At 47.8% G+C, this 135,636-nt stretch overlaps 3 protein-coding genes across 3 annotated transcripts; 1 reads left to right on the forward strand and 2 right to left on the reverse strand.

The window, feature by feature from the left end:
* The first annotated feature begins 440 nt into the window (after positions 1–440).
* On the forward strand, positions 441–67,033 carry RIMS4 (regulating synaptic membrane exocytosis 4). Its single transcript, XM_049869856.1, has 6 exons — positions 441–650; positions 45,767–45,905; positions 57,887–57,999; positions 58,202–58,303; positions 58,878–59,017; positions 62,770–67,033. Exons 1-6 carry the CDS (start codon positions 554–556, stop codon positions 62,986–62,988), a joined length of 810 nt encoding a protein of 269 aa, XP_049725813.1. The 5' UTR covers positions 441–553; the 3' UTR covers positions 62,989–67,033.
* A 487-nt stretch (positions 67,034–67,520) lies between these two features.
* KCNK15 (potassium two pore domain channel subfamily K member 15) lies at positions 67,521–75,008 on the reverse strand. The gene is made up of 2 exons (XM_049869848.1): positions 71,602–75,008; positions 67,521–69,250 (listed from the first exon to the last, which is right to left on the reverse strand). Exons 1-2 carry the CDS (start codon positions 72,182–72,184, stop codon positions 68,544–68,546), a joined length of 1,290 nt encoding a protein of 429 aa, XP_049725805.1. The 5' UTR covers positions 72,185–75,008; the 3' UTR covers positions 67,521–68,543.
* Positions 75,009–75,015: 7 nt separating this feature from the next.
* On the reverse strand, positions 75,016–94,949 carry CCN5 (cellular communication network factor 5). The gene is made up of 4 exons (XM_049869857.1): positions 94,698–94,949; positions 88,753–88,969; positions 86,227–86,475; positions 75,016–84,623 (listed from the first exon to the last, which is right to left on the reverse strand). The coding sequence occupies exons 1-4, from the start codon at positions 94,806–94,808 to the stop codon at positions 84,409–84,411; spliced, it is 792 nt and encodes a 263-aa protein (XP_049725814.1). The 5' UTR covers positions 94,809–94,949; the 3' UTR covers positions 75,016–84,408.
* Between the last annotated feature and the right edge of the window lie 40,687 nt (positions 94,950–135,636).

Here is a 135,636-nt window from a genome sequence, read left to right on the forward strand (position 1 = left end):
CCTAATGTGTCCCTTCTGAGTGTGTCTGTGTACCTGGGTGAGGCCGGAGTGTGGGGGCTGGAGGCAGAGGGTCGTGGGGGGGCACCACTACAGGCCCGGGGCACAAGCAGCGTGGCCCCACTCCTCCTCCGGACACATACACCTGCCGGGGCCTCCAGGGGGGCGGCCGCCCCAGCCCTCGGGCCCCCCGCCCGGCCCGCGCCCCCTCCCCCAGCGGCGCCGATTGGCTGCGGCGCTGCTCCGAGCCCGCCCCTGGCGGCCGGGGGAGGGGGGCGCCGCCGGCCTGAGCGTGCTGCGCCGCTGCCGCCACCGCTGTCGCCGCCGCCGCCGGTAGCATCGCGCGCCTCGGGCTCCGCGCGCCGCCAGCTCCCGGCCCGCCCGCCGCCCGCCGCCCGGCCCCGCCGGCCCGCCGCGCCGCCAGCCCCGCCGCGGAGCCCCGGCCCGGGCCGCCGCCACCACGCCACGCGCCGTACTCCGCGTCAAGAATGGGGCGGCCAAGCTGCCCAAGCCGCCCGCCGCCGCCGCGGCCGAGGGGCCGGGCGCCGGCGCCGGCATGGAGCGCTCGCAGAGCCGCCTCAGCCTGTCCGCCTCCTTCGAGGCGCTCGCCATCTACTTCCCGTGCATGAACTCCTTCGACGACGAGGATGCGGGTAAGCCCGCGTCCCTACTCCGACGCCTGGGGGGTGTCCCGGGATCCAGAGCCCGAGGCCCTCTCCCGGACCTGGTGCGCCTGGCCACTCTCTCCTCCCCAACTGCCCTGGGCGATGCGCCCCCGGGGTCTCATTGCCAATGCACGGCACCCCAGGGTCTCTAGGATGAGCTCTCTTCTGGCCCTCCCCACTACCAGGGACCCCTAGATCATCTGCATTCACCCCTTGCCTGCAGGTGGGCCCTTTGGGTCCCCTGGACTCAGCTCTCTCTACTCACCTGCACCCGCAGGATGCCCCCTGCCTTGTTCCTAGGTCCGACCTGCCACCCTCCCTCGGCTTTCTGTGTCTGCTCACTCCCCAACCCCCCGGGCTCTGGCCGCCCCACCCCTGGGTCTCTGACGCGCCCCCCGCCATTGGGGGTGGCGCGCAAACCTCATCTCTCCATCTTTGTCTTGGCTGCATCAGAGGCTCCCTCCCGAGACCCCCGCCTCCGGCGCCCAAGGCCTTGAGCGTCCCCATTTCTCCTCCCCTCCCCCCGACTCCGTACCCCACAGACTGGGGCTCCGGACTCCAGGTTTTTATCAGACTGGGGCCCACCGGGGGGAACCGGCCAGGTGACAGCCTTTCCTCCCTTTTCCTACCTGCTCTTCCCGGAGAGAGGTGTAGGAGGGTACCAACTCTGCACTTGCGGGCCCTTAGGGCTGCGTCCCTGACCCGAGGTGCTCCTGTCCCTGGTGTATCCCCTTCTGGGTGGCCTGAACCCAACCACCATCCAGCGGAACCTCCTGTTCCCAGGCCTGAACACAATCTCTGCCAGAGCCCAAGGGGAGGGGAAACCTGCTCTTTGGGGCTCTGGGACCAGCTAGAAGGGGAAAACTGAGCCTTCTGGGGTGAGAACGTGAATCCTCTAACAGGTGGGGAAGCTAGAGGGCTTGGGTGAAAGTTCCCCAAAGAATGCCAGATTTGGAGTCAGAATCAGATTCCAGTCTTGAGTCTCTGTTTATTAGCTGTGACCTTGGGCAAGTCATGCCACCCCTGAGCCTCAGTTTCCTCATCTGTAAAATGGTGATGACAGTGCCTCATACACAAGGGTCTATACAGTGTGAGAGTGGAGTTAAAAGTGTTTTGTAAGCTGAAAATTTGAAAGTATTTGAATTCAATAAGGGGACAAAAAGGAGAGAGGTGTATGTAGGGGGAGGAGCAAGATGGTTTCACAGTCACTTTCGAGACTCTGATGAAAATAAGGTTTATCTCTCTCTCAAAAAAAAAAAAAAATGCCAACATCCACCATCTACAAAATTTTGCCCACAGTTTTAGGGAGTTCATGAGCCCAGGTTTAAGACTCCCAGCCTGCAGGGAACCTTGCCTGATTAACCTCGCTACCCAGATAAACCATGGGGATGGGGCAGTGGCTGATAGGTGGGTGATGGTGGAAAGGGGAGAAGGTTCTCCAGAAGAATCTGTTGGCCAGGTAAATTAATGGGGGTTCGTAAAGTAGACCCTATCAGGCCTGTATTGCTCTTGGCCTGGAGATGGGAGTGGGCTAAGTAAGGATGGTTACTGTAAAGCCTGTCTTGATTCCCATTGCACAGAAAAAAGAAAAAGCAACTGAGACTCAGAGGCTTAACTTCCCCCTTGATGTAGCTAAGGGAGGTTGTATTATGATTTTGCACACGGCAAGGTGAGGAGGAATGGGGTGGCTCCATTGGAACAGAATCCGAGATAGGCAATGAGGCAGGCCTGGGGTCTGGGGGAGGAGCAGCTGCACAGGGAAATGGGACAGGAAGCCCCCCTGCCCCAGTTTAGGTCAGCTGGCTTCCACTCCTCAGGTGATGGCCAGGCAACTCTCCTGAAGTTCACCAGGCCACTTGGTCTCAAGTGCCAGGCTGGGTGGAGCACGGGTTTTTAGGAGTCTCGGAGGCAGGTACCATTTGTTGTTTCTCTGAAGTTATGCTCCGTGTCTTGGTCAGACACCTTGGTTATTATGCAGGCTGCAGGTGACTGGCTCTGCTTTCACTTAATTCAGAACAGATAGCTAGCTTCAGGGAGCATTGGAGATATTTGTAAAGATCCACCTGATGGTTTCTTCCAAAGGGTTTCTTCAAATCCTGAAATGTTTCACTTGGAAGAGATCTAGAAATCTTCATCTAACCCCTTCTCGTCCCTGAATGGGTGAGAAACTGAGGCCCTGGGGTGTGTGTGTGTGTATGTTCGTGACCCAAGGTCACCTAGTGAGGCAGGCAGAGAGCTGAGACTAAAATCAGGTTTCTGGTTCTCTTTGCAGTAAACCAGTAGCCCTCCCTCTGCAAGAGGATTGGGAAAAAAAAAAAAAAAAAAAAGCCAAATTCTCACTGTGTAGAAAATGGTTCCCAGGTGAGGAGGCCTCGGGGAGCTGCTGGCAGCCAGAGTTTGGTTTGGGCATCTCGTGCTTACTGTCTCTGCTCATTTTGAGGGATGCGTCGAGTTGGATGGGGGGAGGTGAAAGTCAAGTTTCATTTCCGGCAGAATAATGAGTGTCTGGTAAAAATCGGAAGTAGGGAATGCTGTCTTGGTGCTTCATTCCCTTGTTCTTCTCAAAGTCATTAATTTTCACCTAAAGAAGCCTTTTGGATTCATTCTTTTAGGGCAGCACCGTGCTGAACTAATTTCTAAAACCGGTTTGAATAGCCTCTCAGATACTGGACGGGACACAGCTTCCTGGGAGGGCCGTCACAAATGGCCTTGCTTGCCCTTCTTTTTCCCTCCCCTTGTCCACTTAATGCCCCTCTATCCCTGATGGCTCCATCTCACAGGGGTGTCCATGACGAGCCTCTGGCTCTTCCAGGGGCCTCCCCTTTGCTGCTGCTTCCCACCCATGTGAATGCATCTTTTCCACCATCCTGATTGAGCCACAGCCATCTTCAGGGTCTACATGCTGCTCTTCAGCTAGTTTCCTGAGAAATGGGGCGAGAGGGAGACTTTTTCATTAGCCTTAAATGGGCCAGAGCACTCTCCTGCCTTGGGCTTGGGGCCCTCTGAACGTTGGTGTGGCAAAGGCCACCACCCCGGCCTCCCATCCCTTTCCAGCCACCCTGGGGCACAAACCATTGCAGGTTCCTGGAATTCCTCTTAAGGGGCATCTTCCCTTATACACGCTGAACTGATTTCTTACGTTGCTTTTGCCCCTTTTCACCACGATGCTGGGGCTGTAGAGAGCCATGCAGTCAGGGACATGTTGTGTCTACGTCTTTGATCGCTGAGCCTTGCTGAGGTTAGTTAGGCTTATAATTAGGGAGGGTTTCTGGCATGGAGGTGGATATGTGACCTCAGTTTTATCATCTGTATAAGAAAGAAAGTAATAGCATGGACTGCCTAGGGTCAACATTTTAAAAATGTTACCTTGTGCTAGACATCCTCCTAGGTCCTTTAAATATATTATTCTAATTCGTTCCACATAGCAACCCCATAACATTAACATCCTGCTAACATCCCCGTTTTCAGATGGGAAAATTGAAGCACAAAGATAGTAAATTCTCTCAAGGTCACTCAGCCAGGAAGTGCAGGCGTTAGGATTTGAACTTGGGCAATCTGACTTAAGCATCTGTACTCTTAATTATTATGCTATTTATGCTATGCAAAGTGCTTATCACAGTACCTAGCACAAGGTAAGCTCTCAGTACACGTGAGCTATTATCTATCTTATTACCAAGTAAGAGCTGTGTCTGAGCATGACTGTAAGAAGAATCTGTGGGTTTGGGGAGGGGTGGAAGCCTGATCTCAAAATGTTTTATAATTTTTGTAGGTGATTATTATTACACTGTTATAGTTATTAAGGCACCGCTGGGCTCCCCTTCTTGGAAATGGTTTAATGATGGGGATTTGGGGGCCTTCTGTGGTGAACAAGAGAGTGGAGAGCATTCTAGCTACCCCTTTCCCTGATCTTCCTTAATAGTTCCATTTGCACCACATTATAGTCCCAGCTCTGCCTCTTGGCCTTTGGAGCACAGCTGGGAAGTAGGGGTGTCTCCAGTTTCCAGAAAATGTCAAAGAGGGGTGTTACATTGGGGTCTGGAACTGAGGATGCTGTTCCTGAGCCTGACTGAGTGGTTTCGGCGTCCAGTTCTCCCCCGCCCAGGAGAAGGGCGGAGAAGCTGGAGCAGCCAGCTCGGATTTGCCCATAGGATGCTTTGAGGGAGCGCAGGGAGGAGGTTGCCATGGCAACAGGGGCCGGCTACCGGTCCCTCTCCTAGCAGTGCGGGCCACATCTCTGGGCTGGAAAGCCCTTCATGGCACCGCCCCCTTCTGCTCAAGCCGAGTCTCAGGGTGGGGGCATGGTGAATGGGACCCATAATTTAGTACCATGGCTCCCTACCCCCTAATTCTGACAGAGGGGAAATGGAGGGGATTGTCTGAGTTACTTCTCCTGGGTTTTGGAGTGGAGATACCCATATCCTGCCAGACAGATCCTGGCAGGGGGAATGAGAGCCCAATTCCCACCCCCAGACCCAGGCACCTGGAATGACCACACTGGAATTCTTTCCCTCTCCCTGCCCTCTCACCACCCCCAATTCACTCCATTTGGCAGAGTTTTCTTTCCCAGAACAAGTGCTAACTTTTGTCCTTGAAATTTGACCCGAGATTTTTCTGAGAAACAAAACGTCCTACTCTCCTCCAGAGATGGTGGGAATAGTCCTTCAGCCCTGGAGGGGGACTGAGGCTAGGGGGTGGGGGGGGATGGTGACGGGGAGGCCTTAGAATATCCTTCTGGATCGTGGCTACTGACGGGCAGGAGGTTGGGGTTTTGAAGCCTCTGTTCCTACCCTCACCCCCAGGGCAGCCCACTTCCAGCCCTCCCTCCGCTCTGCCCCCCCTTTTCACTAAGTGCTGTGGTCTCCTTTCTGCCTTGGGAGCTGGGCAAAGCTCTAGATTTAGATAGCTGAAGCATGGTAAAAAAAAATTGAACTCAGTTATTCCCATAATTTAAGACTGGGGCTGAGAGCGTGGACCCAAACTGCTTTATTTTCATTAAATTATTCTGAGAGAATTTTCTCAGAAAAACCAAGTAGTTGGGGATCCGCTGCTTCCCTCATTATATAGATCATTGGACCAGTATCTGCTTTGATGCTGTGAGAGCACTTTCCTTAAATTGTCCCTCCTTAAGGCACGCCTCCCCCCCAAGCTTCCAGACTGGAGGCTCAGGCTTCCTGGGTGTTTGCAGCTGCCAAAGGCCCACCTGGTTGTTCAGTGGGAAGGGAAAGGAGGGGGTCCATTCACCCAGTCTCCCTCTGAGGATGAGGCTCCACCTCCCTACCCCATCCACCCCAACTCCAGTGGCAGAGCCCCTAGTAACTGAGGGCCAAGTGAGCGGGCGGGGCGGAAGTTTGGAGGAGAGGGAGAATATAAGAAAGCCTCCACCCTCGGACTGACCTTCTCTCCTGTGTCAGGGCCTTTCTTTTACTTTGCTTCCTCCAACATCTTTTCATTATGGTCGTAACAACCATCACTTCAGCATATCTTTGAAAAATTGTTGAATAGGTGGCCCTTTTGGCGAATATGCTCGAAGGGTACAGTAACCCTCCCACTATAATCTGCAACCCCACCCTCACCCCCCAAGGCTACGCACGCCCCCTCTTACTGTAGTGGAAAGATAACTGAGCTTGGATTTGACTCCACTTTGAACCTAGGCCTGGCTTAACCTTTCTGGGCCTCAGTTTCCTCATCTGGGAAAAAAAATTCTCATCTGAGAATTATCCTCATTGGGGCATCTCTCAGGGTTGTAAAAATAAAATTAAAAGGCTTGCTTGGTGCTGGCTCCGTGCTGAGTGCTTTCTGATCACATTTCAGCCTGTGGCAACCTGAAGGGGTAGGTACTGTTGCAGATGTACCCATTTTTCAGATAAGGCAAGCCAGGCAACTTGGAGTGGTTTGTGGCCTTCCCAGATTGCCCAGCTGTGATTCAAATGCAGGTGCCCCTGACTGCAGAGGCCACCTTCTGCTTCTGGGCATGCGATGAAATCCCGGGTGGGAGAGGGGCGTGCTTGTGCTGTCACAGCCAGCAAGTGTTAAGAACCAGGCTGCTGTTCCTGTTCTGATGTGTCCCCTCAGGGTCCACCACCCCGCCACAGTCCCCTCCCCAGCCTGCTCGAGTTGGTTCCTGGCCATCAGTTCCTGGATGGTCCTCCTCACACTCCACGGCGGCTGTAGCTACCTGGCCTCCTTGAAGAATCCAGTTGTCTGCCCTGGCCCTGGGGGCCGAGCCGTCACCTGCCTCTCCAGCCCGATGTAGGCCAGGCCTGGATTATATTTAACGCTGTGCTATTTCCACTTGACAGCTCCCTAGCACCATCCCCCCCCTTTCGTCTTCTTCCCTCCTCCCCTTCTGATTCACTCGGAAACTGGCGAGGCTGATGTCAGCGCCTTATTCTTAGCCCCCGTAATTGTAACTGCATTTAGCAGTGCGCACTTCATTAACAGTTTCTCTGATGGGGGAGTGAGATAACTGGGTGGCTGGGCAGGGACACAGGTGGGGTGGGGTGAGGCAGATGCTGCAGGACCCTGGCCAGCTCCCTTCTCTTCCATTGGGTGGATTCCAGCCCTGGTTCCAGGCTTTCCAAGACTGGCAGTTTTGGAAGGACCCTTGGAGAACATCTAGTCCAGTCGCCTCATTAGGCAAGGAGGGAAACTGAGGCTCAAAGAAGCAGAGCGTCTTGCCAAAGTCATACATTAACGGTCCAAGGCTCTGGCCTCTGAGTCCAGGTTTTCTTCTCTGGTGTTTATTCATTCAACTATTATTTAATTAGCTGCTCAGTGCCAAACAGCATTCTAGGTGCTGGGGATCCTTTGGGGAGCAAGACAGGAACAGTTTCTGTTCTCATGGAGTTATGTTCTAGGGTGGAGGATATAGACATTGAATAGGCAAGCAATTAGAAATAAATAATTTAAGATTGTGTTAAGTGCAGTGAAAATAAAACAGGGTGATGTGTTAGGAGATGATGTTAGGGAAGGTAGTCAGGGAAGGCTCACTGAGGTGGTGACAGGAAGCTAGCAGTGGGAATCTGAGGGGGAAGAGTGTTCCAGGCAGAGGGCACAGCTAGTACAAAGGCCCTGAGGTGAGTGTGAGTTTGGGACTTAGGGAACAGAACGGAGACCAGTGTGGTTAGAGGGAATGGGTGAGGGGGAACAAGCCAAAGGGCTAAGCAGGGAAGATCATCTCCGCCTTGTAGGCAAGGATGAGGAGTGTCAGGTGGGGAGACGAGGCCCAGAGAGGGAAACGGGAAAGTCCCCCAGATGGCACAGTCAGGGAGAGGCCAAGAACTCAGCCTCTTGAGTCCCTGGGTTTTTTTTTTTGTTGTTGTTTAAAGGCACAGGTGACTGACTGTGCCTTTAAATGTATAACATGGCTTCCTTTCACATTGTAGCTGGGAGTGGAAGGTACTGTGGAGTCTGGGGCGGGGCTCTTTCTGCCCCCTCACCTCCTGGCATCTCACCCTGCTTTGTATTTTCTCAGCCATGTGAAACCCTGGGAAGACTCCATAATAAGGCAGAAAGAACTTGGCTTTGGAATCTGACAGACCTGAATTTTCACCCTGCCTCTGCCACTTTGCATCTACCAGCTGATCCTTGGAAACTCTATGGGGCAGTTCTCCTCCGTCCTATAGGGTCGCTATGAGTCAGAATTGACTTGACAGCAACAGGTTTTTTTGTTTGTTTTTTCTGCATCTTCTAAATTGTGTGGCCTTGGGCAAGTGGCTTCACTTTTCAGATCCTCAGTGTCCTCATTGTAAAATGAGGCATATTACTAGTAAGTACTTCAAAGGGTAATTGTGAGGAATAAATGACACAATGAACAATACTCGCCTAGTGCAGGGCTGGACACAGAACGGGTATGGAATTAAGGTTTCCTCAGTTATGAGGACTAATGAGGTAGTGAATTTGATGCTTGACACATAACCAAAGACCAAACTCACTGCTGTTGAGTTGGTTCCGACTCGTAGCAACCCTATAGGACAGGGTAGAACTGCCCCATAGGGTTTCCAAGGCTGTAATCTTTACAGAAGCAGACTGCCACATCTTTCTCCTGTGGAGCAGCTGGTGGGTTCGAACCACTGACCCTTTGGCTAGCAGCTGAATGCTTAACCACTGAGCCACGAGAGCTCCTCAATGCTGGCACATTAAAAGAACCCAAACCTGTCGCCGTCAAGTCGATTCCAACTCATAGCAACCGTATACGACAAAGTAGAATTGCCCCGTTACAGTTTCCAAGGAGTGGCTGCTGGATTCGATCTGCCGACCTTTTGGTTAGCAGCTGAGCTCTAGTAGGCATGAATTCAGTGGTACCTGCTGCAGCTATTGTTGTGGTTGTTGTTATTGTCAGTTTTGCTGGACTAGAGCAGTGCTTTTCAAACTTGAAAGACTATCAGAATCATTTGGAAGGATTGTTAGAACACAGATTCCTGGGTTCTACCCCAGGCCAGGGTTTCTCCTTCAGTGCTATGGGGTGGGACCTGAGAATCCCAGCTTTACCAAGTTCCCAGGTGATGATGATGCTGCTGGTCTAGAGATCCTTACCTTACAACCACTGGGTTAGAGAAAAAAGGCTAAGGGAAATTAAGGAGCTTCTCATACTTGGGATGTCTCCTGGCTACCTATGTATTAGATGCCGGGACATTGGGTGCCGTATTCAGTACCTAGGAATAGTCTTCAGGTGCTCCTGTTTCCGTCACGTAGTCTCTGATCCAAATGAGCGTCAGCTGCTGCCCTGCTTTGCACCGTGTTTAATGTGCAGGGCCCCATCTATCCTTTTAGAAGTCATCTGTACAAATGATAAATGAGTTGACATGAATAACACATTAGGTTATAATGTCCTTTCTTGAGATATTGGATTCAGATGGCTCAGGGGGATTCTAAGGGGTACAGGTCTAGTACTTTCTGCCAGAGGGAACTGGATTTGGTCCTTTTTCTGATTAGGGAAAGGCAGAGCTCTGTGTTAAAACCACGAAGATCATTTGAGGACAAGCCTCTAGTAGGAAGAAGTAAATCAAAGACTCATCAACGTAAAGGGCCACAATGCTGGGAAATGATACTAAGGGAGCTCACTGAGTCAGGTTATCTAGATGTTTCTAAGAAAGGGGTCCCTGGTACTTTTCTAGGCAAAGGTTGGGATCTAACTCAGATGGGAGGCAGAGGGCCAAACCTTATGATTTGATGCGATTCCCATCCAGCCTCATAAAACCCAGAGTCGGAAGACAAAGGGATTTAAAAATAGCTTCTAGGTAGAGCTTATCTTTTTTTTTTTTTTTTTAATTTTTATTGTGATTTAAGTGAAAGCTTACAAACCAAGTCAGTCTCTCATACAAAAACTTATATACACCTTGCTATATACTCCTAGTTGCTCTCCCCCTAATGACACAGCACACTCCTTCCCTCTACTCTGTTTTCGTGTCCATTTGGCCAGCTTCTGACCCTCTCTGCCCTCTCATTCCTTCTCCAGACAGGAGCTGCCTGCATAGTCTCATGTGTCTACTCGATCCAAGGAGCTCACTCTTCACCAGTATCATTTTCTATCCCATAGTCCAGTCCAATCCCTGTCTGAGGAGTTGGCCTTGGGAATGGTTCCTGTCTTGGGTTAACAGAAGATCTGGGGACCATGACCTCCGGGGTCCTTCTAGTTTCAGTCAGACCATTAAGTCTGATCTTTTTACAAGAATTTGGGGTCTGCATCCCACTGCTCTCCTGCTCCCTCAGGGGTTCTCTGTTGTGTTCCCTGTCAAAGCAGTCATTGGTTGTAGCCAGACACCATCTAGTTCTTCTGGTCTCAGGCTGATGTAGTCTCTGGTTTATGTGGCCCTTTCTGTCTCTTGGGCTCATAATTACACTGTGTCTTCGGTGTTCTTCATTCTCCTTTGCTCCAGGTGGGTTGAGACCAATTGGTGCACCTTAGATGGGCGCTTGTTAGCATTTAAGACCCCAGACGCCACTCTCCAGAGTGGGATGCAGAATGTTTTCTTAATAGTATTTTACTATGCCAATTGACTTAGATGTCCCCTGAAACCATGGTCCCCAAATTCCCGCCCCTGCTACGCTGGCCTTTGAGGCGTTGAGTTTATGCAGGAAACTTCTTTGCTTCAGGTTTAGTCCGGTTGTGCTGACCTCTCCTGTATTGTGTCTTGTCTTTCCCTTCACCTAAAGTAGTTCTTATCTACTATCTAATTAGTGAAAACCCCTCTCCCTCCTCCCCTCCCTCCCTGCTTTCGTAACCATCAAAGGATATTTTCTTCTCTATTTAAAGTATTTTTTGAGTTCTTATAATAGTGGTCTCATACAATATTTGTCCTTTTGCAACTGACTAATTTCACTCAGCATAATGCCTTCCAGATTCCTCAATGTTATGAAATGTTTCATGGATTCATCATTGTTCCTTATCGATGTATAATATTCCATTGTGTGAATATACCATAATTTATCTGTTCATCCATTGACGGGCACCATGGTTGCTTCCGTCTTTTTGGTCTTATAAACAGTGCTGCAGTGAACATGGGTGTGTGTGTGTCTGTTCGTGTAAAGGCTCTTATTTCTCTAGGATATACTCCATGGAGTGGGATTGCTGAATCATATGGTAGTTGTATTTCTAGCTTTTTAAGGAAGCACCAAATCGATTTCCAAAGTGGTTGTACCATTTTACGTTCCTACCAGCAGTGTAGAAGTGTTCCAGTTTCTCTGCAACCTCTCCAATGTTGATTATTTCGTGTTTTTTGGGTTAATGGCAGCCTTGTTGGAGTGAGATAGAATCTCATTGTAGTTTTGATTTGGAGCTTATCTTAAATGGATGGGAAATACTCCTCCAAAGGGGCGACTCTAGGTATGAGAAAAGCACGAGCTTTGGAGGCACGACCACCTGGGTTTGTTTCTGCTGCTTCCAGCTGTGCACCTTGACCAGGCTATGTCACTTCTCTGGGCCTCAGCTTCATCCTTTACAAAATGGCGTGAATGATTCCCACCTTGTGAGAATTAGAGATGATGTAAGTACAACACATAGAAAGCATCCAAAAAATGGTACCTGCTGCCTTTACTGTGGAGTCCCTGGGGGGTGCAAACGGTTAATGTGCTCAGCTGCTTACTGAAAGGTTGGCGGCTCAAGTCCACCCAGAGGCTCCTTGGAAGAAAGGCCTCGCAATCTAATTCCAAAAAATCAGCCACTGAAAACTCTATGGAGCACAGTCCTACTCTGACAGACATGGGGTTACCATGAGCCCGAGTCGAGTGGATGGCAACTGGTTACTGGTGTCTTTGATGGGGACTTCGTGAAAATGATGTGATGTACACCCCGAGCAGAGGAGGGGGCACTGCCTGGTCTGGATGTTTGGTCTTCTCTGTGTACGTGGTGGAGCTGCTGGAGAGGCCATATAGGAGGTGAGAGAGGAGTCTTCAGCCCTGAATCCCATTGTCTCCTGTGGCCCCTTCTGTTTGTGCATTTTGGGACTTCAGTAAAGATTAACCTAGAAAACCCCATGGGGCAGAGTTACTCTGTCACTTGGGGTTGCTAGAAGTTGAAAATTGACTGCATGGCACACAACAACAACAACAACATCCCCATCTGCAGAGTGAGGGTCTTGGTTTAGAGATAACCAGAATCTCCCAGAAAACAGAGGACATTAGTCCAGCTCCTCCTTCAGACTCCTCCCCCCTGCTATAGCCCGCATTGGGTCATTTTTCATTCCCAGGGCCTACCCTCCTCCTAAGATTTATCTCTAGCCAATCCTTGCCTGATTGGTTATTGAATAATTTTTTTAAATGATAAATGTTTTTGGGTTAGGTGATATATGCAGATGGTACAAAATTTTAAAAGCACCAAAAATATCCAGTGAAAAGTGTCCTGGGCACCCTTATCTTCTGATCCTGCTGTCCTTTCCAGGTACAAGCACTGCTACCAGCTCCCACAACCCTTTATAGTGGCTGTTACTGATGATATCGTATGTCTGTGGTAAAAAAGCCAAACAGCACCTCAGTGAACCCAGTGCCACTCCCACAAACCACCGTCACAGTCTTTTAGGCTACCAGTTTTTTCTTCATTTTTCGGTTACCAAATTCTTGTTAAGCACTGTGAGGGTTCAAGAGAAGTCAAATTGTACTAGGCAATATAGCATGGTGGTTAGAATATGAACTCTGTAGCCAGACAGCCTGTGTTCGAATCCTGGCTCTGCCACTTCCTAGCTGTATGATCTTGAGCAAGTTACTTAAACTTTCTGATCCTCAGTTTCCTCATCTGTAAAACAGGGCTAATAATAGGCTCTCCCTGCTTCCAAGGAGTGTCATGGGGATTAACTGAGTAAATATTTGTAAAATGCTTAGTAGAGAGCCTGCTATACAGTAAAAATGGGATAAAAGTGTTAGCTGTTGTTATTTTAGAACCTTCAAGCTGGAAGTTTCTCTGAGGTCATCTCTTACTACTTCCATTGAGACTCAGAGTTGTTGTAAGGTGCTGTTGAGTCGGTTCTGACTCAGAGCAACCTTACGTACAACAGAACGAAACATTGTCTGGTCCTGCGCCATCCTCACAATCTTTGCTATGTTTGAGCCCCATTGTTGCAGCCACTCTGTCAAACCATCTCATTAAGGGTGTCACTCTTTTTCACTGACCCTCTATTTTACCAAACATGATGCCTTTCTCCAGCGATTGGCCTCTTCTGATGACACGTCCAAAGCAAGATGAAGTCTCACCATCCTCTCTTCTAAAGAGCATTCTGGTTGTACTTCCTCCAAGACAGATTTGTTCATTTTTCTGGCAGTCCATGGTATATTTAATATTCTTTGCCAACACCACAGTTTGAATGTGTCATTATTCTTTGGACACCCAGAGAGGGATAGTGATTTGTCCAAAGCCTCTTTTTTTTTCAAAGCAGGTCTATAGCAAAGTCAGTTTCCAGACTCCCAGTCCAGGGCCTTTTCTCTCTTCTGAGGTGCCCCAGGTGGCCCCCTGGGCCCTGGCAACACCTGAGGCTTTAGGTCCACATCCTGCGTTTCTAGCACTTTGTGTCCCTGGTAAATGCTGCTTGGAGTCGTCCTGGGAGTAGGTGGGAGGATGTGTCACTAATTGGGGCCTGTAGTGGAAATTAATTAGTTCCTCTGCAAATGTCTTAAGAAACATCTTTCATTTGGCTGGGCCCAACTCCAAGACTGGACTGGGGGTCTCTGGGGCCCACCAGGCCTGCGCCAAGCCACCCCCGAGCCATCTGGCATGAGGAAACAGCCACTTCTGCTCAGTTTCTGTTGGGCATGCTGAGTCCTGGCAGAGGGAACTCAAACTGGGACACCTGGCCCTGTTGGGAATCCAGTGGGTTCCTCTAGCAGGTGAGAATTCAACATGTACCTTACTCTCTGGACTCCCCCAGCTGCCTTTGTAAGTTGAAAAGAACACAGTATGTTTTGCTGTGTATATTCTCAACAAAAAAAAAATTAAAAACAAACAAACAAACAAAAAAAGATGAGAATGTAAGGAGGCAGGGAAACTAGATTAATGGAAACAAAACAACTAGAATGGAAATACTGAGACTGTTTATGCGTTGTGAAGAATGTAACCAATGTCACTAAACAACATGTGTAGAAATTGTCAAATGGGTACCTAAACTGCTGTGTAAACCTTCACCAAAAACACAGTAAAATATAATAATAATAATAAAAAGAATATAGAAGATGGGAGAACTCTGTCCTCCTCTTCCTTAGCCTGAAACAGTCTTCTTGTGAAAGTGATAGACTGAAGGAGTGAGTGAGAGGACACAAGATGGGGCAGGGGACGAAGCCAGGCAAAGATGGGAGTTCAGCTGCCGTCTAGCCTCAGCCTGACCCCATGGGGAGTAGGGACCTCTAGAACATGAATGACCTTGCAGAATTGACTGACCTTTTGTACCCCCATAGCCATCAGTGGCTGTGGACAGTCTCCTAGGCTGCGGGAGATATAACTTTTTGGGCAAGGGAGCTCTCATCAGCTAAGGGCAGTTCCCTAGAAAAGAGGGCAGCTGTCAGCTGGTAGCAGCTGATGCTCATAGCAGCTGTGAGCTGGGTGTCTGGCTTGCTAAAGGGAATCTGGGTGGGGCACCATCAGGATTGACCCACCCACTGTCTGGGAACATCACGTTACAGGGTGGAGAAAGCAATGTTGTTAGGTGCCATGAGTTGATTCTGACTCCTAGTGACCCCATATGACAGAGAAGAACTTCACTATAGGGTTTTCTAGGCTGGTGGCATGGTGGTTAAGCATTCTGCTGCTAACCAAAAGGTTTGGCAGTTTGAGCCCTCCAGCCACTCCATGGAAAAAGATATGGCAGTCTGCTTCTGTAAAAATTTACAGCCTTGGAAACCTTATGGGACAGTTCTCTGTCCTGTAGGGTCACTATGAGTCGGACTTGACTTGAAGTCAATGTTTTGGTTTTTTTTCAAATCTTTACAGGAGCAGATCACCAGGTCTTTTTCCCATGGAGCCACTAGGTGGGTTTGAACTACCAACCTTTCGGTTACCATCTCAGCACTTAACCATTGCACCACCAGGGCTCCTTGTGTTGAGCAATGTCCACTCCTTATCAGGTCACCTTCTCCACAGTCCCACAAGTGGGGCATGATCCCTGTCTCATTACGCAGGATGGAGAAATCAAGTATCAGAATGGACTCCTGACTTGACCAAGGTCACACAGCTAGTGAGGGATGGATGGAATAGGGCTTCCAGCTCAGGCCTGACACCAACACATGTGGTCTTTTCAGCATTCTGTAGTGCATTTAATTTTTCTCATGAATATATGTTTGACGCTTCCTAGTGAACTTCTTTCCAAGCACCTTTTGATGTGTGTCTGTCTTGACTTTCTACTTTGCACAAGTGTGTCTGTCTTGACTTTCTACTTTGTATGTTGGAAACACAAATCTTTTTGCATCTGACAAAGCATTTTTACTGCTTTGATCTCACTTCATCCTCACAAAAATTGGCCCCGTATCCAGAAACGTGGGCGGTGCTCCAACAAGCTGCCTAAGGTGAAAGGTTAAGGGGTAGCTGATTTGCCATGAAATGAATCCTGATTTTTTATCAGAAAACTCAAATTGGAGACCTTGTTTCTGCCGGTTTGCCAGCCTGGTGACCCTGGGCAAGTCATTCTCTTTGAGCCTTGGTGTTCTCATGGGATGACCAAGTCCATGGCCATGAGCAGCAGAAGCAGTTTCACCCGGCTGGTGTCCTACCAACACTGCACATATCAAGGACTTAGTAGGCTCTGGTTGGGGGAGAAGTGTCCAAAACCAGGGCTGGCCTGGTTTTGATGGAAGAGGCAGTGTGGGTACAGGAAGCAGCTTCAACTTAGGGCTCATCTGTAAAAGGGGCACAGTGACACCTGTGCTACTGTCTTAGTTCGTGTTCCTCCCAGAAACAAGAATTTGAGTACAAGTATTAGGTTGAACCATATGAAGCTGCCATTTTTATAAGTCAAAAATAGTCAAATAGCAATTTTACATGGTTCATGTGGTTCAAGAATGTGATCCATGAAGCCCCAGGAAAGGAGTGAGAAAGTGAGTCAGGGGAAGAAGTCAGGAAACAGGGTATTATCAGGCAAGTTACTCCTGAGGGCATTTGGAGTTTAGTCTTATTGGGGACTGCTGGGAGACAGTGTAGATGGAAGCTTCTTCTGTAAAGGGCCAGGCAGGACGTATTTTAGGCTTTGTGGGCCATACAGCCTCTTTTGCAACTGCTCAGTTATGCTGTTGTAGTTTGGAAAGTAGCTGCAGACAATATGTAAATAAATGAGTGAGCCCGTGTTCCAATATAACTTTATTTACAAAACAGGCAAGATTACCCAATGGGTCATAGTTTGCTGACTCCTGAGGTAGAACATGTACCTCAGAATCATGCCACCCATGAGTGAGGGAGCTGGGGTATTTATTTACCGACTCTCATCAGTCATTGGTAGAGGGCTGCCAGGAGGGAAGGAAGGGTGTTGTTTATTCCTGTCATTGTTAGCCTGCCACAGGTGACAACCCTCAGGCAAAGAAACCCAGGTGCTGGCAATAGGAGGTTGGCCCAGTGGGCACAGCAGTGGTAAGGACGGGGGATATGGGTCAGTGGACCCACAGCACCACTTTCTCTACCTCAGGGCATAGCTTGTTCTCTGTGTGGAGAGTGTACGGTACAGAAAGTGGAAGGAGGAATAGGGAAAACAAGTTTTGGGTAGGTCCCAATCATTGACTTTCATATTTCCAGACCTCTCAGCCATTTTTAACTTCCAGGCAAAAACCAACTCCTCCATATTTAGTGGTCTAGTTTGTGTTTTTTACCTCTGCTCTGCTCAGGCATTTCCGCTGCAGGGATAGCCTCCCTCTCCTTCCTCAGGGCTCCAGTGCCACCACCTCCGGGAAACACACCTCTCTTTTCTTGGGTGGAGTTGATGATTCCTCCTGGGTGGTCTGTGGCGCTTAGCTTTTCCCTGTTTCCAGCACTTGACCGCCTGGCTTCTGTCACTTTTCTGTTGGCACACTGTGAGCCCCTCCAGGTCAGGGACTGTGATTCCCATCTGAGTCCTACCTACAGGGCACTGGACAGAGCTGAATCCCAAGCTTCCCTTTTCCTCCCTTCCTTCCTGCAGGTGTTGCTGATGGCCAGGTCCTTTTCTGGGTGCTGGTGACACCAGACAGACCCAGGCTTTCCCCTCTGGAGTTTATAGTTTGGTGGTGTCAGACAGATACCCCAAAAGAACGATTAATAATTTGAGTATGACTGTGATACGTGGTATACAAGACAAGTACAGGGTGCCAGGAAAGCCTGTAGCAGGGAGAACTGACTCTGTGGCAGGGAGTGGGGGCAGCAAGGGAGGGGGACAGCTAAATGGAGACCTAAGGGATGGCGGGGGGCGGGGAGGACGCAGGCACAGTGCTGTAACGCTAAGAGCGGGGGCTTGGGAATCAATTACAGGGGCGGGGAGTCAAATCCTGGGTTCTCGGTCTGTGTGTCAGTCTTTCCGCTTTCCCCTCTTCTTTGTCTCTATCTGTCTCACACACACATACAGATGGAAATATTACCATACTTCCTTATGCATGACAGAATTATGGGTAGTTTTTACTTTCTGGTTTGCTCTTTTTTTTTAATTTTCCAAGTTTTCTGCAATGGATGTGTCATAGTAAAAATTGAGGACTGCAGTCTGGAGACCATACTCCCACTGGTAGATGTGTGACTTTAACCAACTTATTTAATCACTAGGTGCTCCTGTTTTTCTTTCTGTAAAACAAGGCTAAGAATAATTAGCACGTACGTGGTGCCCATCTAGTTCTGATGCCTCACCTGTATAAGTTAACTCATTCAGTCCTCACAACTACCCTGTGATTTAGGTACTGTCACTAACACTATTTTATAGATGAGGAAACTGAGGCACAGAGAGGTTAAGTAAGTTGCCTAAGACCACACAGCTAGTAAGGGGCAGAGGGAGGATTCAAACCCAGGTTCCAGAGTCTGAATTTAACCACTCAGTTATCTGCCTCCCTCACAGGGTAGGGGTGAGAATTCACAGAAGGATACCCGTGTATCCCTTAGCATGGTGCCTGGCACATAGTAAGTGCTCTATAAATATTGTTGTTGTTGTTAGTTGCCATCGTATTGATTCCAACTCATGGCAACCCTGTATGTGCCATATGGTTTTCAAGGCTGTAGCAAAAATCTTCACAAATGGACCGATAAGCAACACCATGATAAACGGAGAAATGATTGAAGTTGTCAGGGATTTCATTTTATTTGGATCCACAATCAACACCCATGGAAGTAAGTCAAGAAATCAAATGACCTATTGAATTGGCCAAATCTGCTGCAAAAGACCTCTTTAAAATATTCAATATCAAAGACATCACCTTAAGGGTTAAGTGTGCCTGACCCAAGCCATGGTATTTTCAATCGTTTCATATGCAGTGAAAGCTGGGCAATGAATAAAGAAGAAAAGAAGAATTGATGCCTTTGAATTATGGCATTGGAGAAGAATATTGAATATACCATGGACTGCCAAAAGAATGAACAAATCTGTCTTGGAAGAAGTACAGCCAGAATGCTGCTTCGAAGTGAGGATGGTGAGACTTTGTCTCAAGTACTTTGGACATGTTAGGAGGAATCAGGCCTTGGAGAAGGACATCATGCTTGGTAGAGGGTCAGAGAAAAAGAGGAAGACCTTCAATGAGATGGATGGACATAGCGGCTGCAGTAGTGGGCTCAAACATAGCAAAAATTGTGAGGATGGCACGGGAGCCGGCAGTGTTCTGTTCTGTTGCGCGTAGGTGACTATGAGACGGAACCGACTTGACGGTGCCTAACGAAAACAACCTTTTGGAAGCAGATTTCTAGGCCTGTCTTCTGAGGTGCTTCTGGGTGGGTTCAAACTACCAACTTTTCAGCTAGTAGTTGAGCACTTAACTGTTTGCATCACCCAGCGATTCCTCTATAAATATTAACCCTTGTTAATGATCCTGAGGATGGCTTAGGACCAGGCAGTGTTTTGTTCTATTGTACATAGGGTGGCTATGAGTTGGAACCAACTTGATGGCACCTAACTAACTAATTATTAGCAGCTGTGCAAAGGCTTTACAGTGGGGAGGGACATGGCCTTTTGAAAGTCCAGGGAGAGGAGCATGTGGATGGTGAGACAGCAGGACGAGATCACACTGGGTCTTTAATGCCACTGCAAGGATCTTGGACTTGAGCTTAAAGACAGTTGGAGCCCCTGTTGGGTTTTCAGCTGGGAAATGACAGACTCAGACTTGGGATTTGCAAAGACCCCTCTGGCTACAGGGAAGAAGAATGGAGCCAGGAGGTCCAGGGGTGGCTCCCTTCGCTTATAGCTCTCCCCATGCTGGTCTGACCATTTCAGTACTGAATCCTCAGACAGGGTGGCAATGATCTGCTGGTGTCTGGGCTGGCTGCATGGGCCAGAGCGCAAGAGGAGAAAAAGTCAGGAGTGTGTCACCAGGCTGGTCTGGTGATGCAGGGAGGCTGGAAGTGCCAGTTTGAAGGCAGGAACAAATTACTCTCCTGGAGACAAGGCCAAGCCAATTCCTGCCGCGTTACATTATTAAATTTGTAATCTTCATTCTAATACTTTCCAGCAGCGAATAAGAACCAAATTTAAAATGCCGGCTTTACATTTCTGGAGTGAAGCTCTTTGTCAAGAACTCCTGAAACCCATAATTTCTCTCCAGAGGTGAATGTCTAAGTCTTTAGAAGAAATTAAAATTAAAACAAAACAAAAAAAAGGCAAACCATCCTTTAGTGAAAGGTTGGGTTTGAAGGGCTGTCTGTGACCCCCACCCTGCCCGGCCAAGAGTTGGGAGTAGGGTCTGTTACGTCTCCTGCCCCAGAAAGAGCTCAGTGTAGAACTGAATCTACACATACCCTGAGGCTGCCCAGGAAACTTAAGCCCCTAAATCTGGACTTTAGGGGGTGTTGAGAGAAACATGAGGGAAACCTCGTGCCCACCTCACACCCAAAGGTTGGCAAATCTGTCGATTTGTGAAAGAGTTTGGTAAAAATCAGGCCACAGCCCCCCAAACAATCAACATGTCAGCCTCTCTTGAGTTTTCACATGAGCTGCCTGGTGAGTGGTAGGCCTGGCTGCTGATGGGATCGTGAGCTGCATCTTTTCCCCCGTTAGCCCCGTGCAAGAAGGGCCCCTGTCTGGGATCCCAGGCATTACTGGGGACTCTGTCTAGACCTCTCCTCACAGGGTGAGGAGACCATGGGGCAAAGGGGATATCCCCCCCTGCAATCTCCACCCCTTATATTAGGCCATGTTCTGAGCATGTGGGACCATGTAATTCCTTGCCAGATGGTCCAAAGTCAGCTTCCTGGGCCTGCCCAGACCTCTTCCCTGGGCTCTTCCTCCATCCAGCTGACTCCATTCATCCATGTTTGTAGAGGTGAGAACAAAACACAGATGTGCAGAGTGGACCCCGGTGTGCTGCGGGAGTGGGGAGTGCAGAGAGGACGGGTGGGCTGTGGCTGAGGGCCAGCTCTCTCCTCACTGCCACATTCAGCCATGGAACTCTGAGGATTCTAAATTTGAACCTGTCCTGTCCTTCAAGGTCATTATGAAGGTCTATTTGTCAGAGTGGAAGGATTGAACATGTTTTATTTAATAGCTTGATTTATAACTTTTAAATATTTGGCCTAAGTGTGAGGGCTTCCATTTATACTCTTGCCCTGGGCCCCACAAATATTAGGGGGCCCTGTGGGGCATCCTTGGAATGAGATTGAGAGCAACCCAGGATGGCCCTTCCCCTGTGGTGTCCCCTGTCTTGGGCTCTGGTACAGGCACGTGGTTTCCATGGCACCTCTGTGTGAACCAGAGAAAGGCATTTCTCCGTGGGCCTCCTGTGCCCCGGGTGGTCAAATTTAAAAAAGATCCCTCCTCTTTGTTGTTGTTGGGTGCCATCAAGTTGATTTTGACTCATGGCGAACCCATATGACACAGTAGAACTGCCTCATAGGGTTTTCTAGGCTGTAATCTTTGAGGATTTGAACCACCAGCCTTTCAGTGAGCAGATGAGCACTTAGTTGTTACACCACCAGGGCTCCTTACTGCTCCTCTAGGAGGATGAATTAAAACAAAGCCTCCCCTTTCTCCAGTGCAAAGCCAGGGTGTACATTACGGCCTGGCAAGTGAAAAACAGGCTGTACTCCAGCCCCGTGCCCACACCCACCTGGGCCATTCAGAGGATCCCACTAGTCTGACCAGAGAGGCGCCAGGGGCGGACCTGATGGGAACGTGCTGCCACTGGGACCTCGAGATAAGCATGAAGTCCTTTTACATTTTTTATCATCGTCATCATCATGAGAGCTAGTGTTCATGCCAGGTACTCTGAGCACTTTACCTGGATTATCCTATTGAAATGTCAGATATGAAGCAGGTATAGCTGTCATACCCATCTTCCAGATGAGGAAGCTGAGGCTTAGAGAGGATAGGCCAGTCTTTGGCCCAGGGTCATTCAGTAGTTAAGTGAAAACCAGTTGTTGTCAAGGCGATTACAGCTCATGGCGACCCCAGGTGTGTCAGCAGAGAACTGTGCCGCATAAGGTTTCCAGTGGCTGATTTTTTGGAAGTAGATTACAAGGACTTTCTTCCAAGGCACCTCTGGGTGGACGCAAACCTCCAAACTTTCAATTAGCAGCTGGGTGCATTCACTGTACCATCCAGGGAGTGAAGGAGACAAGGGTCAAACAGGCCTGACTGGTGCACATGCCAGCTAGCCTAACCACTGCTCTGCATTGCCCTTTACCATTTTTAAGAGCATTCTTTATGCAGTCAACAAACACTTACTGAGCCCTCATCCAGTGTGCTGGGTACTGAAGGTATGGTGCTGAATAGGACGGGGCCACCCTTAGCCTAGGATGAAAGACAAGCAGGGTAGATACCTGGGTGACCAGCCTTGAAGAGTGAGAAGCTGTCTACTAGGCTAGACAGGAGGCAGATGCTCTGGGCCACTGGGGGTCCTGTGTGGTCACTGGGAGGAACTTCCTGTGGTTTATTTATGCCTAGGGGGCAAAATAGGTGGATTAGAAAGTGGATGCGGGTAGAAGGGGACCAGGAAAGAGGTTGGGTGGGTAGGAAAAGGCTCTTAAGCTGTGCCTGGGGGTGGGGGAGCCTTCTTGAAGACCAGAGCTGTGTCATTATCTTCAGACCTCCTGAGGGGCAGCGGGTGGGACTTAATATCTAACCCCACCATCACTTTTTTTTAATTTAATATTTTTAAATTTTTTATTGTGCTTTAAGTGAAAGTTTACTGCTCAAGTTAGTCTCTGGTAGAAAAATTTATACACACAATGTTAATGTGACCCTAGTCGCTCTCCCTATAATGTGACAGCACACTCCTCCTTTCCACCCCTAATTTCCTGTTTCCATTCAACCAGCTATTGTCCCTTTCTGCCTTCCCATCTCACCTCTGGACAGGAGCAGCCCATTTAGTTTCATGTATCTACTTGAACTGAGAAGCACACTCCTCACGAGCATCATTTATGTCTTATAGTCCAGTCTAATCTTTGTCTGAAGAGTTGGCTTCAGGAATGGTTTTAATTCTGAGTTAACAGTCTGGGGGCCTTGTCTTCTGGGGTGCCTCCAGCCTCAGTCAGACAGTGAAGTATGGTCTTTTCACTAGAATTTGAGTTCTGTACCTCACTTTTCTCCTGCCCCGTTAGGGACTTTCTGTTGTGTTCCCAGTCAGGGCAGTCAGTGGTGGTAGCCGGGCACCATCTAGCTCTTCTGGTCTAGGGTGATGGAGTCTCTGGTTTATGTGGCCCTTTCTGTCTCTTGGGCTAATATTTTCCTTGTGTCCTTGGTCTTCATCACTCTTTTTAAAGTCGGAAAACTGAGATTGAGAGCGGAAGGGTGGGCTATTGGGTATATTTTCGGCCAAGCTAAATATGGAACTCAGGCCTCTGGCCCGTCCTGGCCCATCATCTAGTCCCTCCCTTCACAGCAATCCTTCCATATCCAAGAGTGTGAGAGTTTCTGTTTACATTTTAATTTTTTAAAACAATATTGTGCTTTCCAATCCCACTCCTTGGAATATATCCTAGAGATAAGAGCCTTTACACGATCAGATATATGCACATCCATGTTCATTGAAGCACTGTTTACCATAGCAAAAAGATGGAAGCAACCAAGGTGCCCATCAATGGATGAATGGATAAATGAATTATGGTACATTCACACAATGGAATACTATGCATCGATAAAGAACAGTGATGAATCCGTGAAACATTTTATAACATGGAGGAATCTGGAAGGCATTATGTTGAGTGAAATTAGTCAGTTGCAAAAGGACAAATATTGTTTAAGACCACTATTATAAGAACTCGAAAAATACTTTAAACAGAGAAGAAAATATTCTTTGATGGCTACGAGAGGGGGGAGGGAGGGAGGGAGGGAGAGGGGCCTTCACTAATTAGATAGTAGATAAGAACTACTTTAGGTGAAGGGAAAGACAAGACACAATACAGGAGAGGTCAGCACAACTGGACTAAACCAGAAGCAAAGAAGTTTCCTGAATAAACTGAATGCTTCAAAGGCCAGCGTAGCAGGGGCGGGGGTTTGGGGACCATGGTTTTGGGGGACATCTAAGTCAATTGGCATAATAAAATCTATTAAGAAAACATTCTGCATCCCACTTTGGAGGGTGGCGTCTGGGGTCTTAAATGGTAGCAAGCGACCATATAAGATGCATCAATTGGTCTCAACCCACCTGGAGCAAAGGAGAATGAAGAACACCAAGGACACAAGGCGATTACAAGCCCAAGAGACAGAAATGGCCACATAAACCAGAGACTACATCAGCCTGAGGCCAAAGAACTAGATGGTGCCCAGCTACAACCGATGACTGCCCTGACAGGAACACAACAGAGAACCCCTGAGGGAGCAGGAGGGCAGTGGGATGCAGACCCCAAATTCTTGTAAAAGGACCAGACTTAATGGTCTCACTGAGACTGGAAGCACCCCGGTGGTCATGGTCCCCAGACCTTCTGTTAGGCCAAGACAGGAACCATTCCCAAAGCCAACTAACTCTTCAGACAGGGATTGGACTGGACAATGGGATAGAAAATGATATTGGTGAAGAATGAACTTCTTGGATCAAGTAGACACATGAGACTATGTTGGCATTTCCTATCTGGAGGGGAGATGAGAGGGCAGAGGGGGTCAGAAGGTGGAGGAATGGACACGAAAAGAGAGAGTGGAGAGGAATGTGCTGTCTTATTGAGGGAGAGCAATTAGGAGTATGTAGCAAGGTGTATATAAATTTTTGTATGAGAGATTGACTTGATTTGTAAACTTTCACTTAAAGCACAATAAACAAACAAACAAACAAAAACAATACTGTGCTTTTGAGGAGGCCTGGGTGGCACAGTTAAACGTGCTCTACTACTCACCAGTTCAAACCTATCCAGAGGCACCTGGGAAGACAGGCCTGGTGATCTGCTTCCGAAAGCTCACAGCCTTGAAAACTGATGGAGCACAGTTCTATTCTGCACACGTGGAGTCGCAATGAGCTGGAATCAACTTGACAGCAACTAGTTTTGTGTTTTCATGAATGGCAAACAGAAGAACAACGCTGGCACAGTCACGCTAGCAGGAGTTTCCTGATCACAAACCGAGTTCCAGGCACCTGCTAAGACTCCACACGTTTCCTCACACCGTCGTCAGAGCAGACCTCTTGCTGTTCTGTCTTACAGATGAGGAAATTAAGTGACTCCCGCAAAGTCACACGCAAACAAATGGCAGAGCCAGTTTCCTTGAGCCTGAAACCCTCAGTCTGTGCTATATGCACCCATGGTGCAAATTTTGGGAAAAAAAAAGAAAAGAAAAACCGCTCCTAATTCTATCATCTAGAAGTGGAATACTTAACCACTGGAGCTGTTTCTCTCCTGGTATATGTATGTGTGCGTGCACACACACGTACACGTGCCTGTTTAAAACCAGGCAGGGTCATGCTGTGATACTATTTTTTAAACTGAAGTCACCATTTAAAAACCACCTTAAAAGGACCTTCACAGACTGGTCTCGAAGGGACACTCCGATTTCTAGGTTTGGGTCTAGAACTGCATAAGATTTGTGTGTAGCCCACAGCTGCCTGGGGATAGCATAAGCAGCTCGCCCCAATAGTTCTGGTTCATTTTCATCCCTGCTTTCTGCTCCTGTTCTTGGGGAAAAAAATAATAATAAATGTTAAAACTGACAGACCTCCTCAAGATTTTATTCCATGCCTGGCCCTGCATTTAAATGCAAGAAGCAGAAGGCTTGTGAGCTATAAATAGCCCAGGCCGCTTCTGAACAGCAGTGGGGAGAATTTGTAGGTTCTGTTTCCTCCCAACCTGGTGACCTGGATTACTTCCTGTGAGGTTGCTTTCCTCGCTGCCTCCTCTGTCCGTCCTGTATGGAGCAGGCAAGTTCCTCTCTGAAAATGCTTAGTGAGCACCTACATTGGACCAGTCTCTAGGTGCTGGGGACACAGCCTTGAGTGAGAAGCCAGTCCTGTCACAGCCCTGGGGAGGGGAGGAGAATAGATGTAGACTAAGACAGGCATGAGTGCAATCTTGTTGTGGAAGCCCAAAGAGGGGTCCTTAGCTCTAGGAGTCAGGGAAGGGTTCCTGGAGGAGGGGGTGTTGGAGCTGAAAAACAGGAGAAGAAAGAGCACTGGGAGAGGAGGTAGCCTGGGGAGGAGCCTATAGGACCATGGGTGTGCAATGCTTGACACAATACCTGAAGCAGAGCAAGCCTTTACTGTTATTAGGCAGATCTCATGCTTCTTAAGGGCACGTCCTAGGTTCCTTTAGGGGTCCCATGGTATCTAGAAGGAACCCTGGTGCACAATGGTTAAGTGCTTGGCTACTAACTGAAAGGTTGGCGGTTCAAACCCACCAGAAGCTCTGCAGGAAAAAGACCTGGTGATCTGCTTGCATAAAGATTACAGCCTAGAAAATCCTATGGGCAGTTCTACTCTGACACATGGGGTCCCTATGAGTTGAAAACCGACTTGATGACACCTGACAACGACTGGCATCTAGAAGCCAGCGATCTCAGATAAGGGGAGTGCTGGGTGCTCCGCTAGCAGGTGATTCTCCATCTGCTGTGCACGTGCTTCCCTCGGCTGGCACAGGGTCCTGAGCCCAACCCGCCCCCCCCCCCCCATTACACATCTCAGGTGGAGCCTGGCAGGCTCCTTTGTATAAGCTCCCTAGGTGACTCTGATGCTCAGCCACATTTGGGATTCATGGGGCTGATTCAGTCGCCCCTCTGATGCCTTCACCCCCACTTCTATCTCCCTGAGGAGTGGGTAGCTTAGCTCCCCTTGGAGCCGCTGGTGACAGGGAAGGGAGCTCACAACCTCCCAGGGCCACTCCTCCCGTCCGCCGGCAGCTCCACCACAGCAAGGCCTCCTTCCCCTGGTGCCCAGAGTCACCTTCACCAGTGATCCTAGCACAGCAGAGACACCGACAACCAACACGTGTGCAGCCTTTTGTCATTTACCAAATACTTAATAGGCAAGGCAAAACCGACATAGATTTGAAGGAAAGGACATTAAACAAATAATCAAATCTACATATGGGAAATAAAAAAGAGAGAGAACTCCAAAAATCATTAACAGCATGGGCAAATACAAGAAGCCAGTGTACCGTATTTTCAGGGAATAAACTCAGTGGTTAAGTTCCACAAGCAATACAACATCAAATGCAGAAGAAACAAGGACGAATTAAACCTATCAGATACAGGAAGCACAGCGATGACCATGGGGACTCACCACAGGAGCGGGGGAAGGAGGACCAAACAGGAATAGATTTAGTATGTTCACGTTGTATGTTACTTGTTTGTTCGTGAAATGTTGATACAGTTGCAAGCTGTGTAATGTAAGATTTGTGGTAACCACTGAGAAAACACCTAGAAAAAATACACAGAAGGAAGAAATCAGAAAGGCACAACACAAAAAATAACAGAAAAATGAGAATAAAAAGACAAAGAAGATAAAAGACAGTCAAAAAACATTTAGCAAAACCAATGAAGGAGATACTTCATTTTCATTAATAACCTTAAATGTGAATGGTCTAAACGCCCCACACGAAAGGCAGAAAGTGACAGAATGGATAAAAAACATGATCCATCTTTTTGCTGCCTACAGGAAACACACCTTAGACGTAAGGACAAACAGACAGAAAAAAAAAAAAAAGCATAAGAGAAAAACCCTACATAGATTTTAAATTCAGACAGACCTGGATTTAAATCCTTTTTCTTCCCCTATCCTATTATATCCTATTATATCCTATTTTATCCTATTAGCTGTGTCCTTGAATAAATGACTTCTCTTTGTCTCAATGTTCTCATCTGTTAAAGGGACATAATAATAGTACTTAACCTCTTAGGTCGTTGGCAGGATTATTTAAATGACATGTGATACAGGCCTAGGACTGTGGTAAGGCTCTCATTTCATAACCATTTATTATTATATAAAGCATTTCTATGGAAATAGAACATTCTAGGAGTTTATGAGTGCTTAATGTATACCTGACTCTACTGTAGGTGATGGCAGATGTGGTGAAAAAATTCTCACTAAATGGCAGTCATTGTTGTCATTAGTATTATCACTATTATTTGATTCTTACAGTGCTGGTAGGGCAGGCAGTAAAATCACTTACATTTTACTGATAGGAAGATGAGACTCAAAGAGGTTATGTGCTGTCTAGTTGATTCTGACTCATAGTGACCCCCTATGACAGAGTAGAACTGCCCCATAGGGGTTCCTAGGCGGTAATCTTTACAGGAGCAGGTCACCAGGTCTTTTCTTCTGAGGAGCCACTGGGTTCCAGCCGCCAGCCTTTTGGTTAGCAGCCAAGCACCTAACCATTGCACAACCAGGGGGCTCCTAAAACCTACTCAGCTGTTAGGAGATGGAAAGGGAATTTAATCTGTCTTCCATTTTACTCTCTCTCCCCAGCACCCCCTTCATGACAGTCCGTGTGTGAAAGAACGGAGGGAGAGAGGAAGGGAAGGAACTCTTATCCACAGAGTTAAGGGTCTTCCCCTGGGTGCCATGGCTTACTCTGTGCCAGGCAGTGTAGGGACAGCTGACAGCTGTGTGATCCTCCCTTCTACCCCTCATCACCTAGACTCTCGTCTCATTCTGCTCCCTCTCGCTTGTTCTGCTCCAGCCACCCAGACCTCCTTGTTCACCGAACACCCCAGCCATAATCTTGCCTCAGGGCCACTGTGTTTGCTGTTCCCTGTAATGGGAATGCTTTCCCCCTAGATCTCCACATGGCTCGTTATCTTACCTCTTTCAGGTCTTCACCTCCATGTATTACTATGGCCTTCCCTGACCACACTCTTTAAAAGAGAAACACCTGTCCTTCCTCTCATTACCTTCCACCATCCTCTATTATGTGTACATATTTGTCCAGTTCAGTGTCTGCTCAACCTCTCCTAGATGAAGTCCCAGGAGGCCAGCTTGTTTTTCCTTATTTTGTTCTCTGCTCTGTGTCCAGAGCCTGGAATGGCACTTGGCATGTAGAAAGTGCTCAAAATATATGTGGTGAGTGAATGAATGAATCTCATCTAATCAGGCCTGAGTAGGGTCTTCAAACTCCAGAAGATATCTCCTATGTAATATTTCCAATCAACACACATTCCTTGAGCTCTCCTCTGTGCCAGGATCTGCGCTAGGTTCTAGGAGTGAAAAGATGAACAAGAACCTCTCAGCTCCTGAGGAACTCATAAGCATGTGGGCTGACTGTAGTATAGTTCTTGTCCAAGCACTTGCCACAGTTGTAATGGCGAAGTTGTGCTGCCACCCTTGTCTTCTGCCCTAGACTGGAAGGGCTCTGAGGGCAAGGACCCCCATCCATCTTGTTCAGTGCTGTGCCACCAGCACCATTCCACTGCCTGGCTCATGTAGGTGGGCTGGATGAATGAATGAACACATACAGGGTGTCAGCAGGCTAGGGACTAGCAGAGGGGTCTGTGTTGCACCAAGGAGGGACCAGTGGCCCTGCCTGGATGAGGGCAAGAAGGAGCCCTGGAAGAATTCACACAGGCGGTAAGGAACCTTCCTGCCTCTTGGCAGCTTGCCTTGTCTCTCACCTGGCCAATGTTTGAGCCACTTGGGAATGATGGGAGGGTGGTAACGTCTCCTTCCTCAGGAGGCTGGGTGGCCTGCAGCCCTTCTATACTTCAGCTTCAGCCTGAATCTCTGTCCTTGGAGTTAAAAATAGCCAAGGATGAAAAAACAAGGACATGGTGTCCTTCTCTGCCACTGAGCAGGGATTCTGCTACCTCTTCTCAAGGGGGGCTGCAGGGCTGCAGGTTTGTGAAGTTAGCAGCCTAAAGAACTATCCCTTCCTGCCCCCTTGAGGACAAGCACAGACTTCTGTTTCCCCAATCTGGCATGATTCTAAAGGAGCTGTGCAATGTCACAGCTGAAAGGGCTCTCCAGGGTAGGCTGATATCTGGCAGGAAGCCCAGGGCCCTCCAGGCCTGGGACCTTGGCAGACATCACTAATCAATCAAAGCCCTCTTTCCTGGGACCATGGCAGGTATCACCAGTCAATCACAGCACCCTTTTCTGCCAAGTCCAGACACAGCCTAAGAATTTTTAACATGAGGTATTTCAGGCAACAGCTACCAGATTTGCAAAAAAGAGAAAATCTATTTCTCATTCCTAATTTAGTCCACTAACCTCATGGTGGAGACACTGAAGCTCAGAGAGGGGCAGAAAGTTGTCTGATGCCACACAGGAAGTCAGTAGCAGAGCCGGGACCAGACTCAGAAGTCCTAATTCCTTGCTGAGGTTTTTTTTTTTTTCTCTGACTCCTACTGCATCTCCCTTTCTACCAAAACTAAGGTTTATAGCTCCAAAACAAGGGTTCAACCCGTGGGCTGCGGGCCCCAGAATTTTATGCAACATGTTGCATGTATGTGCTGGCAGATATTTTTCTAGAGAAGGAGCTTTCATCAGCATCTCAAGAGGCTCCCTACAGAACCAAGACAGGCAAGGAAATCAGAAAAGAGTGAGTGGAATGGCCTAAATCCTTGCTGCTCAAGGTGTGGTCCCGGGACCAGAAGCCTCAGCCTCACCGAGGAGTTATTAGAAATGCAGAATCTCAGGCCCCACCCCAGACCTACCTAGATCCCCAGATGATTCATTTGCACATTGAAGTCTGAAGAGCAATGGGGTGGAACTCATTCAGCCTTTGATCCCCAAATGTGTATGGAGCACCTGCTGGGTACCAGGCATCTTTGCAGGTCAACAAGAGAGACATAGTCCCTGCCCTCATTTGAAGCAGTGGAGACTTAGCCAAGATGGAGCACAGCTGTATTTGTTTAAAGTGTTTGAAGAAAAAGCTAGGTTAGATAAAGGGCAGAACTTACTGTCTAAGGAGTATGAGACCCCCGTATGCATTAAAGAGTGTGTGAAGAGGTTCTTGCCTGGAAACCCTTAGTAGACACCAGGTCAGCTGCCGTCCTGTGGAGCAGTGGGGAGAGGGATGGTGGTTTTCAGAGGTCAGAGGATTTGGATGACCTGAGCGGGAGAGACAGGATCTGCTGCTTGAGGTTGCTTTCCTAGCAGCCCCAGGAACAGCTCATCTAAGGCGGGATTTGCTGTGGTGTGTGACTGGTGCCAGCTGGCTCTCCTGGGCCTGGGAGACTCTGAAGGGAGCTGACCTGGTGTAGATTGAGGAAGGAGGTGGTGGGGAGCCTGAGGCACAGACAGAAGGCTTGCCCTGGTGGGCTGGGAATGAGGAATTCCAACCCTCCACCCGCCTCCCGCTCTCTGTGTGCCCACTGCATGTTTTCATCCATGTGCCGTTGTGGGGATGCAAGTACACATGGGTGCCCTGAAGGTGGCATGCCGAGGGGCCAGACTGCATGGCCCAGGCTCGTCTGGCCTTTGCAGCAGCTTTCTCATGCTGGCCCTTTGCTCACTTGCAGCCAGTCCTGAGCCTGGTAGAGTTTGGCTCTCACCTGAACGAGCTTCCCCACCCCACTACTGGCTTCTTGACCCTCCGGAGTCAGTGTATATGGAGAATACACACACACACACACACACACACACACACACACACACATAATTGACTGACTCCCAGGGGGTCATATATATGGAGAGGAAGAGAAATACCAACTTGATCAAGATACAATTAACATACCATCTAATGCCCCCATTTAAAGTGTACATTTCATGCTAGCAAGTGGCCATCTAAGAAGCATCTGTTGGTCTCAAGCCACCTGGAGCGACGGAGAATGAAGAACACCAAAGACATATGGTAAAGATGAGCCCAAGAGACAGAAAGGGCCACATAAACCAGAGACTGCATCGGCCTGAAACCAGAAGAATTAGATGGTGCCCAGCTACCACCGATCACTGCTCTGACAGGGAGTACAACAGAGAACCCCTGATGGAACAGGAGAACAGTGGGATGCAGATCTCAAATGCTCATAAAAAAGACCAGGCTTAATGGACTGACTGAGACTAGAGGGACCCTGGAGGTCATGGTCCCTGGACCGTTTGTTAGCCCAAGATTAGAACCATTCCCAGAGCCAATTCTCCAGAGAGGAATTGGACTGGACTATAAGATAGATAATGGTACTGGTGAGGAATGCGCTTCTTGGCTCAAGTAGACACATGGGACTATATGGGCAGCTCCTGTCTGGTGGCGAGACGAGAAGGCAGAGGGGGACAGGAGCTGGCTGAATGGACATGGGAAACACAGGGTAGAGAGGAGGAGTGTGTTGTCTCATTAGGGGGAGAGGAGCTAGGTGTGTATAACTTTGTATGGGAGACTCACTTGATTTGTAGACTTTCACTTAAAGCACAATGAATAAATAAATTAAAAAAATAAAGTGTACATTTCAGTGGCTTTAGTATGTTCACAGAGTTGTGCAACCATCACCATGATCAATTTTAGAACATTTTCCTCATCCCAAAGAGAAAACCCATACCCATTAGCAACCACCCCCCATTCTCCTCTCCCCACCGCCACCCTTGGCAACCACTAATCTACCTTCTGTCTAGATTTGCCTATTCTGGACATCCGTATAAATGGAATTGTACCACGTGTGGCCTACTGAGACTGGGTTCTTTCACTTAGCATAATGTTTTCAAGGTTCATCTGTGTTGGAGCGTGTATCAGTACTTCAGTCCTTTGTATGGTTGAATAATGTTCTAATATATGGATATACCACATTTTGTTTACCTGCTCATCAGCTGATGGTCGCTTGGGTTGTTTCTATTTTTTGGCTATTATGAATAATGCTAAAAACACCTGTGCACAACTTTTTGTGTGGATGAGAGATTTGTTTCGAATTCTGTCTCTCCATCACTTATTTGCCTTTAGTTTTCTGGGCACTTCTGGGAATTAGGGACACTAATATCTATCTATTTGAGAGTATTGTTAATAATAGTGGCTGTGATTTACCGAGTGCCTTTATCTCATCATGACAGTCACTATACATATGTTATGTCTTTGAATTCAGCCCCACAAGGGGCCTGAGAGGATTTATTTTACAATCAATATGGACATGTGCTACAGTGGGCTAACATGCTGCCTTGTGATAACAAGTCATTTGGTGACTTGATGAGCTTCTTACAGTGTATGTGGAGAGAGGCGGGGAGAGGGAAGGGAGAACCCCCCACATTCCCCAACACCTCTGGCCTTTTCACATTATTAAACTGTTTGCCATCAAGTCAACCCAGACTCACAACAACCCTTGTGTGTCAGAGTAGAACTGTGCTCCATAGGTTTTTACTGGCTGATTTCAGAAGTAGATTGCCAGGCCTTTCTTCCAAGGTGTTTCTGGGTGGACTTGGACCTCCAAATCTTTCATTAAGCAGCCGAGTGTGTTGACTGTTCACACCACCCAGGGATTCTTTTCAAATTATGAGGGCGTATTTTTCTTTCGTCCATTTAAAACAGTTTGAAATATACATTGAGAAAAGTGCCGTGGCTCTCTTGTGGTTCCTTCATTCCTATTTTTTCTCTGCTATGAGAAGAGCATGTCCCAGGTAGGCTTACTTCTTTATCCTGGATGAAGGAAACCAGGATAGAGCCAAAGCTAACTCATGAAGGACATTTAATATGAGCAAGAACTAAGCCTAACACTAAGTCTCAGTGTAAGCCACTGAGATTTGGGGGTCATTTGTTACCACAGCATAACCTAGTAAAAGTTGACTGATAACATTTCATCCTCACAACAATATGTGACGTGGGTTCTATTATTATTCCTATTTCGTGTGGGAACTGAGGTTCAGATAGGTCCAGTTACTTTTTTTTTTTTTTTAGTTTACTCAGAGTGGCAGAGGGGTGTTTCAGATCCCAAGCCCAGCTCTTCTGGCTCCAGAGCCTATGCTCTTAAGAAGACGGAAGTGGAAGTGTGTGGGCTGTGTTTGGTGAACGATGAGTAATTCAGTGTGGATGAAACACCTGGTATGTGCCTGACGTCAGACGTGTAGTATAGGTTTGGGGCAAATCCTGGAACCTTGAATGCTGGGCAGATTGTGGAGCTTCCCAGTGTCAGATGGGGGCCATGGACTCAGCCTTCTGCTCACAGCCCAGTTTCTTCCAGGGCTTTCTCAGCCTGTGCCCAGGGAGCCACCTGTGAGAACTATAAATTGTCTTCCTCCCAGTGATTACTGAAATGCCCCTTCTCCAGAAAGCCTTCCCAGCCTGGCTGGAGCAGAGTGGATGACTTCCCCCTGACCCCCGCTGCTAAATGTGGGCCCTCCCCCGCCCTAGTGCATTTACTCTGCATCCAGTGCCCTTTACCCTCAGTTTACATTTTGGTTCCACACTTTTGCCTTCTCCCTACGTGTTTTCTGTTTTTCACTATGGCCATCAGTTGTAAACCCTCAGAAGGTAGTGCTTAGGTCTACAAAGAAATCTAATACTTTTATTTGCAATCAAATGTAATTCAGCATTGAAACAATTCTTAGGATCCAGACCCTGCCTCTACCTCCAGTGCTTTACTAAGTTCCCTCTCCTATAACACCCTGTGCAGAGCTCTGTCTTAAAATTATGCTACATTGTAATTATAACACCTAGCATTATAATTGGAGCCCTGGTGGTGTAGTGGTTAAGAACTTGGCTGCTAACCAAAAGGTCAGCAGTTTGAACCTACCAGCAGCTCTTTGGAAACTCTATGAGGCAGTTCTACTCTGTCCTATACGGTCGCTATGAGTTGGAATTGACTCTCCCCTTTGCTTGTCCTCTTCCAGCAGGCTGGGAGTTTCAGCAAGGTCTGGGGTTAATCCATCTCCGTGTCCTGAGTCTCCAGCACAGGCCCCAGCATGGAGTAGGCATTTAGTAAGGGTTGAATGAATGATAGTTACTTACCCGTTTCCTCTCCTTCCTGTTTTCACTAATTTTAAGGTCCTGGAGGACAAAGACTGTCTTATTTGTAGCCCCAAGACCAGGAATAGCAGGGCAGGTGAAATCAGCTCAATGAATGTATATTTTTATTGGGTAAGTGCAAATAACATTTCCTTCTAGGGGCAAACCCTTTATTTAAAAAAAGCATATTAGTACACATTGCCCAGTGCATCCTCAAAATCTTCATAGTCTCCCTCTCTCGTGCTCTCATATCCTGTCATGCACCCTGTGCCTCTCTTGCCCTCCCCATTTTCATCTCTGTTTCTTCATGAGCTGTCCATATTCCCCCTTCAAATCAGTTTTGGGGAAGAGATCTGAGGAACTCAAATCCGCCTGCCCTGCATAAAGCAGTCTAAAGGACAAATTACACTCTGGTTTGCATTTGAACCAAGATCGCCCTCCCGCTTAACAGCCTTGCCATCTCAGGCAGGTTACTTAACCTCCCTGAGCTTCAGCTTTCTCTTCTGAAAATGGAAGTGATATGTACCTTCAATGGGGGTTGTGAAGATTAAGTGAGGTAATGTACAGTGACCTATAGCTTAGTGTCTGGTTCAGCTCAGTAAGTGGACGTTCCTGTCTTTAAGTGCAAGGCTGGTTCTTTAAGGATGGACTTTCAGACATCATCAAGCCGGCGGGAAGGATGTGTGTTTCTATTAACATGGGATGGGGTGTCTTGGTGATGGGAGATCACCCCTCTCTGTGAGCTGCCACCTCTGCCCCAGACAAGACCAGGCATGAGCGCCTGTTCAGCACCAGAGACAGTTCCTGGTGCATCAGGCAGCTGGAGTACTGAACATATTTTATAGCAAGGAGCCTTGGTGGCATAGTGGTTAAGTGCTTGGCTGCTAACAAAAAGTTTGAACCCACCAGCCGCTCTGCAGAAGAAAGATGTGACAGCTTTATTCCATAAAGATTACAGCCTTGGAAACACCATGGGGGAAGTTCTACCCTGCCCTGCAGGGTCACTATCAGTTGGAATCAACTCAATGGCAGCGGGGTTTAAGGAATTTTTAATTGCGAGTCGCAGCTTTATTGTATGTACCACCAAGAGGGATAAAAGTTATCATCATTTATCATTCACATCTTAATTTCAGAGATGTTGAAATGGAGAAAAAATGTCTTAGCACTGATGAAATAATGATGTTATGGGAGGTGGTATCAGTGGGCCGTTGGCTGCTGACTCTTGAAGAGGTTAATAATAATAGCCAGGGTGTTCTAGGTTTTTTCACTCCTTCTTCTGCCCGGGGTGCTATCTGCCCTGTATATATGTTCACTTAACAAATATTAAATTTGGGGAATATGAAAATGAGACAGATAGGCGTTAAGTCAACAGTCTTCAAATAATCCTTCTCCCCAAAGTATTCCAGTCTTGAGCCCCATTTCTTCTGAACATTGCTTCTGGCTGGAGGACAATCTAATGTGTTAAACTTCCCAGTCTACAATATGATTAATCTATTTTAAATAGCATTTCAAATTCGTATCCTATGAGCTAGCAATTTCACTCATAGTTATATGCCCAACAGAAGTGTGCACAAGTGCACAAAAAGACACGTACAAGAATGTTTTTAGCAGAGCTGCTTGTAATATTGCCAAACTGGAAACTACCCACATGCTCTTCAACAATAGAATGGTTGAAAATAATTTTGATGTAATCACACAATACAGTAAAACTATGAGAATGAATGAACTACAATGAAACAATAAATATGGATTAATCTCTCAACATACTATCATATGAAAGTATCCAGACGCTAGATGATTCTATGTACGTAAAAATGCAGAGGAGCCCAGGGGCACAATGGTTAAGCACTCGGCTGCTAACCAAAAGGTTGGCAGTTCGAATATACTGAGCAGCTCCACAGGAAAAAGACCAGGCAATCTGCTTCCATGAAGATTACAGTCTAGAAAACCCCTTGGAGCAGTTCAAATGGGGTTGCTATGAGTCAGAGCCGACTTGATGGCACCCAACAACAACAACAAAAATAGAAACTAGGCAAACTAAACTGTGTTGTTGAAAGTCAGGGAAATGCTTACTCTGGAGGGGAAGCAACTGGAAGTGAGCATGAGGGGTTCCTGGGGGTGCTGGTGATGTTCTAGTTCTCTGTCTGAATGCTGGTCCCATAGATGAGTGCACTGTGTAGTCTTCATTGAGCTATATACTTAACAACTGTATACTATATAACTGTACTTTCTATAACATATCCTACTTCAACTAACAGCTGTTTTTATTTATTTTTTTTTTCCGTTCTTTGATTTTTAACCTATTGATGCCTTTGTGTCTAAGGTGAGTCTCTTGTAGGCAACATATTGATGGGTCTATTTATTTTCTTTAATTCATTCTGGTGCTCTCTGTCTCTTGACTGGTATATTTGAACCACTTGCATTCAGTGTGCTTATCAAGAGGTATAAATTACTGCTGCCATTTTCTTATGCTTTTTGCATGTGTGTGTGTGGCAGTAATGGTTTCTTTGTTTAATTTTCTCTTCCTGAGTTCTTTTTGTTTATGGATTTTTTCTTTTCCATATCCATCATTTTTATTGCTTTTGTGTTTACTGACTCTTTTTTATTTTTGTCTCTATTTTGGGAAGTAGATTTATTAATTTCCTTTGTGGTTACTCTGAAATCTACCTTTATCTTCCTAAGTTTAAAACAGCCTGTTATACCTTGATTTTGCTTTGACTTCCTCTCCGTATGGAAGTTCTATAACTACACAGTTTGTTCCCACATCCGGTTTTGAAGTTGTCTCTGGTTCCCTGTTTTTAGTTTTATTTTACTTCAGCTCTGTTTGGTGCTCCGGGATCTGAGGTCATTTTTTTTTTTTTAATCTAATTTACTTAGTTTCTTGAATCTTTGTTGTCGGGCGGTCATTACGGAGGGTGCATCTAAGACACCATATTGACCAGAGCTCTCCAAACAGTTGTTTTTAAAGGAGTTTTCTCCAGAAGGCCAGAAACGCTAATGCTGAGAATTTCATGTGCAGGGTGATAGGTAAGACGTTTGGGGAGCAGTTGATCACATGGAATATTTGAAATTAATTATTCAGTCCGGATAGAGTTTTAGAGCCCATTAGGGAAAAGGAAAAAAAAAAATGAGGCTGGAAGAATAAATTGGGACCAGGTCAGAAAGGCAGTGTGTGCTAAGCTTGGCCTTTGGAGCTTATTTTGCGGGCATTGGGATGCCAGTGAAGATTTTTAATCAAGGAGTGACATGTTCAGGATTGAGGTTCAGAAAGCTCATGCTGGCCAGAGAATGGAGAACTGGTAGAAGATGCTCTGGTTATGGGTACACCAGGTGGAGTTGAGGTTTCCATCTGGCCAAGCATTCAAGGCACTTGGGGATCTTCTAAAACTTTAGATTCACCAGTTCTACTCTAGATTCTGAACCAGAATCCCTGGAAGAGGGGTCCAAGGGATCAGCATTTTACCAAACTGCAAGACTAGCACTGGCCTCTGAGTAGGACTCTGAGTTACTTGACTGTTGTGGTCCAGGCAAGAGAAGATGAGGGTGTGTGCTAAGGATGTGACCCTGGTGATGGAGAGCAGGCCCGAATCTGAGTCGCCAGAAGGAGACATGGAGACACATTTTATCTAATTACTCAACAAACACATGTCACTTACTAAATAGCATTTACTTTGTGGCAGGCCTATTTTAAATACTCTTTATAAATATTAACTTATTTAATCCTCATAACAATAATAAGAGGTAGATATGATTACTTTTCCAATTTCCTGTGGATGAGGAAACTGAGACACAGAGAGGCTGTGTAACTTGACCAACATCACACAACTAATAAAGTGACTGGGGCCAGGTTTCCAACCAGGCAGTCAGGCCCCATTGTCCATGCTTTAAACCACTAGGCTATGCCATCTCTTGAAAATGTTCCAGAAAAATTGGTGAATGGTGGTTGACTGTGAAAGGAACAAAGAGGTTGGCAATCAGGAGACCTGAATTTTAGCACAACACAGTCATTGACTCAGGCCCCCCTTTGTACCCCAGCTGTCTGTCTGTATAATGAAGGGGTTGTTCTGGTTGACCCCTAAGTTCCCTCCAAATGGAATCTTCTTTGATTTTAAGAGGAGGCAGATTCTGACAGCTCCAGGGAGAAGAGGGCAAAGTTAAGGGCCCTCACACCAGCAATAAGAGTTTTGCTTCCTGGACCTGTCCTTAGAGACCCAGCCAGAGACAACGTCAGGGATATAGAGGCCTAAGTGCCCATAGACTAGCTCAGCCCTTGATTTTCAGAGGGATTTTTGAGACCTGGGCAATGGAGACATGTGAGGCTGAAGTCACTGTAAGTAGCTAGGCCAGGGAGAGGTTGGCCATGTGGGAAGAAGAGGCAGTGGTGTCCAGGGCATTTATCTCAGAGGTACAAGAAGGACCGTGGCTGTGAGACGAGGAAGCAATGAGGTAGGGACCTTGGTGCATCTTTCATCCTGTTTAATATAACCCACTCACCCAGAGCTCTTATGTCTGGGGGAACTTTACAGGCTGAAATACGGACCTGAGTGGACCACTCACAGAGGTGAGATTAGACATTGGTCAGTGACACGCTTAGGGATTTTAGAGCCTGAGGACCTGGGCCAAGTCAGTTAACTTCTCAGCGTTGTGTTCCTCACCTGGAAATCAAAGTTGATAATACCCATCTTCAGTAAAATGTAAAAGTGGTGAAGGGCTGTGTTCTGACCTTCCTCCCCCTTCCACCACCACTTTCCTGGGACCTCTAGTGGTTAGAAATATAGGATCTGTTTTCACACAGACCTGGGTTTAAAACCTAACTGTCTTGTTTGGTGTGAACCTTGGGCAAGTTGCTGCACTGCTCTAATCCTGTGTCCTTATGGTAAAATTGGGATAAAATACTCGTCTCTCAGGGTTGTGGTGAGGTTAAATTAGAATAAATGGCTATAATGTAAATGCTCGAAAAGATGGTACTGGTATTATAATTTATCATTATCATCATTTTATTATTATCCTATTCCTTATGAACACTTGCTTTTGGGAGAAAGTCCATTAAACACATTATTCATATTCACGTATGAACAACTGAGTAACTTAGTTGTTTTCTTTACTGGAGAATTTACGTCTTTCTTGGGGACACATTGTAAAACCAATTCACATTGAACACAACCTTAGTGATGACTAGCAGTGCTGGGGGCTGTCCTTGGTGCTGAAGGAAGTCAATGAGGAATGGGCTTACACTGTAGTTACAGATGTCAACCAGGTACACCAAGAACATGTTTCAAGGTGCAGTGGAGCAAATACCTCAGTAGAGGTGAAGATAAGGTGCTCCTGTGACTCGAGGAAGGCAGAACTCAGATTGGGGCGCCTAGTAAGGGAAGGCCAGGTCCCTGGGTGGTGCAAACGGTTTGCGCTCAACTGTTAAAGGTTGGTGGTTTGAACCCACCAAGTGATACTGTGGAAGAAAGGCTTGGAGATCTGCTTCTGTAAAGATTACAGCCAAGGAAACCCTATGGAACTCAGTTCTACTCTGTCATACATGGGTCACCATGGGTCAGAATTGACTCGATAGCAATGAGTTTTTGATTTTTTGACATAAGGGAAGTTTTTGTGGAAGAGATAGTTATTGAATTCAGTGCTAGAGCTTAGTGAGTTTAGTGGGTCATTAAACACGTGAGCATTAGACCAGAACTAAAACCATTCCCGAAGCCAACTCTTCAGACAAAGATTAGACTCAACTATAAGACATAAAATGATACTCGTAAAGAGTGTTGTCCTTAGTTCCAGTAGATAACTATACATGAGACTAAATGGGCAGCTCCTGTCCAGAGGCAAGATGAGAAGGCAGAATGGGACAGGAGCTGTTTGAATGGACATGGGAAGTCCAGGATGGAAAGGAGGAGTGTGCTGTCACATTACAGAGAGAGCAACTAGGGTCACATAACAATCTCTGTATAAATTTTTGCATGAGAAACTAACTTGAGCTGTAAACTTTCACTTAAAGCTCAATTAAAAAACAAACAAAAAACATGGATATCAGAGTCAGAAAGACCTGGATTTGAATTCCCACTCTACCATTATTAGCTGTGTATTTCCTTAGGGAAGTTATTTAACCTTCTTGATCCTCATTTTTCTTGCTCTGTAAACTGGGATAGTACCTATCTCACATTTTATTGTGAGAATAAAATGAGATGATGCATATGTAAAATACTTGGTACAATGTTTGGCATAATGGTGATAATATTAATAATAGCTACTCTCTTAGATATCTAGTGCAGGTATAACAGAAATTCCACAAGTGTATGGCTTTAACAGAGAGAAGCTTATTCTCTCATAGTCTGGGAGGCTAGAAGTCCAAATTCAGGGTGCCGGCTCTAGGGGAAGGCTTTCTGTTTCTGTCGGTTCTGGGGGAAGGTCCTTGTCATCAATCTTCCCCTAGTCTGAGAGCTTCTCAGCACAGGAATTTTTGGTCCAAATGATGTGCTCTGCTCGCAGAGTTGCTTTCTTGGTGGTATGTTGTCCCCATATCTCTCTGCTCACTTCTGTCTTCTATATCTCAAAAGAGATTGTCTCAAAACACAATCTAATCTTGTATATTGAGTCCTGCATCATTAATGTAACTGCCACTAATCCCATCTCATCAACATCATAGAGATAAGATTTACAACACGTAGGAAAATCACGTCAGATGACAAAAAGGTGGACAGTCACACGATACTGGGAATCATGATCCAGCTAAGTTGACAGATATTTTGGGGGGACACAGTTCAGTCCATGACAGCTACAATTTATTGAGTGCTCACTGTATGCCACAACCCACCTATGATGTCCTAAAAAAAAAAAAAACCTAGGGTTAAATGTTGTTACATTATTACAGTACCTTGTGTTACAATCAATTCTCACAACAGCTGTAAGAGTTTGGTGTGCTATCCCTATCACCTAGATAAGGAAACAGAGGTATAGAGTGCCTGATAAGTTATAGCTATTATTATTTTAAAGCTAAACTCTGGAGAACGGTTAGAGTTTTGATGATAGGAGAGATGAGCAGAGAGGAGGGGATCAAGTTGAGGATTGTATCGAGGATGTACATGAAGCAATGAGGTACCCAAGCAAGTTAGAGTTTGGAGACTATAGGGGAGACCAGCTAGGTTGCTAACCAAAAAAGATTGGCGGTTCAAATTCACTGGCCACTCTTTGGAAACGCTGCCGGAGTAGTTCTAACCTACAGGGTCACTATGGGTTGGAATCACTCAATGGCAGCAGGTTTTTGGTAGATTAAAATTTTTTAAATGATCCCCCACACACCTTCTCTAGCAGTCTTTCTCCTGACAGTTATTCACCATTAATAGTTTCATTTATATCTTTCCAGATTTTTCTATGTGTATATAAATATAAAGCTACCCGTATATGTGTACACATATACACAGAGCTACCTATAGATTTGCTGAAGTGTATCATGTTTTACACACTGTTCTGCAACATGCTTTAACTGAACACTGTATTGAGGCACTCTTCCCATGTGACTGTCTATGCAGAACTTGATGATTCCTTTTAACACTTGCACAGCATGGTGTGGAGGTATCACTGGCTTAGCCGGTCCCCTACTGATGGACCATTAATGCCAGCATTTCATTGGTATAAACAATACTGTGTGTGGCCCTTTTATGCATATCTTTGTGTTCTTTTGTGACTATTGCAGAGAATTAATTAGTAGGGGTGGAAAATCTTGGTCCAAAGTGGTAATTTAAGATAGCTAATCTGGTAATGGCTTGTTGGGTAGGTGGGTTGGAAGCAGGGAGACCAGTTAGGAGGCTGTTAAAATAGTTTAAGTTTGAGGCAATTAAGGCGGTTGGCTGTGAAAATGGACAAGAGGGGAGAGATTAAGAGACTTTATAATGCCTGGTAGCTGACGAAGGAGAGGAAGAAGTCAGCAAGGTCTTGGGGTTTCTGTGTCTGGGTGGCTGGGAAGATGGGGATGCCAGGACATAAATCAGAAGTGCTGGTTGAAGAAAGTAGGGCCGATGATGGGTTTAGTTTTGGCTCGGCCGAATTTAAGGCACTGCTTATCATCTGACAGGAGCCCTGGTGGTGCAGTGGTTAAAGTGCTTGGCTACTAACCAAAAGGTTAGCGGCTCAAACCCACCAGCTGCTCTGTGGGAGAAAAGACCTGACCATCTGCTCCCATAAGGATAACAGCCTAGCAAACCCTATAGGGCAGTTCTACTTTGTCACATGGGGGTGCTGTGAGTCAAAAATCATCTCCACGGCACCAACAACAATGTAACAACATGTGCCAGGCACTGTGGTAAATGTTCTTTCATTTAACCCTCCCAGCAGCCTGTGGGGTAGGTGCTATCTGACTCGAGGACACATAGCACGTAGTTGCAGCCAGGACTCTATCCCTGGGCCAGGTGATCCCAAAGCCCAGGCTGGGTGGTGAGCCAGGGCTGTGGCGAGGCTAGATAGGGGACTGCACGTGAAATGCTTTCCAGGCTGCAAAGGGCCACACGGATGTGAAGAACCCCTCTCTATGCCTCCTCCTCAGCCCCGTGGGGATTGGGTTGTTTGTCATGCTTTGGCCCTCCCTCTCCTGGGAGAAATGTGTCAGACTCTGGTGTGTGGAGGCAGAGCAACATAGGGCTCCGAAACAGGGCACAGTGGGGAGGTACAGAGCCTAGGCAGGTGTCTGCAGCCTGCCTGCGGGGTGCTCAGCCGTGGCTCTATCTTCCCAGTGGGGGGTGCATTTGTCGCAGTACATATGAGCCTGTGTGTGTGTGTGCACACATGTGTGTGAGTGTGTAGGGATGTCTCTGTGCCAGTGAGTCTGTGTTTCTGAGATTGCATGCCTGTGTTTCTGTATCTTTCTCTGTGTCTCTGTACACAGAGAAATACCGAGATGGTAGAGTGAGAGGCCATAGATACAAGCTAGGTAAAGAACACGTGGTGGAATGAAGTGGAAACACAGATACAAGGACACACATGCTCCCCCACTTGTTCATAAATGCCCAGGGTGACACCCACAGAGAAATATGGAGTGTCGGTTTCTCTGTGTGCATTCTTGGGAGGGTTGGCGTAGACTTCTGAAGGATATACGTATGTATGCGTGTCTGACACACACAGATACACATCTCCATGTAGCCTCAGAAGCATGCAGAATGAGATGTATACAGAGACCCATGGAAACATGTGGATGTGGACACAGAATACATTAACGCACTCGATGTATTTGCATGTGTATTCCTCTGTGTGTATGTGTGGTGCTGTGTGTTTTTCTGAGAGTGTGTGGGCATCTGTGTGTCTGAATAACACAGACCTGTGTGGGGAGACACACAGCACATCTGTAACTTTGTGCACCTGCGTGTGTGCATCACTCTTTAAAGTCTGGGGTAAAAGAGACACCATCACTGAGTTGGGGAGGAGGGAGGCCGGGAGAAGGGCAGCAGGCAAAGTTCTCCTGGCCACTTGCTAAGCCCCACCCTGATGGAGTGGGGTGATGAGTAGGGCTGCTTCTCCCCAGTGGGTCAGTCAGCAAGCACTGATGGAGCACCTAAGGTATACCAGCTCACCCCCAGACTTTGTGGGGACTCGGAAAAGATCCCACCAAAGTCTGTCCCCCACCTCTAGCCAACTCACAGTCCCTACAGTGTGGGCGGGAGACAAAATGCTGACATTGGATCACTGCGCAGTGAAGAGAGCCACCAGGTTCAAGTCCTGACTACCCCCTTAGCAGCTCTGAGCCTCTTGTCCTCAGCATGGAAGTGGGAAGAAGAGTGGCATCCACCTCGTGGGTGGCTGTGAGGATTAGGACTGTCCTCAGGGCTCTGCACGTATCATTAACTCATCTGCCCAGATGCTTTTTCCTGCAGCAGCTGTCCATCGAGCACCTGTAACCTGCTAGGCCCTGTGCTAGCTGCTGGGGCTCCCCAGTGGACAAAACAAGTCCTGTGTCCTCACGGAGTTTACCTTCTACGTGCAGGAAGTAGGCAGGGAACCAGCAATGTGTGTAACATGCCAGGTGTCAGGAAGAAAACCAAAGCCGGGTGTTAGGGCGGAGAGTGACAGGTTTGACCATAGCAGGCAGGTACAGGAGTAAACTGCTGACGGGGCAAAGGATTTTTTGGGGGGAGAGAATAGCAAGGGCAGAGGCCCAGTTATCCTCATAAGAACTCTGTTGTTATCCCCATTTTACCATTGAGGAAATGGTGACACAGACAGGCTGAGTAATTTGCCCACAGTCCCACAGCCAGTGACAAAGAGAGCCAGGATTTGAGTTCAGGCAGTCTGGTTTCAGGGCCAGTGGCCGAATTCAGTAGCCTCAATTGGAGTGATACTTGCCCACCCCCAGGGGACATTTGGCACTGCATGGAGACATTTTTGGTTGCCACGATTGGAGGCAGGGGACTGTTCCTTGCATCTGACGGGTAGAGGCCAAGGATACTGTCAAGCATCTTCCAGTTCCCAGGACCCAGGTGTCAATAGTGCCAAGGCTGAGAAACCCTGGTCTAAATCCATGTAAAGCACTTGGTTGGGAGTATGACACATAGTTACCAATCAGTTGCCCTCTAGTTGACTTCCACTCATGGCGACCCCATGTGTATCAGAGAGAACTGTGCTCCAGAGGGTTTTCAATGGCTGTGAACTTTTGGAAGAAGAGTACCAAGCCTTTCTTCCAAGGCACCTCTGGGTGGATTTTAACTGCCAACCTTTTGATTAGTAGCCAAGCACTTAATGGTTTGTGCTGCCCAGGAGTTCCTGACACATAGTAGCTGCTCAATAAATAAAAGCTGCGGAGGAGGAGGAGAAATGGATTGGAGAAGGTTGCAGGGGAGAAATGAATTCAGGGGGTAAGAAAATAAAAGTATATGTGAATGAATCCATCAGTTAACAAAACCAAAAACCAAACCAAACCCATTGCTGTTGAGTTGATTCCGACATATAGCAACGCTACAGGACAGAGTAGTACGGTCCCATAGGGTTTTCAAGGAGGATGCAAACTGCTGACTTTTTGTTTAGCAGCCAAGTTCTTAACCACTGTGCCACCAGGGCTCCTCAGTTAACAAAACTCAGCTAATGTTGCCTGGTGGGTAGGTATGAAGGGCAGGGCTGCTCGTGGGGGGCAGGTGCAAGTGAGGTGGATGGTGTGAGGAGGTTGAAGGGCTGGGAGTGGGGGCTGGAGCTGGGCAGCCACTAGCCACTGAAACACTAACCAGACAACTTGTCTCTCTGTCCCCTCCCACCCCATGTCTCTCTCCCCATCTCTCCTGGCCTCTCTGCCCAGAAGGGGACAGCCGGAGGCTGAAGGGGGCCATCCAGAGGAGCACAGAGACGGGCCTGGCAGTGGAGATGCCCAGCCGGACACTGCGCCAGGCCAGCCATGAGTCCATCGAGGACAGCATGAACAGCTACGGCTCAGAGGGCAAGTGAGTGTGACCCCGCACCTGCCTGCCAGCCTGCCAGCCCGCCTGGCTCTCCCGGTCTTCTTTGGTGGGGGTTAGGGAGGACTGAGCACTGCCCTCCAGGAGCCCTGAATCAGCCTCAGGCCGGTGATGACTCACTACTCTGGTGCCTTGCTGCCTGGATTTGAATCCTGGCTCCACATTTATTAGCTGCATGACCTTGGGCAAGTCATGTCTCTGGGCCTCAGTTTCCCCATCTGTAAAATGGGGACAGTAGTACCTACCTCGTACCAAAAAAACCAAACCTGTTGCCATCAAGTCAATTTATAAAATGGGTTAATATTTACAAAGAGCACAGGACAGTACCTTAGTGCCTGGCACATGCAACATGTAAGAAGCTGTATATCAATGTGGATAAATAAATAAAGAAGGGAACTTGCCCAGGGTCAGAGGAAAGGAGAAAGGTCTTATTACCATCATTATTGTTTCCTCTTCCCTTTTTTTATTTTCTTAAATCCCTAGTGAATGTTTTATACACACACACACACACACACACACAGACTACTGCTTGATAAAGTAGCTTCACACACACACACACACACACACACACACACACACACACACAGAGACTACTGCTTGATAAAGTAGCTTCACGTACCTCAAATCATAAAACCTCAGTGCTGACTGGGCCCTGGCCAGCATTTCTCTCCTCTGGCCGCACATCAGAATCACTGGGTATCTTGGTAAAAATATAGATTGCAGGGCCTTGTGTCTGAGCTACAGAATCAGAATCTCTAGGAGTGGAGCCCAGGAACTCCATTTTTAAAAAGCTCTCTGGCTGAAGAATTATCCAGACTGGGGTTCTCAGTGGAGAAATTATGGACCCTTTTGAGACTTTTGGGAATGCTTTGAGCCTTCCCCCCAGAAATACACACACACGCGCGCGTGCACACACACACACTTATACACACACATACATTCTCACCCACAGTTATCCAGACATACTCTTCTCATATAACTTGTAGGGGTTCCTAAATCCCCCTAGATCTGTCCATGAGTCCCTGGCAAAGAAACCTTGATTCAAAACAACTTCCTTATTGTACAGAAAACCAAGGCACTCAGAGAGGTTAATGACCTTGCCCTGGATCGCACAGCAGTTAGTAGGTCTAGAACCCAGGGTCCTGACTCCTAGCTGGAGCTTGTTCCACAGCACCACATCCCTTCCTGGTTTCAGCCATCTCTAGGTGAGTGGATTGGTCCTCGCTGTGCACAGGAGGAGTTGAGACTGTCCAGTACAATAGCCACATGTGGCTATTTAAACGCTAATTAAATTTAATTTAAAATTCAGGTCCTCTGGTTGAGCTACCCACATTCAAGTGCTTAATATCAACATGTGGTTACTAGTTGTTTTATTGGAAAGCGCAGAAAATAGAACATTTCCATTATCACAGAACATTCTGTTCGGGTCTCTGGATGGTGCAAATGGTTAATGGGCTCAGCTGCTAACCGAAAGGTTGGAGGTTTGAGTCTACCCAGAGGCACCTCAGAAAAAAGACTTGGTGATCTATTTCCAAAAAATCAGCTGTTGAAAACTTGACAGAGCACAGTCCTACTCTGACACACATGGGGTTGTCATGAGTCAGAATCAACTCGATAGCAACTGGTTTATTGTGGCTTAGCATACTGTTGACATAGTGGCTTATCTAAGGGCAGATGAGGGGTGGGGCTGGGCTGGGACCCCACCTTTTGCTCTCCCTCCATTTCTGGCCCTACCCCTGGGGGTTCTGCTGGCTGAAAGCTTCCCCGCCCCAGTCCCTCCTAAACTGGGTGTCTTTGGCCTCTGTGAATGGCCTTGCCTTGGCAGACGCTGCTGTTCCACCCACCTCCTAGGAGACTTTCAGGTGGGTGAGAAGAAAGAAGAGGATGCGGACGGGCGGAAGGGAGGGGAGGAGGAAGGGAATGAGTGTTTTCTTTAACCTGAGAAACCCGCCTGGCAAAGACAGCAAAATGCAGAGGAACATATTCCAGGCACCTGGTTGGCAGTGGGTCCCTGAGGACAGCTGCGAGTCTCAGCGTGTGGTGCCAGGGACAAATCCTGGTCCAGGGGTCAGGACTAGAGGATCCTAGTCCTGGCTCTGCCACTGACCTCCAGGTGGCCTTGGGCATGTCCCTTGGCCTCCCAAAGCTTCAGGGAGGCCAGGAAACATCTCACAGGAAGGTTGAGAGGACCAGGTCATGGGGAGGGCAGTGGCAGCAACAGGGGAGTCGAACCGTATTCCCAGTTTGCAAAAGAGGAGAGGAGGCTCAGAGAGGTCACGATACTTGTCCAGGTCCTTCCCTACCATGGGAGCAGCATGGGCAGAGGGTGTGAGGGAGAAACGAGATGATGCCTGGACATGGCAGCTGCTTCGAGGTGGATCTTGTTACCTTATTCATTTTTATTGTACTTTAGATGAAGGTTTACAGGGCAAACTAGTTTCTCATTAAACAATTAATACATATATTGTTTTGTGACATTGGTTGCCAACTCCACGACATGTCAACACTCTCCCCTTCTCAGCCTTGGGTTCCCCATTACCAGCTTTCCTATGCTCTCCTGCCTTCTTGTCTTTGCCTCTGGGATCTTGTTATCTGTTGCTGCCATGTGCTTTAAGGTCCCCGAAGGTCTTTAATTACATTACTGAAACCAAAAAACCCATTGCTGTCGAGTTGATTCCGACTCATAGTGACACTATAGGACAGAGTAGAACTGCCCCATAGAGTTTCCAAGCAGTGCCTGGTGGATTCAAACTGCCGGCTTTTGGTTAGCGGCCGTAGCACGTAACCACTCTGCCACCAGGGTTTCCGATTACATTACAGAGAAGCTTAAAGCCGGGACTCTGGAGTCAGGCAACTCTAGTTGTGTTGCATTTCTACTTCTTAGTAGCTGTCTAACTTTGAGGAAGTTAATTCACCTCTCTGAGCCCAGTTTCTGCATCTGTAGAAAGGGGATGATAATAGTACAGAACACTCATAAGGTTGTTGTGAGGATTAAATGAGCTAATACACATAAAAGCACTTAGAACAGTGTCTACACATAGCAAACACTCTAATTATTAGCTATTATTATTGTTGTTCATTGTTAATTAAGCCACTGTTAGTTGGGTACTTTGCTGCTTGTGGCCTAACGGGTACAATGAGCCACTCCCAATGCAATAGTGTCTGTAAAGTGCTTAGCACAGAGTAAGCTCTGAATACATGTTGGGGTGATGAGTATGACTATTAGAAGGTTCGGGGTGAGTGTTTTGACCATAACTGTGGAGGGTCAGGTGGGTTGGAGGGTGCCTGGCCAACAGAGTGGAGAGTCTGGCCCTCCTGACAGGTGCTGAGTCTTGATGGAGTCCAGCCAGATGCTGCCACTGCCCCAACACCTGGGTGAGGAAGGGGCAGGCAGGACACTGAGCTGTGGTCAGCCTCCCTTTCCTGTTCTGGAGGTATTTTGGGCAATAGTTGGGCTCAGCTGCCAGGCTCTGAAACAGGAAGAGGTGTGACCCTCCTCCCTCTCCTCCTCTTGGGCTTCTGCCAGCCCAGCTGAGGCTCAGGGAGCCAGCCTTGCTTGAGCAGCCCAGTCTGTGGGAGCTGATGCTGCTGGAGCTGCCTGACCGTGGAGTGCATCACTGGACATATGTGGTCCTGCAGGTGGATTTTCATTTCAGCAAATGTTGATTAAGCACCTAAAACATGCCAGTCAATTGGGCTGGGCACTCAGAGACCCTCCCATCTCAAGCTTCCACTCTACTGCAGTGCACTGGCCAAGCAATTAGCCTTCCAACCCCTCCCCAGTCTCCTTCCTCACACAGAATCCAGAGCCTCAGCATCCTGCTTGTAAGTCTGCAGCTCTCAAAGCTGGCTCTCAGCGCCCCCCTGCTCCTTCCACCTCCTCATTGTCTGAAGTGTCTGGGTCATCGGCATCCAGGTCCCTGGGTATCTAGGTCAGTCGCTGTGCCCACAGTTCTGGGAAGCAGAGTGTGAACCCACAGCAGGGGCACTGCCCCCAGGCTCAGGGTTATGTTCCTGCCATGGCTGTTTCCCTAATAACCAAGGACTCAGGAAGCTGGGATGGATGGCCTGGGCTCCCTCCTCTTCAACACCTCTGCCATTTAGCAGTCATTGTGCCTGGAGAACAGAACCAGGGCAGGATATGGCTATAGGCCAGGAGACAAGAAGATTTGTTGTTTTGTTTTATAAGCACTGGTTTTTGTTAAACATTTGTGCCAGACTCTGTTCTGTGAAGTTTATCTCATTTGACACAACAGCACCAAGGGCTATCCTAATGTTATTTATTCCTATTTTTCCAAAAAGGAAACGGAGGCTCGGAGAGGTGCCAAATGTATCTCCACAACTAGGGAGTGGTGGAGTCAGGTTTCAAATCCCTGACCCTAAAGCTAGCCGGCAAATCCCTGTGCTTTGCTCTGGGTGAGGCTAAGATCTCCTCAGGACATTTAGAGGATAGTGGTTAAGAATGTGAACTCTCGAGCTAGACTCCTGGGGTTCAAACCCTGGGTCTGCCACCAACTAGCAGAGTGATCTTATTTGGGTTACTTAATATTTTTCTGCCTCAGTTTCCACTTCTGCAAAATGGGTTTAATATAAGTACCTAGGAGTCCCTGGGTGGTGTGAACAGTTACGCACTTGACTACTAGCTGAAAGGTTGGCAGTTCAGATCTTCTCAGAGGGGCCTCAGGAGACAGGCCTGGCGATCTTCTTCTGAAAGGTCACAGCCCTGAAAACCCTATGGAGCAGTTCTACTCTGCACACATGGGTCGATAGGAGTTGGAACAGACTTAACAGTAACTAGCAAGAACAACGAGAACCTAACTTTATCACAGCGTTGTTGAGAGGATTAAATGAGGTAATATAATATTGATAGAGTGCTTAGCACTATCAGTGCCTGGCTTAACAACAACAACAAAAAACTCAGTGCTGTCAAGTTGATTGCAACTCATAGTGACCCTATAGGACAGAGTAGAACTGCTCCATAGGGCTTCCAAGGCTGTGATCTTTATAGAAGCAGACTGCCACATCTTTCTTTCTCAAAGGGGCTGATGGGTTCAAACCACTGACCTTTCGGTTTGCAGACGAATGCTTTAACCACTGTGCTATAGGGCTCCAGCTCAATGCCCGTGAGCTTCATGCCCATGAGCTACACTCTCGGGGAGGGGGCAGGCTTGGAAATGCCTTGAATGCTTGAGAAGCAGGAGTCAGGATGCAGTGTATCCCAGCATACAGTCAGTCCTGCTAGGACACTTGTTTTGAAAATGTGAATTGGCTCCAACACGATTGAAATATTAGGGAACAATTTGAGCAGGGCAGGAATTTTGCACTTGCTGATATGCAGTTTCATTCATGGGACACACTAGGTAAATACAGAAAACACACACCCCTCAAACATCTACCTGTTCCCTCGGTTCACCTGTGTTATCAGCCACACCTGGTGTTCCAACTTTCCATCCAATTCAGACATCCCTGCTTCCACCACTTCACAGTCACTCACAGGCCACAGCTCTTCAGACACCCACTCCCACAAGCCAACTGTAGGTCTTTTTCAAGGTAAAAGTGGCATGTTTAATATTTATGCATTTCTTAACCATTTAACATGTAAAAATGTGCTACCATTTTTTACTAGGTTCCTGTCTTTTTTTCCTTTTAATGTGTTGCTGACAAAGTTTCTGAGTATTGTGCCCCTAACATCATTTTCCCTGTAAAACCTGTTGCTGTCAAGTCGATTCCAATTTATAGCGACCCTATAGGACAGAGTAGACCTGCCCAATAGTGTTTCCAAGGAGCAGCTGGTGGATTCGAACTGCTAACCTTTTGGTTAGCAGCCAAGCTCTTAACCACTGCACCACCAGGGCTCAAGCTCTGTGATTTGTATTGTGGGATTTTTTGTGGCAAGGTCATCTTTAGGATCGCATATCTTGCGTTAGAGCAGAACTGGGTGTACTGTAGGCTCAGCGAGTCTGTGGGGAGGTGGATGGATGGATGGGCATATGGGGGGGGCAGTTAATGGATGGACAGAAAGACAGCCCATAAATCACTGAAACCTTTCAGAGCCACATAATCCACGTCACCGAGAGGACTGCGCAACCTTTTAATTTCTGGATGCAACTGAGTGGGTGATCCATCTGGAAAACAGAATGGAGTCAAACCCCCAAATAACCCAATTACTTCCTTAACCACCGAGAACACAGAAAATCCAGGGGGCAAACCCAGCTCAAAGGTTAATAAAAGATAAATGGGTTTCAGCTCCACAAACAGAACTAACAGGATTTGCAATGCAGGAAATCTCATTTCACCATTAACACAAAATAAAAAGCCAGCAGAACACGGGTTGTAATCCTGTTTCAGGCCCCTGCCTCCTCCCAGGAGGACTGGCTGCTCCAGCCCCCACCCTGCACCCCACCAGCCCGGGCCAGGTCTCAGACATCCACATGCTGTGCATCCTAACAGGTCTGGAATCAGAAATGTCATGAAAAACACCCAGAAGAGGGAAAGGAAGGTCTCCCAGGCCCAGACAGCAGGGCCCAGGAGGCTGTGGTATTTCATTTGTTCGTTCATTCATTCATTCAGCAGATACTCTTGTGCCAGGCCCTGTGTTAAGCTCCTTGCCTGTGTTACCTATCTGACTCTTCCCCCCAACAACTTGACAAAGTCATTACTGTATTCCCATCTTACATGTGAGGAAACTGCAGCTCAGAGAGGTTATAAAGCTTGCCCTAGGGTACACAGCACTGGAATCTAGGGTCTGTATTATGCCAAAGTCCAGTCTTTATTACTACACTTTATTGCCTCCTTTTCCCAGTCTGGGACTAGCTGAAGGGTATACAGCAGTGAGCATTTATTGAGAGCCTACTGCATACGAGGCATACTGCTAATCAATGGATCTAAGTAATAGCATGAATGTGGCATTTATAATTCTGCAAGCTTTTTCTTATCCTTTTCTAATGGATCCTGTGACAGAGGAGATTTTCCAAATATTTAAAACTGGCACCGCACAGGCACTGGCCAGTTAAACAGCTGAATCCTGTCTGGAGGTAAGCGTGAGCTCCAGTTTACAGAACAGAAAACTGAGTGCAGAGAGGGGTCACACAGCAAGCAGCTGGCCAGGGAGGAGCAGACCAGATCTGACTTTGTATCCTCTGCCTGTTTTCCTGCTCCAGGGACGACCCCCAGGAGTGGGGTCTCCAACGTGGTTGGACCTGCCTACACTTCAGTCTTCCTCCCTCCAGCCCCAGCCTGGGGGATGTGATAGCCAGTTCAGGGTTTCTGGGGCGTCAGCCTGGTTCCTTGGCAGCCTGCGAGGCACCCTAGGATGGGAAATCCGGCAGCCGCCCAGATATTATAAACAATTACTGCTAATTACCAGGCCTGCTGGTTCCCCATTGTCTGCCACAATTCCACCAGGAACCGAGGAACAGACAATCAGATGTTGGAGGAAACTTTCGATTTCAGGCTTCGGAAGGCCTCGCTCAGGACTGGGAGCTGAGCTTCTTCAGGGCCTTGGAACCCACAAGGCACCACCATTTTTTAGGCTTTTGGAGCCCAGACCTCCAGGTAGCCAGGGTAGGTGAAAACAAGAGACTCGGGGTGTGGAGGAAAGGCCTTGTTGCCAGCGGTGAGGAAGCCTAGGCCTTCGCCGTGGTGCTGTTAATTAAACATCTTTGGGTTTGCAAGAGTAGTGGGCACATTTCAACCCCAGATATGTAGCTTTTTCTGTACTTTTTTAAAATCAGTTTTTGCATAATTAAGGTAATAGACCCAGAAACTTGGCTGCATGAGTTCAAATACTCCTCTGCCACACTCTCGGTTTGGGTTCGTCCAGAGGCAGACCCTGACAGGGACTCAAGTGGAAGTCGATTATCTCAGGCATCACCAGTATTGGAGTGGGGGATGAGATGCGGAAGGGAGCTAGTGAAGGGGGAGCTATCAAACCTGTTGGCCCTGTGGGCCCCTGGAGCCCAGCCCTGCTGGGGAGCTCGGGGAGACGGCACCGGACATACGGCTGAGTACCACCGAGTTACCCCAACTCAGGACAGCTCCTTGTCATTGATGGAGGGCTCATCCTGGGGGCACTAACCCTCAGGTTGAACGTGTTCTCAGAGTCGGAAAACTAGCCCTCAAACCGAGTTGCAGCGTTAGAGTAGCAGCCTCAGCCAGTAGTGTGCCGAGGAGATGAGTGGGGCCACGCACTAGCTATGTGACTGGGCAAGTTACTTAGCTGTGGGTGGGGCCACATGCTAGCTATGTGATTGGGCAAGTTACTTAGCCATGGGTGGGGCCACACGCTAGCTATGTGATTGGGCAAGTTACTTAGCCATGGGTGGGGCCACACGCTAGCTATGTGATTGGGCAAGTTACTTAGCCATGGGCGGGGCCACACGCTAGCTGTGTGATTGAGCAAGTCACTTAACCTCTAGCGAAATCTATAAAATGGGACTTAGGTATCTAGCTGCTATAACAGAAATACCACAATGGGTGGCTTTAACAAACAGAAATTAGTTTTCTCACGGTTTAGGAGAGCTTCTTTGTCTTAAGTGAAGAGGATCATTAAGTCTAAACTCTCTCCCACCATTCAGGACCCTTACTCGTCAGCCCCAGCCTCGTTCTCTGCTCCTCCTCACGTGTACCTGCTGTAGCCTCTAAGGATTCACTGCACCTGCTCAGACCACCCCAAGCCTTTGCTTGTGCTGTATTCCTCGCCCCCCTCCCCCGCGTGGTATGCCTGCTTTCCTCTTCCCTTGTCTGCTGAACCTGTGTCTCCTTTGGCCCCAGTTCAGAGCCATCCATTCTGGGTCACTTCAGCAACCAATGATCCCTCCCTTCTGACTGACCCTAGACTCCCACCAGGGGCAGATTATCCAATAGGCAAGGTAAGCACGGTGCTTATCTTGCTTACCAGATCATCTGTAGTGAACAATTTCACATTTTTCACCACATCAAAGATTCTGCTTCTAGGTATGGTTGGCATCTATTTTTCTTCCAACCCCACAGCACCTTCCTACAGAATCAAAGCTTCTTTTCAAATTTACAATCCCTAGCGGGCAGATGACCCAGTAAGCACTGGGCTTACTTACTAATCTGTAGTAAACCACTTCATGTGTGAAATTTTTCACTACTGATCTGGTAAGAAGGTAATCACCGTGCTTACCTTATCTATCAGATAATCAGCTCTGGCTCTCACCACCTGCTGTGGACAGGATTATGTTATGGTCTTTATTTTGGAGCAACACGTTTCCCCAGCAAAGTAGTAAGTTCTTTGCACACACGGCCTTCTCTTGTCTCCCCCGGAAGTTTACTTGGAATTGAATACCTAAGAGTGCACAAAAACTTTGACCGGGCAGTAGCCTTGTGTGGCGACTCCAGGTATGTTCAGAGTAGAGCTGCGCTCCATAGAGTCTTTTTTTTAGTTTCATTTTTGGTGAAAATATACACAGCAGAACCCCCGCTCCCATTCCACAGTTTCTGAACATAATGTCCAGTAACACTGGTTACATTCTTCATATTGTGTCAATATCTCATTATTTCTGTTCTAGTTGTTTCACTTCCATTTATTTAATCTCCCTGCCCTTCACCTTCTCATATACGCTTTAAAATAGGTGTTGACCCTTTGGTCTTACACGTTTTTGTTGTTGTGTGCTTTCGAGTCTATTCTGCTTCATAGCAACTCTGCAGGACAGAGTAGAACTGCCCCAGACGGTTTCCAAGGCTGTAATCTTTATGGAAGCAGATTGTCACATCGTTCTCCTGTGGAACAGCTGCTGGGTTTGAACCACTGACTTTTCAGTTAGCAGCCAAACACTTAACCACTGAGCTAGCAGGGTTCCTTTGGTCTTATATAAAAACCAAACCAAACCCATTGCCATTGAGCCAATTCTGACTCATAGCAACCCTCTTGGACAGAGTAGAACTGCCCCATAGAGTTTCCAAGGAGTGCCTGGTGGATTTGAACTGCCAGCCTTTGCTGAGCAGCCGTAGCTTTTAACCACTATGCCACCAGGGTTTCCTGGTCATATATATATATATATATATATATATCTTAATGCAATAGTCAAGGGTGACAATCTTTACTCTTTGGGCTAAACTGTTACTTAATTTAAAGGTGAACTTCAGGGGATAGTTTCAATTCAAGGTTTGAAAAGCAACTCAGGGCCATAGGGTTTTCAGTGGTTGATTTTTTGGAAGTATCATCAGGCCTTTCTTCCAAGGTGCCTCTGGGTGGACTTGAAACTCCAACCTTTCAGTTAGCAGCCAAACACATTAGCTGTTTGTACCACCCAGAGACCCCATATTATTATATAAATACACGTAATTTTAATTATACAGGCAGTTCCTGGGTTATGAATGAGATCTGTTCCTGACTGTGCCTTTAAGTTGAATTTGTAGGTAATTTGTAAGTCAGAACAGGTGTACATGGCTCTTATTTAGCCTTACTTTAAAAAAGCTGCACATGCGCCAAGTGAAGGTGATCGTGATGAAGAATTTGTTTCCAGGAGAGGTTGGTTCAGTCATTTCAAAGTGAAGGTAAATTTACATAACAGTAAAGTGCAAGGTGAAGTTGTCTGTCAGTCCGACATTTGTAACCCGGGAACTTACTATATTATAAAATATGTAACAAGTATTATTACTCTTGGAGCCCCGGTGGAGCAGTGGTTAAGAGCTTGGCTGCTAATCAAAAGGTTGGCAGTTCAAATCCACCAGCCATTTCTTGGAAACCCTATGGGGCAGTTCCACTCTGTCCTATAGGTCACTATGAATCAGAATTGACTTGATGGCAATGGGTTTTGGGGTTTATTATTATTGACATATAACCAAGAAAAAAAGATGAAATGACTTGCTTTGGACTGAGCTTGGTCCAAGAGCTCCCATAGTGCCATCAGAACTTGGTCTCTTAGCTAGTTTGATGGCTGCTAGACGCTCCAGGCCTATGTCCCAGGTTCATGGCTGCTGGAAAAGAGAGCTTCTCATTTCCCACAATTCAAACAAAGCTTCCAGGCCAGATTCCTGGGGGCTGGATTGGGGCACACACCTGCCCCTGAGCCAATCATTGGCCCAAGGGAGGGAGTACCCTGATTGGCCAGGCAATGGGGCTGGGTCTGTGCCTCTCCATGGGATGCACACCCAGTGAGAGTGGGGAAGGGGCTCCCCAAAGGAGAGTTGAGGTCTTGTTATCAAAGGATGGATATTGAGCACCCAAGCAGCAGCCACAAATGGACACCTTCAAGTTCAATGTCCACTGGCCCAACGCATTGCAGACTTTCCTGTGCAAACAAACCATCTAGGGGTCATGTTAAAATAGAGTCTGACTCAGCAGACTGTGAGTCCTTGGGCCATACTCTGAGTATCAAGGCACTAACACACATATGCCAGGCACTTGTGACAAACGTTGTTAGGTGTTCTCAAGTTGGTTCAGTAGCAGCCTTGTATACGACAGAACAAAACGCTGCCCAGTCCTGTGCCATCCTCACAATTGTTGCTATGTTTGAGCTCATTGTTAACAGCCATTATATGTCAGTCCATCTCATTGAGGGTCTTCCTCTTTTTTGCTGACCCCCCACTTTACCAAGCATGATGTCCTCCAGGGACTGGTCCCTCCTGATAATAGGTCCAAAGTTCGTAAGACAAAGTCTCACCAGCCTCACTTCTAAGGAACATTTTGGCTGTACTTCTTCTGACTCTTAGCAACTGTCATATCCATTTAATGGAGATGGAATCTAAGAGTTAGCAAGGGCAGGTAGGGAAATGATACAGGACACAAAAGCTAAGCCCTGGAGTTTTGGAGTAGGAGCTGAAATTTTAGGGTGGTTAAGACTAGGGAGAGTTAGGACACCGTCTGCTGAGGCTTGGTGGTGCCTGTGGACCAAAATTGCATGCAATAAGGGACATTCTAGAGCCGACTACCTGAGTCGCCGGAGTTTTCTGTCTGGCCCCTGGGAACATTTGACTTATCTCCTCTTTTCTTCTTGCAGCCTTAACTATGGGGGAGTCTGCCTGGCATCGGACGCCCAGTTCAGTGACTTTCTAGGCAGCATGGGGCCAGCGCAGTTTGTGGGCCGCCAGACCCTGGCCACCACTCCAATGGGTGAGTGTCCCAAGGCCTGTTTGAAGCCAGAGGGCCTGGCCCACAATTGCCAAGCCCTTAGCAGGACCTGGAACTTGGTGTGGGAGTTGATTCTGGGTTTGTTTGGGGCTAGGAGCAGGGGAAGAGGGTTTCTTCTCTAAGAAGAGGAGGAACTGAGCCCTTACTGAGCTTCTAGGTTATTTCCCAGTCGTATCTCTTGCAGGAGATGTGGAGATCGGCTTGCAGGAGCGGAATGGTCAGCTTGAAGTAGACATCATCCAGGCTCGCGGCCTGACGGCCAAGCCAGGCTCGAAGACACTGCCAGGTGTGGGAGCTGCCCACCCCTCTGCAAGGCGGGGATGGAGGTCTGGACAGGGGATCCAGAGGGACGCCTGGGCTCTAGAAGGGAGAAAAAGGGGCCCAAGTATGTAGGACCCCTCTGTCCCTGCCCTAATGACTTCCATGGTGGTTTAGGGCTCATTCTGGGACCTATTAAGGTTGTTGACCTTGGTGTTCTCCCCCACCGGACTAAGCTGGAGGGCAGGGACCATCTTTCCTGTTTGTCATTATATCCCAGTGCCTAGTAGGATGCCTGGTACACAGTAGGAGCTCAGCAAGCATTAACTGAATGAGTGGGTCAGAAGATTAAAGTGTAGCCAGGGAAGGGGTGGGTGAATCAAGGGCTAACAGGTTAAGTATAGAAGTGCCAAAGGCAGTGAGGACCACCAGAGGAGGTGGAGTAGGTCCCACCCACCCACTTGACCCTGTTGCCTCCTCTCCAGGCCCCATGCAGGCACTCCAGTCCCCAGCAGCGGGTGGGTGGCTTTTCTCTACTTCACCCTTTGCCCTCACTATGAGGGCCAGAGCCAACACTGACCCCCACTGGCCTCTGTCCCCAGCGGCCTACATCAAGGCCTACCTGCTAGAGAATGGTGTCTGCATTGCCAAGAAGAAGACCAAAGTCGCTCGCAAGTCACTGGACCCACTGTATAACCAGGTGCTCCTGTTTCCTGAGAGCCCCCAGGGCAAAGTCCTGCAGGTGAGGGGCACTGGGGTGCAGAGTGAGGGGCAGGGAAATCATGACCGTTGATGATCTGAGTGCCACAACCTTTTGTGTAGCTTTGAATGTGGTCCTCTCTGAGCCTCAATTTCTTCATCTATAAAATGAGGATGACAATAGTTTCTACCTGGTAATATTACTGTCGTGGACTGAATTATGTCCTCCCAAAAATGTGTGTATTAACTTGATTAGGCCATAATTCCCAGTTGTCTGTGGTTGTCTTCCATTTTGTGATTGTAATTTTCTGTTAAAGAGGATTAGGGTGGGATTGTAACACCCTTACCCAGGTCATATATCTTATCCAACATACAGGGAGTTTCCCCGGGGTGTGACCTGAACTACCTTTTATCTTACAAGAGATAAAAGGAAAGGGAAGCTAGCAGAGAGGGGGAACATCATACCACCAAGAATGCAGTGTGGGGAGAAGAGCATGTCCTCTGGGCCCAGGGTTCCTGAGCAGAGAAGCTCCTAGTCCAGGGGAAGATTGACAGCAAGGACCCCTCTCCAGAGCCGGCAGAGAAAGAAAGCCTTCCCCTGGAGCTGACACCATGAATTTGGACTTCTAGCCTACTGGACTGTGAGAAAATAAGTTTCTCTTTGTTAACGCTATCCACTTGTGGTATCTGTGTTATAGCAGCACTAGATGACTAAGACAGCTACTGTGACTGTGAAATGTGTTGTTTGTGCAAAAAAAAAAAAAAAAGCATTTGCAAGGTTGGCCTGTAGTAATGCTCTACAAATGGCTGCCAAAATTATTAATCTCTGGAGGCTAGGGGCATGACCTGGAGCACAGTGATAACCGTCTGAGGGTCTATTGAGGATGTTTGGCTCCTGGCCAATAAAAAAAAACCCGAATCAAACCCGTTGCCGTTGTGTCAATTCCAATTCATAGCAACACTATAGGACAGAATAGAACTGCTCCATAGGGTTTCCAAGGAGCAGCTGGTGGATTCGAACTGCTGACCTTTTGGTTAACAGTTGAACTCTTAACTACTGAGTGACCAGGGCTCTTCCTAGCCATTAGGAGGGTACTATTAATGAGTGCTCCGATTAATGTCAGAGCAGGACAGACCCCACCACAAGTGAAATCAGAATGCCAGTGACAGTGACTCTACCTGTGCCCCCAAAGTGGGGCTTCTGATGAGCTGCTACAGGTGCACTGAATTCTTGTTAGTTGAGTAGGCAAGTGATTTAACTTCTTTGTGCCTCAGTTTACACATCTGTGAAATGGGATAATGCTTCCTCCTGTGCAAAGTTGTTGGGAAGATTGAATCTAAGGCTGGTTTAGCCTTAGCATAGTCCCTGGAACACATTAAACAATGATGTTGGCTCACGTTGTCTTAACATTACCCTCGACGCTGGAGGAGCAGCTTGTAGCTCACAGTGAGCTTTTACATCCATGCTGTCCTTCGGTCCTCGCCTGTGAGGTACATTGAATTGGAATCATCCCAGTTTTACCAAAAAGGACACTGAGGCTCAATGAGGTTAACTGACTTGCCTGGGATCACACAGCCAGTAAGTGGCAGAGCTGGGGTATGAGCCTAAGTATGTCTGACTCCAAAGGCTTGCTTTAAACCCCAGGCTCTACTGAGTGAATGAACCTTCCCTACCCTCATAGAAGGGGATGGAGGAAGAAGCTGGGGTGTAAGGCAGCAAAATGAGGGCCCCACAGCCCCAGAACCTGCCCAAGTGGCAGCTGAAAGAGAGGGTGGGGGCCAAGAAATGGAAAGGCACTGCAAAAAAAGGATCTGGTTGAAAAAAGGGCATAAGCTAGTATCATAGACAGTACCAGCCATTTTTGAAACTTTGTGTCATGTTTGGGGGTTTGGGGGTTTCTGAGGGTCTGGAAACAGAGGCTCCTGGGGCAAGAAGTCAGGGGACTTCTGATGTAGGACCAACCTCCAAGGCCTGGGTTCAAAAATGGGCAGTGTGGAAGATGGATGGAGAGGCAAGACTGGAGATGGGAATTCAATCAGCCAGGCCACCAGTAATGGGGATACTGGAGACATGAAAATATGGATGGACTTGAGCAAAATTTTTTTGTCATACTTTTTTTTTCTGTTTTAATTATTCATTGTTGTTGAGAGTCTACACAGCAGAACATACACCAATTCAACAATTTCTACATGTGTACTGATTACATTCTTTGAGTTGTGCAGCCATTCTCACCGTCCTTTTCTGAGTTTTTTCTCCTCCAGTTACATAAACTCACTGCCTGCTAAGTTTCCTATCCACATTTTTGAGTTGCTGTTGTCAGTCTGATCCCATGTAGACAGTTCTTTAAAAGAGCACAATACTCAAGGCAGACATTCTTTACTAATTAAGCTAGACTATGGTTTGGTTTACCTGTGTTTCATTGACTATGCAAAGGCATTTGCCTTTGTGGATCATAACAAATTATAGATAACATTGTGAAGAATGGGAATTCCAGAACATTTAATTGCGCTCATGAGGAACCTGTACTTAGACCAAGGGCAGTTGTTCAAACAGAACAAGGGGATACTGCATGATTTAAAATCAGGAAAGATGTGTGTCAGGGTTGTATCCTTTCGTCATATTTATTCAGTCTATATGCAGAGCATATAGTCCGAGAAGTTAGGCTATATGAAGAAGAACGTGGTATCAGAATTGGAGGAAGACTCCTTAACAACCTGCAATATGCAGATGATACAACCTTGCTTGCTGAAAGTGAAGAGGACTTGAAGCACTTACTGATGAAGATCAAAGACTACAGCCTTCAGTATGGATTACATCTCAACATTAAAAAAGAAAAGAAAAATCCTCACTACTACACCAATAAACAACATCATGATAAATGGAGAAAAGATTGAAGTTGTCAAGGATTTCATTTTATTTGGATCCATAGTCAACACCCATGGAAGCACCAGTCAAGAAATCAAACGACGTATTGCATTGGGGAAATCTGCTACAAAAGACCTCTTTAAAGTGTTAAAACGCAAAGACGTCACCATGAGGACTAAAGTGTGTCTGACTCAAGCCATGGTGTTTTCAATCGCCTCGTCTGCATGCACAAGCTAGACAGTGAATAAGGAAGACTGAAGAAGAATTGATGCCTTTGAATTGTGGTGTTGGCGAAGAATATTGCATATACCATGGACTGCCAGAAGAATGAACAAATCTGTCTTGGAAGAAGCACAGCCAGAATACCCTTTAGAAGCGAGGATGGCGAGACTTCATCTTACATACTTTGGAAATGTTATCAGGAAGGACCAGTACCTGAAGAAGGACATCATGCTTGGTAAAGTAGAGGGTCAGCTAAAAAGGGGAAGACCCTCAATGAGATGGATTAACACAGTGGCTGCAACGATGAGCTCAAACATAGCAACATTTGGGAGGATGGAACAGAACCGGGCAATGTTTCGTTCTTTTGTTCATGGGGTTGTTATGAATTGGAACTGACTCGATGGCACTTAACAACAACAATATTATTTGGTTTAAAGAAGACTTCAGGGGATATATTTGGTTTAAAGTTTAAAGATTCCTTTGGGTTTATCTAGCCTCAATGGCTCCTGAAAGTCTGGATTCCATCTGGATTATTCTATAGAATCTTTGATCCAAATATTCAGTAGTAGTAGCTGGACACCGACTTGAGCAATTTTGAGGAGGTAGAATCCACAGGATTTGGAGATGAATGGTGTGTGGGATATTCTGATGTGGGGTCTGTGGATGGCATTGGTAGAATTTGAACCACTGTGTCTCTTGCCTCGCAGGTGATCGTGTGGGGGAACTACGGGCGGATGGAGCGGAAGCAGTTCATGGGCGTGGCCCGTGTGCTGCTGGAGGAGCTGGACTTGACCACCCTGGCCGTGGGCTGGTACAAGCTATTTCCCACCTCCTCTATGGTGGACCCAGCCACAGGCCCCCTGCTCCGGCAGGCATCCCAGTTGTCCCTCGAGAGCACCGTGGGGCCCTGTGGCGAGCGATCTTAGTGCCGGGGATGGGGAGGGGCTCCCCAAGATGGCCTGGAGACCTCCGAGCCCCAGCCTGGAACCCCAGGCCCTGAGGCACACTATACAGAGGATCATGGGGCTCTCCCCCACAGGGGGGAAGCAGAAAGGGGAGACCTGCCCCCCTTGGGCCCCTCCTCACCCCTTCTTTGCCTCTTACCCCCTGAGACCCTCCCTCTCCCAACGGGATTGGCTGCACTTTTGACTTGGCCGGTTCTTGACCTGGTGGATGTGGCTGAAGTCCAGAGAAAGGAAAGACTGAGGTGGCAGAGCAAACCACTCTTCTGTCCCAAACACTGTCCAACCTCCCTGCCTCCCTTTTTCCCTCCTTGGAAGCTCGCTGCCCAGAGCCAAGTCCAGAACCCAGCCGGCCATCTCCATGGTGCCAATTACCAGCAAGTGTCTTTCCTGCGGCACCGGGTTCAGGCAGCTACTCCTGCCCCAAAGCTGATGGGGCAGCTTTGCAAGGATCCGGAGCCAGCTCCTTGGGGCCCAGGGCCCCAACTTGAAGAGGAGCTCAGGCCTCCCTCCGCCTGCCTGTGGAAGGAGCTTTGCCGCAGCCTGTCTGAGTCCATCTGTCCGTCCCCTTCTGCCTGCCCCTCTTTCAGTGGCTCTAGGAATTTGTGTCCAGCAGAGATCAAAGGAAAGGAGGAGGTGTCTGGGGCCTGGTGCAGTGACTGCAGACCCCCAGGGCACCTTGCTTCATGGGGCTGCCACAGCCAGTTTGGGAACTTCTGGGGGACCAGAAAGAGCTTTGTCATTGCTGTTTTGGCAGAGGAGCTGAGGGGTCCTGATTCTCTAGAACCGGAGCCCCGAAAGCTCCCCATTTCTGTATTTTGGGGGTGCTGGTTTGGAGGGGAGGCTAAGGAAAGCTGGGCTGGGATTAGGGGTGCCAAGGTAAAGGTTTCCTAAACAGGAGAATCCCTCTTTGTTGGATGAGGTCAAAGGTCATCTTATCTACACCCCCTCTTCCCCCAGGCTGGAAACCTGGGGAGGGGATGGAGTTCCTCTATTTTAGTCTTTTTCAACAAACCATCCAGTACTAAGGGCAGGACCTGCTATCCTGGCCTCATTGACCTTGGCTCAAGGCAAGACAGTTGTAGGAGAGAAAGGCTGGAGCAGATATGAGTGCAGGAATCGGGGGCTGGCTCTCAGGCAGCCCTGGGTAGCTGCCTTCCCGCCCTGGCCCTCCCTAGGGCCTGCGGGAACCCTTTTGCATGCTGGGGAGGACGAAGGCTGGCCCTTCTTTATAGAAGCACATTCCTGCCACCTCCCCTGGGAGGCACCCAGCAGCCCACCACCCCTCTTGACCCAGTCCCTGCTGTGTAGGGCGTAGTCCCGGTTAGCTGGGTAGAGTTAGTGTCCCCAGCCCTGGGGCCTGCCCTTAGCTCATACATAGTCCTAACACAGTCCCAGGACAGGGCGGGAAGAGACACAAATACATTCCGGGAGAGGCAGTTTCTTCACTGGCTGGGGCCCAGATGGGCAGCCTGGTTCATGGAGGCCAGCCCCTCCTTGTTCCCGCCCTCTCCCCCTGTAGGGTCATAGCTGGGGCTGCCCATTATACTCAAACACTCTGATTTATTATCCTCAGTACCGATTTTATTTATGAAGCACTTCTGGGGGCGGCTGGGCCTTGGTGGAGGGGCCTGGACACCATTGGAGGGCATAGTTTCTCCGGGTGATGCCCAGGCTGTGTGGTTGACTGGGCTGTTCCTTCCACCTAGACATTCTGGGCTCCCCTCAGCCTGGATGTCTTTTAAAGTTCTGGTTGAGCTTTATCACCCTCATGGAGTTTCTCACACTGCATTGGAAGGGGAGATGGGGTGCCCCCTTTGTCCAGGGGGTCTTCAGAGCTTCTTGGCATTGTGGCAGGTCAAATCCCAAGGCTGGGCTCTGGATCTGTCTGGAAGGTAAAACAAGGAGCACAGATGCCTGTGTTCTCCCAGGATGAGGCCTGGAGACAGACCAGTTATGCGAGGGCCCCTGGGAAGCCCAGCGGAGATGCCAGGAAGGAGCAAGGCTCTGGGGGACTCACAGCCAAGGCTCAGACCAGCCCCTCCCCCATTTTTTTAACCAGTATGATTTCTCTGCTGTTTGTTTATTACCATTTAGAATATTTTGAGCCAGGAGAGCGCCTTTTCTCTCCAACCATTGCTGCTCTGGTTGTTTAGGGGCAGCTTTTGGAAGACGGGCTAGGCCTAGCTGTCCCAGCCAGCGGGAGAGGGGCTTGGAGCTGACTTGGCCTCCCCTCCAGCCTGAGCCCCCTCTGGTGACTGTATCACCTTTACAAAGAGGGTGAGAGCTCCGAAGCAATAACAACACCCTGGGGGTGGTCACCAGGGGCCCCCTCGGTGGTTTTCTTGTTTGTTTTGTGAAATCTCTGTTCACCTCCTGGAGGGGTGGGCTGGGGTGGGGGCTGGAGCCCTGTTTCTTTGTATCATCGTTGTGAGCACGTGCCCTCTTCAAAGGGGCTCTGACCATTTGGCATGGGAACCACTGTCTGCCCTCACCAAAGGACGGGGGTCTGGGGCTGGGGAGTGGCTCTTTTCATTATTAGCTTTGGGAAATCTTCAAACCCAGCCTGCTCCTGCTGCTGACTGACCCTTCTCCAGCAGCCCTTGAACACCACCATGGGGGAGGAGCAGACAGGGTGGAGTTTGAGGGCCTTTTGGGGGGTTGGGTCTCTAGGGGATGAGGCTTTTTTCAATCCCAGCAGTCACAGGCAGGGGTACTGTGGGAGGGAGACAGCTCCATTTTCCTTCTCCAGAATTCTCTTCATTCTAAAGGGGAAGTGTCTTTGAGACTATCTAGTGAAGTCCACTTTCATTTTGCAGACAGAAGACGGAGGCCCAGTGCAAAGGTGCCCTTGGGATCACCTGTGAGTTCCGTGTCACCCTCAGCTGGGTCTCCTCCCAGCAGCTGGAGCAAAGTGGGCCCCCCACTTTCCTCAGCACTTCTTCCTCCTTTCTCTTTGGAGCCTCCTAGTGGCTGAAGATGGGGAGGGCAAGTTGTAGCCCATCTGAGAATTTAGGTCCAGAAGCAGGAAGTGACTTGTCAGACACCCCTCAGCAAGTAAGTAAGTGATGGGGGCAGAACCAGGGCCTACGTTGCGTTGTGTGTCTCCCCTTAACAGTCAGGAGACCATTTCTCCAGGGAATGTCTGCCATGATATTAGCCCTGGGTGCACAACCCTGGTTGGTTCCATCTAGGTGGGTCAGTAGCTCACTTTCTGGGCTAGGGTTTGTGGGAGGAGGTTGGCATAGAGACTTAGTTCACATGGGGGTCTGGCCTCACTGACTGAGGAGGCACAGGTTCCGGTCTAGGCCTTGCTGCCTGGGTGGGGGCTTCCGCAGGTGGGCTGTAGCCCCTCCAACTGGAGGGAGAGTTTCTGCCCAGGCTGTGAGAGGGTGGGGGCAGTTGTAGAACCCCTTATCTAAAGGAAATCCATGCACAAACCTTCAGATATAGTAACGTCTGACCTTCCTGTAGTGCTTCTCAAATGTTTTGTTTTCAAAGTGCTTGTACCTCAAGTGGACCATTTGACCCTCACAAGAGCCCCTGGGCAGTAGGAGGGGGTGGGGTGTCACCGCCTCCATTTTAAAGAGGAGGAAGCTGAGGCCCTGGGAGGGGAAGGTGCCGTCCTAAGACCCTGCTTTAAGTTAGTGCAGAGCTCCATCGTGAGGAAGTAGAGCAGATAGTTTGTTGTTAGGTGCCATCGAGTCAATTTCGACTCATAGCGACTCCATGTGACAGAGCAGAACTGCCCAGTTGGGTTTTCTAGGCTGTCATCTTTATGGGAGCAGATCACTAGGAATTTCTTCCATGGAGTGGCTGCGTGGGCTTGAACCACCGACCTTTCGGGTAGCAGCTAAGCGCTTAACCCGTGTGCCACCAGGGCTCCTAGACTGGATTATTTAGGGAGTGGTTATGCACTTTACAAGCTGCTTCATCATCCATCTCCTTCAACCAGGGAGCTCCTGGGCTCATTCCAGTGCTCGAAACACCAGAGGCCCACTCCCCTTGGAGGCACAGCTGTTGCGTCAAGCAAGGTCACCTGCATTTATTTATTGAGTAGCAGCACTGTGCCACGCCCAGGGGACAAACACTCCCTCCCCCATCCGTAGTGACTCCTCTGAGAGGGCCGTATCTGCAGAACAGCACCTCAGAGCGGATGGGAAGCTTCCATGTCCGTGAGCTCATCTGACTCCCCGCTCCATGAGGTAGGCTGACAGTGCCCGTTTTACTCGGAGCTTCTGTGAGGGTGAGGTGAGGACTTGAACCCAGGGCCTTAGGCATCACATCTGGAATCCTTTCACTACGACTGCCTCCTCGGGGGCGGCAGGAGGGCAGGACCCGGGTCCCCAGGCTGGGGTCTCTCCATCCTTCCACCTTTCCCTTGTTCCCTCTCCAGGAGCAGGTGTGCCCGGGGCCTTTGGGGAGGGAGGGTTTCCGGGCCCCTGGGTTGGAGTGGGTCACGTTGCATTATGTTCATGACCATGTAGCTCATGTTGAAAATTAAAGTTTTTGGCTTTTCTAACCTGGCTTGCTCTGGCTTTGTGTTGACACATTTCTACCTAGGAAGCTACGGGCAGTTGGTCTTTAAGGGTCTGAGTGCTAGAATGCCAGGTGTCTGCCATGGCTTTATTATTATCTCTTTATGGGCTGGAGTTCATCCCAGGGAGCACTGCCAGAGATGCCCAGCAGGAAGCAGGGCTCTGGATGAACCTGCAGGCCCAGTCATTTCACACATGTGGAGACTGAGGCCCAGGGAGAGGGGTGCGTCCCCCAAGGCCATGCTGCTGGTGATTGGGGCTGGCAATAGAACCCAGATCTCATGGCTGCCAATAGAGGGCTTGTCCTACAGCCTTGGGCTGTGTCCAGCTGGCCCGAGTCCCCTGATGGTGGGTGTCAGCAAGGTCCCCCTCATTACTGTCCTTAGTTGGGGCTGGCATCAGTTTTAAGGGTGGAAGGGACAGGGTTCTACACTGGCCGATTCCACACTACTCGACAGGCAAGGAGAATGGTAGACCATTTCAATAGTGTGGGGACTTGCCCACCTGGACTGTAGACTGTCCCCTCCAGGCTCTGATCCCTGGGTTTTGCAAACGGTGTGAGCATCTGGCCTCATTGATAAGATTCCACTGTTTAAAGCTGTACATTTCCCCTGCAATGTGGAAAGTAGCCTCTTCCCACAACAGAGAAGCAGCCATCTGTTTCCGCTGGGGAGGGCCAGCTTGAGGGCCGTGTGGGCCTGTGCAGAGCCTCTCCTAGTGCTCATGCGCCCCCCACCCCAAACAATTTGGGCTACAGGGACCTGCACCTACAGGGTGGCTTTAGAGTCCCGTTTGTGCTGATGATGCAACTTTAATATATTTTTGGAGAGGAGGGAGGGGGCCAGCCACAGAAGGGAATGAGGTGGCAGAAGACAGCATGGAGGCCGCGGCCCCTCACCCCTCTCCAAGCTGGGGAGGGTGCACTGGTAGGAGAACCCAGACCCTCCCATTCCAGGCTGGACCTCCCACCAGGTGGGGCTGTCATATGGACTTCCGCCTGACCAGGGGCCTGCCGGGCCTGCTGCTCATGGCTCTGGGACTCGATGGGGGCGAGAAACCCAGATTGTCGCGGGCAGACATCTCCAGCTGGTGGATGCGATAAGAGATGGAGGTGGGGCCCCGGGTGCGGGGTGGGCGGCGGGCCAGGGAGGGGCCGCGGGTCTCCAGCGCCCCCGGGCGGAGCGGGCTGGCGCGATGGGCTGCGCGCTCCGGTGCGTCGGTGCTGGCCGCGAGGAAACGCAGGACCACCAGGTTGAGGAAGGCGCCGATGACCGTAAGTCCCAAGAGGATGTAGAGGAAACTGAAGGCCACGTAGGGCGGCTTCCTCTGCAGCGCCTCATCGCTCTGCAGCGCCACGAAGTCGCCGAAGCCTATGGTGGTGAGGGTGATGAAGCAGTAGTAGTAGGCGTGGAAGAAGGTCCAGCCCTCAAAGTGCGCGAAGGCGGCGGCCCCGAGCGCCAGGGTGGCCGCGCACACCAGGAACCCGGCCACCACCATGTTCTCGGTGGACACGCGCGGCCGCCGCAGGCCCAGGCCGCGCTTGGCCGCCAGCAGGAGGCGCCGCACCAGCGCATTCAGCCGCTCGCCCAGGCTCTGGAAGGTGACCAGGGTCAGCGGGATGCCCAGGAGCGCATAGAACATGCAGAAGACCTTGCCCGAGTCAGTGCCCGGCGCGGCGTGGCCGTACCCTGTGCAGGGAGAGCGGAGGGGAGGGTTGTGAGCGCTCAGCTCCATTCAACAACGGTCTTCTGCAGCCTTCCTGCCTGGTCCCCTCTCCATCCCCCAGGAAAAAAAAAAAAAAATCCCAGAGACCTTCCTAAAAACCTAGTTCTAACCAGGCCATTCCCTGGCTTTAAAACCTCGCATGGTTACTCGGAATCGCCCCAAAGTGGAAACAACTGGGGAATGGATAACGAACCTATGGCACATCCATACGTGGAATTCTTTCCAGCAATAAAAAGGAACGGACTGTTAGGGCCGGCAACAAAAGACGAGTCTCAAGTGCACTAGGCTGAGTGAAAGAAGCCATTCTCAAAAGGCTATATTACACGCTTCGTGAATCCATTTAGATGGCGTTCTGGAAACCACACAGAACAGACCTGTGACTGCCAGTTGTTGGGGCTGGCCCTACAAAGGGGCATGGCAGAATCTGGGAGAGTGATGGAAACGTTCTGTCTTGATCTAGGAGGTGGTTTCATGGAAGGCGCGTTTGATAGAACTTGCATAAATGAAGCCCGAAAATGGGTGAATTTTAATTTTTCTGTAAATTATGCCTGGAGTCCCTGGGTGGTGTAAATGGGTAATGTGCTTTTTGCTAACCAAAAGGTTGGCAGGTTCAAATCCACCCAGAGACACCGCAAAAGAAAGGCCGGGCAATCTACTTCCAAGAAATCAGCCATTGGAAACCCTACAGAGCACAGTTCTACTCTGACGCACATGGAGTCCTCATGAATCCGAGTCAACTCGACACCCCCCCCGCCCCCCCGCAACGCCAGCGCCACTTTTCTGTCCATGCAGAGCTCAGGCTCTGGGGCCCTGGTGCCTGGCTCTCTGCAAGGCTGGTTTAGCCAGCTGAGACCACAGAGCAAGAGCTGGCTCCCACAGGAGGCCAGAAAAGGCAAAACTCCTCCTGTTCCCACTCTTAGTTCCTTTCCCAAGGCTCCCAGATGCATGTCAGAGGGGAACAGCCAGGAGGGGAGGCCAAACCCAGCTAAGAATCCCCCAAAGACTGTGGGGGAAGACAGAAGGGATGGGTTGGAGTCTCAAGCTACTGGGCACAGGGACAGGGAGGGTCTCAGGCTTAAGGGAGCAAAGGGGTCCTGCTGAGCCAAGATAGAGAAGCAGGGCTGCCCCCATAGGAGGCAGCAAAAGGGCTGAATGGGAGCTGGGCCCACAGCTGGCAAATAATGAATTATCATTATTACTAATTAATAATTATAATAGTGCCTATGCAGTCTCAGGCACTGTGCCAAACATTTTACATGCATGACCTCATTTAAACCTAACAACTACCGGTGATGTAGGAAAAATTGCATTTTAAAGTTAAGGAACCAGAGCTCAGAAAGGTACAAGTGGTGGCCTGAGAAGGCAGGAGGTGCAGAGGTGAGAACACAGCTCAGGTCTCTGTAATTGCACAGCTTGAGCTTTTAACTCCACGGCTAACCCCACAGTTCACGTTCACTGCAAGAAACTTTCTCTAAGGCACGGGCTCAGAGGGGTGTCGTCTGAGCCCAGTGGGGCACCTGGACATCTGAAGCTGGCTGGCACCAGCTTGGCACCCTGCAGGGCCTGCTTCTTCCCCTTCCTGCTTCCTGGGCTTAGGCTCCCAGGTACCAGCCAGACAGTAGCCATGGGAACAGCTGGCAGTCCAGATGCTGCAGAGGAACTGCTCTGGATCCCAGAGGGCGAGGTCCAAAGCTTGCGGTAATGTCATTCCTCCTGCAAATATTTATTGAACATCTACTGTGTGCTAGGCATTGGCCACACAGCAGTGACTAAGACGGACTGCTCTCATGGAGTAACAATAATTATGACACAAAAATCAATCTTTTTTTAAAAACTTTTTTTCTGTGCGTCAGGCCTGTGCTTAACCTTCTGCATATATTATCTCTTTGGTCCTCACCACTGCCCTGGGATAGCGCCTATTAGCACCCCTATTTTATGGAGAGCACTGAGGCTCAGAGAGGTTAAGCAACTTGCCTAAGGTCACACAGCAAGTGTAATGCAGCCAGGCAAGGAAGCAACTCCAGCCACTTGGGCTTCCAGTCGCACTTCATCTCCCAGCCCTTGGAGGCGTTTTCTGAGCCACTACTGAATGCCAGCCTCTTGGCAAGCGTGAGTGACTGACTCCTCTCAGCCCTGCCTGCGGGGAATGAGATCCCCAATCCGCAGAGGGGGGGCAAGTGAGGATCGGTGAGCTGAAACGTCTTGTCCAAGGTCACTCAGCTGGGGAGGGGCAGAGATGGGATTCAAACCCAGAGGCGCCCGGACCGGCTCAGGACCGAGCGAGCGCAGCTGGGAGGCGCGCGGGGCCGCTCACCGATGGTAGTGATGACTGTGATGGCGAAGTAGAAGGAGCCGGCGAACTTCCATTGGCGACCGGCGCGGTGCGGCTCGGCCTGCAGCGCCAGGCGCTCCAGCTCCCGGTAGTCCTCGGCCGAGAAGCCGTACTTCCTCCGGAACTCGCTCTGCTTCTGGGCCAGCAGCAGCTTGCGGCTGCTCTCCGCCTCTGACTCGAGCGCGTCGAAGACGGCGGCGCCCACCAGCAGGTACGACAAAATGCACAGAATGAGTGCGGCCGTACGCACGCTCTGCTTCCTCATGGCGGCGCCCCGCGCCCCGCTCCCCTGTTGGCGACCGCGGGGGTCGCCCGGGCTCCAGTCCCGTCCATGCGCCCCGACGGCCGGCGGGCACGGTGAGCCGCCGGCGCCCGCTCCCTCTGCGCCCCTCGCGCGCTCGCCCTCCGGCGCCGGGACCACGCGGAGGAGTGTGAGGGCTGCGAGGGCTGGGGTGGCAGGGCATCGGGGACCCAGAGGCGGGGCCTCGGGGGGGACCAGCTCGGGGTGGCTGAGAGGAGAGCGGAGGGGGCTCCCAGCGGCTGGCTGCTTCCCTGCCGGCCTCATGCCCTCTCACATCTGCCTTTGTTTACCCGGTGGCGCCCTGGGGCTAATGTGTTAGCAAACAGTGACATCTGGAGTGCAGCGCCCAAAGCCCAGGTCTACAGAAGTCCTGTCCCTACCACTGGTTCGCCCTGTGACTTGGGGTAAGTCATTCATTCATTTGGTCAGTCAGTCAGTCAGCCAATAAATATTTCCCAATCATCTACTGGGGAGGTCCCTCGTGTAAATACGCTGATGTCCTAGTCAGGAGGGTTGGCCAGTGACTCCTGAACAAACAAAAAATAAAATTTAAGACGGGAGTGATGAAGAAGAAGAACAGATTCTTGGGGGGAAGGCGGAGTACAGCCAGCTGATGTGACCAGAAAGCCTCTCCAAGGAGTGACTTCGAGGAGAGAGGGCATCCAGCAGCAGGTGCAAATCCTTTGGGCAGAAGCGAGTTTGACTGGCAGCCAGGAGCAGCAAGGAAGCAGTCTGGCTGGGGCCCAGAGAATTGCGATGGGGGGTGGGGAGAGGCAGCGTTAGGCAGGGGCTACCTCACACAGGGTCTCACAGGCCAGAGGTTTTATTCTTCAGTAAAATTGAAGGCCGTGAAAAGTTTGCAAACGGACAAAAAACACGGATCTGGTTCACATTTTTCAAAAGAGCATTCTGGCTCTCACAGGGATGTAGCTCAGAGTGGAGGAGTGAGGCCAGTTTGGAGACTATTGTTTCTGAGTGCATGCTGAGGGTGGCCTGAAGGGAGGCGTGGCATTGGAGATGGACAGGAGTGGGTGGATCTGAGATACTGGAGGAAGGGGAAGCTGGGTCCGCAGCTGGACCACGTTTCCCAGCCCCTCTTGCACATAGGATGCCCACGTGATGAGCTCTAGCCAATGGAATGTGGGCAGAAAAGTGCGTGTCCCTTCCAGGCCTGGTGCAGAAAACCTGCCACACGCTATCCTCTGCCTCTTTTTCCCAGCACTAGGCTGAATGCAGAGACACACCTGAAGTTTTTTAAAAAGGGACGAGCCATAAAGTGGAAGGTGCCCGGGAACCGCAATGACACATGCGAGGCCACCCCTGTGGAACTTATGTTGTCTTAAGCCACTGAGATAGAGGTGTCATCTGTTACAGCAGCTAGCATTACCCTAATACACGGAGCGACAGCACTTGCTGGTGGATTGAACGTGAGGGCCAAGGAGAAGACTCAAGGATGACTTCTGGGTGTCAGGCCTGAGCAGCTGGGTGCCTGGGGACACTTTCCACTGACCTCCTCCCCAGAGGAATCCATCTCCTGCCCCAGTGTTACAAAAGGGATGCTCTTTTCAAGTCCTGGGAAGGCCTGTGTGGAGACTGGGCAGAGCAACAGGCAGCCTCTCTCTAGAGTTACCCTCCTTCTGCAACTGCCTGGAGCCCCCAGCCTTCTATGTCTCTGCTGCAGCCTTGCTTGCATCATCTGCCCCCCAACGACTGCTCCAGTCACCCTCCCTAAAGCCCTCTGCATGTTTTTTTTTTTTTTGCTCCAGGTACACTCAACTTTCAGTTTCTGGCATAAACTCTCACTTTGCTGCAACAGTCCTGTTACATCGCACTCAATACCACCAACTAGTTGTCGTCAAATTGATTCTGACTCATGGTGACCCCATGTGTGTCAGAGTAAAACTGTGCTACAGAGGGTTTTTAGTGGCTGAGTTTTTGGAAATAGATAGCCAGGCCTTTCTTCTTACATGCCCCTAGATGGACTTAAACCTCCAGCCTTTTAGTTAGCAGCCAAGTGCATTAACTGTACCACCCAGGGATTAAATAGTCAACAGTATTGAGTATCCTGGAATCCCTGAGTGGCGCGAATGGTTAAGCACTCAACTACTAGCTGAAAGGTTGGTGATTTGAACCCACCCAGAAGTGCCTCAGAAGACAGTCCTGGCAATCTGTTTCTGAAAGGTCCCAGCCTTGAAAACCCTATGGAGCACTTCTATTCTGCAACACATGGGGTTGCCATGAGTTGGAATCCACACAGCAACTAACAACGACAACGCTGAGTGTCTGCCGGGGCCAGCACCAGCTAAAGTAAGTGTATCACGTGTGTGAATACTTTTAGTCATCAAAGGACCCTTTTGCAGTAGGTGTGTCTGGGTGGTACACCGTTCATTTTCAGCTCTCAGTTTACTGGGACATCTCCTTTCCTGGCCCCCCCTTCCTCAGTGGCCCTCCTCTTGTTCCTGGGGGCCTCTGGGGGCCTCTGAGCGCCTGCCATCTTGTTCTCCCCCCACTGCTTTGTAGCTGTCACATTCCCTGACTGGGCCCCCCGTGTGTCTGTGAGCTGCCTGAATACAGGGATCCAATCTTGTCCACTTCTCTGACCCCAGCACCTGGACTGGCACAGACCACACACCCAGTGACCGTTTGTGACAAAGAAGAAGCAGTAGTGTGTCAAGGTTAAGAGCGTGGGCTCTGCACCCAGATTGCCTGGGCTCATATTCCACTTCTATTGCTTACCAGCTGTGTGTGCTTGGGATGCCTCAGTGTCCCCATGAGTAAAATGGGGCTGAAGACCATTTCTACTTTATAAAGTGGTTGTGGTAGGCAGAATAAAAAAATAAACCAAACTAATTGCCATAGAGCCAGTTCTGACTCATAGCGACCCTATAGACAGAGTAGAACTGCCCTATAGGGTTTCCGAGGCTGTAATCTTTACAAAAGCAGACTGCCACATCTTTCTCCTTTGGAGAAGCTGATGAGTTCAAATCACTGACCTTTTGGTTAGCAGCTGAGTGCTTAACCACTGTGCCACCAGTGCTCCTAATCGCCCCCTCAAATTGTCCACATCCTGATCCCTCAGACCTCTGAGTATGTCCTGTTATGTGGCAAAGGGGGATTAAGTTTGCAGACGGAATTAAAGCTGCAAATCAAGTGACTAGAAGCCCTGGTGGCACAATGGTTAAACTCGCAGTTGCTGACCGAAAGGTTGGCTGTTCGAACCCAGCAGCAGCTCCACAGGAGAAAAGACCTGGCGATCTGCTTCCATAAAAATTAAAAAAAAAAAAAAAGTTACAGCCTAGGAAATCCTGTGGGGCAGTCTACCCTGTCCTATAGGGTCACCATGAGTCAGAATCGACTCGACAGCACACAACTACAGTCAACTGACTTTCAGTTAAAAGATTATCCTGGATTATCCAGGTGGGTCCCATGTAACCACCAAATGCCCCCACCGAACCTGTTGCCGTCTAGTCAATTCCGACTCGTGGCGACCCCCTGTGTTATAGAATAGAGCTTCACCATAGGGTTTTCTTGGCTGGAATCTTTACAGAGGAGACCTGGTAGCACAGTGGTTAAAGCACTTGGCCCCTAACCAGAAGGTCAGTGGTTCGAACCCACTAGCTGCTCCTCTGGAGAAAGATGTGGCAGTCTGCTTTTGTAAAGATTTACAGCCTTGGAAACCCTGTGGGGCAGTTCTGCTCTGTCCTGTGGGGGCAGTTCTGCTCTGTCCTGTAGGGGCAGTTCTGCTCTGTCCTGTGGGGGCAGTTCTGCTCTGTCCTGTGGGGGCAGTTCTGCTCTGTCCTGTGGGGGCAGTTCTGCTCTGTCCTGTGGGGGCAGTTCTGCTCTGTCCTGTGGGGGCAGTTCTGCTCTGTCCTGTGGGGGCAGTTCTGCTCTGTCCTGTGGGGCCATGAGTTAGGATAAACTTGAGAGCAGTGGGTTTGGGTTTTGTTTGGGAATCTTTACAGAAACAGATCCCCAGGACTTTCTTCCACAGCACCACTGGGCGGGTTTGAACTGCCAATTTATTTTAGGTTAGTAGTCGACCGTGAACCATTTGCACCACCCAGAGACCATTATAAGGGCCACTAAAAGTAGAAGAGTGGGGCAGAAGAGGGAGAATCAGAGATGGAGGAAGGGGGCCTTGAGTAAAGGAAAGTGAACCATCTCTAGAATCTGGAAAAAGCAAGGAAATGGATTCTCCCCTAGAGCGTCCAGAAAGCCATGCAGCCCTGTCAACACCTTGATTTTAGCCAATGAGATCTGCATCAGACTTCCATCCTACAGAACTGGAAGAAGATAAATATGTATTGTTTAATCCACTCAGTTAATGGGAGTTTGTTACAGCTGCCATAGGAAACTGATGCAGGGGTTGTGAGAATTTAATGAGTCAAGACATATGATGGCCGAGAGCAAGGCCTGGCCCTGGGGACTTGGTCATAGTGGGTGAGTGCCCAGGCCTGTAGGGACGTGCCCCAATTCACTTCCCAGGTGGGACCAGGGCCCAGTGCCTGGTAAAGGGGCCTTGGGTCCTGCCTTCCTCGAGAGCTAGAGGCAGCTCAGTGGCCCAGAAGCAGGCACGGTGGCCAAGGTGGGTGCTCTGCTGTCTCAGCCTTATTTTCAGCAACGGCCACAGCAAAGCAAGTTTGATTTTCTGATTCCTGCTTGGACTTCAGAGGAGCAGAACCTAGGATAAGTCTCAGAGTCGGGGGTGGGGTGGCTGTTGGAGACTGGGAGGGGGCACCCATGACCTGCAGCCAGAGAAGGGCCTGAGGACAGCTTGTTGGGCCAGTTGGGGATTGGGGGAGGCTTGTTTTCAGGGGCAGGGTGGGCCCCTTGTCAGGGGAGCAATAACGAGGTCCCGGTTTTGAACACAGCTAAACACAGCTGCCAAGCATGGTGGCTCTGGAGCCAGTGAGACTGAGTTCAAATCCCTGCTCCCTCACTTTCTAACTGGGTGGTCTGGGACAGAATACTTCTACTTCTCTCTGCCTCAGTTTTTCCATCTGAGAAATCGGGATGATAATGGTGCCCATCTCGTAGGACTGTGTCGAGGATTACAAAAGATATTACGTGTCACTTTCCAGGGCGCAGAAGCTGATAGCTGTTTTTCCTCGCTTTTTACAGTTCACTGTCTGCCTGCAGATGTCAGTAAGTCTTTTTCCAGAAGCAGGAGAAAGCTAAAATGATCAAGCACCTGTCTGTGCTGGGCATATTCACAGACAGGACTGCTGGAATCCTCCCTTTATAGTTTAGGAAACAGAGTCTCAGAGCAGCCAAGTCACTTCAGCTGAGAAGGGCCTGGAAAGAGCTTGTTGGGGCAGTGGGATGGAGGCTTGTTTTTAGGGGAAGGGGGCCCTCAGGGAAAGGGAACGCCCTCACAGCCAGGAAGTGGCATTGCCAGGACTTGAACTCAGGGCTGCCTGGCCAGGACTTGAACTCAGGGCTGCCTGGCTCCCCAGGTCATGCTCCTTCTATTACACTGCTCTGGCAGGCAAGTTGCTGCTGGCTGTGCCACACTGCCAGGACCTCCCTGGACCTCATTTTGCTCATCTCTAGAGGATACTTGACTGGCTGTGCTCATGCGCACTGTGCCGATCCTGTGACATGCAGCTGAGAGGTGCTTTGTCGAATGCACCCGGTGGGGGTGGGGGTTATTTGGGCCATGAGGGAGCTGTCTAGCCCTGCCAGGCAGGTGACTCTGCCCTGTGCTTGGCATTTTTGGTTCAGCGGCTCTATTTTAAGCCAGGAGAGGTTAGAGTTTGTGTATCTGTGTTTCTCAGCTTGGGAAGCTGTCAGCTGAGCAGTCACCAAAAACAGCAACACCCCAGGGCACCCCCTGCAGCCCCCCCTCCCGCTGCTTCTCCCCTCCTTCCTCCCTTGGGGGCCTGAGGGGACCTGGTGATTTTCCTCTGTCCGGTTGTTCCCCGAGTTACACTCAGGGCCTCGGACTTGCTTTTTTCAGAGCTCCAAGGTTAGCTGCTTTGAGGACAAGAAAAGGAAGGTCATCCCAGGTGGGACCCTGGGTGCTTTTCAAAGCACTTCCCATCCTTAAGACTCTAGATTCTTCTGAAAGCTTTGTGAGTCAGGCTGGCCTTGCCATTCGCATGTCAGGGTAAGGAAACTGAGGCTCAGAGAGAGAGAGAGAGAGAAGACTCTTCTAAGACCACATGTGTTAGGGTGGTAGTGTTAGGTGCTGTTGAGTTGATTCTGACTCTTAGTGACCCCATGTGACAGAGTGTAATTAAACTGCCCCACAGGGCCTCCTAGGCTGTAATCTGGCACCAGCCTGGCAGGACCAGAAGTATAGCCAGAATTCTCCTTAGAAGCAAGGATGGTGAGACTTCGTCTCACGTGCTTTGGACATGTTATCAGAAGGGACCAGTCCCTGGAGTAGAACATCATGCTTGATAAAGTAGAAGGTCAGTGAAAGAGAGGAAGACTCTCAATAAGATGGACTGACACAGTGTCTGCAACAATGGGCTCAAGCATAACAAGGATTGTGAGGATGGCGCAGGACTGGGCCGTGTTTCGTTCTGTTGTACATGGGATCGCTATGAGTTGGACCTGACTTGACAGCACCTAACAATCTTTACAAAAGCAGATTGCCAGATTTTTCTCCTGCAGGGCTGCTGGGTGGGTTTGAACTGCCAACCTTTGGGTTAGCAGCCAAGTGCTTAACCATTGTGCCGCTGGGACTCCTCATGGCTAAGGAAGAAAATGGGATTCCGAGTGAGCCAGACCCCCATTCCGTCTTGGGCAAGTGACTTCACTTTTCTAGTCTCGGTTTCCTTATTTGTAACGTGGGGGTAAAAATACCTGCCTAACGGGATTCTTGTGAAGACTGAATGAAAGTGTGTATGAAGCAGCAGTCAGCACAGAGCTGCTCTTAGCTGCTGTTGAGTCTGTTCCAACTCATGGCGACCTCATGTTTGCAAAGTAGGACTGCTCCATGGCGTTTTCAAGGATGGACCTTTTAGAAGCAGATCACCAGGTCTGTCTTCCAAGGCACCTCTAGGTGGGTTTGAACTGCCAGCCTTTTGGCTAGTAGTTGAGTGCTTAACAGTTTGCAGCACCCAGAGTTTCTTTAGTACAGAGTAACCCATTGCTGTTGAGTTGATTCCAATCCATAGCAACTCTATAGGACAGAGTAGAACTGCCCCATAGGGTTTGCAAGGAGCGGCTGGTGGATTCAAACTGCCGACCTTTTGGTTGGCAGCCAAGCTGTTCAACCACTGTGCCTGTAGGTATCCAGTAAAAGTGAGTTTCTCCCTCTACCCAATTAATTTCTTCTCTTCTCTTTTCCACACTGCTTATTCCTCAGGCCTATTGAGATCTTAAGGGAGTGATTTTTATAGTTAGAATATAGTTTAGTAGTTTTCCAGAAGGCCAGAGAGCCCAGGCGTTCTCCCTGATAAGATGTCTCTCCTAAAAGAATGGATTATTTAACCTCAGGGGACAGGGAGTACCAGCAATTTGGAGGTGGCAGCTGTGGCCTTTCTGCAGTCTGAGTATCCTGTAGGGACCTCAGTTTCAAGAAATTAAAAGGTGCCTTTTGGTAATTTAAAGAATATTATTGGTGGATGGGAGTCCTTGGGTGGTGCAAACGGTTAAACGCTTGACACTAGTTGAAAGGCTGGCAGTCAGAGTGCCTTGGAAGACAGGCCTGGTGATATGTTTCTGAAAGATCACAGCCTTAAACCTCTATGGAGTGCAGTTCTACTCTGCGCACATGGGGGCGCCATGAGTTGGATTCGACTTGTCAGCAGCTAAGAACAACAACATTGGTAGATGTGCGGGGTTGATAGTGTATGTTATGGATTGAATTGTATCCCCCCCCAAAATATGTATTGTAAATTCTAACCCTTATACCTGTGGTTCTGGAGCCCTGATGGTGCAGTGGTTAAGAGCTCGGCTACTAACCAAAAGGTCAGCATGTTTGAATCTACCAGCCGCTCCTTGGAAACCCTATGGGACAGTTCTTCTCTGCCCTATAGGGTCGCTATGAATCAGAATCGATTTGATGGCAATGGGTTTTGGTTTCTATACCTGTGGTTATCTTTGCTATGTGAATGAGGCAGTACTAGTATAGGGTGTATCTTGAGTCAATCTCTTTTGAGATATAAAAAGAACAGATTGAACAAGCGGCCAAGCAAGGAAGCACAGATGGGGGAAGACACATGCCACATGAAGATCACCAAGGAGCCAAGGAACAGTAGCTGCAAAGAGACAAGGACCTTCTCCCAGAGCAGACAGAGATAGCCTTCCCCTAGAGACAATGCCCTGGATTCGGACTTTTAGCCTCCTAAATCGTGAGAAAATAAAATTTCTTCTGTTTGTTAAAGCTACCCACTGTGGTATTTGTCACAGCAGCACTAGATAACTAAGGCAGAATTCCCCCAAAATCAATGTCCACTCAGAACCTCAAAATGTGACCTTATTTGGAAATGGGGTCTTTGCATATGTAATTAGTTAAAATGAGATCATACTGGAAGAAGGTGGGCTCTAAATCCAATCTGACTGGTGTCTTTATAAAAAGAGGTGAGGGCACCCAGAGAGAGGCACACACAGAGAGAAGATGGCAGAAACCGGAAAGACACACCTACCAGTCAGGCAACCACTGGAAGCTGGGAAGTGGCAAGGAAGGCTCTGCCCTTGAGCGTCAGAGGGACAGCAAGGCTCTGCTGACACCTTGATTTTGGACTTTAACCAACAGAACTATGAGTGAATAACTTCCTTTTGTTATAAGCTACCCAGTTTGGTAGCTTGTTATAGCAGCCCTAACAAGTGAATACGGTAGGATTTCGAAGTCCCTCAGAATTTTCTGGGTGCTGGAAGACAAACCAGGGGAGAAGTTTCATAGCCAGAACTGTTCTGTCTGTCCTTGTGTCATCCCTAGGAGTTCTGCGGGTGAAAACCAAAACCAAACTCACTGCCGTCGAGCTGATTCCGACTTGTGGCAACCCCATATGTTACAGAGTAGAATTGCTCCATAGGGTTTTCTTGGCTGTAATCTTTACAGAAGCAGATTGCCAGTCACTGGTGGCAGCCACCTTTCGTGTTTGCCCAGCGCAAATCGTTTGTGCCACCCAGGGACTTAAAGAGAGGAAAGTTGCTCTATCTGGTACAAATAGAAAAGAATCCTAGGCCTAGCTCTATGGCTGCCTCACCCCCAAAGCATTGGGGAAGTCCATTCCCTTTCCTGAGACTCCGTCTCCACAAATGTGAAACAGGAGGCCGTTGGGCTCACCATCCTCCCACAGGTCGCCTCTCCGTTGTTCATACACTAAAATGCCAATAGGGGGCAGCGGCAATCACGTTTGTCTTCTCCCGTGACTGCCCTCTGAAGGTGGAGTTGAGGGGGTCCGTTATAATCTTACACAGATTTTAATGGAGTTGAGGGGTTCTTCTCATACTGTAGCATGGAAACCACACACACACACACACACACACAAAAACCAAACCCAGTGCCATCCAGTCGATTCCAACTCATAGCAACCCTATAGGACAGAGTAGAACTGGCCCATAGAGTTTCCAAGGAGTGCCTGGTGGATTCAAACTGCTGACCCTTTGGTTAGCAGCCATAGCACTTAACCACTATGGCACCAGGGTTCCTGCTGATTGAAACACAGATTGCTGGGCCCTACTCCAAGACCTACAGAGATTCTGGGGGTGGGGCCCGAGAGCTGTACATTTCCAACATGTTCCCAGGTGTTGCGGAGGCTGCTGGTCCAGGGGCCACAGTTTGAGAACTCCTGAGGTTGAGGATGGGGGGCAGGGGGCAGGTTAGTTCTGGCCACCTAGATATGGCCATGGGGAATCCTTGACCACAGAGCAGCCACTCCAGTTTGTTGGCTACATGTTACTTTTCTAAGCCTCATTAAATAAATCCTTAAAAAGCAAGATTGATTCTTTTCATTCATTCTGAGCCTGGTTCTGTGCCAGGCACTGTTCTAGGTCCTGGAGAGCCAGCAGTGAAGAAAACAGACAAAAAACCCCAGCCCTTGTGGAGCTCTCATGACTGTGTTTGGGGAGTTGGGCAATAAATAATAAACAAGTAAATTAGATAGTGCGTTAAAAGGCGATACGTGTTACGGCAAAAAGAACAAGCACAGCAGTGTAAGGGGAGTCGGAAGGGAGTGGCCAAGGTGGGTTGCCAGTGAAATGGTGACTCAAAATGTGAGTCAAAACTTGAAAGAGATTAAGGGAATTAGCCGTGTGGTATCTGGAGGAAGGTGACATCAGACAGAGGGATAGTCAGTGCAAAGGTCCTGGGGTAGGGGCGTGTCTGGAGGGTTTGAGGACCAGCAAGGAAGCCAATGAGGCCAGAGCAGGATGAGCAAGGGGGAGAGTAATTGAGGATAAGGGCAGAGAGGTGACTGGGGGCAGGTCACGGTAGAGGGGAAAGGCTGTAGGTCAAGGGAAGGCCTGTAGCTTTTCTTGGAGTGGAAAGAAGTGATGTGAGGGGACTCAGCTTTTAAAAGGATCCCTCTGGCTGCTGTGTTGAGCAAGAGTGGAGGAGGCCACCGCAATCATCTGGGCAGAGATGATGGTGGCCCTGGCCACAGTGGGGAGCAGTGGAGAAGGAGAGGTGGTCAGAGGTTATCCAGGCAAACGTACACATGTACCTGTTTGCTGTTTCCATAACTGAACCTGCCCAGTCCCTCTGACTGTCTCCTCTTCTCCTCTGTGCAGCTGACTCACACCATTATTGCCCAGAACTGAACTCTTCTCTACATTTAAACCTGACCCATCCTTGATCTCCAACTGCTTCCAGCCCCAGTCTCCTGGATGACAATGGTCTCCTCAAACTCAAAACATCTAGGACAACTCCCTCTCCATATCTGCCACCTAAAAGGGCTCACCTCCTCTTTCCCACTTTCTCTCAGTGCCCCATCATTCTCCCCATCCTCCAGCAGACAGCCCAGGGACTTTTTGACTTCTTATTTCCCCTGCTCCTCACATCGGACACTCAAATAAGACCTCACAGGCATGGGCCAGGCCCTGCTGATTCTTCCATCCATTCTTTCTTTCCCATCCTCACGGCTACACATCCAGGCCCTGGCACCTTATCCCTGAACCAGTGTGGGAACCTCACTCAGTAGCCTGGTGGGTGAGAGCATGGGCTCTGGAGCAGGACTTCCTGAGTTTGCATCCTGATTCTGTTAACTTTGAGTTGTGTGAACTTGGACTCTTTCTTAATTTCTCTGTACCTCCGTTTCTTCATCTGTGAAATGGGGATAATAGCAAAAGTAACTCCAAAGGGTTATTGTGAGGGTCAAGTGAGTTATTACATATAAGATGCTTAGAACAGAGCCTAGCATGTGGTTATTATTTATGCAACAAGTATTTATTGAGCGCTTGTTGTATGCAGAGACCTCCATTATACTGAGAGATAGATAGTCTGACCCAGCAGAAAGAGCATAGGCTGCGACCCCACAATTCCACTCGTGGATATATACCCCACAGGACGGTGTATGGTATCCAGCAGAAGACATGTACTCTGTGTCAATACTGATAGTGCCTTCTCATTTCCTGGCTGCTGGATCCTGATGGAAACATGGTTTTTATTTTTAAACAAATGCAAAGTAGACCATGGAGGAGGATGCAAAGTTTCAACATTTTTTTTTTCTTACAATAAAACATGAACTTTAAACAGAATTTCTCACTTGGGCTTGTTTCTTTCAGGCTATGTCCCCCAGTCCCTGGAGGTAACCTTCTCGCTCCCCTGGTTTTCTCCTCTCAAAAATGTTGAGAAGCTCTGATCTATATAGACTGTCTTGCTCAGTGCCTGGCACATGGTAGGTGTACAAGAAAGGTTCATTCATGTTCATACAAATTGTGTCTAATGGATTTCTTTAAGGCCTGTTTTCTGACTTTCTATTAAGCAGTGTGATTTCATCTTGTGGTTGTCACAAAGAATTTAGCCCCCCATGGCAAGGGCTTTCTCATTTGAGCACAAGCCTGACACACAAGTTCCTGCATGAGTCAGTATTCAGGGACTTTCTACTTAACTCTAGGAAAGGTAGCAGGAGATTCAGAATGTCTGTGTCTGTTTTTTACCAGACCCCCAGGAAAATGGCTGGTCCAGCCCAGCACCCACCTCTGCCTAATTATTAAGGGACCCAGTTGGTTGTACTATATCCTCCAAGGGGAAACTGGAGAGAAAGTTCCTCCATGAGCATAAAGGATGGGAATAGGCAAGGAACGGACCAGAAGGTCCTAGAAACCTTGGCCAGCCTCCCAGGCCGTGAACTAGAGGAGGGGGACAAGGTCATGCTCCCTCTCACTGCCGAGCTATTATATCAGGGTCCAGACCGACCAGGCAGCTCGCGAATATTCTTGTCCTCCAGAGCCTGTTCTGCGGATTCTAGCTGGATCGTTACCTGCAGCCCAGGGCGTGGGGAAGGGCCCTCTGCCATCTGCCCCGGGCTCAGGCACAGGGCTGCCTGCTGGGGACCATGGGCGCTGCGTCTCGGTTCCCAGGCCTGGCTCTAAAAGGCTCTGTACGGTGGGCTGCGCCCCCTGGCGGGCGGGCAGAGCCCGGGAAAGCACAGGCGGCGCTGGGTCTCCAGTCGGCAGAAGCGGTTCTGGTTGGACACCCGCGTGGCCACGCCCAGGCCACAGGTGGTCGAGCAGGCGCTCCAGGCCGTGCTCCACTCTGGGCATGGCATGGGCTGGGGAGCTACAAGGCCAAAAAACTGGGGTTCTGTGGGGGAAGAAAGAGGGGTCAGCGCCGAGAGGTCAGGGCTTGGCAGCCAAATCAACCCACCTAATTGGTCAAGTTGCTTAACCTCTCTGAACCGAGGTCAAGAAACCCTCTTTATACGCACCTGTGTGTGTACGTGTGTTGCATATACCTGTGTATACACACACAAGCGCACACATAATGTAGATCACATTGACATACTATTTCTTTTTTATACTTAGTACAAAAAAATGGTTAATATACTTATATACTTTTTATATTGAAGTTGAACTCCTTGGCATTCCTGTATGCATTTCTATTTAAATGTGGGTATCATATTTTTTTTTTATCATAGTCCATCATAAGGATAATAATAGCTACCACTGATGAAAGGATATGTACCAGGCTCTGTTCTGATTTATTTGTATTAACTCATTTAGTCCTCACAATAACTCTATGAAGTAGATGTGCTTATCACCCTCATTTTACAGATGGAGACACTGAGACACAGAGAAGTTAAGCAACTTGCCCAGAGTCACACAGCTAGTAAGTGGCAGAGCTAGGATTAGCACCCATGCAGAGTCCTAACACTTGCCACCCACCATGCTTCACTGCCTCTCAAGTGGCACAGTTATTTCTGTAACCAATCCCCTTTTGGTTGTCTTTTTTTTTTTTTTAATTACAGTCATGTGATCAAAACAAAACAAACAAAACCCAGCAACATAAGAACAACAGAAGCTCTAAACCTGAAGAGTTGACTGGAAGGTAACTGTCTTTCCCCCACCTCTGCCCACCTCTAGGCCACATCCCAGAGGCAACAATTTTGCCTCGTTCAGTTTTGAGTTCCTCTTTTGATAAGTCCAGATGATAATACTATGTATTGATCGATCTTAGCTTCTGTGGACTTTTTGCTATGAAATGCAAGAATTTGGTTCAAGTACCCTAATTCTCCCCTTGTCACTCTGCCACCCAATTTTTCTTTTTAGTTAATTATGACTTAAAATTATAGAAGCCCTGGTGGGATGATGGTTAAGCACTCAGCTGCTAACTCAAAGGTTGGTAGTTGGAACCCACTTTGCAGTGCTGCAGGAGAAAGACCTGGCAACCCACTCCCATAAAGATTACAGCCTAGAACATAGGGGACAGTGAGTTTATGTTAACAAGGGAGGGATAACTCGGAAAAGGAGGGTGGGAATGGTTGCATAACTCGAAGAATGTAATCAATGTCACGGAACCATACGTGTACACACTGTTGAACTGGTGTGTGTTTGGCTGTGTATATTCTCAACAACAACAAAAGAAATTAAAATTTAAAAAGGGACAGTTCAACTCTGTCACATGGAGTCACTATGAGTTGAAATCAACTTGATAGCACCTAACAACAATGTGAGTTAAAATTCTGCACTTAAACCAAGGCTTCTTGTTCTGTCAGTGTTAAAGGATCTGGCTGGTGACCCTCCGCTCACTCCCCTTTCCTGTGTCTCTCCTCAGCCTCCCACTGCCCAGTGTCTGTCATCCGTCTGTCGTTGAAACCTTTACTTTCCTGTCTCCAGATGTCCTCACCCCTCTAGGCCCCCCATGCCCCCGAGGTCTCACCCCAGGGTGGGGTCCAGCAGACACTCACCTCGGGCTGGAAGAGTCTGCACCCCCAGGGCGTCCGTGCAGACCCACTCGGGGCAGCACTTGCCTGGGACCTCCACCCTCCTGGGCTGGGGGCAGTCCCGGCTGGGCAGCAGGACGTCTTCGCTGCACAGCGACACACAGGTGAAGCCACCATCCTCGCAGCGGCAGCGAATCCTGCAGTGGGGCTGGAAGGTCTCTCCATCCTGGTACAGGCGGCCATTCACCTCACAGGTCCCGTCATCCTCTCCCACTGCAGGGGAGAAACCAGACCCCCACTGGTCACCCTGACCCTTCCCTGGGAAAGGCCAGCTGAGGCCGTGCTGGCCACATCCTGTGCATAGCCTCCTGGCAGAGCCCAGGCAGATCCGGCAGAGGAGGACAGCGCCCTCCCAGTGCCTGAGCTCTGTCAGGGGCTCCAGCCCAGTGCTTTGCGGCCCCATCCCATGGCCAGCCTGCCCCGGCCCTGCAGGAAGCCTGGACACTGGCACAGAGTTTACAGGAAGTCTGCCTGGGTTTAAGCCCCAGCTCTGCCCTTTATTAACTGTGAACCTTGGCCAAGTGATTTCACTTCTTGCCTCAGTTTCCTCAACTGCAAAATGGGGATATAATGGTACTTATTTCAATGGTTATAAACTGATACAAGTAACACACACCACAAAAAGACCTTCAATCGATCCTAACTACTGTGTTGCTGTTATTACAATTTATATGCACTGAGATTTCACGAACCAAAAGTTCATTGTTCACCTGCTGGGTCGTAGTCATCACTGTTAGGCCAGGGCTTAACTTGCTGGCTGTGTGGCTTTGAGTGAGTTACCTAACTTCTCTGAGTCACCTTAACGCTAAATCTGTGCCTTCAGTTACATGGTGGGTAATACGTACCTAGCCCCTAGCACAGTATTAGCATATAGTAGGTGCTCAGGAAATACTCTTTGAATGAAGCCCTCAAGAATGAAGTCTCAAGAAAGAGAACTCCTTGAGGGTGGGGCTGTGTCATCATGGCATCCCCCCACCCCCCGTTGGACATACAGAACCTCAAGAAATGCCCCTTGAGTAAATGCCTGGCACCAGGCATGGCATATAGAAAACACTGGATAAATTAGCTCTCACTCCTTGTAATTCAAGAGAGATTTCTTCTGCACCTCCTGTGTGCCAACCACCACGCTCCCGGACAGGAGTAAGACACAGTCCTTTCCTCCAGGGAATCTGGGCCAGCGGGGAGATAGATGTGAAAGTCACATTCTCCAAGCAGAACACGGAAGGAACAGTGACGGAGGGCTTCCTGGAGGCAACTGTTTTTTAGACACATTTTTAATAGCAATCATCTGTGAGCTTATATAACAACTCACTCCTTTCTCACTACAATATGCCCCTGATCAAATAAAGCATTTTACCAGACCTTGCTATTGCTAATTTTCTGTCTACTGTATAAATTTTTTAACAGATTTTTTTTTACAGTTTTTTTCCCCCTATAAATGGACTCGTTTTTATTGATTCATGGGCCCCTCTCTCTCTCTCTCTCTAGTTGTTATTTTTATAAAAGGGACATATACTTCGAAGAAAGAGGTAATTGCTCTACAAGGCTTATTATTATTATTTTGAGAGTATCCCCATGTTCTTCTGTTTCCCTAAAGCAGTGGTTCTCAGCTGGGAAGGATTTTGCCCCCAGGAGACAGTTGAGTCTATCCGGAGACAGTTTTGGTTGTCACAACGTGAAGGGTTGGTACTGACATCTAGTACGTAGAGGCCAGGGATATTACTAAACAACCTACAATGCACAGGACAGCCGCCACAACAAAGAATGACCCTGCCCCAGTGGCACCAGAGTGAGGTGGAGAAACCTTGCCCTGAAGTGTCAGAGGACAGCGAGGCCTGGAAGAGTGGTGAAAGATGGAACTTGCCCAAGGTCATGCTAATAAATAGCAGATCCAGGACTCACACTGTGGTCCCAGGGCTCCCAATCCAGGAGGAAGACAGACTGCAATGCTGCCTTTAGAACCTGCTTGACCAGGACGTGCAAGACGTGCAACATTAAGCATGATGGAAACTGAGCCTCAGTTTCCTCATCTATAAAATGGGTCTGAAAGTACTTGCCTCATAGTGTTGTTGTGAGGATTGTGTAGTAAGTGCTTAGCACAGGGCCTGGCACGGATCATTCCCTGAATGAGGGCTTGTACTTTTTTTCCCCCGAAAGTGTGTGAAGGTGCTGAGAAGGGGATGATGCTTCCAGTTTGAAGGGTCTGGAATGGCTACTCATGGGAGGAGGTGTTTAAGCCTTTGGAAGTTGGCTGTGATTTGGACAAGCAGGTGTGGGGGGGAAGACTATTCAGGTGGTAGGCATGGTCCTGGCAAAGGCCAAGAGGGGAGAAGTGGGGGGTGGCCTTGGGGGCAAGGGGCCACCAGGTTTGGCTGGAGTGGATGGTGTACATGAAGCAAGGGGGAGAGAGGCAGAGAGAGGAGGCTGCTGTTGGACTGAGAAGCCCTGGCCTTGCCCAGCCCCCTCCATCAGTCCCGCAAACCTGCTTACAGAGGCATAGCGCCCCCCGGCCGCCAGGGCCCGCCCCGAGTTGGCAAACCAGGCCCTGGCTGGAGTCGCAGACGTGGAGGTGGTCGCAGGGCTCCCCCAGCCGCCGTGCACATACCCGGCAGCACCCACAGCCGTCCAGCACCAGGGGCACCCCCAGTGGGCATCGGGGAGGCGGCCAGGGGCAGGCACACGGTGTTGGGCACAGCTGGGCACACACCTGCCAAGACAAAGACCTCACTCAGCCACTGACTTTGAAGACAGGTGGTGAGACACCCCCCCAGCCCCCACAGCTGGCCACTTCTCTGCCAGGCTGGCCAATGTGGGGTCCACAAATTAGCTGAGAGTCATACAGACCTGGCTTCGAGCCCTGGCTGTCCTATGGCCCTTCATTGCATTGTGGCCATGAGCAAGGATGCTGGACATGTATTCCAGTCCTGGCTCTGCTTCTTATTAGCTGTGTGGCCTTGGGCAAGCTACTTAACCTCTCTGAGCCTCAGTTTCTTCATCTGTAAAATGGGGACAATAATAATACGTAGCTCAGAGGATTATTTTGAGGAATACATGAAATTGGGCATGTTGAGCCCTTAGTAGCTAGATGCTCAGTGCGTTTATCTATGGCCATCAGCATTATTAACAACAGGAAATGGCTTAGGTAGGCCCTACCCTCTGGGAGCTCCCAGAAAGGCAAATGCAACGACGTGATGGATTAAAGCAGCCTTTTCCAGCTTGTGGACTCTGGATACTTATCCTGAGGACTGAACAAATTAAACAGTATCGTGGGCATTTTTAATCTTTGGCACAATCAAGAATATGTTTACGAACCCTGTGTTGGGCATTCAAATCAACCAGGAAGATTGGTAAAATACAGATCTCAAGGCCCTCACTGAGACTTACCAAGTCTGAACTCCCAGAGGTGGGGCCCTGGAATCTGTATTTTCAACAAGCTGTCGGGAGGCTTTTGGTGCACAGCTAGGTTTTCAGCACCTCTGATCCAGTCCAACACCTCCATGTACAGATGGGGACACTGAGGTCCGAGAAGAGGAAGGGCCTTGCCAAAAGTCACAGTGTGTTGGCTGCAACTGCAAGTGTCTGCTTCCCCAATGAGGACCCAGGGACAGACTTTTCTTGTAATGGGCACCTGAGCCAGGCACCCAGCCCCCAGTGGCAGAGTCAAGACGTCAGCCCAAGTGTCCTGACTGCCCACCCAGGACAAAGAAACAACCAAACTCTGAGGCAGATGTCACTTAGGCAGAGGGCCCCACCACGTGGCAAACTAAGGAGAAACATGGGCTCCTGCATGTTCTTTGCAGGTGGGGACCAAGAGATAGGCATAATTCAAGATGTTCCCAGTGGCCACATTTGTGGGGGACTGATCTTTAGTTTAGGAGCCCCTGGGTGCCACGAACAGTTAAGTGGTTGGCTACTAACTGAAAGATTGATGGTTCAAATCCACCCAAAGGCACCTCAGAAGAAAGGCCTGGCAATCTGCTTCCTAAAGATCACACACACAAAAAAACCAAACCCGGTGCCGTCAAGTAGATTCCGACTCATAGTGACCCTATAGGACAGAGTAGAACTGCCCCATAGAGTTTCCAAGGAGCGCCTGCTGGATTTGAACTGCCAACCCTTTGGTTACCAGCTGTAGCACTTAATCCCTATGCCACCAGAGTTTCCCCTAAAGATCACAGCCATTAAAAGCCCCATGGAGATGTAGCTTGAAGACACTATGCTGAGTGAAATAAGCCAGTTACAAAAGGACAAATATTGTGTAATCTCACTTAAATAAAAAGACAAGAAAAGGCAAATATATAGAGATGAAAGTTTGTTAGCGGTTACCAGGGGCAGAAGGAACCCTGGTGGACCGATGGTTAAAGCACTCAGCTGCTAACTGAAGGGTCGGCGATTTGAACCCATCAGCTGCCCAGTGGGAGAAAGATGTGGCAGTCTGCTTCCTTGAGGATTTACAGCCTTGGAAACCCTTTGGGGCAGTTCTACTCTGTCTTATAGGGTCACTGTGAGTCGGAATCAACTCAATGGCAATGAGTTTGTTTCTTGTTCCAGGGATGGGAGGGAAAAGGAAAAAGGGGATTAATAGTGATGGACAAATTGCATTGATTAAAGGTGGGGTTGCACAGCCAATTATTGTAATTGCTGTCAATAAGTTGTATGCCTGTAAAAAGTTGAAATGGCAAAAGTTGTGTGATAGATATATTTAGAACAATGAAAGACTAGCTGTTGAGGCTGCTTATGTACAACCAAACACCTCATGTGATTTAATTCCTTTCTTTGGAGGTTTAGGGTCATGGTTTCATGGGACATCCCAGTTAAATGGACTAATAATGTGTTTTGTGCTTCTGTTCTATCTCCTAGTTCATTGCATAGTCCCCGGGGTCTGAAAAGCTTGCAAGCAGTCTTCCAAGGCACTATTCACCTGGGGCAAAGAGAAAGAACAAGAGTCAAGAATAAGAGGAGAAAATGGAATGTGTGGCTAATTGCCTCCATGAACAACTGCCCACTTTTCCATGAGAGCAGAAGAACTGGATGGTGCCTGGCTACCAGTATTGAACATTGCGATCAAAGATTCCATAGAAGAATTCTGATCAAAAGGGGAGAAAAACGCAGAATTTCAAATTCTCATGGACTCTAGACTTTCTGGAGCCATGGAGGCTGAATAAACCCCTGAAACTATTGCCCTGAGATAATCTTTAAACTTAAACCAAAAATATCCCCTGAAGTCTTAAAACCAATAATAGTTTAGCTTAACTAGTAAAAAATTTTTGCCTCAAGCATTATGTTCTTTTAAGAATTATCTATATGGGATCAAACTGACAACAGCAACTTGAAAGATTAGATAGGAAACTTAGGGGGCAGTGAGTTTATGTTAACGAGGGAGAAACAATTCAGAAAAGGAAGGTGAGAATGGTCACACAACTCGAAGAATGTAATCAATGTCACTAAATTGTACTTGTAGAAAATGTTGAATTGGTGTATGTTTTGCTGTGTACATTCTCAACAACAACAACAAAATAAATAAAATTTATGGAAAGAAAACCCTTATGGAGTGCAGTTCTACTCTGAAACATATGTATGGTGTTGCCATGAGTCGGAATAGACTCTTTGGTAACTGGTTTGGTTTAGGGGTGTTTCCGGATCTTTAAATTGGTAGGATCCTTTGGGGACTGAAGAGTTCTATCTAGAGGAGGGACGATTTGCAGTCTAGGAGGATAAACTTAATTACTTCATATCTCCTGTGTGGCCCCCAAGCAGGCAATGATGCCTTTGCTCCCACCCTGCCCCACCCCAATAGCCCCCAATTCAGCAAACCTTTCAGTGGCCCGCAGCGCCCATCCTGGCCACCAGGGGCCACTCCAAACTGTCCTAGCAGTTCTGACAGGGTCACAGAGAAGGAGGCAGTCACCAAGCACCAGGCTCCCATCTAAGGCAGCACTGGGTGATGGGCGGGTGTGTCTAGCAGCCTCACAAGGGAGGAAGTCCCCCTCTCTGGAGGTATTTCAAGCAGGGGACTGGGCAATGCTGAAGTGATTCTAGAGAAGATGGCCTAGCCTCGCCCTCAAAGTGTGGTCCATGCCAGCATCACTTGCATCACCTGGAGCTTGTTAGAAATTCAGCATTTCGGGCCCCACCTTCTGAACCCGAAATCTGAGTTAAACAAATCCCCAGGTGACTCTCATGGAATTGATTTGAAAAGCAATAGGCGGGCTTTGAGTTCCCTTCCAAACCAGGGATTCAGCTCCTTTGGTTAGTTGAGGGGTGGAGGGTGGGGGTAGGAACTCTGACCAAAACGGGCCCTCCAGTCCCTCCCCACCTGAACACAGGAGGGCCAGGTAATAGGCCCTCTGCCTTGTACTTGGGTTCCCAAGTTGGACTCCTTTTACCTGGCAAGTTTGGAAGAGGCTGGATTCTGCAGGTCCTGACACCCAGGAGAGGCTATTAATAATATTAATGATGATAACTCACGATTGCCACAGTCACACTATGAGCCAAGTGCTTTAACGTGTTGTCTAACTTAACCCTTCAATGTGAGGTACCATCATTATCCCCATTTTAAAGGTAAGGAAACTAAGGCTCAAAGCAGTGTAGTGACAGCTAGTAAGGGGTAGAGTCAGGATTGAAATCCAAGTTCATGTCAACCCAAGGGCCGAGCTCTTAATCACTGTGCCTATCTTTTGTCCTTGGGAGCTCTGATCCCAGCTTAGCTTCTGCCTCAATTTCCCATTTGTTCAAGAGGAATAATGACAAGTTATTGAGGGTGTTTTGGTATAGCCAAGGAAGGATATGCCCTCTCCTGGCCTCCCTTTACTCCACACCCTTCCTAACCACCCCATCCCTATGTTCAAGTTGTCCCATCAACACTCAGTTTCCTCAGAGTCTGGCTGTGGTCACTAGGCAGTGAGACTCTGTGGTAAGAGCACTGGACATGGAGTCTTCTGGGCAAGAGCTGAGAGTTAAGTTCTACCACTGACTTTGAACATATTACTTAACTGCTGTGTAAATGGGGACGAAGACTACCTATCTCAGAGGGATAAAAGGGACTAAATGAGGCCACAGCCAACAAAGGATCCTTCATTGTTTCCGGGTCTCTACTCCTGCCCCTCTACACAGCCTTGAGCCCAGGAGCCCACAGCCTGCCTGGAAGACTTGGAATTCTCTCTCTGAGGATTGTTGTGGCTTTCTGTGTTTGCCATGACTAAGTCCCCATTTTCCTGAGACTCAGGAAGAATGGAGGGGGTGAACAATATGTTAAGGACAGCTTAATTTTGATTGTTCATTTAATCCCAGCCCCCTTCCCCCTCTCCAGAACCCCAAGTCCCCTGCTCCAAATACCCAAGCCACCCAACGTAGCACCATGTCTTTTCTGTCCCATTTGGGAGTACAGGCAGCCAGATTAATGCTAACAGGGCTCTCAGTCTTCCCTTGCCCCCTGATTGGGACCTAGAGGCTGGGGGGTGGAGGGAGAAGCCCTTGCCCCATGCTCCCCAAAGGAGTATGAAATACAGTATGATCACGGCTCATGGTGGGGCCAATTCCCATGGCACCAGAAACCCAGTAGTTCCTGAAGTCATGACGGGGCTCAGCAGCTGTGGTCTTGGTCTAGGTTGAAGGTGGGGAGAGACACAGACTAGAGGCCTCCCACCAACACACACATGCCCATCTGGCCTCTACCATGCTCCTTCTCTATTGCTCTGATGTTTCTTGGCTGTGTGACTTTGGGCAAGTTGCTTACACTCTCTGAGCCTTATGACTGAGAATTAAGGATAACAATTCCTTATGGAGTTGTTGTATGTGTTAGGCAAGGTGGATGTGCCACAAGCCCTTTGATAATTTTCTCATGTAGCTCGTTTTCCACCAAGGTGTCTCTCTGACCCCTGGAGCCGGGCCACCTGTCACAGCCTGAGGGCCCAACAGCATTGATGCCCTTGCGGGGTGACCTTTCTAATCAGACCCCATGTCCATTCAAAGCCTGGCTTGGGTGGACAAAGCAGGTCCCATCTGAGTCTCAGTTTCCCCACATATAATGAGGGTAATATGTACCTGCTTTGTAGAGGGGCTGTAGGGATTGGTAATAAGCATAAAAGTCCTTTTCTGAACATTTAGCACATTCCGGGCCCTGTGCTGAACACTTCAGGTGCATTATCAAGAATGAGTGCCGCAGAGGCCTCTTGATCACTGTGCCCATTCCACAGAGGAAGAAGTTGAGGATCAGAGAGGTGCAGGGACTTGCCTGAGGTCACACAGCAGAGCTGGCCAGAGCAGCTGTCTGGGTGCAGGAAGGGAAGCCTGGCTTGGGTGGGCTGTGCTGAATGCAGCCGGGGGTGGGGAGTGTTCTGCCACGGCGTCCTTGGCTGTGATTTCACAATCTCCCAGCCCCCTCCCACCACACCAAAGAAGTCAATGGTGCATTTTGGGGCCCAGGCCCTCCTTACCTTTGAGAGGAGGAAGAGGAGGAAGAAGGTGAGGAGATGGGTCTGTGATCTGCCTCTCATGTCACTGCGTCCCCCGCAGAGCCAGCTTTGAGCCTGGGAGGCAGGACCCATGAGTCTTTATGTTCCGGCAGCTGTGAGGTCACTCCAGGCAAACACTCTCTCTCTCACACACACACACACACACACACACACACACACACACACGCAGACTGGCCTTTTCACTCCTTCCTCCTCTCCCCATCTTCATGTTCCTCTGACAAGCCCATTTACCTGAAGGTGAGATAGTGGAAGCCACCAAGGGGGCGCCTACCGGTGTGTCTGTGTATCTGTGTGCGTGTGTGTGTGTGTGTGTAGAGAGAGTGTGTGTGTGTGAGTGTGTAAAAGCCAGAGCAAGTACCAGTGCCAGGAGCCTGTGACAGGCTGGTAGGGGCCCCTCTAGCTCTGCCCAGCCTCTGAGGGCCTTGGCATAAGCCACCGCTATGACTGGTTCAGCCCTGCCCCCAGCTCTGCCCAACCCCAGAAGGGAGTTGTTGACCCAGGCAGTGCTCGGGGGCCCCCCTTTGCGGATCTGACACAAGTCCTCTGAGCCCCATGACCGGACTCTGGGCTGCCACGGCCCAGCCTGCGGTTTCTGGCAGGAAGCTTGGCAGCCACCCAGAGGTGGGTGTGACCCAGAGCAAAAGTTCCCTGGACTGCCTGCCGGCTCTTGGCAGCATGGGGCCTCCCTGTGGTCTGCTTTTCAGACCCTGGTGGGTGAGCCTGAGCCGGTTGGGCCTACTGTGTGCCCAGCTCTTGTTGGGCACCATTAGGTAGGTGATCTGGTTGAGCCAAATCCATTGAGCTTAGTTCTGCAAACTCTAAAGCCTCCTTTGTCAGGGCTGGAGATACAACACCGATCACTGACCCAGAGACAACATCTTGAAGAGGGTGACAGCCTGAAAACAGCTGGGGGAATTCCTGGGAACACTGAGGGTGAGGGACCACTTTCTGAAGGAGGTGCTGTTTCAGAGGGCCAAGGAAAGAGGGGGCTAGAGAGGGTGGAGTATTCCAGGCAGAGGGAAGAGCACGTACAAACGTCTGGAGAAGGCAGATAGCAATGCCTATTCTGGAAGCAGAAGGTGCCAGTGTGGCTGGAACTTACTGGGGTGGGGGCAGGGGATGGTGCACATAGGGCATCGGGGTAGGATTCCCGTCTCCTTCCGAGAGATGAGAAACCCAAGCTCTAGGAGCTTGAGATCCTTACCCCAGACCTCTCTCTTTCACAAAAGCTGAGCTCCTGAACTTAAACCAACATTTGGGCCCAAGTTTATCTGTAAAGCCATGTCCCTGACACCCTCAAAAATATCTGTTTCTGTGGGGCAGTAAGACACATATGGGAGCCTGGGTGGCACAAGTGGTTTGTGATTGGCTGGCTAAATGAAAGGTTGGCAGTTCGAACATATCAGTTGCTCTGCAAAAGAAAGGCCTGGCAATCTGCTTCTGTAAAGACTACAGCCAAGAAAACCCTATGGAGTAGTTCTACTCTGTAACACATGGGGTTGCCAAGAGATGGGGGCTGACTCGATGGCAGCTAACAGCAGCAACAAAGACACACACAAATTCATACCACCAATATTTTGGGAGCAGCTACAGCATTTCAGCCACAGGGTAGGCGGTCGGGGGGTGGCCAAATGGGTGTAAAGATATGGCCTTTGAATAACAGAGGTGATGTCATGGGGTGGCTGGGGAAGGAAGGTTTTAGCCCCCATCATCTCCATCAGCACCCCAAACCTCAAATATAGTAATAACAAACCTGGATATGGATGGGAATACCTCCGTCCCAGGGGTGGATTATCCAATAGTCAAGGTAAGCACAGTGCTTACCAGATCATCCATAGTGAACAATTCCACATTTTTTCACCACGTCAAAGACTCTGCTTCCAGGTATGGCTGGCATCTGTCTCTCTCCCAACCCCACAGCAGTTTCCTACAGAATCAGAGCCTTTTTTAAAATTTGCAATCCCTGACAGGGGCGGCTGACCCAGTAAGCAAGGGCTTACTTGTGCTTACTTTGCTTACTGGGTCATCTGCCCCTGCTTCAATCTTTTATAAAACATCACTAAGCATCGTTGAAGCCTTGCTATCTGAGCGGCTCGAAGGAGCCCTGGTGGTGTGGTGGTGACGTGGTTGGCTGCTACTAGTTGAGCACTCATTGCATGCGTTTTGCATACAGTATTTCAGTGAATGGGCACCTGAATTGGTTTCCTATTGTTGCTGTAACAAATTACTACAAATTTAGTGGTTTAAAACAACACAAATTTATTACCTCACCATTCTGGAGTCAGAAGTCCAACATGAGCCTTCCAGGGCCAAAATCAAGTCCTGGCAGGGCTGTTTCCTTCCAGAAGCCCCAGGGGAGAATCTGTTTTTTGCCTTTTCCAGCTTCTAGAGACTGCCTACATTCCTTGGCTCCTGGCCCCTTCCTCCATCTTCAAAGCTTCTCCTTTTTCTGACTCTGACGCTCCTGCCTCCCTCTTGTAAAGACACTTGAAATTACCCTGGGCCCACCTGGATAATCCAGGACAATCTCCCCATCTCAGGATCCTCCATTTAATCACACCTGCGAAGTCTCTTTTGCCATTTTCATAGGTCCTGGGGTTTAGGAGCTCTAACTTCAGTAACAATGAAAGTGATCATGTATTGAGCACCCTGCAGGAGCCAGCCATGGTGCTAAGCCTGCTTCATAAAAAGTGGTGTTTCTAATTCTCACAATCAGGCATCCATAGTTTTACTTTCTTAAGAAGACTGGTGAGGTTCAGAAGAAAAATCATTGCCATCGAGTTGATTCTGACTCATAGGGACCCTATAGGTCAGAGTAGAACTGCCCCATAGAGTTTTCAAGAAGTGCCCGGTGGATTCAAACTGCCAACCTTCTGGTTGGCAACCATGGCACTTAGCCACTATGCCACCAGGGTTTTCAGAGAAGTTAAGTAATTTGCCCAAGTTCACACAGCACAGGTTCCTATGACTCCAAATCCTACGTTTGTGATTTATTTATACAGAAACGTGCTTAACATGTGCTAATACTAAGTGTACAGCTCAATGACTCTTCGCATTTGTATACACCCATATAACCACCACCCAGATCGAGAACCATTTCCAGAAGTTTCCTTCATGCCCCTTCCAAGGCTATATATACCCTCTGCCTGTCAGGTGAACACTCTTCTGACCTCTGTCACCACCGATTAGTTTTTCTGGGAGGAATGGTTTAAGACCACTTCTTTCTCTGAGGCAAGAAGGGAGTCAGGAGAGATTTGGAAGTCTGAGGGGAGAGCTGGAGAGAGGCGTGAATGGTCACAGAGGAAGTGAGGCCCTCTGCTGACAGTGAGGAGGGGAGGCAGGTGCGAAGGGGGAAGAAGGCACGGATCAGCAGCTGCCCAGGGAGGTGGCAAGAGATGAGTGGAAGTATTACCACCTGCCTGTGAGGACTCCTCTGAGCCGGAGCATGGACTTTTCCTGGACTTTTTTCTCCCTGATGACTGAGGATGGGAGAGTGTAGACAGTGGAAGGTCTTGAGGCCAGGCCAGATCAGGAGGCGCTTGGGGCTGGCATCAAGGGTGTTTGTTGAATGAAAGTGTGATGAGTCTTCCATACACAGTTCAAAGTGTGGAAAGACTGGCAGGAACTGCCACTTTGCTGGTTGGTTATTTACGGCTCAGTTCCCCAAAGTGCCGAGTTTGGTACTGGCCGGATATGACAGCCCAGAAAATCTTACTGAGTCTTTGGGCTGCTGCTGAAGCAGTTGCCGTCGAGGCAATTCTGGCTTATGGCCGCCCCATGTGGGTCAGAGTAGAACTTTGCTGCATAGGGTTTTCAGGGGCTGATCTTTTGGAAGTAGATTGCCAGGCCTTTCTTCTGAGGTGCCTCTGGGTGGGCTTTTGGTTAACAGCTGGTACTATTTATATACTTACATGTATGTATATATGTGTATAAGGAGCCCTAGTGGCAAAATGTTTAAGTGCTCGGTTGCTAACCGTAAGGTTGGTGGTTCAAACTTATCCAGCCACTCCACAGAAGAAAGACCCGGCAGTCTGCTTCCATTAAGGTTACAGCCAAAAAATCTCTATGGATGGAGGCATTGAGGATGGATGAACCCCCAAAACTATTACCCCGAGATAATCTTTAACTTTAAACCAAAAATATCCTCTGAAGTCTCCTTAAAATCAAACACAGTAGTTTAGCTTAAGAGTAGAGAATGTCTGCCTTGAGCATTTTGTTATTTTAAGAACTATCTATAGGGAATCAAATGCAGCCCTGCTAGCACAGTGGTTAAGAACTCAGCTGCTAAACAAAAGGTTGGCAGTTCAGCTTCGAAGGCCAGAGTAGCAAGGACGGGGGTTTGGGGACCATGGTTTCAGGGGACATTTAGGTCAATTGACATAACAAAATGTATTAAGAAAATGTTCTGTATCCCACTTTGGTGAGAGGCTCTGGGGTCTTAAATGCTAGCAAGCGGCCATCTAAGATGCATCAATTGGTCTCAGCCCACCTGGAGCAAAGGAGAACGAAGAACACCAAAGACATATGATAAATATGAGCCCAAAAGACAGAAAGGGCCACATAAACTGTAGACTACAGACTGGAAGAACTAGATGGTGCCTGGCTACCACCAATCACTGCCCTGACAGGGAACACAACAGAGAACCCCTGATGGAGTAGGAGAGCAGTGGGATGCAGACCTCAAATTCTCATAAAAAAGACAAGACTTAATGGTCTGACTAAGATTAGAGGGACCCTGGAGGTTATGATCCCCCGACCCTTTGTTAGCTCAAGACTGGAACCATTCCTGAAGCCAAGTCTTCAGACAGGGATTGCACTGGACTATAAAATAGATAATAATACTGGTGAGGAGTGAGCTTCTTGGCTCAAGTAGACACGTGAGACTATGTGGGCAGCTCCTGTCTGGAGGGGAGATGAGAAGGCAGAGGGGACAGGAGCTGGCTGAATGGATTCAGGGAATACACGGTGGAGAGGAGGAGTGTGCTGTCTCATTAGGGCGAGAGCAGCCAGGAGTACACAGCAAGGTGTGTATAACTTTTTGTATGAGAGGCTGACTTGATTTGTAAACTTTCACTTAAAGCACAATAAATAAAGTAAAAAAAAATGTTGGCAGTTCAAATCCACCAGCCGCTCTTTGGAAACCCTCTGTCCTACAGAGTTGCTATGAGTTGGAATTGATTCGACAGCAACAGGTTTGGTTTTTTATAAGGGATCAAATTGACAAGAGCAACTCAAAAGATTAGATGGGAAACTTAGGGAGCAGTGAATTTATGTTAATGGGGGTGGAGCAACTCAGAAAAGGAGGGTGAGAATGGTTGCACAACTCGAAGAATATAATCAATGTCCCTGAATCGCGTATGTAGAAATTGTTGGATTAGCATATGTTCTGCTGTGTATATTCTCAACAACAGCAAAAATAAAATATTAAAAAAAAACCATGGGCAGTTCTGATCTGTTGCACAGGGTCAATATGAGTTGGAATCAACTCAACAGTAACATGTGTGTGTATATGTATCTATATACATGTATAGGTATACATATAGATATATATATACACACTTTTGCTTGTCAACATTATTTTCAGTTTTTCTGGTTGGTTATTGCTGGCGTAAAAATGTTGTTGGTTTTTGTTGTGGATGGTGTACCTGGCAATCTTGCTAAACTCTCTTATTTGTTCTAATACTTTATCAGCTAATTCTGTTGGTTTTTCAAGGTGGATGATCATAGCATGTACAATAACAGCTTTATCTCTTCCCTTCCAGCCCTTACACCTCTTATTCTCTTCCCTTACAGCTTTAGCCTGGCTCTCCAGCCCTACATATTCGATAGTAGCCGTGATAACGGGCATCTTTACCTTGTTAGGAACAGTATTTTAGGTGAGTTTTCGGTATAAAAACCAAGTTAAGGAACTTCTTTATGTTCGTAGTTTGCTGAGAGTGACTATATTTATAATCATAAATAACCAAGGGCCTTATCAAAAGTGTTTTGCATCAATTGACATAAGCGTTCCTTTTTTTCCCCTTTGATCTAATGATGCCGTGAATTACGCTGGTGGGTTTGCTGACGCTGATGCATTGCTGGGATAAACCTGATCGTGCTGTATAGTTGTTATTTTAACACACAGCTGCCTTCGGTCAGAGAATATTTTATTTAGTCTTTTTTTCGTCCATGTTCATCAATGAAATGGGCCTGTAATTTTTTTTTTTCTATGTTGCCTTATCTACATTTTGGAATGAAGATTACACTTGTCTCACAAAGCTAGGTCAGCTGTCTTCTTTTTTTATTTGTTTTGGAGCAACTTATGTAAGATAGGAACGAACCGCTTGTTTAAAAGGCAGCAGAATTCACCCATAAGACCATCTGGGTCTGATTTTTTTGGCGGGTGGGTGGTGAGAGGGCTTTGACTATCATTTCAATGTTTGTAATGCTAATTGACCTATTCAAGCTCTCTAGTCCTTCTTGGACCAATCTTTTGGCATTTTATAATTTTCTGGGAACTTACCCATTTTCTCTAAGGTTTCAGATTTGTCAGCACATAATTGTTTATGATAGTTTTTAAGTTACTTTTAATCTCAGTTAAGTCCATGTTATTTCCCTTCTTTCTGCTGGATTTTATTGTACTTGCTTGTATCGTCTCTCTTTTGTCATGGACTATCTTGTCAGGAGTCTGTCTCTTGTATTGATTCTGTCCTAGAGCTAGCTTTTGGTTCTGTTAATCTTCCACGTTCATTTTTCTCTAGTTCATTGATTTGTTCCCAGAAATTTTTCTGTTATATTTTGGCCCTTATTTTGGTCCTTACAACCCCAAGTTCAAGGAGCCCTGGTGGCACAATGGTTAAGTGCTTGCCTGCTAACTGAAAGGTCAGCAGTTCAAGCCCACCAGCTACTCCTCAAGGGAAAAGGCCTGGCAATCTGGTTCTGTAAAGATTACAGCCTAGGAAATCCTGTGGGGCAGTTCTATGCTACCCTATAAAGGTGCTGTGAGTAGGAATGGATTCGATGGCATCCAACAACAACAACAATACCCTGAGTCCCCGGGTTCAAGGCCACCCAGTGGCTCCTGGAGATTTGCTTCCAAAAAATCAGCCACTGAAAACCCTAAGGAGCACATTTCTACTCTGACCTACACAGGGTGCCATGGGAGTCAACTCGACAGAAACGAGTACTCTGAGCTGTTACGTCTGCAGCAAGGTCGCATCCATCTTGTAAGCCATAAAGGGCCCAGCAAATGGCCATGGCTGGCCGAGTCTGGGCTCCAGCCCAGAAACACGAGGCTCCATATCTCCAGACTGGCTGCCTCCACACTTACCCTGCCCCTGGCCTGGCTGGGAGGGACTCATGGGGACTGCTGGCTGCTGCCTGCTTAGCTGGTCAGTAAACATCCAGACCCTAGGTACCCCTCTTTGGCTTCTTCTTGCCACCCACTCCCTGAGATGGGCAGGAGGTCAGAGGTTGGCTCCTGGCCCTGAGATCCCAGGTGCCATGAAGGCCTCTTCTGGGACAGCGGTGGGGCTTGAACAGCTTAACATTTGGCTTCAGTCTGAGCTGGCAAGGATGAGCTTGTAGAGAGCAACATGGTCCCACCAACGGGTGGAATGTGGTGTTCCCAGCACACGCATGTGACTGCTCGCCACATGGCTGCACAGACCAGTGTGAGCTGGGGGCTCCTGGCAGTAAGTGGTCCTCGTTTGCTAGGCAAGGGGCTTGGCATCAGGGATGTTTCAAGAGTACAGCTGATGGGCCAGAGATAAGCCTGCAGGGGAGCTGGGGCACGTCATGAGTGGACCCTGGAAAGGGCTCCAGAAATTGGCATGAGAGCTTATTTGCAGGCCTAGTGTGCCAGGGAGAAGGCACTGAGCCTGGCACATGTTTAGGAGCTAAATATGTATTTGTTGAATGAAAGAATGAATTGAAGGCACACCATAGAAAAAAACAAACTCAAAATGGATTAAGGGCCTAAATGTGCAAACTAAAACCATAAAATGCTTAGGAGAACAAGCAGGGGCAATGCTGTCAGGCCTAGCTTTCAACAATGGATTATCTAAAGTATTAACAAAAGCACAAATGGCAAAAGAGAAACTAAATAAGTGGGACATCATAAAACTTTACAACTTGTTTTCATCAAAAGACTTTACCAAAAAAGTGAAAAGACAAGCTACCAACTTGGAGAATATCTTCCGAAATCATATATCCAACGAGAATCTAATAACAAAAAAACAATTTAACAACAAAAAGACAAATAACCCAATCATAAAATGGACAAAGGACTTGAATAGACATTTCACCAAGGAGGACATTCAAATGACCACCAAACACATGAAAAGATGCTCAGCGTCATTAGCCATCAGAGAGATGCAATTCGAAACCACAATGAGATACCATTTCACTCCCACTAGGATGGCTTAAAAGAAAATAACAAACATTGGTGAGGATGTGGGGAAATTGGAACCCTCGTCCATTGCTAGTGGGAATGCGAAATGGTCCAGCTGTTGTGGAAAAGTGTGGTGGTTCCTCAAAAACTTAAAAATAGAACTACCATATGACCCAGCAATTCCACTTCTAGGTCTATACCCAAAAGACTTGAAAAGAGGCTCGAACAGAGAATTGTGCACCAATGTTCACTGCAGCACTATTCACAACAACCAAAAGGTAGAAACAACCTAAATGCCTGTTAACAGATGAATGGATAAACAAAGCGTGGTACATACATACAACGGAATACTACTCAGCCAGTAGGAGAAATGAAGCTTGATACATGCTACAATATGGATGGAGCTGGGAGACATTATGTTGAGTGAAATAAGCCAATCACAAAAGGACAAATACTGTATGACATCACTTATATAAAAAGACAAGAAAAGGCAAGTGTTTACAGACCAAAGTTTATTAGTGGTTACCAGGTGTGGGAGGGAAGGGGAAAAGGGGGATTAACAGTGGTGGAAAGTTGCATTGATTAAGGGTAGGGTTGTACAGCCAATTATTGTAATTGCTATCAATAAGTTGTACACCTGTAAAGAGTTGAATTGGCAAAAGTTGTGTGATATATTTATAACAATGATTTAAAGAATAGCTTACTGAGCCTGCTTATGTACAATCAAACACTTCATGGGATTTGGTTCCTTGGTTTAGAGGTTTAGGGTCATGGTTTTCATGGGGCGTCCCAGTTAATTGGCCTAATGGCGTGTTTAGTGCTTCTGTTCTACTTCCTAGTTCATTGCGTAGTGCCTGGGGTCTTCAAAGCCTGCAAGTGGCCATCCAAGGCACAGCTGGTCTCTATTCACCTGGAGCAACAGAGGAAGGAGGAGAGTCAGGGACAGGAGGAGGATATGGAATGTGTGCCTAATTGCCTCCATGAACAACTGGCTCCTTTGCCGTGAGACCAGTTACTGTACATTTTGATCAAAGGTTCTGTAGAAGGATCACCATCAAAAGGGATAAAATGCAGAACAGAATTTCAAATTTTCATGGACTCTAGACTTTCTGGAGCCATGGAGGCTGGATGAACCCCTGAAACTATTGCCCTGAGATAATCTTTAAACCTTAAACCAAAAATATCCCCTTTAGTCATGCAAAAACTGAACAAAATTTTAGCTTCCTAGTGAAAAAGGCCTTCCTTGAGCATTATGCTCTTTTAAGAACTATCTATATGCTATCAAACTGACAAAAGCAACTTGAAAGATTATGTAAGAACCTTATGTTAATGAGGGAGGAACAACACAGAAAAGGAGGGTGAGAAAGGTTGCACAACTCCAAGAATATAATCAGTGTAACTAAATTGCACATATAGAAACTGTTGAATTGTATGTTTTGCTGTGTATGTTCTCAACAACAAAATAAAATTTGGGGGAAAAAAAGAATGAATTGGGGGGCGCAAGCTCTAATTGCAGCTCAATTGCTGTGCACTCTTGGGCAAGTTCCTTGGCCACAGTTTTCTCATCTGCAGTACGAGGAAGGGGTGAACTCCATTCTTCTAGGGCTTCTTGGTGCTAGGGGGTCTATGCTTCTATGGCTGAAATCATTTCTAGGGGTGGCAGTCCTGATCCAGAGGGAAGCATGGAGGGAGGGGCTCAGGAATGCAGAGTGCCAGGACATCAGAGACAGAGGTGCTCCTCTAGGTTCTCTGATGTCTGATTAATTACCAGAGTTCAGGAGATCACATTAAGTTGGAACCAGTTTGTCAGGAGGGATCAGGCGGCAGAGAAGAGGGGCTCTGCCCTTGGCCAGACATCCTTTGGAGGAGGTAGATAGCAGGTTATGTTACCCTCTTACCATCTAAGAGCCTCTCCACCAGTCAAAATGTCCAGTCTCCGGAAACTTACTTGTCACTCTTGAGCTCCTATAGGTTCCATTATCTGTCTCATCCATTTATCCACCAATCCATTTGTTCATCCATCCATCCATTTGTCCATTAATCTATTGATCCATCTATCCATCCATTTGTCCATCGATCCATCATCCATTCATCCACCCACCCGTCATCTTCTATCCATCTGTCTGTACATCCATCCATGCATCCATTTGGCACGTAGTGTTTATGCCCTACTATTAAATAAAGAAATAAGAAATAAAGTCTATTCTCAGTAGGAGCCCTGGTGCATAGTGGTTAAGAGCTCAGCTGTTAACCAAAAGGCCAGCAGTTCAAATCCACCGACTGCTCCTTGGAAACTCTGTCCTATAGGGTCGCTATGAGTCAGAATCGACTCAACAGCAGCAGGTTCGAACAGGTATTCTCATAAGCTCACAGACTGGAAGGGAAGAGAGAGACAAGCGAAGAGATGATCACAGCACAGTATCGTAAGTGGGTAAGTACTGGTGCTGAGGGCTAACCCAGCTGGTGGGGGAGATGGCCTTGGAAAGCTTCCTGGAGGAGGTGATATCTGATCTGAGCCCTGAAGCAAGAGTAGGAGTTGTCCAGGTGAAGAGGAAATTCAAACAGACGAACAGGCAAGAACAAAGACCTGGCGGAGGCATGAGCTCTTTGGGGAGCTGTGAATAGCTGAGTCTGGATGAAGCCTTGAGAGTCAGATGGGAGTTGGGGTGAGATGAAGCTGGAGAAGCCTAGTGATAGAGGGTCCTGTGTGAGTGAACCAGGGGGCTTGGCCTTGGGGCATTTGTGACTGGGGTGGGAATAGGGACTGAGGCCTTGGGGATCTCTGGAGAGGGAGGAAGGCTCTGGGCCAGGCATCAGAACCCCAAGTTCCTTTCTTATCTCTACCCCTGAACGACCATAGGCAAGTCACTTAGCCTCTCTGGGCCTCAGTTTCCCTAGCAGTACCATGGCAGGGCTGCCCTTTGTGGTGTCTTGGGATCCTCCAGCTCTGAGGGAGCCCCTGAGTCACGTGTCTTCAGCAAAACCAGTGCCATGTGAACATCTGGCCTGGCTTGAGGAGGGAGTTAATTGTTCCCAGTCTCTGTGTGTGTTAGGGGCAAGTGGAGGTGGGGAAGGGGAGGCATTCGTTAGGGGCCACCCCTGCAGGGCTCCCAGTCATGGGATATACTGAGAAGGGGTGAGTCACCCACCACTCATCAACTTGGCCCCCAGGGTCCCCAGGTGGGGGAGGGGAGCCCCATTTCCTGAGGGTACCCAGTGGTTTTCAAATGTTTATTAGCAGCAGGCCCTTTGTTCAGAACAGATCCCCACCAAACTCTAGTATTTAAAACCGGGCCAAGGAAAACTCTTTAGGCAAAGGAGGTGGTAGGCTCTGGGCACTTTGCCACCCCACAGCAGCCCCGAGCCCCTCCAAGTCCACAGATTCCAGTTGGAAAATCTTTGGTCTTGGGAGGAGAGACTGAGATCCAGAGGGTGGAAGGGACTGGCCCAGGTTACATGGCACAAGCATCTGCTTCTCTCCTCTTCTGGCCCTGACACTGCCCTCCCCCAGGCCTAGAGGATGCAGGATAAAAATCTTCCCCCTCTCTCTGCAGGCCCTCACTTCCCCTAAAGAAAACTGAGTTTCCAGGGCCACGCAGTTCTGCTCACCTCATGTAAACCTTAGCTTCTCAGGGCACCCCAAGAAGTGAGGACTAAAGCTGCACTCTGCAAAGCATGTTGGTCCTCGTCTCTGGAGCTGTTTCCCCATCTGTACAATGGAAAGAGAAGGTGAGAGACCAGAAACAGCTAGAACTCGTGGAGGACTTACTATGGGGGAGGTGGCCTTGGAAGGCTTCTTGGAGGAGGTGACACCTGAGCTGAGTCTTGAAGCAAGAGTAGGAGTTGTCCAGGTAAGAGGAATTCAAACAGAGGGATAGGTAAGAACAAAGGTCTGGCAGTGGCAGGAGAACTTAATCTGCCCTGCGGCCCTCTAAGGCATGCATCTTTATCACCCTTACTTTACAGATGGGGAAACTGAGGCACCAAGAAGTTAATTAACTTGCCCAAGATCACATAGCCAATAAGGGACAGAGCTGAAATTTGAACCCAGATGGCTGGTCCCTGGTGGCACAGTGGTTAAAAGCTTGCCTGCTAACCAAAAGGTCAACAGTTCAAATCCACCAGCTGCTCTTTGGAGGCCCTACGGGACAGTTCTACTCTGTTCTATGGGGTCACTATGAGTAGGAATCACCTCGATGGCAACGGGTTTAGTTTTTTTGGTTTGGCTGGTCCCTGAGGCCCTGCTCTTACCCACTGTGCTCTATCACCTCTTATCAGAAGACCTGAAAGCTCTTTCTGGTTTCATCGTCTGAGATCTGGACAGTAAGATAGAGGTGGTTCAGAGGGATGGGAGGGATGGGATGGGAATTCAGTCCTGGCTCCATCACCTACTTGCTGTGTGACCTTGAATGAGTTGCTTCCCCTCTCTGGGCCTCAGTTTCCAGGCCAGCTTATTGTGCAAATTAAGTGGCAAGCCAGAGTGGTGTCAGGAGATGGTAGCACTCACCATCATTCTTCCTTCAGTCTCCACCCCTGCCCCTCAAGCCCCTGCTGCCACTCTCTTTGGGTGGGGAGGGGGTGGAGGCCAGAAGTGAGACAGGAAGACTTTTCCTCCCATCTCCAAGCCTCCGGGGTCTGTCTCCAGGAGAAGCTGTTCTCTTTCCCCCCTCCCCTCAGAAAGGATCAGCAGGGTGGGGTCCAGCCCCACTCTCCCTCTGAGCACAGCCTCTGCCTCACCCTCAGAGCCTAAACCCTGCTCCCTTGGAGGTCAATTCACCCTCGCGGAGACCTGGCTGGGAGGCAGGGGACATATGGGGTGCCCAGGCTGCTATGAGGGGGTGTCTGGATCAGCTTCCAGGCCAGTGGGAACAAGTTGGATGGTAAGGCCCTGCTGCTCTGTCCCACCAGTTCCACCAGCCCCAGAACAAACACTTCATTACTGGAAGCCCAGCCAGGCAGAGGGGGATGGAAGGGGCCACATTAGAAGATACCATGCTGGGTCAGCCAAACCACGGCTGCTCTCGGCCAGCGGCCCAGTGGCCCATGGACTGACCACGAGGGGCTGGCTCGCTGGATGTTTATGGAAAAGTTGGCCCCAAGGCTGGTCCAGCTGCTGGGCTGGGATCCCCTGGGCACCCTCAGTCCTCAAAATGTCAGCTTGGCAGGGGACATCAAAGGCTGCAGCTGGGCCTTGTTTTCCTCCACGGCCCGCATGGGGAGTGAAGGGCCAAGGAGCCTGGCGGGTGGCAGAGAAGGGTCAAAGTCTTCCAGCCACCCCTGGGCCTCCTCGTCCAGGTGTCTGAGCTGGGATGGGGGGCCAGGCCCTTTCCATATACTCCCTGGAATGCAGCCTTACCTGGGGAGAGGCGTGTCATGCGCTCTGGATCCGGCTGCCAGTTGCCCTCCAGTCAGCTCTGACTCATGCTGACCACGTGGGTGTCAGAGTAGAATTGTGCTCCATAGGGTCTTCAATGGCTGATTTTTTGGAAGTAGATCACCAGGCCTTTCTTCCACATGCCTCTGGGTGGACTCAAACTTCTAAACTTTCAGTTAGCAGCTGAGTACGTTAACCCTTTGTATCACCCAAGGACTCAGGCTTTCTTGGTTTAAATCCAGGCAATGCCCCATACTGGCTATGTAACTCTGGACAGTTTGCTTAACTTCCCTGTACCTTGGTTTTCCCATCTGTAAAATGGGGCAATGATAATAGTACCTACTTTCTAGGTTGTTCAAAATGATCAAATGATTTAATATTTGTAAAGTGTTTAGAACAGTCCCTGTTGAATACTAATTCCTATAAATGGGTGTTACAGAAGTCTTCCAACTTAAGGAATATTGCTGATCATTGGTTCCATGAATCAGGGGCTGAGGTTGTGGAGATAAGTCAGACTTAGATCCTTCCCAGGCAGCTTCAAAGTCAAAGGATGGGGGCTGGAGGGTAGAGTCGGGGGTGGTGATAAACCTCCCCCCGCCACACCCATTATAGTCACCCTGTACTTGGCTACTGTTGTTATTAGGTGCAGTTGAGTCATCTCCGACTCATAGCAACCTCGTGGATAACAGAAGGAAACATTGCCCAATCCTGCACCATCCCCAGAATAGGAGGTATGTTGCAGCCCACTGTTGCAGCCACGGTGTCAGCCCATCTCATTGAGGATCTTCCTCTTATTCAGGGACCCTCTACTTTACCAAGCATGATGTCTTTCTCCAGGGAACATGTCCAAAGTGCTTGAGAAGCTCCTTAACAACAACAATTGGCAACTAATTGGTGTAATTGTGAGTTTACTACCCGCCCTCCAGCCTGTATGTTTGTATGAGCAGGGGCCACCCAGTTCGTTCCAGGCTCTAACCCAACACCCAGGCCCAGCCCAGAGCCTGGCACCGAGTCGGCGTTCAGGCCTTGACTGTGGAGTGAACCAATGAACATCCGATGCTGTTTGAGCCCGTGTTGCAGGCCCTGTGCTGGGAGCTTCGTGCCCATAGCCACCTCCAGCCCCTTCGGCAACCTCATGGGGTAGGTTGTATTACTCTTTCTGTGCTCAGAGATGCAAACTGAGGCTCCGAGAGGTCAAGTGACTTGCCCAAGGTCCTACAGTCGATAAATGGCAGAGCTGGGACCTGAACCCAAGTCTAAGTTCAAAGCCTGCATGTTTAACCTAATTGTCTTCCTGAAATGCTGGTGTGCTATCAAAGAGCACAGCACCCCTCAGGCCAGGAGTTCAGAGAGCACCGCCCAGCCTGACTGGAGGCTTCTGAGATAAGAGCAGTCGGATCCAAGGCATGGGGTATTGTAGGCAGAGGGAACCGCTTGTGGGAAGGCAAAGAGGCAGAGCCACCTTGCTGTACAACTCTGCGGCACAATGTGTTTATGGAATTGCAAGAGCTATGGTGTGAAGAAGGAGCCCTGGTGGTACAGTGGTTAGCGCTTGGCTGCTAACCAAAAGTTCAGCAGTTTGAACCCACCAGCTGCTCCGTGGGAGAAAGATGTGGCAGTATGCTCGTATAAAGATTTGCAGCCTTAGAAACCCAATGAGGCAGTTCTACTCTGTCCTATAAGGCCTCTATGAGTCTAGATCAACTTGATAGCAACATGTTTTTTATGTTTTTTTTTTTTAGGGCTGAGGTATGTGAATGGTGGCAGCAACAGGTGAGAAGGCTGAGGGATGTCTGCAAACAACCTTGAGTGCCAGGAAAAGGCTTTTGGTTTTTATGGGGTAGGCTTCGGTCAGGCGCACCTTAATCCTCAAATTGACATCTTTCTTTAAAGAGGTCTTTTGCAGCAGATTTGCCCAGTGCAATATGTCGTTTGACTTTTTGGCTGCTGCTTCCATGGGCATTGATTGTGGATCCAAGTAAAACGAAATTCTTGATGACTTTTGGGACTAAGGTGCACCTGACTGAAACCATGATATTTTCAATCACTTCATATGCATCTGAAAACTGAACAATGAATGAGGAAGACCGAAGAAGAATTGATACCTTTGAATTATGGTGTTGGTAAAGAATATTGAATATACCATGGACTGCCCTGGTGGCTCAGTGGTTAAGAGCTCGGCTGCTAACCAAAAGCTTGGCAGTTTGAATCTACCAGCTGCTCCTTGGAAACCCTATGGGGCAGTTCTATTCTGTCCTGTACGGTCGCTATGAGTCGGAAGTTACTCCGTGGCAATGGGCATGGACTGTTAGAAGAACGAACAAATCTGTCTTGGAAGAAGTATAGCCAGGGTGCTCCTTGGAAGTGAGGATGGTGAGACTTCTCAAGTACTTTGGATGTGTTATCAGGAGGGACCAGTCCCTGGAGAAGGATGTCATGCTTGGTAAGGTAGAGGGTCAGTGAAAAATAGGAAGACCCTCAATGAGATGGACTGACACAGTGGCTGCAACAATGGGCTCAAGTATAGCAATGATTGCGAGGATGGCACAGGACCGGGCAGTGTCTTGTTCTGTTGTACATAGGGTCGCTGTGGGTCGGAAGCGACTCAACAACACCTAACAAAACAACAACATGAGGTGGATTGGAGCCTCTGGAGAATCCCAAGCAGGCCCTGCAAATGGCCAGATGTATGACCATTCTAGTGGCCAGGATGGAAGATGAATTACAAAGGAAGAAGGCCGGAGGCAGAAAACAAAACAAAACAAATTTCTACAAATAACAAACTTCAGTATTATTATTCATGGTGAACTCTCTCCCCAAATCAAAACTTAACTGCCCCTCCTAAAAATGTTAAACATAGAATTACCCTATCACCAAGCAATTTCACTCTTAACCATATACCCAAAAGAATTGAAAACACGTATCCAAAAAATATTTGTGCAAGAATGTTTGTAGGAACATTTTTAACAACAAATTTCGGGAAAAAAAAGTGTCCATCAGCTGATGAATGGATACACAAAACGTGATACATGCATAGAATGGACTATCGTTTAGCTATAAAAAGGAACAAAGTGCTGATATCTGCTATAACTCTGATGAACCTTGGAAACATGCTGAGTGAAAGAAGCCAGACACAAAACGTCACATACTGTGTGGTGCTTTTCTTATGCTCTATCCAGAACAGGCAAATCCATAGACACAGGGCCTGGCAGGGAAGGGGAATAGGAAGTGATTACTTAATGGGTATGGAGTATTTTTCTGGAGTGATTAAAATGTTTTGAAACTAAAGAAAGGTGGTAGTTACACAAGATTGTGAATACACCAAGTGCCACTGAATTGTAAACTTTAAAATGGTTAATTTTATGTTACGTGAATTTCACCTCAATTAAAAAAAAAAGAAAAAGAACTCAACGGTGGCTCAAAAGGTTTGTGCTTGACTGCTATCCTAAAAGTTGGCAGTTCAAACCCACCAGCGGTATTGCAGAAGAAAAGGCCTGGGGATCTGCTTCCTTTAAGATTACAGCCAAGAAAACCCTATGGAGCGGTTCTACTCTTCCATGAGTCAGAATAAACACAATGGCAACTAATAACAACAATCTCATGGGGCTATTGTGAACATTAAAACAACAACAAAATAACAATTTAAGGAGGCACTTGCTCTCAGGCTGGTGCACAAGCAGGGTAGGCATCTGACTGCCAGTGCCACCTTAAATGTTCGTCTAGGGCAGTTGGCCTGCCTCACCCTAGTCCCAGACCTGCTGTGAGTTTGATAGAATAACTATCCCCCATTTGATAGATCTGAAAACTGAGGCTTCCCCAGGCTGGGCACCTGCCTAAACTCACATGGCTAGGAAGGAGATGGCACCCCAGGTTTCCTTAATTTTGAAGCCTGGAGCTCTTTTTACCCTGCTGAGCTGCCTCCTAGCCTGGGGATGGAAGGTCCCAATCCACACCCCAGAAAGCCCAGCAACCAGGAGAGTTGTCTGAAACTGGCTTCTTCTGGCTGGTGGGTGGCTAGGAGAGCTGACCCCTAGAGCAGAGGCCAGAGATTCCTCTCTACATTCCTGGGGGTTAAGCCTGGGGACCCAGGCTCCCAGCATCAGCCATCACGTTCCCTAGAAGGAATCTCTACTCAAAACAAACCCCAAAGGTCATTTGTCTGGGAAGGAGTGTTCTGTCTCCACCGTGGTGTAGGACAGAGGGCCCCAGAGTTTTAGGAGACCACCCAGGTGCCCAGATGGGGATGACCTGCTTCTGGACAGCCCAAGAGTCCCTCCTTCCCCTCTGGGTCTCCTCTGTGAATGCAGTCTTGGTGGAACAGGTAGACAGAAGAAGAATGAGCACCCAGTTGAAGTTGCCAAGCAGCTAGAGAGCACTAGTGCAGCAAATGTGTGGGTACACAGGAATTGCTCATTTTGTGTTTGAACTGATACTACCCCCACCACAGAAAAGCACAATGTCCAGAGTAGTCTTGCCTCTTAGCTCTTTTCAGCATTCACGCCTGAGTGTCAATCAGTTAGGAGGTTTTAGGCTGCAAGTAACGGAATACCCGGCTACTTATGACTTCAATAATAAGGACTTTTGTGGTTTTTTTGTAGCATGAAATCTGGAGGTTGGGTGATTCCCCATGGGTGATTCCAGTATTGGTTAATTCAGGGGCTCAGAGAGGTCATCCAGGATCCATATTTCGGCTCTATCATCCTCAGGGTGTTGACTTTAGCCCTCAAGCTTGACCACTCACGGTCTCAAAATGGCTGCCAAAGTATGAGGCGTCACATCCTCACACCACTTCGGGAGGTTCTCTCCACATATCTTTTTTTGTGTATATAACATTCTATTATGCTTTCAGTAAAAGTTTACAATGCAAATTAGGTTCTCATTTGTCAATTTCTATACAAATTGTTCAGCGACATTAGTTACATTTTTCACAATCTATCAACATTCTCTTTAACTGTGTTCTGGTTGTTCCCTTTCCAGTGATCTAGTTTTCCTGCCCCCTTACCTTCTCATCTTTGCTTTAGAGTAATTGTTGACGTTTTGGTCTCATATAAATGGTTTTTTAATGGAGCATCTTACTCACAGGTAATATCCTTTATTTTGGTGCCACTCTGTTATTTTGCTAAAAGGTAATCTCAGGGGACAATTTGGATTCAGAGTTTAAAGAGTATTTCAGGGTGATAGTCTCAAGGAGTCCTCTAGTCTCAACTGGTCCAGTAACTCTGGACTTTTTAAGAATTTGAGTTCTGTTTTGTTTTTCTTCCATCCTATCCAGATCCATCTATTGTGGCCCTGATCAGAATGGTCGGTAGTTGTAGCCGGGCACCATCTAGTTCTTCTGGTCTCAGGGTAGATGAGGCTGTTCTTCACATGTCTTCTTATCCTTGAGACCAGCCCTTCGCAGAAACTCCCAGCAGACTTTCTTTAATGTCTCATTGGCAACTAGTGCCCACTAATACCGTCTTCTTCTCTTCATTCTGGGCACACAGCGAGGCTACATTTCCTAGCCTCCTTTGTAGTTAGTTGTGGTCATGCAACTGAATTCTGGCCAATGAAATGTGAGCAAAACTAATTGCATCACTTTCAGGACTGGCCTATAAAAGTCTCCTGCCCACAATCCTTGCTCTTTTTCTTCATCTTCCCGCTGAATGGAGAGGACTCTGAGGATGAAGGCAGAGCCACAAAATAAGAAGAGTCTCTGTCCCTAAATGACTGCATGGAGCACAGCCTTCCTGCTGAGGCTCACTGTACTATGAAGTGAGAAAGAAATAAACATTTATGGTGTAAAGCCACAGAAATTGTGGAGTTATTTGTTACAGCAGCCAGAGTAACTTAACCTAGTCAGTACACATGCCCAGCCGTAATAACCTTGAATGGCTTAGCCCCTGGGTAGGGGGAAGGGTTTCCTTCCTTGAGCATCCCCTATTCCAGAACAAATCAAGTTTTTATAGGGAACGATGAAGCAGGAGAGAGAATGAGTGAGTGGTTCTAGACGTGAGCTGGATTGAAGGCCAGAGGAGGATGGGGCTTAAGGAGACAGCTGCTAAGGTCTTAGGTCTAAGGGACTGTTCTGACCTCCCACACTGGACCCCATGAACTCGCAGGCAAGCCTCAGAGAGATTCCATTCCCAAACTGCCACTCTGATCCTTCAGGGGAGTGGGGAGACAGAATTGCATCTGTGGGTACATAGCTGAAAGCTTGGAAGGGCTGACAGGGCACTCCATTTTTCTTCTGCCAAATTTGGTAAGTACTGTTGGAGCTGAGAGGAGCTCGAACAGGAAGGAGAAGGCTTCTGTAGATGCCAAATTTGGCCTGACCAAACCTGCTGTCAAAGGGGTCAGTAGCTCCTTAGGATACCCCAGGGCCCTTCTTGGCTCAGCCCCCTGGTCTGCATCCCATGTGTCATCTAGTGGGTGGCAGAGAATTGGGGAACTGTTGAATCATAACATATTGGTATCTCCACGGGAGGAATTTTGGGTTCTTAGAACCACGTGTTCATAGAGTCTTACCACCAGGGGCTCTTGGGGGCCTAGATCCTTGGGGCCTAGTGGGCCATGAAGGGGGCTGTCCAGGCAGCTTCTCCCCACTTCCCCTTGGGAAGCAGATTTACATGGTGGTTAAGAGGCCAGACTTTATCACCTTGATTCCATCTCACCTTTCTAGCCCAGAGACCTAGACAAGCTAGCTCACCTCCCTGAGCTGAAGTTTTCTCATCTGCAAAATGGGTGAGGAAAATTAATCCCTTCAACATGGGTGAAGATGAATGAAATAACAGATATAAAGTGTTAGCCAAAGACCTTGCACCCAGTAAGTGCTCCTTAAGTGCCAGCTTCTGTCATCATCATGGGGAGGGGAGGGTCCACTTTCAGATTCCACCCCTTTCCCCATCCTGCTTGGCCAAACTCAGGTTTGGTAGGAGCCAGTGCACTCCTACCATTTTTGTCTTCAGAGGAGACATACCAAGTAGAACTCTGTCCTGTCCAGCATGCCACCAATCTGCTCCATGTCTCAGTTTTCACATCTGGACAATGGGCACAATCAGCTCCCAACTGCCACTACTCACAGAGCTGTAACAAAACTCAACTGAAGTGATAGAGAGTTATGGTTTAGTAGACAGATGCTCCAGGCACCTGGGCTTGGGCTTGCATCCCAGCTCTGGCCTTCTCTCACTTTGTGACATTGCAGATGCCACTGAGCTAAGGTTTTTGGGCCTTTGAATTTTGAGATAACACTGGTTTCCACCTTAAAGGAACGATGAAATGTGACCAGGCCTGTAAAGTCCTCAGCTCTATGCCTGGGACTGGGGAGCGCTCAGTGAATAAGCACAATTATAGTGATCACTAATGGTCTCAACATTATCAAGATTTGGCAAGCATAGAGAGGGCTATAAGTGGAACTGCTCTTAGGTCAGCCTCCGTGAGATACAGAAAAGGAAAGTTCTGTCCTCACCTTGAGGATATGCGAGCATCCCACAGACTCTCCCTACCCCACGTTGCTGTTCTGGAATTTACCGTGAACGTCTGCTATCCTCTTCCTAGAATTGGAACATGTGGAAGGCAGTGTGACACAGGGCTGGGAGTCTCAAGTTTCAAGTTCTAGTCCAGCTTGCACTGCTCTCTGACTGTGTGACTCTGGGCAAGTACATCGACCTTTCTGGGCCTCCTTGCAAACCATATGAGGCAGTGGGACTTCAGGCTGTGCTCCTAAGGACCCAGATGACTATGACATTCACAACTCCTTCTTCACACAGGCAGCAGCCAGAGAGGGTGTGGTCCCCTGGAGGGCTCAGGGTCAGGGTCCCTGTGCTGTGTGTGGAATCTGGCCTTGGCTGCCCAGAACCACCCCTCCCACCCTGATGCCTGGAATTCCACCATGAGTGACTCATACCTTTGGGAAATCACTGCCCTCACCCCACTGAGTAATAACAATAACAATCCCTCGTGGCTTTCCTTTGCTGAGAGTTTTCCAGATCCAGGGTCTCACTTGGTCCTCAGCTGACTGCTGTGAAGTAGGCAGTGAAGGTGAGGAAAGGTAGGACCAGAGGTGAGGAGTGACTTGCCCAAAGCTACACAGCAAGTTAGTGGCTAAGCCTAGAGTCCTGGTCTCCTGGCTTTTTGGCCAGTACCAATGCCTCCCACAACTTTATTTAAAAAGGCTGCCCCTGAGAGGAAGATGGTAAGTTCTTAACATATTTAAGGGACATGTAACTTAGTTTACCATGATTTGTATCTGTCAGGATACTCTAGGTCATTCTGCTGTAACAAACAACCCCAAAATCTGACTCCAGAATCAGGCACTTAACCACTGCACCGTACTGCCTCTCACACTAACCCTGTATCTCCTAGAACATTCTTCCTTGCTGCGCTAAACCCTTCTCTGCTCTGCCTGCAGCCCAGGCCTGGGATAAGGCAATGGAATCAGACAGATTCACTCATGGCTGGCTGTGTGACTATGGGCAAGCCAGTTAACCTCTCTAAGCCTCAGTTTACTCATCTGGGAAATGGGGACAATAACAGAATGTACCTTGATGAGAAGATTCCAGGAGCATGGAAAGTGTTTAGCGTGGTCTATGGCATGTTGTCAGGCTGTGGGTGTATTTAAGCCTCGCGCAGAGTTTGATGCCTGGGCAGGAATAGAGTAGGCTTCAGCCTAGCCCTCAGCTTGAACGATCCTGGGAGAAACACCTTCTTCCAGTCAGCCTTGTGTCAGGGCTGGGGAATGGGTGGGACGGGAGCCAGAGGCTGCAGAGACAGTCGTCTCGCGCCTGGAATATTTTCCTCCCCAATAATCTGTTTGCGATATCTCATTCTTTTTTTAAAACCTATCCTGCCAAGGATTAAGCATTCAAGTGCACGTCAGCTCCCAGCCCAGCCAAGGTCCCACCCTCTGGGAATTTGCTTTAAATAGTGGGGTGAGGGACCCTTCATTACATCACGAGTGTTCCAACCGCCACACCTCTGCACGTGCTGTGTCCCTTCCCGGGCACATTATGCCCTGTCTCCTTTGTCCCTCCTGATTCTGCTCATCATCTTTCAAGGCTCGGCCACAGCGTCTGCTCCTCTCCTACAGGCAGCCTCTATGGGCCTCCTCACTCCCCTGCTGACCACAGCTCCCCTACCACGTATGGGTGAGGGCCAAACCAACCAGGTCTGGGGCCATCTCTTGAGTTCTTATCTCCTCTGGTTACTTAAGCTTGGAGGGCAGGGATAGTGTCACCTACTTCTTTACAAAGTGTGAGGCTTTCGTGTATTGATAAAGTGCTTTCATCATCATCGTATCAACGGGAGATGATGATGATTCCCCATTTTACAGATGAGGAAACTGAGGTACTGAAAACAAAAGTGGCAAAGGACATGTTGTTATTGTTGGGTGCCGTCAGGAAGGTTCCGACTCATAGCAACCCAGTATAGACAGAAAGAAACGCTGCTTGGTACTGAGCCATCCTCACAGTTGTTTCTATGTTTGAGCCCATTGTTGCAGGCACTGTGTCAATCCACCTCATTGAAGGTCTTCCTCTTTTGTTTTTGCTGACCAAGCATGATGTCCTTCTCCAGGGACTGGTCCCTCCTGATAACATATCCAAAGTATGTGAGACAAAGTCTCACCATCCTTGCTTCTAAGGAGCATTCTAGCTGTACTTCTTCCAAGACAGCTTGTTTGTTCTTCTGGATGTCCATGGTATATTCAATATTCTTCACCAACACCATACAGCAGGGAAACCAGGGCCTCTAACCCTGAGGTCCTTACTCTCTCTAAGCTACCTCCTCCCATCCTCTCCCCATTCTGTCACTCTCTCCCTGGCCTTCTCCTCTGCCTTTGCTGCAAGACAAGCCCAGGCCAGCCTGCTGGAGAATGTGGGAGGCCATGGAATGCAGCCATGTTGTCCAAGTCAACTCATAAGATATTAAAGAGTTCTACTGTCGCTTTAAGTCACTAACGCGGTCTCAATTCAAATTTAAAATGTCCACTCATGTTCCTAATCAAAACTCCCAGCTCGATTTAGGTTTCGACATTTTCCCTCTCCCAGGCTGGCAGCCCAAAGATGGGAAGGCCTTGTGGTTGCTCCTTCCCTGTTTCTCCTCCCTTTCCCCCCAGGTGGGACTGAGGGGGCTGGGGTGGAGCAGGTGAGGGAATAGAAGAGTCTTACTTGAGCTGCCACCATTCTGCCTGTCCTTGAGCTTTCTGGACCCAGCAAACATTTAATGCTCCCCCTTTCTGTTGAGAGACACTGTTGTGGGCTCTACGGAGACGGCTGCAACCACAAAGTCCTTTGACCTTGGTGGATGTTCTTCCTAGCAGTCCCTGCAACTCCTTCATCAGCCCTTAAGATCAGACATCAGCTCCAGCTTTTTGCTGCTAAGACCACTCTGTCCCTCCAAGAGGTCCTACGAGATGGGACCCAAGATAACCCCTGTTAGCTCCCCCCAAAACACACACAGCACATCTGATCCAGAGACCTTCCTAGGTTCCCTGCATCCGGAAATGGCCCACAGTAGCCTTTGCTTTCTCAGGCAGGAGCCCATAGGTGTTCTGTCTCAGTGGAGAGCCGGAGAGGGCTCACAGCTGAGAGCTGCTGCTCTCTTCAAAGCAACATTCCTCACCTAGTCCCCTCCCTCTCCCCGCTCTCTTTTTTCCTTTATATTCTCAAAGTAGGTGAGAGGCGTAGACTTTTGAGAAAGGTCATGACAACTTCTTTTGTAAATTCTGTACATGGTGATCCGGCCTGGAATTTCACATCTCTCCAAAAAAAAAAATTTTTTTTTTCTATCTTGGTGTTATCTGCTTAACATTTCAATGTCTTTAAACAAACAGAAACATACCTTATACACTGTTCTCCCCTGGGTTCTTTTGACCCCTTATACTTGGATATTCTTTCTCACCTTTCCTTATGGGTGCCTCACTTAAGCGTAAAATGCACACTGGATTTCCTTAGTATTAAAAAAAAAAAAGAAAGATAAAATAACTCTTTCAGTACACATACCTGAATTTTTTCTACCTTTCCCCCCATTGATAAACATTTAGGTTGTTCCCAATCTTTTGTTATAATTAAAAAAAAAAAAAAACTGCAATGGATAACCTTGTACACACTTCATTTCACACAGTGAAAATATATCTGCAGTTTAAGTCCCATAATTGGAATTGCAGAATCAAAAGGCATATATATTTTCTGGAACTTTTTTTTACTGAAGTCTAACATTTGGATTCGACTCTATGGTAACAAGTTTTTTTTTTTTTTTTCTTTAACATATACACAAAACTGAGCATAAATTATAAATGCTTAGCTTGATGAATTTTCAGAAAATGAACACACCCCTGAAGCCAGCACCTGCTTACTCCCCACAAAGTAACCACCTCTCTGATTTATACTACCACAGATTAGTTTTGCCTCTTTCGAAGTCTCTGTAAGTGGAATCAGACAATATGTATGATTTTGTGTATGTGTGTGAGCTTGTATGTGGTGTTCGCGAGCTTCATCCACACTGCTATTGTTCTTTCATTCTCCCTGTTAGGTAGTATTCCATTGTATGAACACACCACAGTTTACAGGGGATGGGTAGTTCCTAGCTTGAGCATATTTCAAATAGGGCTGCTATGGAGAACACTAGTATAATGTTGTCCAGTAAAATACAGTGTGAGCCGCAAATGCAAGCAAATATGTAATTTAACTTTTCCTACAGTCACATTAAAAAAAGTAAAAAGAAACTGGAGGAATTAATTTTTTAAAATATTTAACCCAAAAAGATTAGTCCATAGGACTAATGGACCACATCTACCATGGCCTCCACCAGTCTGAGTCCAGTACAACTAGATGGTGCCTGGCTACCACCACTGACTGCTCTGACAGGGATCACGATAGAGGGTCCCGGACAGAGCTGGAAAAAAATGTAGAACAAAATTCTAACCCCCCCACACAAAAAAGACCAGACTTACTGCCTGACAGAGATTGAACAAACCATTAGAGTATGGCCCCCAGACACCCTTTTAGCTCAGTAATGAAGTCACTCCTGAGTTTCACCCTTTAGCCAAAGATTAGACAGGCCTGTAAAACAAAACAAGACTAAAGGGGACATCAGCCCAGGGGCAAGGACTAGAAGGTAGGAGGAGACAGGAAAGCTGGTAATAGGGAACCCAAGGTTGAGAAGGGAGAGTGTTGACATGTCGTAGGGTTATTAACCAATGTCATAAAAACAGTATGTGTACTAACTATTCAATGAGAAGGTAGTTTGTTCTATAAACCTTCATCTAAAGTACAATGAAAAAAAGGACCCATATCTCACTCAATATACAAAAACTAAACCAAAATCAATCAAAAACCTAAATATAAAGACTAAAACTATGAAGTTCATAAAAGAAAAAACAGCTTCAACGCTAGAGGCCCTAATACGTGGCATTAACAGAATACAAACCACTACCAACAACACACAAACTCCAGAAGATAAGTTAGATAACTAGAATCTTCTAAAAATTAAACACGCTTATCAAAAGACTACACTAAAAGAGTAAAAACAGAACCCACAGACCGGGCAAATTTTTTTGGCTATTACAACAAAGGTCTAATCTCTAAAACCTACAAGAAAACTCAACACCTCTACAACAAAAAGACAAATAATCCGATTAAAAAATAGGCAAAGGAAATGAATGGACACTTCACCAAAGAAGATATTCAAGTGGCCAACAGACACATGAGGAAATGCTCAAGTTCACTAACCATTAGAGAAATGCAAATTAAAACCACAATGAGATACCATCTCACCCCGGCATTACTGGCACCTGGCACGAATTAGTAAAACAGGAAATAACAAATGTTGGAGAGGCTGCGGGGAGATCGGAACTCTTATGCACTGCTGGTGGGAATGCAAAATGATACAACCCTTTTGGAAAACTATATGGCACTTCCTTAGAAAGCTAGAAATAGAAATACCATTTGATCCAGTAATTCCACTCCTAGGACTATATCCTAGAGAAATAAGAGTCGTCGCACGAATAGACATACGCACACCCATGTTTACTGCAGTATTGTTCACAATAGCAAAAAGATAGAAACAACCTAGATGCCCATCAACAGAGGAATGGATAAACAAACTATGGTACATACACACAATGGAGCATTACACAATGCTAAAGAACAGCAATGAATCTGTGAAGCATCTCATAACATGGATGAATCTGGAGGGCATTATGCTGAGTGAAATAAGTCAATCACAAAAAGACAAATACTGTATGAGATCACTACTGTAAAAACTCATGAAAAGGTTTACATACAAAAAGAAACAATCTCCTTTCGAGTACATCGACAGTTATCAAGGACCCTTGAATCATTTAAACTGACAGCAAAACCATCAATGTGCCACCAAAACTGAAACCATGTGGTGATATTACTCTTTTAAATAAATGAAACATAGGTTATGCAAAAAAAAAAAAAGAATCTTTGATGGTTGTAGGGCAGGGGAGAGGTGGGATGGAAAAACAGTAAATAAACAACAGATAAGTGGTAACTTTGGTGAAGGATAATTATGACAGTACACAATGCTGGAGAAGCCAGCACAACTTGTACAAGGCAAGGTCATGGAAGCTCCATAGACACATTCAAACTCCCTGAGGGATTGAATTGCTGGGCTGAGGGCTGTGGGGACCATAATCTTGGGGAACATCTAGCTCAACTGGCATAACAGTTTATAAAGAAAATATTCTACATTCTACTTTGGTGAGTAGCGTCCGGGGTTTTAAAAACCTGTGAGGATACTTCACTGGTCTCACCCCTTTGGAAGCAAGGAATAATGAAGAAAACCAAAGATACAGGGAAAAGATTTGTCCAAAGGACTAACGGACCACATCTACCACGGCCTCCACCAGACTGAGTCCAGTACAACTAGATGGTGCCTGGCTACCACCAGTGACTGCTCTGACAGGGATCACAATAGAGGGTCCCAGACAGAGCTGGAAAAAAATGTAGAACAAAGCTCTAACTCCAAAAGAAAGACCAGACTTGCTGGCCTGACAGAGACTGAAGAAACCCTGAGAGTGTGACCCCTGGACACCCTTTCAGCTCAGTAATGAAGTCATTCCTGAGGTTCAGTTTTCAGCCAAAGACTGGGCAGGCCCATAAAACAAACGAGACTAAAGGGGCACACAGCCCAGGGGCAAGGACTAGAAGGCAGGAGGGAATAGGAAAGCTGGTAATAGGGAACCCCGGGCTGAGAAGGGAGAGTGTTGACAAGTCTTGGGGTTGTTAACCAATGTCATAAAACAATACGTGTACTAATTGTTTAATGAGAAACTAGAAATTAGTCTGTTCTGTAAACCTTCATCCAAAGTACAATTAAAAAAAAGTACTTAGCCCAAGATATCCAAAATATTATCATTCCAACACATCATCAATATTTAAAAAATATATATTAAGTAGTTATTTTACATTTTGTAATACTAACAGAATCCAGTATGTATTTTATACTTAGAGCACATCGCAGTTTGAACTAGCCACATTTCTAGTGCTCAGGAGCCACTTGTGGCTAGAGGCTAATACATTAGACAGCACAGGTTGATTACAAGTCTTTTGGTGAATGTACTACGCATTTCTTTTGGAGATATATATGCATGTTGAATTTTGAAAGATATTACCAGATTGCCTTCCATAGGTGCCAAACCAGGTTTAAATCTTACCTGCAATGTAAGTGTGCCAGTTTCCCCAGTCTCGTGCTGACTGTGCACTTTTGCAATCTGACAGATCAAAAGTGGCCACTCAGTGTACACTAATGCAGGGTTCTCTTATCCAGAGTGAAATTAAGCATCTTTTCCTATGTTAAAAGCCATTTCATATCCTTTTTTTGTGAACTATTGGCTCACCTCATTTGAGGGCTGTGTTTTGCCCTTCTCTGTACATCTCTCCCTCTCCCTACGTCACATCAGAGCCTCAGACCAAGTGGAGACTCCAGGTCAGTATTTGAGAATCCTGCCGTATCTGTCGTGCTGTTCCCAGCAAGGAGAGTCCTGTTGGACCTGGAACTAGGAAGCAGGGCTTATCTTTGAGGGCATACCACCCCCTGCTGACCAAGCTGGGATTTCATCCCTCTCTTCCTCCCCAACTAGGACCAGGAGAGGAGGCCTGCCAGCTACCGAACCAAGGGAGCAGCCTCTAGGGTTTGGGTTTGAATCTCCGCTACTCACTGGCTCTGTGACCTTAGGTAAGCCACTTCACCTCTGTGGACCTGCCACCTGCTCATCCAAGAAATGGAAATAATGACCATCCTTCTTGGAGGCATACTTGGGTGATTGGACATGAAAGTGCTTAGCAGAGGGTCTGGCACAAAACAAGTTGGCATTCCTGACATTCATAAAGACCCAGGGGGGAGAAAGAATGGCCAGTAAAGGAGGCAGCTAGTGCATCTAGATTTTTGTGGGTCCACCACTGCCTAGCCAGTTTCCAGACCTCAGTTTCCCCTTCTGTGGAAAGGCGAACTCACTTCACAACAAGGTGACTCAGATGTACTGCAATGCCTGGGGCATTGCACCTAACACAGTGTCTGCCCATGGTAAGTACTCTTCGAGTGGCAAACATCATCATGATCTCCACTATCACTACCACCACCACCACCACCATCATCATCATCATCACCACCACCACCATCACCATCATCATCATCATCACCACCACCATCACCATCACCATCATCATCTTCATCATCATCACCATCATCATTATGGTCACCATCATCATCACCACCACCACTGTCATCATCACCATCATCACCATCATCTTCATCACCATCACCACCACCACCATCATCACCATCATCATCATAGTCACCATCACTACCACCACCATCATCATCATCATCACCATCACCATCACCACCAGCAGTGCCACCACCATCATTATCGTCATTGGGAGTCTGCGCTGGCTCCCCAGCTCTCTGAGAAATCCAGAGGTTTGCTGTCTTTGGCCACTAGAGAGCACCAGAAATCTCAAACTTGAGGTCCAGAGCTCAGCACCTTGGCTAAGAAGGCTTCCCAAGCTGCAAGTGAGAGAAGGGGTTTCTCCAGCTCAAAAGAGACCCCCAGGAGAACCAAGAGCCTAGCAGGTCTCCTATATCCCTAAGTCTTGCTGTCAGGAGTGAGGGCAGGCTGCACATGGCTCACAGGAAGGATCATAAGCTCCCTAACTCCTGATCAATGTCCACCCTCGATGTGTCCAGAACATTGTGGGCAAAAGACTTCTGGCTCTGGAACCAGCTTTTCACATTTCTTTCTGCGTGACCTTGGGCAAGTCCCTCGACCTCTCTGCATCTCAGTTTCCTTTTTGATAAAATGGAAACCTTCCTGGTCCCAAAGAAAGGAAAAGCCTTATATGCAGAGGGATGGCCATGATTACTTGTGCTGCTTTCCATCAAGTAAATATGCTACAATGTAATTAACTTTTTCCTCTTGATAGGCATTCTGATATTCCTCTACTGTTTCTAATCATTATAAAGACTATTTTGTATCATGGAAAATGCTTATGATACATAGTTAAGTTACAAAAAAATGTGATTCAAAGGACTATTATGGTCGAATCACGCCTTTAATATATTCTCAAAAGAACAAACCAGTTGCGGTCAACTTGGTTTCAACTCATGGCGATCCCATGTAGTTAAGGGTAGAACTTTATTCCGTAGGGTTTTCATGGCTGTGACCTTTCAGAAGCAGGTCACCAGGACTTTCTCCTGAGGTGCCCCCGTGTTACCAGGTGGAAACCTGAGGTTCTTGCTCCGCGCGGCTCGTATTGGCCAATAAAGGAGAGACTGAGGTGAAAGGACAGGAAAGACACCTTTATTTCATTGTACAAGGAAAGGGAGTCAGTTGGAGCTGCTGCCGCCAAGACTGCTCCCCAAGGGCGGGCAGGCAAGCTACCTTTAAGAGGCTTACAAGTAGGGAGTTCAAGCGAGCTAGGTCAGCAACATTCTTAATCATACCCCGCAGGCGCAATGGGGTTTACATATAACCTCCCAGCAAAAGCACGATTCAAATGCAAGGCTGGGGAGGGGAGCCCAGCAAAGGAAACAGGAGTTTTAATATAACACTGTGGGGGAGGAAGCCAAGCGAAAAAAACAGGATTTTTTTAGTACAGCGCCGTGTGGGTTCTGGCTTATCTGTGTGGGTTTGAACTACCAACCTTTCAGTTAGTAGTTGAGCACCGAACAATTTGTACCACCCAGGAACTCCATGTAAGGTGGTAAGTAATTCAAATGTTTTATTCTGCCTCTCACCATGTGCCAGTCCCTGCAGGAGCTTATGGGATTGGCAGAAATGTAGTAGTTGTGTTAGGGTTGGTGGGATTCTGGGGGATAGAGTTCTCTACCTCAGCCCCTTCTATTCTTCAAGCTTTCTTTATGTTGTCTTGTCTTTCCAATGACAGAACAGGAAGGGAGGAAGGGACATTGATTGAGCACCTAGTGTGTGCGGGATGTTTTCATCTCACTCTTCCCCTAAGTCTGTGGGCTCCCTGCAGGCTCCCACTGTATTCTTATGCCTGGCACTGTACCTGGCATGTAGTAGTAGGTCTTTAATAAATACCTGTTTAGTAATCAAAAGAAGGAAATTTTACAAATGAGGAAACTGAGGTTCAGAGAAGTTATGTGACTTGCCCAAGGTCACCCAGCTAATGGGATGCAGGTCCAAGCTCAGGGGACTCCAGGTCCTGAAGAAGTTCTTTCTACTCAGTGCCTGCTCCTCCTCCTCTCCACCCACTCTGCCCCAAACAGTTTCTTTTACAAATACATGCTTGTTGTATGGTAGAGTACTTGCTAAACAACAACCCCAGGAGGTAAGTGTTAGCGTTGGCCCTGTTTTACAGATGGGAAAATTGAAGCAGAGGTCAGTGAATTTTCAGTAGCTTGCACAGGTCACACAGGCAGGCAGTCGTAGAGGCAGGATTCTGATCCAGGCAGCCTGCTGCTAAAGCACTCGCCTTTAACGGCTCTGCCACGCTGCCGCTGCTGGGTGTGGACCTTGTCTTCTTGAGCACCTGGGGTGGACCAGATCATGCCGTCTTTGAACAGCCCCTGGAGACTCTGGAACAGGGCTGGGCACACTGTAGCCCCTCAGGTCAGGCCCTCTGGCTGGGGGTTTGCCTGGCAGGTGAAACTCCTCAGCCACTGAAGCCCATTTAGAAGTTTGGCAGGAGGCCCTGGGTTTATAGAGCAGCCATCTCTGCCCTTTGAGCCCCTAGCCACCTGCCTGCGCCTCACCCGGTCCTGCACACACCTGCCAGCAGCAGACGGTGCCTTGAGGGTGCAGAGAGGAGGCAAAAGTTGGACTCTGGCCCCTTTATCTGCACCGCTTCTGCATTCTTAGGCAGGTGTGCATCCGAAGGGTACATGGGTGAGCCCACATATACATGTGTGTTCCCATGCAAATAATACTGTGTGCACACCTGTGTATATGAGCAGTCCTGTATGTGAGTGCACGTGTGTGTCTGGGTGTGCCAGGTGTGGTTCTGTGCATGCCCGTGGGTGCAAATGTGGACCTGAGTGTGTACGTGAGCTTTGTCTTTTTCCTTTTTTTTTTTTAATTTTTTATAGTGCTTTAGGTAAAAGTTTACAGAGCAGATTAGTTTCTCATTCAACAATTTATACACAAGTTGTTTTGTGACATTGGTTAAAATCCCATGATGTGTTAACACTGTCCCCTTCTCTACCCTGGTTTCCCTGATTCCATTTGTCCCGTTTTCCTGTCGCTTCCTGTCTTCTTGTCTTTGCTTTTGGGCACGTGTTGCTCATTTGGTCTCATTTACATGGCTGAGCTAAGAAGCACGTTCCTCACGTGTATTACTGTTTGTGTTCTAGACCTGTGTACATGAGCTTATATTCAGCTTTGCGCATGGGTGGGCAACATGGAAGAATAGACCACCTGAGTGGAAGGACATCTTCCCTAGCTTCAGTTTCCAGTTTCTAAATCGTATAGTAGCATCAGGCACACAGTTAAGTGCCACAATAGTATTTATTACTATTATCTCTCCAGGGATTAGGGAGAGATTAAATGAAATAATAGCTGCAAAAGAATCTGCCACAAAAAATGTTTCTCTTCTCATTCCTAGGTCAATATATATATGTTTTTTCTCCCTCCACTTTTGCCATCTCGAAGGCAATAGAACAACAGCAGAGGGTTTGGAAATAGAGGTGGGATAGGGTAGGGGAAGCTATCACCCAGAACACCACCAACCCTAACGCAAGTAGTATTTTCATTTTTTTTTAATTCCTATCCATAAGCCAGCACAGGACTTGGTACATAGTATGGTACTCAAAAAAAAGTTTGGATGAACAAACAAATATATATTTTTCAGCTATAATCAGACTGAACTTTTTTTTTTGCTTTCGTTAACTTATCAAGGGCATTTTCCATGGGACAACCAAGTCTTCATAATTATTAGAGGTAACAGAAACTTAGAAATTACTCAATATCCCCAAGTGGAGGAATAGTTAATTAATTTATGGTAGAGCCACTTTGTTGTTGTTGTTGTTGTGTGCCGTCAATTCTGACTCACAGCCACCCAATGTGACAGAGTAGAACTGCTCTATAGGATTTCCTAGGCTTTAATCTTTAAAAAAAAAAAAAAAAATTTTTTTTTCTCAATCTTTATGGTGTAGTGGTTTAAGAGCTACGGCTTTTAAGCAAAATGTTGGCAGTTCGAATCCACCAGGTGCTCCTTGGAAAACCTAGGGGGCAGTTCTCTGTCCTATAGGGTCTCTATGAGTTGAAATTCACTCGATGGCAAAGGGTTTGGTTTTTAATCTTTATGGGAGCAGATTGCCAGGTCTTTTCTCCTGTGGAGCAACTGGTGGGTTCAAACCACTGACCTTTTGGTTAACATTCCACTACCAGGGCTTCTTAGAACCACTTTAAGGAGTGTTATGTAGCAACAATGATTTTTTTTTTTTCATATAAGATTTGTTTTCCTTTATTTGGAACAGGTTAGTAATCCTGCATTGGAAAGGGGGCGTCTCAGGATTTATCTGCTTCCAGACATGACCTGGATTCCCATCAAAAAGCCCGGAGACGTTAGCCATCAGGGAAACGCAAATCAAAGCCACAATGAGATAGCACTTCACAAGCACTGTTGTGTTGTTAGGTGCTGTCGAGTCAGCTCTGACTCCTAGTGACCCTATGTACCACAGAACGCAACACTGCCCAGTCCTGCGCCATCCTTACAATCATGGTTATGCTTAAGCCCGTTGTTGCAGCTACTGTGCCAATCCATCTTGTTGAGGGTCTTCCTCTTTTCTGCTGACCCTGTACTTTACCAAGCATGACGCCCTTCTCCAGGGACTGATCCCTTCTGATAACTTGTCCAAAATATGTAAGACGCAATCTCGCCATCCTTGCTTCTAAGGTGCATTCTGGTTGTACTTCCTCCAAGATAGATCTGTTTGTTCTTTTGACAGTCCATGGTATATTCAATATTCTTCGCCAACACCACAATTCGAAGGCGTCAGTTCTTCTTCAGTCTTCCTTATTCATTGTCCAGCTTTCATATGCATATGATGTGATGGAAAATACCATGGCTTGGGTCAGGCGCACCTTAGTCTTCAAGGTGACATCTTTGCTCTTCAACACTTTAAAGAGGTCCTTAGCAGCAGATTTGCCCGATGCAATGCGTCTTTTGATTTCCTGATTGCTGCTTCCATGGGTGTTGATTGTGGATCCAAATAAAATGAAATCCTTGACAACTTCGATCTTTTCTCCATTTATCATGATGTGGCTTATTGGTCCAGTTGTGAGCGTTTTTGTTTTCTTTATGTTGAGATGTAATCCATACTGAAGGCTGAGGTCTTTGATCTTCATTAGTAAGTGCTTCAAGTCCTCTTCACTGTCAGCAAGCAAGGTTGTGTCATCTGCATAACGCAGATTGTTAATGAGTCTTCCTTCCTCCAATCCTGATGCCCCGTTCTTCATATAGGCTAACTTCTCGGATTAGTTGCTCAGCATATGGATTGAAAAAGTATGATGAAAGGATACAACCCTGACACACACCTTTCCTGACTTTAATCCCCTTGTTCTGTGCAAACAACTGCCTCTTGATCTATGTACAGGTTCCTCATGAGCACAATTAAGTGTTCTGGAATTCCCATTCTTAGCAATGTTATCCATAGTTTGTTATGATCCACACAGTCGAATGTCTTTGCATAGTCAATAAAACACAGGTAAACATCCTTCTGGTATTCTCTGCTTTCAGCCAGGATCAATCTGACATCAACAATGATATGCCTGGTTCCACATCCTCTTCAAAATCCAGCCTAAATTTCTGGCTGTTCCCTGTCGATATACTGCAGCAGCCGCTTTTGAATGATCTTCAGCAAAATTTTGCTTGCATGTGATATTAATGATATTGTTCAGTATCATTCAGGTGGATCACCTTTCTTGGGAATAGGCATAAATATGGATCTCTTCCAGTCAGTTGGCCAGGAAGCTGTCTTCCATATTTCTTGGCATAGACGAATGAGCACCTCCAGCACTGCATCTCTTTGTTGAACATCTCAATTGATATTCCGTCAATTCCTGGAGCCTTGTTTTTCGCCAATGCCTTTAGTACAGCTTGGACTTCTTCCTTCAGTACCATCGGTTCCTGATCATATGCTACCTCTTGAAATGGTCAAACGTCTACTAATTCTTTTTGGTATAATGACTCTGTGTTTTGTTTCCATCTTCTTTTGATGCTTCCTGCATCGTTTAATATTTTCCCCATAGAACCCTTCACTATTGCAACTCGAGGCTTGAATTTTTTCTTCAGATCTTTCAGCTTGAGAAACGCTGAGTGTGTTCTTCCCTTTTGGTTTTCTATCTCCAGCTCTTTGCACATGTCACTATAATACTTTACTTTGTCTTCTTGAGCTGCCCTTTGAAATCTTCTGTCCAGCTCTTTTACTTCATCATTTCTTCCTTTTGCTTTAGATGCTCGACGTTTGAGAACAAGCCAGAGTCTTCTCTGACATCCATCTTGGCCTTTTCTTTCTTTGATGTCTTTTCAATGGCCCCTTGCTTTCTTCATGGATGAGGTCCTTGATGTTCTTCCACAACTCATCTGGTCTTCAGTCGTTAGTGTTCAACACGTCAAATCTATTCTTGAGATGGTCTCTAAATTCAGATGGGATGTACTCAAGGTCGTACTTTGGCTCTCGTGGACTTGCTCTGATTTTCTTCAGTTTCAGCTTGAACTTGCATATGAACAATTGATGGTCTGTTCCACAGTCGGCCCCTGGCCTTGTTCTGACTGATGATATTGAGCTTTTCCACTGTCTCTTTCCACAGATATAGTCTATTTGACTCCTGTGAATTCCATCTGGTGAGGTCCCTGTGTATAGTCACCACTTATGTTGGTGAAAAAATGTATTTGCAATGAAGAAGACATTGGACTTCTGCAAAATTCTATCATTTGATCTCCACCATTGTTTCTATCTCCAAGGCCATATTTTCCAACTACCAATCCTTCTTCTTTGTTTCCAACTTTCACATTCAAATCACTAGTAATTATCAATGCATCCTGATTGCATCTCAATCAATTTCAGACTGCAGAAGCTGATAAAAATCTTCAATTTCTCCATCTTTGGCCTTAGTGTTTGGTGCATAAATTTGAGTAATAGTCGTATTAACTGATCTTCCTTGTAGGAGTATGGATATTATCCTATCACTGACAGCATTGCACTTCAGTATAGATCTTGAAATGGTATTTTTGACGATGAATGCAACACCATTCCTCCGCAAGTCGTCATTCCTGGCGTAGTAGACTATATGATTGTCCAATTCAAAATGGCCAATACCAGTCCGTTTCTGCCCTCTAATGCCTAGGATATCAATGTTTATGCATTCCATTTCATTTTGACGATTTCCAATTTTCCTAGAGTCATACATTCACATACATACATTCATACATTCCTAGATTCCTAGATTCACAACCACTAGATGACTATAATTAAAACAAAATGGATAAGAAGCACTGGTGAGGATGTGGAGAAACTGGAACCCTCATACATTGCTGGTTGAAATGTAAAATGGTGCAGTCACTTTGGAAAAGTTTAGCAGTTCCTCAGACGGTTAAACATAGAGTTACCATTTGACCCAGCAATTCCACTCCTAGCGATATACTCAACAGAAGTGAAAACATACGTCTACACAAAAGCTTATATGCAAATGTTCATAGCAGCATTATTCTCAGTAGCCAAAAAGTAGAAACAACGCAAATGTCCACCAACTATGAATGGATAAATACTATATGGTATATCTGTACAATGCAATATTATTCTACAACAAAAAGAAATGAAGTATTAATACATGCTATAGCAGATGCTGTTGTTGTTGTCATGTGCCATCAAGTCAGTGTCAACTCATAGTGACCCCTACATGACAGAATAGAACTGCTCCGGGAGGTTTTCTAGGCTTCAATCTTTACAGAAGTGGATCACCAGGTCTTTCTCCCATGGAGCCACTAGGTGTGTTCAAACCATGACCTTTTGGTTAGCAGGGGAGTGCTTAACCATTGTGCCACCAGGGCTCCTTGAAAACATTATGCATGGTAAAAGAACCAGTCATACAATGGGATGAGTCCATTTATGTGAAATTTCCAGAATAGACAAATCCATAGAAAGTAGATTCCACAGAAAGTAGATTCATGGTTGCCTAGAGCTGGGGAAGGGGGTTGGAGAAAAATGGGAGAGACTGTTATGGGCATGGGTTTTTTGGGGGGGAGATGGAAAAGTTCTAAAATTGATTGTGGTGATGGTTGCACAATTCTGTGATTATATTTAAAAGGACTTTGTATGGTATGGGAATATTATGTCTCCATAACATTTCATTAAAAAAAAAAAAAAAGGATAGAGGCCCAGGATGACAGCGAAAATAGACATCATCAGTTATTGGGAACATGGTCAATGGGCCAGACACTTGTTAATCTTGTTCAACTTCCACAATAACCCTATTAGGCTATTTTCCCCATTTTACAGGTGAGGGCACTGAGGTTTACAGACAGAGTAATTGACCCGAGGTCACTCGGTCTTTAGTGGTAAAGTTGTGATTGGAATCCAGGTTCATGCTCAATTTGAAGATCTTTTGTCGCCTCCCTGGTGGGAGATGGGGCACCAGGCTGGCTAGCCACACAAACTTCACAACCACTAGAAATACCATAATTGTGACAGGACATGCCGGGGCCCAAGCTTTGGGACTCTTCCCTCCTCTCACCTTTATCTGGTCTGGGCAGCCAGCCATAGTTAGGGCTCTTTATCTCTCCCTCAAGCCTTCTCCCAGCATCTCCCTGTTTAGGGCCCCTCAAGTGTAAAACCAGCCAACAGCTGCCCAAGAGGACCTGCGACTAGTTTGACAAAGAGATCCAACTCAGACTCAGTTCCTGCTAGGCACAGCTCAAGCCTGTTTGGTCCAAGCAGCCCCCAAAACTTCCCCTCTCTGCTGTATGGAAATAATAATAGATGTGCACAAAGATCTATGAACAAAGATGCTCATCACAGCATTGCTTATAATAAGTAAAAACTGGAAACATCATGAATGGCCAACAGTGGGGAACTGGTTACTATGTGATGGAATGTACCATGGACTACTATGCAGCACTTAAAAATCCTATAGTAGAAGAATACTTAGCGATATAGGAAAATGTTTACAATATATTAAGTGAGAAAAGCAGATCCCCCACTCCTCCTTAGGCCAGCCCTGCTTGTAACCAGAATCTGTTGTTTTTAGGTGCCGTCGAGTTGGTTCCAACTCATAGCTATCCTATAGGACAGAGTAGAACTGCCCCATAGGGTTTCCAAGGAGCAGCTGGTAGATTTGAACTGCCGACCTTTCAGTTAGCAGCCAAGCTCTTAACCACTACACCACATAGAATCCAGCCGTATTAAACTTCTTAAGGAGCCCTGGTGGCACAACGGTTGTGTTCAGCTGCTAACTGATAGGTTGTGGGTTCGAACCCACCAGCAGTTCCATGGAAGAAAAGACCTACCAGTCTGCTTCCGTAACGACTGTTGTCGTTAGGTACCATCAAGTCAGTTCCAACTCATAGTGACCCTATGTAACAGAATGAAACAATGCCTAGTCAAGTTCCATCCCCCCAATTGTTACTATGTTTGAGTCCATTGTTGCAGCCACTGTGTTCATCCATATCATTTAGGGTCTCCTTTTTCACTGACCCTCGACTTTAACAAGGAGCCCCAGTGGTGCAGTGGTTAAGAGTTGCTAACCAGAAGTCGGCAGTTCAAATCCACCAGCTGCTCCTTGGAACTCTATGGGGCAGTTCTACTCAGTCCTATAGGGTCACTATGATTCAAGATCAACTCAACAGCAATGGGTTCGGTTTGTTCGTTTTGTTTTATTTTTCTACTTTACCAAGCATCATGTCCTTCTCCAGGGACTGGTCCTTCCTGAAAACATGTCCAAAGTACCTGGGACGAAGTCTTGCCACCCTTGCTTGTAAGGAGCATTCTGGCTGTACTTCCTCCAAGACAGATTTTTCGTCCTTCTGGAAGTCTGTGGTATATTCAAAATTCCTCGCCAACAACATAATTCAGAGGCATCAATTCTTCTTCCATCTTCCTTATTCATTGTCCAGCTTTCACATGCATATAAGGCTATTGAAAATACCATGGCTTGGGTCAGGCACACTTTAGTCCTCAGGGTGACATCTTCGCTTTTTAACACTTCAAAGAGGCCTTTTGCAGCAGATTTGCCCAATGCTGTGTCCTTTGATTTTTTGACTGCTGCTTCCATGGCTGTTGATTGTGGATCCAAGGAAAATGAAATCCTTGACAACTTCAATCTTTTCTCCATTTATCATGATGTGGCTTATTGGTCCACTTGTGAGGATTTTGTTTTCTTTGTCTTGAGGAATAATCCATTCTGAAGGCTTTAGTCTTTGATCTTCATCAGTAAGTGCTTTAAGACCTCTTCACTTCAGCAAGCAAGGTTGTGTCATCCGCATATAGCAGGTTGTTAATGAGTCTTCCTCCAGTCCTGATGCCCCATTCTTCTTCATATAGTCTGGCTTCTCAAATTATTTGCTCAGCATACAGACTGAATAAGTATGATGAAAGGATACAACTCTGACACACACCTTTCCTGATTTTAAACCATGCAGTATCCCCTTGTTCTGTTCGAACAACTGCCTCTTGGTCTATGCACAGGTTCCACGTGAGCACAATTAAGTCTTCTGGAATTCCCATTCTTTGCAATGTTATCCATAATTTGTTATAATCCACAGAGTCAAATGGCTTTGCATAGTCAATAAAACACAGGTAAACATCTTTCTGGTATTCTCTGCTTTCAGCCAAGATCCAACTGACATCAGCAATGATATCCCTGGGTTCCACATCCTCTTCTGAATCTGGGTTGAATTTCTGACCGTTCCCCGTTGATGTACTGCAACTGTTTTCGAATTATCTTCAGCAAAATTTTACTCGTGTATGATATTAATGATACTGTTAGATAGTTTCTGCATTCTGTTGGATCACCTTTCTTTGGAATGGGCACAAATATATTCCAGTCGGTTGGCCAGGTAGCAGTCTTCCAAATTTCTCAGCGTAGACAAGTGAGTGCTTCCAGCATTGCACCCATTTGTTGAAACAGCTCAGCTGGTATTATGTCAATTCCTGGAGGCTTGTTTTTTGCCAGTGCTTTCAGTGCAGCTTGGACTTATTCCTTCAATACCATCAGTTCTTGATTATATGCTGTGATGGTTAAGATTGTGGGTCAACTTGGCTGGGCCATGATTCTCAGTGTTTATATGTGATCACCCCCATGATGGGATCTGCTGTGAGTAGCCAATCAGTTGAAAGGGAGTTTCCTTGGGCATGTGGCCTGTATCCAAATATAGGTGAACATTCTGGCTTTTGACCTCTCTGGATCCTGCAGCTGCCTCCTGTTCATCTGACCTCCAGTTCTTGGGAGTTTACCTGCCAATCTTGGAATTTGTTGATCTTCAAAAGGGTCCTGCTCTCCCACCTGCTGATCTTGGGTTCACCAGCCCATGCGGCTACGTGAATCAGGAGAAGCCTCTATCCTGATCCACAGACTTGGGACGTTCCAGTCTCTACAGTCGCGTGAGCTGTTTCCTTGATATAAATCTCTCCATATATATATATACATTTTACTGGTTTTGCTTCTCTAGAGAACCCAGTCTAAGACATAT

This window comes from Elephas maximus, chromosome 25, assembly GCF_024166365.1.
Source record: "Elephas maximus indicus isolate mEleMax1 chromosome 25, mEleMax1 primary haplotype, whole genome shotgun sequence".
Classification (NCBI taxonomy): domain Eukaryota; kingdom Metazoa; phylum Chordata; class Mammalia; order Proboscidea; family Elephantidae; genus Elephas; species Elephas maximus.

Bases quoted from the DNA above. Each gene is read 5' to 3' on its own strand.
- RIMS4 (XM_049869856.1), top strand. From the start codon at position 554: ATGGAGCGCTCGCAGAGCCGCCTCAGCCTGTCCGCCTCCTTCGAGGCG. The intron at 651-45,766 runs GTAAGCCCGCGT...TCTGCCCAGAAG, and splicing joins CTTCGACGACGAGGATGCGG to GGGACAGCCGGAGGCTGAAG. The intron at 45,906-57,886 runs GTGAGTGTGACC...TTCTTCTTGCAG, and splicing joins AGCTACGGCTCAGAGGGCAA to CCTTAACTATGGGGGAGTCT.
- KCNK15 (XM_049869848.1), bottom strand. From the start codon at position 72,184: ATGAGGCCGGCAGGGAAGCAGCCAGCCGCTGGGAGCCCCCTCCGCTCT. The intron at 69,251-71,601 runs GTGAGCGGCCCC...CTCCCTGCACAG, and splicing joins CACAGTCATCACTACCATCG to GGTACGGCCACGCCGCGCCG.
- CCN5 (XM_049869857.1), bottom strand. From the start codon at position 94,808: ATGGGTCCTGCCTCCCAGGCTCAAAGCTGGCTCTGCGGGGGACGCAGT. The intron at 88,970-94,697 runs GTAAGGAGGGCC...TTGTCTTGGCAG, and splicing joins TCCTCTTCCTCCTCTCAAAG to GTGTGTGCCCAGCTGTGCCC. The intron at 84,624-86,226 runs GTGAGTGTCTGC...CTTCCCCCACAG, and splicing joins GCAGACTCTTCCAGCCCGAG to AACCCCAGTTTTTTGGCCTT.